Source organism: Nelumbo lutea, chromosome 4 (assembly GCF_056320005.1).
Source record: "Nelumbo lutea isolate HS-2025 chromosome 4, American lotus-T2T, whole genome shotgun sequence".
Classification (NCBI taxonomy): domain Eukaryota; kingdom Viridiplantae; phylum Streptophyta; class Magnoliopsida; order Proteales; family Nelumbonaceae; genus Nelumbo; species Nelumbo lutea.
The window spans coordinates 33,377,248-33,516,235 of record NC_142687.1 but is presented as its reverse complement, the minus strand read 5'-3'; the positions used below and the strand labels follow the sequence as shown (position 1 = coordinate 33,516,235).

Here is a 138,988-nt window from a genome sequence, read left to right as displayed (position 1 = left end):
AATAATCAATTATTTGAATGAGTGGTGAGTAAAATGAATTAATAGAAATTATTTTCATCTATCCAAGCTTAAAATGATTTTTACCATCACAAAATTCATCAAGATTTTTCTTTGAAATCATGCTAAAGCATAACCTATATGGCTAATGCTTTATTTTGCTCCTATATTAATCCAATCACTTATATGGCTAAAACTTTACATTTGGGCATTTTTGTTTTTCAATAAGCCATTCATCAACTGGGTAACCCTTACCTCGGTAATGCATTTATCCATATTTTTTTAATCATAATTTTCCCAGACAAATGGCCAGTTTTAACTATAAATTTCATTATTAGAAGAGGCAGTTTTACCTTATAATGTTTTGGCAACTTACCTATGTGGAAAAGTTAAAATCGATTTATCATGGGGTCCGTAGTTATTGACAATTATGGGTAAAATGGTTGTCCATTCAATCTGATTTGTAGCAAATATATGTTCTTAGCCATTATTTAGAACTAAAGTTGTTTTCTTGAAAAAATAGCAAATATATGTTTTTAGCCATTTTTTTTCTGAAAAACATTTTCTCAAACCATGTCTAATAAATCTATAAAGGTGTGATTTGAGAAAATGTCCTGTTGTGACGGTCTGACACAGACTTAGCCTTGCTTATGCTTGGTAGGCTTACGTTAGGGACATGATCGTCATTTTTGCCTGTAAGATTTTTGGGAGAATTGATATCATCTTCAGGCAGACCACCAAAAGCTTAACGTACTCTTTGAGGAGGGGTGGTCGACCTCCTTGGGTGCCTAACCTTGGCACTCCTAGACCATCATTCCCTTGCGGGAAGGCCCTGGTTAACGGCTAGCATGGCTACCAGGGTTCTCCATGGGCGCACACTTGCTCATGGGGACAGTGTTGGATTGGCACTGCACTACCAATATTCAAGGGAGGCTTGGCATGTGGGCCTGGCTCAAGCATGTCCCTTCACCACGTCAGTCCCTTGCCCAAGCTAAATGAGCTACCCTGTTGCCCTTAGCGCACGGGTGTGTTCCGGCCCAAGCAGTTACCTATCATCATGGCACACAGGTGCCTGTCATCATCGGCATATAGGAGACCCTTCATATCGGTGCCAAGTCACCTCATCGGCGCATGGTCGCCTTGCATTATGGTTGTCCCCCTTTAGCATATAAGCGGCGCCTCCCATGGATTGATCTGAGCCAGGAGAGTGCCCCAACCATTGGACTTGAGGTCATGATCCAGTGCAATTGACTTTGATGGAACCATCCCATCGGGCAACTCCTAGGTCATTATCCTGGCCTACCTTGGCCTGAACGCCGTATGAATTTCTTCCGCTGTAGAACTACCCTCGTGACACTGTGGCTAAATAGGTTGTGGTACTAAAGGGATGAGTCTAAAGGATAAAAGAATAGCACCCTCTCACACTCTTGGTTGTAATAGGGGTATCCTTTCTCCCTACGAGGTTAGGGAGAAGGGAGTGGTTACAAAATCTTCTATCCTTAGAAAGTTCCATATTGGACAACTGTGGATCACAATGATTTGTTGCGTTTTATAATGTGATGAGTGGACTTACTACCAATTACGCAAAGGGGGGCATTTGCCACGTGTCCCCCAAGGAAATTGTGGTATTTAGGGCATCCCTTTTCTTAACATATCTCCTTGTGAGGGCATTGATTACTATCTCAACTTCTGCCAGTTTATTCCTCAAACTATTGTCTCTTTAGCTTTGTCATGAGGCCGGATCTGTTACTCACATAGGGCGCTTCACACTGACCTCAAAGTCACGTCCTACATGTACTAGGAACATCTCCCGATTCCTTTGTCATGACATGCTTTTAAGGGGATTCACTCATCATTATATTGTATCATCTGACACGTCCAGGGTTGTTCTACACTTTTCATTCCCTTTGTCTGGCACAGTGGGCTTTTCTATGTCGTTTTTGGTGTTTTATCATTTTTTTACTATTAATAGCAACAATACGATGATGTGGCATTGAAAAACACCGATGTGGCAACTACCAACAATAATCTCAAAGAAAAAAAAAAAAAGGATAAAATACAAAATTCTCTCGTTTATGACAATCATAAAATCCTCCTTTATAATTTTGCTTTAACAAAAACTTTCCTTAGATTTTAAAAAACTCGACAAAACTTTCCTTCTCACGGAAAACGTTAAAATGATGAATCAATTTTTTTAAATACCTATTCTATCCTTTTCAAATTAGTTTGCATCTATACCTCTGTCGACATTTTACCCTCTTTCCTCTCATGTCGTCCTATTTACCCTCTTTTCTTATTCCGATTTATCAAGTCTGAAGAGTAGTAAGAGGAACACAGCACAAGGGTTCGAGGAACGCAGCGGTTCAAGGAATTCTATTGACTCTCTTTTTCCCTTCCATTTTCTTCATCTTTGGCATTTCTTCCTTCTCTTTCAATCAAGGAGAGGTAGTCATTGACATTATTCTGCCGATGCAGGTAACTTTTGAATTTTATCTAGTGTTGCTCTGTTACAAAACCAACGAGGTAGCCATTGACACTATGTCTCTGTTACAAAGCCAGTGAGGTAGCCGTTGACATTATTCAGTCAGTGTTGCTCAATTTTCGATGTCTTAACACTGATTTTTGGCAAAATGAGGTGGGGATTCTTGCTTTGTAACGGAGAGAATGCCCTATTAACCTTAGTGACAACAAACAAGGGAGAGAGGGGTTTAAGCTTGTAAATATGGATATGAATCGATTTAAGCAAATTTCCAAGGTCAAATTCCAATACATTATAATTATTTGCACCGTTCTAAAAATGCATCATATTTCTGATTCTTATTTCTCTTTATGTAATTTTATGCACTGATTAATATAGACCAATGAATTGGAGTGAAGTTTGATGAAGTCAAACAATGAGTTACAATAGAGAAATAAAAACCAATGAAAGTTTAAAATAACGAAAATCGAAGAAAACGAAGCAAAGAAAACCTATAAACTACAATAAACCCCACTCGAATCCAATAAAAATCCATTCAAACAAACTGAAATCATATGAACACCCTAACTGTTTAGACGTTGAACCCTTAGCTCAGTGGAGAAACCGAACTCCTTGGATTTTCAAAGAATGCTTACAGATAGTAAGCTTCAAAACGGAAAATGATAACACTCGTTAGTCAACGATAGTTTCCAATGAAGAACAATTGCCGGAAAATGGATTAATATCCGAGAAGTGGAATATTCCGATCAATAGCACCGCTGCAAATTTAGGATTTACATTCTTCTAATCTGACAAAAAAGAAAAGGAAAATGTGAAGTGTTGGGCAAATATGATACTTTGCAGAATGGTTAAATGATACTTAGGCTCAGTTTGGAAGGAGTATAAATACAAATATGTACTGCACAAATATATATATAAAATACAAGGTTTTGAACTCTACATTTTTGCATTTGTACTCATTCCAAACTAAGGCTTAGGAGTAATTTCATAACTATTGACGTTTTCTGTCTTGATCATTAACGGAATGGAGGTTTTTGTCGGTTTTTTTTTTTTTTTAATTAAGGGGAGGCTTTTACTAAAGTGAAAATATAGGAAAGGTTTTTATGAATGTTAGAAACTTTAGGGGAGGATTTTGTATTTTACCCAAAAAAATATTTTCTCAACCAAAAAAAACCTAGTAAACGACATATGGCATTGGTTCAAAATCTAATAACAAACCCAAAACCACCTGACCCGTCCTGACAAAGCTTCCATCCATGTTTACCTTGAAGAAAATGGCTTTGGAGGATTCCAAAAAAACGAAGGAGGACCAACACCCCTAAACAGAGACAATACAATTGAGTTTTGTGGGGAAACTTTCCTCACTTCATCATCGTGTTGCCAAGGAGAGAATATTTTGGGAAGAATTAAGGCTATGTTTGGTTTAAAGGAAAAGGTAAGGAAAGGAAGAGAAAGACGAGGAAATCTTTATAAACCTTGTATAGGTTTTTCTGTTTTTTCCTTCATTTCCTTACCTTTTCCTTCAAACCAAATATAGCTTAAGAGTAATATCATTGAAAATAAAGTCATTTCGAGCTTTCCAATTACACTAAAATTATAACAACAGAAAAAATAAGCAAATTGTCATTTTCATCAGCTAATCCTAACCAATTGCACATTGCTCTAGCCACTATTTCCACCAGTATATAACGTTGGAGCGCTTAGAACCAATAGCACATTGCTATACACCCAAACCAAAAGGCCCTAGCATGACCGCAGCACAGCAATGCATAGGTGATAGATTCAGAATCCTTCTCGCAGGCGGGGCCATCCCACGATGGGCCAACACATCTCTAACAGCAATGCTATCGAAATAAGTTATTTGATTTTGGGGGATGGGTAAGGCCCAACTCTTTTTTTTCCAATGTTTCAGTTTCCCAAACTCTAAGAAGGGATTACTTTTTGATATGCAGTTCTAAGTTCTGACCGAACCAAAACACGTTTTAACTTTTAACTGAGAAACTACAATACACAGGTTAGAGGTTTTGTTCTTTCTTTGTCTCCAATCTTATGACTTTATGAGCAATGGCCGATGAGTCAATGTGCAAGCATTGAGATGATGGCTTGCTTCGCACAGACAAGTGGTCATGGTCACTCGATTAGTGGTCATTGGGGTGGATTCTTGCCGATCCAAGCTGAATAACCAGTTATACGAGTTCGGTTCATCAAGATAGTATAAGGCTTGAATTCGACTTAAAGATTTAAATTTAAATTTGGCTCGAGTCAAAAGTTCATAAACTTGAACTTAGCTTGGTTCTAGTTCAACTATGAATCAAATGCTTTATAAAAGTAAAAAATTATATATAAAAATTTATTTTTTATTTGTTATTTAAAAATTAATATCTCAAGCTCAATTCATTTAATAAATAAGCATATAAGCTAGATTCAAACTTGACTCAAAGCTTTGTACGAGCCAAGCTCAAATAATTAATGAAAAACTCGACTCATTGCCTCCCTAGTGATGAACTTGTAAGTTGGAAATTCTAACGGATTTTTAGCTAATTAATTAAAGAAAAAATTTCTGATAAGTTTCCTGTACTTTAGGCCTAGGGTTAATTTAGTACCCAAACTTTTAAATGTGACAATCTAATACCCAAATTTTTAATTATGTCAGTTTTCTTCTCTTTTTTTTTTTCATTTATCTTTCATTGTATAAGTTAGTATTTTTTCTCTTATGCTAATGCCATACATGCTCCTGGTGGCAGGGATAAGAGCATGCATGGAAGCTATGGATCTTGTAGATGAAGAGCCTTGCGAAGTTGACCGTGATATTCATGGCTGTTGTGATGGCCCCAAAAATGGCAGGCTCAGAGTCATGGATAATGTATACTCCCTCTCACACATGCATGCATGCATGCACGCACAAATACAACACACAGACATGAATAGGTACATAATGCAGGCACACGACATAGCTATCAAGGATTAATAATATTTGTATTTCTTGTGCAGGCCCCAAAGCTCTTTCATGGGCTAAAGTTCTGTTTCAGTGGTGATTTTTTTTCCCTCTTACAAGGAATACTTGGAGGATTTGGTGAAGGCTGCAGGGGGTACTCTCCTGGAGGACAAGGTCAGCTCAGTCTGGCAAGGTGATGATGCACTTGCAACTCCAACGACCTTTGGTTGTGTACAGCCTTGATCCTCCACAGACTTGCAACTTAAGCGAATTTTCTGTTATCGACAAAAGGCGCAGGGAAGCAGAAAATCTGGCTGGTGAAATTGGTGCTGAAGTCATTGGTCATACATGGCTTTTGGAATCGATCGCTGCCTGTAAATTACAATCCATTGACTTTTTATAGACTATTTTAGAATCAACTTGTTTAACTGTGGCAGACTACCTACTATGTTTATTAACTTGTAATCTGTTTCTTCAAACCTCCAGCTTCATCTTTTTTTTTTTTTTTGGTTATAAATTAGAATGTAGAAGCCTTGTAATTGGGTTGGTTGGCAAATAATGAAGATATCTGGTTTGCTTCTAGAGAAGCTCACCGGCTAACTTTTAGCCCTGGAACAAAACGAGAAGAACATCTGGGCTTTTTCCATTGTACAAGTTAAATTAAATGTTGTAATGCAGGGTTTCTTTGGTATTACTTTCAGAGTTCAGCATGTGTTTTGATTTCATGATAAGCTTGTTTTATCTATGCTTTTGTTGCACAAGATCTAAATTCTGGCTTTTATTGTAACCGGCCAAAGGAATGATTCAATCAAACAGAATAACGGATAATCTATAACTTTTATTAATGCGACTGACCTTTTATTCTACTGAATGTAGAATGACAACCCTTGAAGCAGCAGGCTCAAATTCAGTCTGTCAAAATTGATCTAGATACTTTACAGTTTTTGTAACCTCCCAGGTCAAAGATATTAAGATGTAACTTGTAAGTTAAAACCGTTCACTACCATGTCTGATTGATCCCAAGTGCAATTGAAGGCAGTTTGTGAGGCATGGGTCTGCTCATTGAGGAATTAATATGAATTGGTGGTGGAGGGTTTAGGGCGGAGGAGATTTGGCAGGAAAATGATTTGGAAGCCATTTATGGATGGCACAAGGTCCTAAAGTGGAGCTGTTGCAGGTTGCAGCATTTAGTCATTGGTGTTTCTATCGTTGAGCATCTTGAGATGATTTTGATGTCGGACAAAAAAAATGTATTCTGTTGCTGGGACTTGAACCAGGGTCGTCCCTTCCGGCACCGGCAACAAGGGGTCGTCTTCTTTGGCAACGGTCGAGTTAGAAAAAGGGGTACCATTAACAGATGTGATTTCTTCCACAATACACAGAGCAGATCTTCGTACGACGCTCTGGTTTGTCACTCGTCAATTTCAACTTTTCCGGCATCGTATTCCACTTGACGTTACCGGCGTGTGGAACTGGTTTCTTCGGAACCAGGTAATAGAGTGGGTGAACCGTGGTTCCCACCTATACAGAAAGGATTATAGCTGGGGTCATTTTCGTCATTTCAAAAAACAGTTAATACATTGTTGAACCCGCGTGTGGCTAATTATGTCTTTTGGCATTATAACGATGTTAATGCCATGTATTTGTTGCAAATTGAAAGTTCGGGTATTAAATTGTTGTATTTTAAAGTTTGGGTATTAAATTGTCAATAAACCTAAATTAAAGGGTACTTCTTGAGAATATTTCTATGAAAGGAAAATTGTCTAAAATTCCTATTAATTTTTTATATTTCTTTTAAATTCATCACAACTTTTCAAAATGTCTAAAACTCATCTGTCAATAAGTTTTTATTTTCTAAAACTCACTTATGTTAATGCACCCTTAGTGATTCTCAATAGAGGTGTGATATTAACATAAATAACAACTTTCATGACCAAATTACCCTTGAATGGCGAGTTAGAGAAGAAATGATCTTTTCAGTTTTCAATTTTCTTGTTTTTTTTTTTTGCATTTTTAGTCTTTTGTTATAATTTCCAATGTTTTGTTATAATTTTTATTTTTTTACATTTTAAAATTTTCTACAATCTATACATTTTCCTGTATTTTTGTTATTTATTTACAACTTCTTTGTTTTTCTATAATTTTTAGTATTTTTTCTACATTTTTTATTTTCTAATTTTGTTTTTCAATTTTTATAGTTTCTATAATTTGAAAATCATTTTTTTTATTTTGTTTGTAATTTCTATAATTTTTATATTTTTATGTATTTTATATTTAAAAATATTTTTTTGAACTTTTTCTTTTTTTCATGTTTAAATATTAAAATAATAATATATTAACATCCATTAATCTATTTTGTATACATTTTACATTTTTTAAGGTTAAAATAATAATATATTAACACTGTGACGTAAAGTTAGGGACATGGTGAATTTTAGACAATTTAAAATTTTTTGACAATTTCCCAATTTTTTATTTCATTTGACTATTTTGTTGAACAGAGTCCTACTCATTGCCCAGTAGAAAACCTGCGACACCCAAGGTCCTTATCTGGAGCTGAATTAGAAATTTACGGGAAGCGCAGAAGAGTCGTATCCCAACAGAAGCACCACCCGCCACGGCCAAGCCCTCCTCTTGACAACAGGAAAGCAACAGCTCAGAAACTGGGACAAAGCCATGGAAAGGTTCAGGGAAGCAGTGTTTGCACGCGCCATTGCCATTAGCAAGAACAAGTGCCTGTCGGAAGAGAGAAAGAAGCTCATCGAAGACCATCTTCGCTCTATATCCACTGTCATCTTGCGCACCCCAACTCACCTCCCTTATGCTGAGGTAGGTGGAGTCTTGTTTCGGTTTCTTTCGATCCTTGTTCCTTTTTCTTTCATGGGTTTCTTGAATTTTGATGTTTTGGAGGCCGGGTGGTCTTCAGATGATACAGAGTGCTATCAGGAGCTTGAACGAAGAGGGTGGCTCCAGTGAAGCTTCTATTTCGAAATACATCGAAGCAAACTACAATGGTCTTCCATGGGCTCACTCCCACATTCTGCCTTTCCATCTCGCCAGGCTCACCAAGGCGGGTGAGATCGTTGAATCTTCTGGTTTCCGTTATTCCCTCTTCGAACCAGGTCAAAACCCTAACTCTCACCCTCCAAAGCGACGCAGGAAGACTAACTGCAACTATTGAGACTTCGAGGAGGAGAAGGAAGGAACAGAAGGAGACGAAGAAGATGATTGTAAACAGAAGATGCGGCATCCGAAGCAGCACAGATGTCGAAGTAGATGTTCTAGCGATGTTGTTAATGGCGCTAAGGTCCGACAAAGGAGGCAAGCTGCGGTTGTGATGGAGGAGGAGGCTTTACAGAAGCAGCAGCCTACAAGGCATTCCATGAGAAGGAGGTCTGAACGACAAGCCCAAGAACAAGAACGAGTGGGGAGTGAATTAATGCCGTTATGCTTGGAGGGTGATGATGAAGGGCCAGTGAATCCACCGTCCGAGCCACCTACAGATGTGATGCAAGAATGGCCCTCCAAGCAGCAGCAACAACAACAATGGACGACGCGACGGGGAAGGTCTGCTAAGAAACGTAGACTTGAAACAGAGACTCCCCCAAAAGAACAAGCGGAAATCAATCCGATTCCTTCATCCTCTGGTATCGTCGATGAGCATGGCTCGGAGCCCTTGCAGCAACAACAAGAAGGAAAAGGGGAAATGGAATCACGTGCCACTGTTGATGCTGATGTTATGGTTATGATCGAGGAGCCACCCTCACAGGTGCAGGAGCAGCTGCAGCAACCAAAGCTTAATCATAATGATCATGGTATGAGTTTTGTCGAGGGAACTGAGTCAATGCGATCATGTCCTGTTGCCCCGGATGATCATGGGTTGACTGTCTTATCCAACAATTGTAATAGGGCCTTGGTGGAGGAGAAGAGACCTGTGATTGAAGAAGAGGAACTCATTTTGCAGGAGCAGACACCAGAGCGTAATGTCAATGGTAATGGTGGGTTGATGAACTGGTCTATTTGGCCTCAAACAGCTTTAATAGAACAGAAGGTTCCTTCACAGCAGCAGCAGAGGAAACGAGGTAGGCCTCCTAGGAAACAATTGCCTAGACAACAGCAACAACTACTACAACAAAAAGCAGAGAAAAATAAAGCAGTTGAATCATGTGATGTTACTACTGATGATCATGGGCTGATGATCCTATGTAGTAAGTCCAGCTCTGTGATTGAAGAGAAAGGGCCCTCTTCACGGGAGAAGGGGCAAGGAGAAGAAACACCAGAACCAGGCGATATTAAGTTGATGCCATCATGCTCTGGGGACAATGATAATCATGACTTGGTGGCATCACTGAGTAGGGCTTCTATTGCTGTAATGGAAGAGAAAGGGCCCTCACAGCAGCAGCAAAAGCCAAGAGGACGAGGTAGGTGTTATAAGAAAGCAGTGCCAAGAGGACGAGGTAGGGATCATAAGAAAGCAATGTGCCGACAGCAATATCAATTACAAACAAACACGAGGAAAATAGTGAAATTGTAATGTTTTCTGTTACTGATGATGATTATGGTATGGCTTTTATGGAGGAGCAACTGTCTGTGGTTGATGTGGAGACCCCTTTACTGGAGCAAGAGCAGCAGCAATCAAAGCATAATCTTGTTGATGATCATGGATTGATGGATCCACTAAGTGGGCCATCTCTGAGTGTAATGGAAGAGGAGCCAAAACTGCAGTATCTACAACTGGAAGTGGGAAACAAGGAAATTGAACCATGTGAATTTACTGCTGATGATCATGATTGGATGGTTCTAGGTAGCAAGTCTATTACATCTATGATCAAGGAGGTGCCCTCTCTGATTGAAAAGGAACTCACTTTGCAGGAGCAGGAGCAACAAGTGAAACCACATCTTAGGGACAATGACTGTTTATTGATGGACCAACCCGGTAGCCAACCTATGGCTCTAATTGAAGAGCAGGAAACCTCAGACCATCAACAGTCATGGAGGATACGAGATATTGAGCACCAAGAACATCTACAGGGACAGCAAGCAGAGTGCTATGATGCTGATAATGGGCTGATGGACCAACCTACTGGGCCACCTACAACTGTAATAAGGGACAAAGAGCCCTCACAGAATCAGCCACTGAGGCAACAAGGTAGGTATCCAAAGAAATTCTATGGACATAAATGTCTAAAGGAAGATTGCCATGATGATAATGAGTTGATGAACCGGCCTAATGGGCCACCTGTAACCATAGTGGAGGAGGAGCCCTCACAGAATCAGCCACTGAGGCAACAAGGTAGGTATCCTAAGAAAGTTTATAGACGAAAAAACCTACAAGAAAACAGTGGGGGAAATGCTGCAATGCAATTATATGCTGCTACTGTTGATTATGGGTTGATGGTCCTGCCTGGTAAGTGTATATCTACCAAAAAACAGTTTTATAGACAAAAACAGCTACAAGAAAAAGATGGGGGAACTAAGGCAATGCAACCATGTGCCGATACTACTGCTGATAATGGGTTGATGGTCCTACCTAGTACTTCTGTATCTACTGATAGTGAGATCAAGAAGATGCCTTCTGTGGTTGAAGAAAAACAGATGTTTCCACTGGAGCAGGAGCAGCAAGAGCAGCATACCTCATTGAAGCAGGAGCAGCAGCATCAACAACCAAAACGCCGAGGTAGGCCCCCCAAGCCCAAGTACACTAGACCAGTTCTCATGGTGAAGTATCCAGGCCAAGGTAGGTCCCCAAAGCCCAAGCCAGAGGCACCAGTGTCTGAACAGCAGAAACTACAGCAACAAGAGGTAGAAGTTAGATCTGAGACACTGCAGTCACAAGTTGTCACTGGTGAAAATGGTTTAATGCTCCTAGAGAAAGAACTTCCTTCACAGGAGCTTGACTAGCCAAGTCCCTCACTAGAAGAGGAGAAACAGCATCAGCGGCCAAAGCGTCGAGGTAGGCCTCCCAAGCCCAAACCATCCAAACTAGTTATTGAGATGAAGTATCCAGTTCAAGATAAGCCTCCAAGCCCAAGCCAGGCACAAGTTCTGAATGTGAAGCGTCCAGGTCAAGGCCGGCCTCCCAAAGCCAAAGCCAACAACAGCTAGAGTGGAGGTACATATTTCTGTATGATTATTATCCTTTTGATAGAGTTATAATCAGACTATAGACTTAAAATTTGTATCAACAAATTAATTTCTTATTTCTTTTTTAATTTTATAATTGATTATTCTTTTCATTGATGGACTTGCTCATTGATTTGTGGAACAGTAAAATGACTTCTGTCTTCCCTTTCATATTTGAATGATAAGAACAGCAAAGACAATTGGTGATGATCATGTTGAATTCATTTCTCCAATGACATACTTTGTACATTATTCATTAACCTACAGCACAAGTAGTTTAATTAGGATGTGCCCTCCTGCAATTTATAAAGTTAGAATGGAGACTTGACTTTTCTGAGTTTTGAAAGTTCATCACACTTCAAACTTTGTCCAGTATATTTGTATATCATTGATCAGTGGAAACATCTTACTCAGTTTTTTGCCCTTAGTTCTGATCTTTCCTTGTTTTATATGCTCCAAGCTTTTAGATGATGCTTCCATTGAGCTACTTGCTTCAGATGTATATGCTCAAACATTCATGTATGTCAAGTTAAATTTACATTTTCCAGCATTTAAAATTTAGAGTGGTTATAAAGATAAAGGGGCCATTGCTTGCTGTAATGTAAATTCTTGGGCTCGCAAACATAAGGACATGATTTGAGTCTGAGAGTTGCAACTTTGTGCAAAAAAATGCCATAACTTAGGTCTGTATCCAGTCTACTAATTCTCTGAAGATCACAAATAGCTGGGACCAGCATTGGACCCTTTTCAGTGATTAGAAAGCTAAGAGCATTAAGATTATGAACTTCTATATTTTAAAAGTCAATCAATATATATTGTTCATCAAAATCTCTCTCCCTCTCTCCTCCACTGTCTCTCTTTTTGGGTCCTCCACACAAGAGCCTCAAATCACATCAGCTTTTGAAAGGGATGACACTTCATTAACTGATCTGGAAAAAAAAAATCCAGAAACCAACACATCTTCAAGACTACAAAGCATCCACTGCACTTCTCTCTCTCCAACCTGAGAACAGGGGTAAGTGGTTATTTCAATCTACTCACAAGCTTCACTACAGGGCTCTTCTGGCCCACCATTTATCCACCATATATGCAGAATGCCAAATACAAAAACAGCCTCAGTGGTGCAAGCGGGAATCACCTAAGTAGCATCTTGAATCTATTAGTTCCTTTGAAGTTTACAGCGAGCAACTGCAACTATAGGCTAAGGCAAGTCTAAATCTTCTTATTGAAAATTCCTTTATTACTTTTATTTCTCTAGTATCATAGTCTCCTACATTGTGATCTACTTGTTACATTATTTTGAAGCTTTATACAGTAGGTTACAATTAAAGCCTTAGTTGCAATAAGATTTGCATCCCTTTGCTCTTATGTGTACTCATTTAATTTTATTCCTTGGTATCCTAAGTTTAAGGCTCATTAATTCTTTTATCATTGGGAGAATCTAAAATCACATATTAACATATATTCATTAATCATCATTTTTTTTAGCTTTCACATTTTGTACTCCCACACATGGTGTGAAGGAAATCAGTCAGTGGATTGGCTAGCTCAAAAAGGGCACTCTACTTTCATTTCTAATCTTCAGAATATTGGTTTGGAATTAATTTATGATTTTTTTTATGAATGTGTGACGTATGGATGTTCTCCATGCCTCCTATACCCCCACCCCACCCCCCCACACCCAAGAGAAGGGAAGATAATGAACTTGTGGTCCCTGTGCAGTATCTTGTTGAACAAGTTGTTACACATGTTTTGTTCAATTTAATACAATACTTCACCTTTTTTCTCACAAAAAAAGAAAGAAAGAAAGAAAGTGGTGTATCCTTGGGAAGATTAACACTTGTGAGTTGTGACGTGCTACAGAAAAGAAGGCCAAATAAGTGCCTCTCTTCACATGTATGTCCTTTGCAAGGAAATTGGTGAGACCCTCCCCCATTTACTATCACCTGCCCCTTTGTATCATGTATATGGAAATATGTCTGTTCTCTCTTTGGTTGTAGACGAGACCCCCAGAGGATGTGGTAGGCTTATTCAACTCCAATTAAGGAAACAGAAGAAGAGAGGAAGAGTTATGTGGAGGACAGCAAGAACAACGTTGGTTTGGACTGTTTGGGAAGAAAGAAATTGAAGAATCTTTAATGAGAAGAGTAAATCAAAGGAGAAATTGATTGAAGCCATAACAGTAAAAACTGCACATTGGGTAAAAACTATGGACCTTTTTTTGAGAATTCTCAACAGATGACATAATAAAATCCTGGACCATAGTGGCACAAACAATTAGACCTGTAGAGAGTGTAAAAATGGTTTAGAATCTGGGTAATCTAGGCAGGGTAAGAATAGGAGGTGTTTTTTAGAAACCACAATGGAGTGGTGTTGGCCCCGTTTTCAGGACCAATCAGTTTTGGAGATTCAGCCCGGGTTGAAGTTATGGCTCTCTCACATGGATTGAGGCTTGCAGTACATCTCAGAGCAAGGGAATTTCATATTGTAATTTCCTGGTCCAAGAATTTCAGATTGGCTCCTTGGAAATGCATACATTCTTTTAGGGAAATTGACACCCTTGCAAAGAAATTCAATTCTACTTTTGGCTGGATAAGGACTGCAAATGGGTTGGCAGATGTTCTGGCAAAGCAAGGAGTTGACAAACTTTGTTTTGGGCAACCTGTAACCTACTGTACTTTGGGCTTTTGGGAACCTTTTATTCCATTTGGAGCTCTTTGTTACTGCAGTTTTGAGAGATTTTGGGGATGACATCCCTGTCATCAAACTGTGTTAACTATTGCTTAATTAAATCTAATAAAATAATTTACCTTTTGCCGATCAAAAAAAGAAAGAAAGAAAGAAAGGAAGAAAGACCACATAACGGCACCTCATGATTGATCAGTATTATGTTGTTTGTTTAGATCATTATCCATTTACACAATGACCACATAACGGCACCTCATTACAACAGAGTTGGCATTTAGCGGTGACTTTTGTAGTAGTGGTTTGTATAATAGGACACTCTTTTACGGTGCTTCCAGCGATCGACTCTACATTAATACTAAAATTCGCTACAATAGTTGGTAATCATTCTGGTTTCTTTTCAACCATTGATTGCATCAAAAACACGAAACATAAAAGTTTGTCGGTATTACAACACTTTCTCTTCCTGTGCTAAAAAGCCCTTTTCGGTTTTCTCTCTTGTTCCAAATGTGAAGACCATCTTTAGTCTTGGAACCCGAGGAAAGCTCTCTAGGAACTTCAAACAACTTAGCTTGGATGAGTCGGGGAAGAAGAAGCTCAAGATTGATGCCTATTTGGTTCAAGGAAGACCAATGTAGCAATTTGAACAGCCATCAACCACGTTGAGAATCTCATCAAAGGTGTCACTAAGGATACTAATAGAAGATCAGGTTTGTTTATGCTTCACTTCTCCATCAATGTCGGCATCACCGGTGGTAACAAGAACATAGAGATCCGTATCTCCCTTGGTGAGAGATAATATTACATTATTAACAGACCATCATCTTCCACTTTTTTCGTAAGGTTCCATTGTCTTAGTTCTCTATAACACCATGGTTTGCACTTATTAGTAGTATTATCTTCTAATGCATAGAAATATAATGTTTTTCTTCTTTCTTCCCACCTTATGTTCCTTTTCCCTAATTTACTGGGCAGTTTCTTCTTTCTCCGTTCTATTTGGGAGTTGAGTTCTTTCAGGTTCAGTTTTTGAGTCTTTGGTGTAGGCCAAGCTGAGATGGATTGTATGTTTTTGCTGTATAGTTTGGGGAGCCAGTCTATTTTTTTGAATGGATTGATTCCCCTTTCATATGTCATTTACCATTAAAAACTAGTCATAGCCTATTGTTTCAAACATTTGATTTGGGCTTGCTTTCCAAGGCCCTGTTTCGCAATGTTCCGTGAGAACGTTTTATGCGTTCCCGGTGTTCTCACGGAGTAGAAACACATTTTGTACAAGAACAAAAAAAATGGTGTTCTTGCGTGGAAACAACACCCAAAGAACGTGTGATTTTGCTCCCACCACAAAGATGAGTTATAAACAATCTCTAACCGATGCGATCTGAAATCGTTTTTCTTGTATTATTTTGTTTGCATTTGTTATATGTTGTGTCAAATGCGTGTGGTTTCTTCTCTAATCCCATCGATGGCTATATGTTATGCCGAATGGGTGGGGTTTCTTCTATAATCCCATCATTGTGTTTTGTTATGTCTTTTGTTATATGTTAAATATCATGAAGATTGCCATTACTGCTTGCGGGTGTTGTTGCATCATGGCATGTTGGGCTTTTGTTTTATTGCTTGTGTGTTTTGTTTTGATCCTCAACTGATCAAGGATTAGGTGGTGACAATATGAAGACATCGCTATGACAATGACACGTGTTTTTTATGGTTAATTTTAGGCTTAATGTGAGTGGATTTGCAAAACTGATGTTAAGAAATAGTTTCATTATCCAAATGCTATTTCTGTTCCTGTAGAACAAAAATTCGTTCTCTAAGAACAATTTGCCAAACGTATCTGTTACTCCTGAAGAACAAGAAATAAAATTCTTGTTCTGGAACAGGAATTTTTAAAAGAACAAGACCAGGTGGGAACATTGCCAAACAGGGCCTAAGGCACAGAGAAATGAGAGAAAAAGCATGGAGAACAGAACAGGTTTTGTGTAGACATCATGAAGAGTAGACACAGAGCAAGGCTTGAGAAGAACGATAGAGTAGGGACTGCTAAGCTCCACTGCTTGACTACAAATGAAAAGAGTTTGCTCCTCTATTATTGCATCTAGGGCTGATTTTTCTGTAGGTTCAAATGTCCCCTTGAATCATTGTAGTTATTTTTGTTTTTTATTCTTTATGTATTTTTCAAGTACTTGTTTATGGTTGTTTTGTGGCGAGAATGACTTTTTTATTTTATAATTTGGAGAGATGTTTAGTTATCTAAGGATTTTTATGAAGGCTTGACCAAGCAGTTTGCACATCTCCATCTTTATAGTTAACTTGTTCATTTAAGTTGTATTATTGCTCCTATTATTTTCATATCTAGACTAGAGGTTCCGTAGATGCACTTTAAGAGTAGTGATATCCTTAATTACCATATCATTGACTATTCACAAGTTGATCAACTTGTAAGGCTAACTAGGTTTTTTTTTTCTTTTTTCTTTTTTTTATCAGTAGAAAGATTTCATTAATAATTTATTAAATTTAGTACATATTGGGACATTCCTTAAACCATTCCCCTTTCTCAGATTACATCATATTACAATTTTGCCCAAAATAGAAGAGGCCTGTTAACTCCTTTTTTTTGCAAGCACATCTGCTACCCCATTACCAGTCCTTATCCAACTGAAAGTGGCATTGAATCTTTTTGCTAGAGCATCAATTCACCTAAAAGCTTGTCTATACTTCCAAGGGGCTGATTTGATTTTCTTTGTCCAAGCTATGACTAATTGTGAGTCTCCAATTTCCAGTTCTCTGATTTCAAGTTGTGCAGCAAGCCTCATTCCTTGTAGCGGAGCTCATATTTCAGCTTGAACTGAATCTCCAATGCCAATTGGACCTGAATACAAGGCCACTATCTCTTCCAGGTTATTTCTGAATCACCCCGTGCCTGCTCTTCCTGGGTTGCCCACTGAGCTGCCATCAAAGTTTAATTTCAAACTATTCCTAGTTATAAGTTTCCGATCCATCTGCAATTTTTCTACAAATCTATCTGATTGTGCTACAACAGTCCAAGCCCTTAAGATTTCATTGGTTATAAGGCCAGCTATGTTGTATGGAGCAAAGTGTTGGGCAGTCAAGAAACATGTCCAGAAAATGAATGTGGTAGAAATGCGAATGCTAAGATGAATGAATGTAAAAACTAAAACGGATAAGATTAGGAATGAAATTATCCGTAAGAACCTAGATAAAATGAGAGAGTAGATCAAGATGATTTGGGCACATGCATTGAAGACCACCAACTGCACTGATTAGAAGTGATTTGTACACATTGAAGGAGCTAGAAGAACTTAGATGATTTAAGCACTAACAATTTAACAATGAATTTGACTTAAAACAGAATGGATTGATGAAACGGGATTCATTTAGTTGAAAATGATGACGACAATGATGATGATGATGAATAAACACTTGGATCTTCCCAATTTATTAGAGTTTTTTAGAGTTTTTTATCAACTCATTTTTTTCTTTCGATTGTTTTTTAGAGTTTTTGATCAACTCATTTTTTCTTCTCATACCTTTTCATTTCTATTCTTTGGTTGTTTTTTATTCATACTCTTTTGTTTGCATTTTATACATTTGTTAGAGTCAAGGTTGTGGTTCTCATTCAATTGGCTCAAAAAGTCAGGCTAGACATAAATGATCAAGAAGAAATCAGTATTGAACCTAGGGGTGTCAACCGTATTCGAAAATCCGATTTCGAATTCGATATTCGACATAATCGAATCGAATTCAGATATGACCTGATTCGATTCGATAAATATCGACCGATTATTTACTTTTTATATATAATATATAAAATATTTTATATAATTTATATATAATAATTATGTTATATAAATAATTTATATATTTATATATTTTATATCAATAAAATATTTATTTTATATATTTATTAATTATCTAAAGTAATTAATTAATCGAATTCAAATCGAATTGAATATTCAAATATTTATCGGATTCGAATTCAGATATTGCTTGATCCTATTCGAACTCGATCTGTTTAGCCAAGCTTAAGATACAAAGGCATCACTAGCGAAGTTAAGATGTGTTGGACAATGAGAACTTTCCTCAGACTAACAAGCTTGGGGTACAGGCCAAAATAGCTCTAGTAAAGATAGGCTAGAGAAGAGGAATACAAACACTAGGGTGGCTCATCTGATCAAATGGAATAGGGGATAGAAGTCTGTCCCATGCTTCAGATATAAACGCAACCCAGTCCCAAGTACAGGCCAGGCTGAAAGTCTAGGGTCTGTTTGTCCACTGGCGTTGGAAGACCAATATGTATTGATTTTCTTTGCATTTCCTACACTAGAGGACATGTGGTAAAATGATCTGTGCAGGTCTGTGTCCAAATTGACACCTAGACTGGTGGCAAGCTAGGGGTTTTCTAGACCAATTTACAAGTCCTTATCTCCATAAACAATACGAAATAGGCACCCGCCACGCCAGCAAATGGGGGTGCCTACATGGTTCGTATACTTCGACCAAATAATAATTGGGAAAATGGCCAATGTGGATTTTTTATCTTTTAAATGTTTATAACTGTGCAATGAAAATCAGAAATCTGTATTGGGCCGTACTTCTCCAATAATAACCCTAAAGTGGGTGGGTAGAAAGTGCAGGTCCATTAGTCAGGGTCCTTGGCACATTTATACATGTATAACATTCTTTCTTATTAATTAACAAAGATAACATTGTTGCTGGTAAAAAAAAAAAATCTAACAATGCTATCTGTTTCTTTGATCAAAATAATTAACTTAATACTCCTTCAATAATATAATTGACTTCAAAGTAGTTTTGTCATCATCAGCTATATAGATGTGGGTCCATTGCTTTTGGTCCTAAAATGTCTTCCGTTGGATGAGAGAGAGAGAGATTGAGTGAGTGAGAGTGCATGTCGCCAATTGGTGTGCTTGGCATAGCTGTTTTTGACTGTATATTTACTAAAAAATGCAAGGGAATTCTTGTAAACCAGAGTTGTGAATGGGCAATTTGATTTGAAAAAACAAAGAGAAAGAGAAAATAAGCCATGGTTGGGACGACTCAATCAGCTTTGCAGGTGCTCAAGTTTCTTTATCTAAATTTTCGTCCTATCACACTTAACTAATTGACAATTATTAGTATCAGCTGTATCTCATATTAAAATTTTCCAGTATCTAAAAATTCAGTTATTTCTAACGTTTCTCTAAAGAATTGTATCATTCTACTACTAGTTTAGAGTACAGAAGTGATACTTTTGTTGATGTGTTACTTTATTATTATTATTATTATTATTATTATTATTATTATTATTATTATTTCATTATTTGATGAATAAATGTGTTACTTATTTCTTTTAGGCCCTTTTGTTTTTGGGATTTTGAAGGGGGAAAGTTGGTCAATGGGATTGTGGTTCCCATTGACCAATTTACTCATGTTCTTATTTCATAAACATGTGGAACCCACTGCAAAACTGATTTTCCTAGGTATCATTTTTCCAGGTAAATGATACCCTTCTCAATCTTGGGTAAGTTGAGTTTCCCAAGTAGAGGGTAAATGGAAAAAATTAAAATGGTAAAAAAAATGCCTTCACAAGATACATTTACCCAAGTAAATTAAATAAAAAAGAACATGGGTAAACACTTACCTAGGTAATTGCACTTACTCGGTAAAGTATGTTCCTGAAAAACTAACATAAATTAGTGGTGAAATTATTTCTTTATTCCTTTACTCAAGAAAAAATATATAGTAAGCATCTTGACAAAATAGAAATGAAGTATCTCCAAGTACATACGGTTTACAACATGGTTTAGAATCATGTTTATGATTGATATGTAACATAAATAACAAACACTACTCTAGGAGGGTTGTGGCTGCTGTTTGGTTCCATCTTTAAATGATTGGTACTAGGGTCCACTTATAGTAGGATTCTAGGGAGTTTTTGATGCGAATATGCATGGTTTTGATTTTCAAACAAAACACTACTATGTCAGAAAAAATAATATTTGATAACATCTAGTCTCAACTTTGTTTCTTTGGCTATGAGTAGATATAATCTTGTTATTCAATGATCATTTTCTCCTTTGCTTTCTATCGTGTAGTTTGTAACTCTTTGCAACGCATGTTGAACTTTATAGGTTTGACGATCAACACTCTAGGGACTTAGCAATTAGTCTTGGCAATAGGGACATAGCAAGATAAGTTATAAAATCGTGTATTATATGATCCTATCTTCTCTCCAACCATATGCATGAATTTGCAATCAGTATATCTATAACTTTCTTGTGGCTGGAGAAGAAATCCAACACTTCCTAGTGCTTTACATTTTGATCTCCAGACCTACAAAGAAGTAGGTCTGGTCTGTCATTTGCAACTAGATACTATTGGTTTAAAAATTAGGAAAAAAATGTATCGAAAGAGTACAAGAGGAAGTTGATAAGAATGACGGAGAGATGAGAGAGGAGGAAACTCCAATTAGGAGAGGTCAACCCACAAACCCTCGTAATGGGAAGGAACGGAAAGGTGAAGGTGAGCCTGTTAGTTTGAAGGATTAGAAAAAGAAAATAAAAAAGAAAAATAAAGCAGAGGTGGAGAGGTTAATTTCTGATGTTGAGAGAGACATTGAGTTTAGTGGTAAAGGGGAGAGAATGAGGGTTCCCTATTGAGGAAGCCAGTCTACAATGGGGACTATTGTTAGTATGTGTCTGAATGAAGATTATTAGTTGGAATATAAGGGGTTTAGGAGTGCTAGGAAAAGAAGGATAATAAAGTACCTCATGAGGAGAGAGAGAGAGAGACCTAACATAGTGATGCTACAGGAAACCAAATTACAGAGTTAGACAGGAGATGGGTGAGAAGTGTGTGGAAACCTAGATGAGTGAATTGGAGCTCAGATCCGTCTTGGGGGCTTCTAGGGGTTTAGTTACTTTATGGAGAGAGGATGTGGTGGAAATAGTAGAGGAACTCATAGGATGGTTTTCCGTGTTTTTGAAATTGAAAAGTCGGGATGATGGGTTTACTTGGGTCTTAACTAATGGATACAAACTAAACAATTATAGAGAGATTAATTATGGAAGGAATTGTATGGCTAAATGGATTATGGAATGGCCCTTGGTGCTTAGAGGGTGATTTCAATGTAATCATATTTTGCAATGAGTTCAATAACCCTCAAAGTGTAGTTACAACAAGCATGAGAAAACTCTACGAATTCATCAATACTTACTGGTTGAAAGAGATTTCCTTACTACAAGCCAATTTCACTTGGTCGAACTTTTAGAAAAAACCCACTTTGCTCCAAACTGGACAAATTTGTTTTTAATGAAGAATGGGAAAACCATTGAAGAGATTTGGTGGTTAGGGCTCTACTTAAGATAACCTCTAACCATTGCCCTATCGAGTTAGGCCCAAAAATCTTAGGATCAGGACCTTGACCTTTTAGATTCAAAAATGTGGCTGACTTTTGTGCAAAAAGAGGAAGGGTGGTGGAATGAAGACCTAAGAAGGGTTAAGTGGCAGGGAGTCAAATTCCATAAAAAACTAAAGAGGCTAAGGTCCAATATAAAAGAATGGAATAATGACCATTTTGGTAGACTAGAGGAACAAAAGGCTTCATTGCTAGCGAGGGTTGAGAAGCTTGATTTTAAAGAATCCCAAGGAACTTTGGATGAGCAAGGAAGAGGGATGAGAAGAAAAATCAAGGTGGATTTGAAAGAAGTTTTATTGTGAGAAGAGATATTTTGAAGGCAAAAGTCTAGACATAAATGGATAAAGGAAGGGGATGGGTATACCGAGTACTTTCATGTTTTAGCTAATGGAAGAAAGAGAAAGAACTTTGTGGAAAATTTGGAAATGTATGGTGAAGAAATAACAAATCAGGAAGGAATTGCAAGGAAATTTGCAAATCATTTTAAATCCCTATTGAGAAAGCCTTTGAATAATAGAGCAAAAGTGGAAGGAATTGAATGGGTAAGATTATGTGAGGAAAATGTCAGCTGGTTGGAAAGAGATTTTGAAGAAGAGGAGATAAAATAGGTAGTGTACCTTATGGATAGATCAAAAGCCCCTGGCTCGAATGATTTTACCATGGCTTTTTATTAGGACTGCTGGGATGTGGTGAAGGGAGATTTACTTAGGCTCCGTTTGGTTTGTGGGAAGATTTAGGTGGGATGGGAAAATATGGGATGAGATGGGATGGGAAAGTGTAAAAGTTTACACTTCCATTGTTTGGTTTTAGATATGAGAAAATAAATGGGAAAACACTGTGACGAAGAAGAGAGGAGAGAGGGAGGAAGTAGATCTGGGTTCGAAAGGGGAGGTAGCAGAAGAAGAAGAAGCCACTGTTGTTGCTCTGCTTCTGGGTTCGAACAGGGAAGGTAGCAAATCTGGGTTTGAAAGGGGAGGTAGCAGAAGAAGAAGAAGGAGAAGCCACCACTGCTACTCTGTTTCTACGTCCGAACAGAGGTAGCGGATCTGGGTTTGAAAGGGGAGGTAGAAGAAGAAAGATCTAGGTTTGAAAAGGGGGGATAGCAGGTCTGGGTTCAGGAGAAGTCGTCGCCGCTGCTCGAATAGAGGTAGCTGATCTAGGTTCGAAAGCCACCACCGTTGCTCCGCTTCTAGGCTCGAACGGAGGTAGCAGATCTGGGTTCGAAAGCCACCACCGTTGCTCTGCTCTAAAATCTGAGATCCCACATTTTTCTCATCCCATCCCTCTGTTTCCCTTAAACCAAATAAGAGAAAGGGGAATATTTTTGAAATATTCCTTTTTTCTCATCTCCATCCCACAAACCAAACGGAGCCTTAGGGTCTTAGGGAGTTTGCAAAAAGACATTTAGTGAACCCGAGAGTCAATGCCACTTTCCTAACTTTAATTCTAAAAAAAAGATATAGGCAAAAGACTCCAATGACTTTAGGTTGATTAGCCTGCTGACTTGTATATACAAAATTTTGGCTAAGGTTTTGTCTTTGAGGCTTAAGATGGTAATATCTTCTCTAATAAGCCAAACTCAAGGGGCCTTTATGCAAGGGAGACAATTTTTTTATCAAATACTAATAGCCAATAAATGTGTGGAGGAAATGATGAGATCAAGCCAGCAATGTATTGTTTGTAAATTGGATTTGGAAAAAGTTTATGATTTAGTTGATTGGAGCTTCTTGATTGAAGCCATAAGGAACTGAAGTTTTGATGATTGTGGTGCAATTGGATGAAGGATTATATTAGTTCAATTCATAGTTCAATCCTAGAAAATGGTATGGTTAAGTACTTCTTTCCAACCCATAGAGGTTTAAAGCAGAACAATCCCCTTTCCACCTTTCTCTTTACCTAGATAGTAGATGTTTTTAATAGGCTACTATCAAGGGCAAAGAGGGAAGAGGCAACTAGAGGTTAGAGGATTGGACGATCAATAACCCATTTCTAATTTGTTGATCATATTATTATTTTCAATGAAAGGGATGGCCTAAGAAAAATGAGGAATCTTAAAGCATGGACAAGAGTTGTGTGGTAGGGATTAACCTAGAGGAAGGGTTTATTGAGTCTCTAACAGAGTGCTTACGTTGTCATGTAGCTTCTTGGCCCTTGTCTTATCTTGGGCTTACCCTAGGGGCTAACCCAAAAGAGAGTTGTTTTTTTACTCCAATCCGGGAAAATGTTGAAAAAAGGCCAATGACTTGAAAAAAGAGTTATATACTCCATCTTCTTGTTTAAGCATAAGGTTGTCTCCCATTTTCTTCCCTTTCCTTTTTCCTTTTTGGATTTGAATTGGAATTTTAACTTTCATAAGGGTTAAAGAGATGCTAAACTCATTATTGTTTTGGAGCTTCTTCATGTCTTAGATAGTATTTGTTTGGATCCTCTAAAGCCATTTAAGAGGATTTGGTCTCTCCACCCAAAATGTGCCTTTACTTGTATTTCTTTCTTCAATGCACTTTGCTCTTCCCTTGTTCTAGATGGCTATCTAATCAAGGAGCTCTGGATTAGATCTATGGGAAGATGAAAAAGTCTTTTATATGCTTATCCCCTAACTGGTGTATTCTTTGCAAAGCCAATGGTAATGATTGCTTCCACTTACTAACTTCCTATTATTTTGTTGTGGCTATTTGGGATTGAATTTTTGCCTAGTTTGGATGTAGGTGGAACCGACCTTCAAATGTAAGTCTACTTTTTGACCCGTTGACCTATTATGTATAGCCCACTAGAAGAGAGAAGTCTATATGGAAATGTATTAGAGGTACTGCATTTTGGAAAATTTGGGAAGAAAGAAATGCAAGAATCTTTCAAAAAAAGGAAAGAAGCCTCTTACTTGTTAAGGAATGTATCCTAACAAGCAATTAACTAGCTAAAAACTTTAGATTTTTTCTGCTGTGTTTATTTTGATGACTTTTGAAAAAATTGGTCAATAGTAGCAAATAGCTCATCCAGGAAAGAAAAGGTCAGTGTAGATTGAACTCTACCATTTGATGATAATAGTCAAGGAAATCCTGGCCCCTCAAGCATAGGGGGAGTATTGAGAGATAAGGACAGCAACATCTTGGCCTTATACTTTGGTCCAATGGGAATATGAGACTTAATCAAGGCCAAACTTTTGATAGCTCTACAAGGTATTCAGATAGCAAATCAAATAGGAGTGGAGCATCTCCTAATTGAAGGAGATTCTAAGGTGGTTGTGGGCTAGTTGAAAGACCTGAGCTCAGTAGTTTGGTGTTACAATGACTTCTTGAAGAATGTAAGTTAGTTAACAAGCAATGTGAATGTTAATACATGTTGGGTGAGAAGATTAGCAAATGCTATGGCTGATAGTCTCGCTAAATAGGGGGTCTTGAGGGAACATCTGTATTGGGCAGCTATGTAATGATTTGATTATAGTGTGTTGTGGTCTCTTACACTTTTACTTTCAATAGAGGTAGCACCTCGTGCCTCTCTTGGGATCTTGTATCTTTACTTACACTTTGATAATAAAGTAACTTTTCAATTATCATAAAAAAAGTTTTACAATTCTTATCAGATTTTGATAGAAGTGTATAACCATTTAAGTTGTTGAGTATCATTTCTTCTTGAAATGCTTAATTTGACCTATGTCCCACCTAAAGTTTCATTCTTCTATCATGAAGCTATGCATGGGAAAATGAACACCCTAGACCTGTTGTAAAATACACCATCTACCTTTATATTTTTCCCTAACTTTGTCTTGTGTGTCTCTAGGGAAATTGGCATCTCATCTCCTTAACAGAATAATTAACTTGACTGACATTTTCTTCTTTAAATTGTTTGAACTCAAATATTTTCTCTAGTGAACTCTATTGATATACTACTACAAAGGAAAGGCATAGGGTTGGGTGCAAGAGGGAAGGCGTACCACAGGGCCATCATTTGTGAGTTCATGTACTATGCTTGGGATGGAAATAAATTTTGAGCTCAAAGAACATGTGTTATATCTTCTCTCTTCATGGATTTTGGTCATAGATGAATTAAAAGGGGTTTCAATAGGTTCTATATGAAGAAACACTTACATTCCATCCTTAAGCCCATCCTAGGAAACAAACCTATCATGTTCTTACAGTAAATCCTATTATGGTTTGGTTTCAACTTTGTACATAATTTTGTGTTATTAGGCATTGAGGGTGCTATATACTGATGATGGGCAGTTGGCATATTTAGGGATTCGAGTTAAACAAGATGATGACAAATATTCATTTGGAGGGGGGGGGGGGGGCAACCAGGGGTACAATCAAGATTTTTAAAACCGATCGAACAGGGAATCGTTCTAGGGTCTAGTTCCTGATTGAACAGTCTAACCATTCGGTCCAAATGGATGGCCCACTCTAACAAAAAAAAAAACAAAAAAAACTTTAGAAAAAGGCCAAAAACCATTGTTCAGGTCGATGGTTTGACCGCCTGGGTCAGCGGTTGCTAACCAAATCAACATTTTTTGGTCGGAAGGTGATTTTGAGGTGAAATAAAACCAGTTAAGTGACCGCTTCCCGGTTTTTCCAATCCAACAATCTGATTTGATACGTTTTGAAAACACTAGTTACAATTGCCATAATTAATTTTAAGTTTTTTTCTCATATACATAAATGCAAAATATAATTTTCCCTTCTTGTTTTTCTTGTTTTCGGGTTGAATGGACATGTGAAGAGTAATAGACATGGACAAAGAGTTTCAAGATCAATGTTTTTCATTTTTAATTATAGTTTATTATATGTATCAAGACAAATCGGGTTTGTGGCATTTTTATGCATGATGTGTTTAGTTTATATATATATATATTGAAACTTCTTGGTTTTCTTCCGTCGTTCTCTTAATTTCTTTCTTTCCTTCTTTCTGGGTTTTCTTCTTTATCTTTCAAGAACACGTCAATGGCAAGAACAAAGAACAAAGTAAATCTTTCATCTGAAACACATAATGCATCTCCTTCTTATAAGACGGTAACTCTCTCTCTCTCTCTCTCTCTCTCTCTCTCTCTCTCTCTCTCTCTCTCTCTCTCTCTCATCTGTTGACAAAGAATTGACTGTTTTATTTGAACTCTTGATGATCTAAACGGCTAGATGATAATAGAAGCGATCGGGGCTTTGGATGAAGCAGGTGGCTCCACTGAAGAAACAATATCAACATTCATCACATCATCGATTCTCATCACATCCGCTGATCACCCACGTCTTGTCAACGAGAATCTGAACCAGCTCATTAGAGAGAACGTAATTGGCATCAACCAGACAGGCACAGAAAGATTGTATTCCCTTAGAAACCCTCTTCCGGAAGGCCACCAGTCGGCTGATCCCAGTGAAATCCCACGTGGTGATGACAGTTTTGATCAATGGCGACGACACCCTAGGTTGAGCATCGCTGCTAAGAGGCCTAGGACCGAAACACAGCGTGAAGAGCAAAAGTCTTGGCGCTCTCTTGTCCATAACCCATTCAGAAAGCGGCAACCGGACAATGCTGATGGTGGCGATGGCGGTGGCAGTAGCCATGAACAATGGTTTGAGAATATGGTAAACCGAATTGAGAAACACTCTGGCTCTCTTCCTAGTAGCCCATTGAGGTACGGTCATGGCACTACCGCCACTACGTCTAGTTTTAGTGCCATTGGTGTCTCCGGTGACAGTCATGGCGGACAACGACTTGCAGAGAAGCCTTGTGGCTTTCTCCCCAGTACTGATTCACTCAAATCATGGCAGGACCATGAAAATGCATTCAGTTGCAGTGGCGTTGCCAGAGGCAGTTCCGGAAAACGGCGAGAGGAGAAGCAGCCCGTTGGCTCTCTTCCTCCTAGTGGTCAACTAAAAGTTGGCAATGGCCGTCATGGACGACGGGATAAGCAGAAGCTTCCGGACTCCCTTCTCAGTGCTAGTTCAGTCAAAAAAGGGCAGTACCATGATAATGTTTCCAATAATGTTAGCAGCGTTCCCGGCTCCGTCAAGGTTGTTTATCGCAGGAAGGTGGTTGTGCAGCCCCTGGTTCGGCGACGGGCTCGACAAAGGTATAGATCTCTTAAAAAGATTCTAGAGATGATTAAATCAGCCGATCCTCATGGAGCTGGTAAACAACAACAAGACGAGGAAGAAGAGGAAGCAGCTCTTCTACAACAAGATAATACTGCAGCTGCTACACAAGAACAACAAGATGAGGAAGAAGAGGAAGCAGCTGGTATGCAAATGCAACAAGAGGATAAGAAAGCAGCTGACAAACGATACCAACAAGATGAGGAAGAAGAAGCGGTAGAGGACGACAAGGGTTACAGAGAGAGGAGGTGGAAGTTGCGGAAGGATGTAAGGATCAGACGTTTCTGAGAGCATAGGAGGAGAGAGAAAGAATTAAGGGAAATCATTGAAATTATTTTTCAGTACAAGGGGAATCATCTCGAGTTTATGAATTCTTGCTATCCGACTATCCTGTACAAGTAAAACCATGTAAATGATTTGGAGGCTTTAAAAAAGTTGAATCAAGTCGAACTTTTAAAAGGTGTGCAATTTGGGTGGGCCTAATCCGAACCTAAAAAAATTTACACAGGTTAGGCTTGGATTATTGAACCTCTAGGTTCGGGCCCAAGACTTTGGACTTTTTTTATTTTTTAAATTAGACCCAGACCTAGTCCTTAGTAACCTGAGCAAGGTTCCATTATACACATTCAGACATATATAAATGCATATATATTTGCGAAAAAGTATGGATAGGCTCAATGCAGATTTTTGATTTCCACTGCAGAGTTATAAACATTCAAAATGTCAAAAACCCTACTCTACACACCAATGCCTGCCAGTGAATTGGCATCAATTCCGAGCTGACACCCACCCCAAGGCCTAAAAATTCTGACCCTGGGCTGAACTGTCATTCACCCTATATATTTGCATAAATGTATGCATGCATGTGTAACTTTAGAACAATTCATTGGCCCATCCAAACCCGGCCAAGGCCCAAACATAACCCGAATGCATCAAATTACAATGCAGATTGAACTCAGGTTGTGAAGATCTGACTAGACCTCAGGCTCTGTCCTGACTCGGGCTTTAGGCCCAAATCTTAAGATTGAACCTCTTCTCCATAAACCCAGCCCAGCCCGCTCAACTTTCACATAATCAATATGGTTTTTAGGCCCTGAACCCTCAAACAGTAGGCCTCCACATGTATACACGTATAGCCGACTGTCCCCCACAGGCCAGGAACTTAGGTCAGGTGCAGGTCACTAGTCCAACCGGCAACCACAGGTTGAAAACATTGTTTGGCTCATGCAAGAAAGGATAAACATCTCATATGCTTCAAGTTATCTCAAACGCTCCAACTGTCCAACATATTAACAGATGAAAGAATGGTCGCAGTGGTTTTTTATCAAAAAAAAAAACGAAAAAGAACGGTTGCAGTGGGGGAAAAACAAATGAAAGAATGGTAGTTCTCTATACAAATGAAATTTTGCCCTGTTTATCTCTAACCTGCTGTTCAAAAGAAAATATACAGAATTAGGATAAACAAAAGAAATTTCTAAGTTCTTGTTCTCATTCAATACATTTCATAATCACCTTTTCCCGTATCTTCAGGATAAAAATCATCTATGCTTTTATACTGACTCCATCTATAGAAGAGGTCATCTTCACTTTCATGAGACTTGACAGGACTATGAACTTCAGGAACCTTTGGTTCCAGATCTTTGGCTGCTTCCTCCTGCTCTGGTTTAGCTACTTCTTCCTGAAAACATGTCAAACAGAAATTCCAATGTTGAGAATCAGAAAGCCAGATTTCAAAAAATAATAATAATAATGAGTGAATTTACCTAAAGAGGGTGGAATAACTGATTAAGAAATATTGGTATCATATATAGGGCAAGAACATTCATACTTTCAAGTTTCTCTTACTACTCTTTATTGTAAAACCTGGATTACAGACACGTTGCACCTAACTCTAGAGAATCTGGTACAGAAACATGTAAAGGGGAAAAATGGAGAAAAGTGATGACCAAGAACATATACATTTTTTTCTTGAGTGACCTCTTCTTCCTCTCCTGTCAGACCAAACGATTCCTCATCTCTACCAGAATCCTTCTCTGCTTGGGCAGTGGCTTGCTGTAGTCGCTCAATAACTAGTTCAAAATGGGAATGATCTGCAGAGAAAATGGACTTATTATATAATGAATGCATTACAAGCATCTTATGGTGCAGTCATCAGTGGCCCCGAACCTAAGATTGACCATTTTATTTGCCTACCATACATATACCTACTAATGAAATATTTCGTAGCTCGAACTTAAAACAAGTACTCTAGTACTAATAAAATTTTTACCCACTGATTATTAGTAACGGCAGGGATTTTTGATTTTACAGGTCACACTATAGGAGGGTCATCTTATGGTGCAGTCATCAGTGGCCCCGAACCTAAGATTGACCATTTTATTTGCCTACCATACATATACCTACTAATGAAATATTTCATATCTCGAACTTTAAACAAGTACTCTAGTACTAATAAAATTTTTACCCACTGATTATTAGTAACGGGAGGGGTTTTTGATTTAACAGGTCACACTATAGGAGGGTTAATAACTAGATTTACAGATGAGCATATCCAATTTGTACATTTTGAAGGAGGTCAAATTCATTAGACATTGATCCAGAGAGCTTCAGCAAAATATTACAAATAATCAAAATGAATTGATTGACACATAGAGATCTCCTAATTGGGAGATACCAAGTATGGGTCTTGGACATAGCCAAAGTGCATAACAAACAACTTTTTGTGCAACAAAAAATTTTATGCAGAAGAGAGGAAAATGAATGGGCAGCAAATTGTTGAAATCATTTCGCCTAGGTGAGATCATTTTGCCTAATCAATTTGCATTTGTAAAAGGGCGGCAAATTGTTGATAGCATTCTGATAGCAAACAAATGCATGGAAGAGAGGAAAATGAAGACAAGCTGGGGGTGATTGTGAAGCTAGACTTGGAAAAAGCATACGACAAAGTGGATTGGGAATGTCTATTAGAAACCCTAAGGCTAATGGGGTTTGGAAGAAAATGGATTCAGTGGGTGGAGGGATGCGTTAAATCTACGTGGTCCTCAGTCCTGATCAATGGGCAACCTAAAGGCTACTTCAAGGCTAGTAGGGGATTGAGGCAAGGATGTCCCTCTCCCCCTTACTCTTCACTCTCATAATGGAAATTTTTAGCCAATTGGTGAAGGTGGCAAATCTGTTAGGGTTGGTGAGGGGTTTCGAAGTTGGAAGAGATTCAATTCAGATGACGCACCTTCAATTTGCAGATGACATTATGATGTTTTTAGAGGCTGAAGAAGACAATGTTGAAAGACAATGTCAACTTGAAAAGGATCATAATCTGTTTTGAATGGATTTCGGGGCTCCGTGTTAACTTCTCTAAGAGCAGTATTGCAGGGCTGAATGTAGCAAATGTTCAGTCCCTAAACAATTTTAAGGAAATTCTTGACTGCAAAGTTGAAAGTCTTCCCTTCTCCTATCTTAGAATGCCCCTTGGAGGAAACCCAAAGACTCAAAAGTTTTTGGGATCCAGAAATAGAGAAATGTGAAAAAAAAACTTACCACGTGGAAAAGAGACTACTTGTCAAAAGGCGGGAGACTTACCCTAATCAAAGCTTCTTTGGCAAACTTGCCCACATACTATCTCTCGTCCTTTCGAATGCCAACCAAAATTGTCATTCAGCTGGAAAGACTTCAAAGAAATTTTCTGTGGGAGGGAAGTGGGGATAAGGGATACCATCTCGTGAATTGGTCCCAGGTGTGCAATTCTAAGGGGGAAGGTGGTTTGGTAATAGGTCATTTGAGAGAAAAAAACACAGTTCTTCCGTGAAAATGGCTGTGGAGATTTCCTCAGAAACCAAATGCCCTTTGGACTGAGATCATCAGCAGCAAGTACTGGAAACATGCAAACGGTTGGAATTGCAGGTTGCACTTGAACCGGATCAAGGACATAAACCCTTGGAAAGATATACTCTCAATCTACCAAAATTTCATCTCCTTTATCAGGTACAAAGTGGGAAATGGGGATAAAAAAAATTCTGGACTGATGTTTGGTGGGGTGACTCTACCTTGGCTGAATCCTTTCCTCGCCTCTATAGCCATACCCGAAACAAAGAAGCTCCCATCACACTTGTCCTATCCTCACATCTCTCAGTACAACTGGAACTAGACTTTAGAAGACCTCTGAGAGAAAATGAACTTGAGGAAATATCTAGATTCCTTTACACTCTCAGAGAAGTGTACCTTTCCCCAAACGCCCCTGGCACTCGAGTCTGGACCCTACACCCGGCAGGTAAGTTCTCAACCAAGTCCTACTTCAGGGCTCTAATCAAGAAAGATCAATTAACTGAATTTTTCCCGTTAAAAACAGTCTGGTGCACTCACATTCCCTCCAGAGTTTGCTTTTGCATGGGAAGCCAGTCTGAAGAAGATCAACACTTTGGATCTTCTCCAGAAAAAGAACCAAGGAAGGTCCTATTTATCCCCTCATATTTGTTGTTTGTGTTTAAAAGCCTGGGAATCAGCCAATCACATTCTGATCCACTGTGAGGAAACCAGAAAATTCTTGAATTTCTTTCTCAATTGTTTCAATTTTAGTTGGACATAACCCGAACATGTGATAGACTGTCTCAGACAGTGGACAGCAAGAAAGTTAAGCAAAAGAGGAAGGATTCTATGGATTTCCGTAGCACATGCCATCTTATGGAGCATCTAAGAAAAAAGAAATAGCTGAATCTTCAAAAATAGAGAAAGAAACTTTGAGGAGCTTTTGTCTATCATTTCTCATAGAATTTTCGTTTGGACCTCCAACTCAGAGCATTTTAAAGAAGTGCCATTTTCTAACCTCCAAAGAAATGCTGCAGAATTTCTGTTCTCCATACACAAATCCTTAATCCTCCCTACCCCACATTCTCCTGTGGCGGAAGGGGAGATAACCTTGTACTTTGATGGAAGTGCGTTTGGAAACCCAGGTGCAGTAGGAATTGGTGGAATTTTTAGAAGAAGAAATGGCACAGTTATTTGGGCTTTTAGTGGACCAATAGGGATAGCCTCTTCATCAAAGGCTGAAATTATGGCAGCATTAACTGGAATCAGGATTGCGAGAGATCTGGGTTTTCAGAACATCACCATAAAAGGAGATTCAGCAAATACAACCAGGTGGTTAGCTGACTCTGGCAGTGGACCATGGGCTTTAGCTCATTTTTTTACTGGAGCAAGGGATATCCCTCTCAACCTAAATGCACAGCTGGGTTGGATCCCTAGGGAGCTAAACACTGTTACGGATGGTCTAGCAAAAGCTGGTGCACACAGGGATGTCTTGTTTAGTGATAGTTCTCTTCCTACTTAACTTTGAGATGTTACTTATGTACCCTCTATTTCATAAATAAAGTTAACATCTTTTTTCAATATATATGCAAACACCAATCAAAACTAAGCTGAATAAAGTATAGGCTTTAAACTGATATTAACAAGTTGAGAACAGCAAGTATCATTTTAACCTAGAAAGAATAATAATCTATAGTTTCTGCATAGAAAGGGATTGTACAGCTGAAAGTTTAAGGCTCATAAAGAGAACAATTACAACGGGGATATCCAATCCTTCATATAAATAACACCTTGGCCTTTGCTATTTCTAGTTTTATTTTTTCTTCCAACTGCTGCAACCTACAGAAGTTCTTGGTTAAACTCAGACAAATTGTTTCTTGTTTTAACACAACTCCACTAACTTATAACTTGATGGCAGGAAGATTTCATAATGACTTAATTGTAGCAATATCCCATTAAGTGCACCTAACTCTTTTTCCAAATAAACCTAGCATGTAGCATCTTTCTGTTTGAGCTGATACAGCCACCTAAACCAGCAAGAACATCTGCCAAATCATCTGGATAGTTTGAAATCTATCCATATTTGCGCATGCTGTTTTTTCATCAGCCTCCACTGATATCTTTTTCAGCTAGTGGCTACATCAGTTAATGGATGCCCTCACCAGAAAAAAGCTGCCACATGTACTTATATTCCATCAGAAGATTTAGGCTATACCAGTCAGTAACCAGGGGTGCACATTGGTTGAATCATAGAAGAGTATAACATTTACATTTTCTCATATTGCAGTTGCTAAGTATTTATTTATAGCATCAACCTATCAAAAAATATCCGTAGTATGATATACTAGTGCTAAATTATATTTAATGTTAACTATGCTTCAATGCATGACACATTTAAATTTCAAGAAAATATTAACAACCCAAAAAATTAAGTACAAGGCAATGTTAAAGTTGACATAAAACTTCAAGCATTATAAATAGGTATAATGAGCCTACCACAGTTATTACCTAATGAGCTAGGGCTCTAGGCCCAGTCCCAGCTAATTTAATAAATAGACTTCAAAATTAGCCCCGGGCCTGGGTGTTAAATGGGGAAAAAAAAAAAGCTCAAAGCAGTGCAACCCATGTTAAGAGTAACATACTGATCTCTCATATTGACAAACTTGCAAGATGTAGTCTCAAATGTATTCGCAGATAAAGGTGCCGATATGGTACAGTATGCTCAAAATACATTCATGTCCAAACTTTCGGATGAATTCAATGAGCTACTGAAGGAGAAAAGAGAAACTATGACAAGTTACTGAGGATCACTGGCACAGTCAAGACTTCACCTTTTGAGCGATTTGTTAATGCATCATACAGCAGGGAAGGATGCTTGCGTTCTTCCTTCTTATATTTTAATTTCACTTGATGTCGTGTTCGATTAGGAAATAGTTGTTGTATCATTGCAAAATCTGTCCCAAACTGCCGAACAGCCTGAAAACAGGTAAGAACATGCACCACAGTTATAACTCCAACTTGATCAAAATGGGCATATACTGAATAACAAACCTAAGAACTAGTACAGGGTACATTAATCTCAGTAATGTTAAATGCATGTGAACCATAAGCCTCAAGGCATGCCTCAGTTTGAGGCATTACTGACATGCTCCAAGGCTGATACTTATTGTGTGTTCATGCACATGAGGTGAATACCTCAAACCATGAGGCATGTATACGCCTAGCCTCTGGTGTGGCATAGAAATGAAGCATGCCTCATATCTTATGCATGTGCCTTATATAGAATATTAATACATCCCTATCTCATTTAAAAATAGCCATCTTTTATTTTTTCTAAATTATAGTTAATCACTTAATTGTTTAACTTTTTATTATTCCACATAAATATCATTATCAAACCTTTTGGCCCTTTACAACAATCATGGAGATTGGAAACCTAATATACAAGGGGTGAAAAAAAAAACCTTCTATCTTATTAGAAGGTCAGATAGAACACTGGGCCATTAAAGACCAGCAGCTTTCTGTCTCAGCCTAAGTGCCAAGAACCATTAAACAAGGCCTGTTCCAATATTTGGAGCTATCTTGGAGCGACATTACAACTGAAAAAAGGATTGGATTTAATCCTATCCAAATTCAAATCTAATTCATTTAGCCATAATTAGGTTTTCAAATAAGATCTGCTAATTGCTTGGATCAAATTCAGATATTGCTTGTCCATTAGGATCAAATCCGATCTGATTGAGTAAATATACATACACAAAATACCACTTTTCAGTAGAAAACTTCTTTAGAACTAAGTGGGATTTTGGGTTTGGTAAATGTATTTTTTCTATTTATAGTACATTTTTTTGTTTTATATTTAATTTTATAAATTTATGCTAATTTTATATATGCACATTGACAGAATATCTTGAACTTAACAGCATATAGCAATATGTTCAAGGCACTTGGGTCCAAACAGAAAAAAAAAAAAAAAGTAACATCAGTTTCTGCGCTGTCAAGAAATTGGTCATGCAAGATGTTTCCCCAGCTGACAGTGAAGTTCAAAAAGATGTTGGAATGACTCAGCCAAAATGTAGTGAGGTGGTTCAATAATGGCAGAATTACATGCCAGAGCAGAGACATTTCATCTTATCAGTTTATATTTATTTTCAACATAGAGTCCCAATTGTACATAAATATATGCATGAGAATTTACTGATCCAAGTACCTGATAGAACAATTCTGTATCTTGTTTTGACCATCTTCCATGAGGTGTCCTGTCCATAAAGGAGTGGTAATTTAGTTTAAAGGAATTCTTTTGTATTGTATGATTTGCTTGATCATCATCAGAGTTGAGACCTTGCGCTGAGGTGAAGGGATCCTGTTCGTCAAAGAACGTATCTTGGGGGGGAGAATTTTTAGCACTGCACAACAAGAAGAAAGTCAGAAATATTTGAGGCTTTGGATACTGAAACTAACAGCCACAAGATCAGACATATCCATTTGAGGCTTTGGATACTGAAACTAACAGCCACAAGATCAGACATATCCATTTCTCATTTTTAGATAATAAAGGTAAGTTTCATTAAAATAAAAGATTACAAGTATCAGATGGCGAGAAGTCAACAAGTGAAAGAAAATTGAAAACAATCTCAAATTTGTTTCTTTTTTATGAATAAGAAAACAAGCTTTTAGGTTGAATGGTTCAGAGCGGGACTATCAGATCTGAAAGGAGAAGTCGAGTGAACAGTTTTTTTCTTCTTCGCACCAGATTTCCAGATCTGCCACCCTCATCTGCTGTTCGGCTGATTGAAGATCTCACACACTGAAGTAACTTTTCTCTCTCTCTCTCTCTTACCATTTTTTTCCTGGTCGTGTGCCAGGGCAGAACCTGTACTAGGTCTGCCGATTGGATGTGAGGTGATCAGCACCTCTTTCTTTCCTTTTTTGTGGGGTCGACTGATCCCTGTGAAACTGTAGGTCGTGAGGACCTTTTTGTGTGCTGCAACAGCAGCTTTTATGGTGAACTGAGGGTCAGAAAGTGACCAGTACCTCTTGTGTGCTGCAACAGCAGCTTTTATGGTGAACTGAGGGTCAGAAAGTGACCAGTACTTGCTGTAACAGCAGTCCTGTTGATGCGTAGGTCAAGAGATGACTTGTATGCACTGTGGCAACACTTGTGTTGAGCTTGTAAGTCAAGGGATGACCTGTTAGTGCTGTAACAGCACTTGTGTTTTTACAAAATGAGGTGTATTTCTGAAGAAATTTTTTTTTTCGTTCTCCCTCAGTGTTAAATTTCTTTAAGGCTGTGTACCCCATTTAAGAATTGTTTTTGAATCTGAAATCATGAGTGGTGAAGATTCTGCTACATCCGGTGTTTCCTCAATGCTGAATGGAATGAGTGGGGGTGTGGACCTATCCTTTCCCATGGCTGTTATTCCTCTTGATGGTTTAAATTATTTAGAGTGGTCAAGAGGGACCAAGTTGTACATCACTACAAGGGGAAAGATAGGTTATATTAATGGGAGAATCAAAGAACCGCATTCTGGGAATGCTGAATATGACAGATGGAACCAGGAAAACAGCATGGTCATGTCTTGACTTTTGGTTTCTATGCAACCTCAAATAAGAAGGAATTTCATGTGGGCTGAAACGGCAAATGAGATCTGGGAACAAGCAAAATCAACATATTCGGAACTGCGACACTATGCAAAAATCTACCAACTACAGGCAAAACCGTCTACTTGTAAACAGGGGGAGAGATGTCTATCTGTGTACTACTCAGACTTGACCTCTGTCTGAAAGGAGTTAGATCATTATCAAAGTGTGGATTAGAAGTGTGATGAAGATGCAAAACTGTACAAAAAACTCATCTCCCAACAGAGAGTGTTTGCTTTATTACATGGTTTGAACCCTACATATGAATCTATCAGAGTCCAGATCCTAGGTAGCAAGGATCTTCCATCAGTTCAGGAAGTTTATGCTCTTGTACAATCAGAAGAAAGCAGAAGGAATTTGATGAACAGTTCTGGAGATGCAATTGTGTTGGCAGCGAAAGGGAGTGTTACTACCGGTGGGGGAAATACTTCTAAGAAGGGGATCATCAGAAAAAGATGGATGACAATGACAAATTGTGGTGTACTCATTCCCAGAAACCCCAACACACCCGAGACACATGCTGGGATCTTCATGGGAAGCCGAAATGAGCTCAAGATCTAAATAAGAAACAAGGTTTAGATATGAATAAAAAGTTAGGACAGCAAGGTACAAGAAAACACACTATGGCAAACATGGCTACTCAAGAGAATTAGCCCCCTCCCCCATTCATACTGTGACTCAGACACATCCATCTCGATCTTACCCAATGAAGGATTCCGTGACCACTTAGAGCTCAATGTTAGAACAATTCGTCAGATGGATGCTCCTCCCTCAACTTCATTTGCATCTACATCAGGTAGCTCTGGATCATTGATTCTGGAGCGTCAAAACACATGACTGGTACATCCTCTTACTTTCAAACTTATCACCTTTTTTCTGGAAGAGACAAGGTGAGACTAGCTGATGGATCATACACTACCATAGCTGGCAAGGAACCATTTCTCTCCCTCTCGACCTTACCCTCTCTGATGTTTTACATGTTCCAAAAGTTCCCATTAATTTGTTGTCTGTTAGTAGTATTACTAATTCCTTAAACCACTCAATGACCTTTTTCCCTTCTTATTGTGTGATCCAGGATCTGGCCTCAGGGAGGACGATTGGTAGAGGATGTATGGTTGATGGACTTTACATTCTGGAGAATAAGGCTGGTCTTCAAGTCACAGAGTCTAAGAGTCAATCCTATAAGAGTCAAGTTTATCTATGGCATTGTCGTCTTAGTCATTTATCTTTTGAGTCTTTTAAAGTAGTGCTTCTAGAATTATTTAAGTCAGTGTCCGTTTCAGATTTCTCTTATCAAACTTGTCAATTGAGTAAGCAATGTAGAACTCATTTTCTTTCAAAAAATAATAAATCTGAATTTCCTTTTCACATTGTTCAGTCTGATGTGTGGGGCCCTGTTACTTTACCATATGAGAGTGGCTACAAGTATTTTATTACCATTATCGATGATTATTCTAGATATAAATGGGTATATCCCACGCGGACCAAGGATGAAGTACCAAAAATTATCCAAGATTTTCAGCAGATGGTCTTCACCCAATTTCAAATTGAAATCCAAATTTTTCAGTCAGATAATGCCAAAGAGTATTTTCATAGTGATCTCACAAAATTTTTTGCTTCACGTGATTCACTTCACCGTAGCTCTTGTGCTCGAACACCACAACAAAATGGTGCTGCTGAAAGAAAGAATCAACACCTCCTTGAAGTGGCCCGGGGTTTATACTCCATATGAATGTCCCAAAACGCTTTTGACTTGAGGTTGTCCTTTGTGCTACCTACCTCATCAACCGTATGCCCTCTCGTTGGTTAGAGTGCAAAGCCCCACATCAGCTTCTCTTTTCTAAGGCCCCCTTCTTCCCATTCCTCCTCGTGTGATGGTCGTTGCTTTGTCCAAAATTTGTCACCCACTCAAGGAAAATTGGATCCTCGTGCTATTCCTTGCATATTCCTGGGGTACTCCTTCACTTAGAAGGGATATCGTTGTTTTGGTCCTGTTTCTCAGAAATTCTATATTTCCATGGATGTCTCTTTCTTTGAGAGTGAGCCTTTTTTCTCTATTTCTCCTCAGGAGGAGAGTAGGAATGAGGAGAAACCGGTTCAGCTCCCTCCTCTTCTTGATCCTCCTCCTTTTCGAGTCTTCTTCCATCGTCACAAAGGCCAACCAAATTCAAGAGCTATGGAGGATCCAAAAGATGTACCTCCAATGCCATTAAACTCTTCGGGGGCGGATCATACTCACTCAGGTATCTTGGTTCCCATTGATGTCCCTGACCCCATTGCAATTGATACCTCTGTTGCTAATGACCTTGACCTTCATATTGCTCACAAGAAAGGTGTTAGATCGTGCACCACTAAACACCCCATTTCCCACTTTGTTTCCTATGAAAACATTTCACTCTCTTTTCGAGCCTTTCTCACATCCATTGGCAGTGTCCCTATCCCTAAGAATGTGGCAGAAGCTCTTTCAATACCTAACTGGACAGATGCTATGAAGGAATAAATTAATGCCCTTCATAAAAATGCCACATGGAAACTTGTAGATCTTCCTAAGGGAAAGGATCCAGTTGGATGTAAATGGGTGTTCACAGTCAAACATAGGGCTGATGGCACGGTGGAGAGGTATAAAGCTCGTTTAGTGGCAAAGGGGTTTACACAAGTGTACGGAGTTGATTATGCAAAGACTTTTGCACCCGTTGCCAAGATGAACTCCATTAGAGTTCTATTCTCTCTTACTGCTAATCTTGACTGGGATCTATATCAGCTTGATATCAAGAATGCATTCTTGAATGGTGACCTTGAAGAGGAAGTTTATATGATACAACCCCCTGGTTTTCAGGCTCAAGGCAATGAACAAAAGGTGTGCAGGTTGAAGAAGTCTTTATACATGCTGAAACAATCACTGAGAGCCTGGTTTAGTAGATTCCATGCAGCAGTTCAGTAGAAAGGATACAAGCAATGTCAATCTGATCACACATTGCTTGTGAAAAGAGGAGAAGGTAAAATTGCTACTTTGATGGTATATGTTGATGATATAATTATCACTTGCGACTAGAAGGATGAAATCCAAAAGTTGAAGAGTTTTCTTGCCACACAGTTTGAAGTAAAGGATCTAGGTCCTCTAAGATACTTCCTAGGAATTGAAGTTGCCCACTCAAAAAGGGGTACCTTCATTTCCCAAAGGAAGTATGTCCTAGATTGACTCCAAGATACAGGAAAAATGGGAGTGAAGCCAGTTGATTCCCCTATTGATCCTAACCATAAATTAGGTGACAGCCAAGGTGAACCTATCAAGGATGTGAAACAGTTTCAGAGACTTATGGGGAGATTGTTATATCTTTCTATGACCCGCCCAGACATTGCTTATGCAGTTGGTGTCCTTAGCCAGTTCATGCATGGCCCTATGACCACTCATCTTGAAGTAGCAGAAAGAATCCTCTGATACCTTAAAAGGTTTCCAGGTGCTGGCTTGTTGTTTCAAAGGCACGGACATTTGAAAGTTGAAGTGTATATTGATGCAGATTGGGCAAGATCCCTAAATGATAGAAAGTCAACTAGTGGCTATTGTACCTTCCTAGGAGGAAATCTAGTTACCTGGAGAAGCAAAAAGCAAAATGTGGTGGCTAGATCCAATGCTGAAGCTAAATATCGTGCAATGGCTCATGGAGTGGCTGAAATTACGTGGATAAAGAATCTATTGAGTGAGTTGGGTTTTCCAGTGGATAGACCTATGACCCTATTCTATGATAACAAAGCAGCCATAAACATTGTTGCTAACCCTGTGCTAAATGATAGAACTAAACACATCAAAGTCGACAAGCATTTTATCAGAGAGAAGGTTATCACAGGGGAAGTGTGTACTCCCTATGTCAACTCTGAGGATCAACTTGCAGACATCTTTACAAAAGGACTACACCACTCACGACATCATGATTTATATGACAAGTTGGGCATGATTGACATCTATGTCCCAACTTGAGGGGGAGTGTTAATAGTTGTTATTTTTCCTATGTGTAGTACCGCAGGGGTACAATTGTACTTTCTCTTTTTTATTTTAGTTGTTGTCGCCCTAGTATATATATTAAAAAAGTTATGCCGCTAGCAGTATCTTTTGCTCTCATTTCTCTCTTCTCTCTTCTTCTCTCTCTCTTTTCTACCTTCTTCCATTCTTCTCTCCTGCATAACAGATAAAAAGCAAGTTAACAAGAAGACAAACACCCCCAAAGGTTGAGATGCCCGGCACCATAAAGAAGAGGCAGTCCAGTGCACGAGGCTCCCACCAATGCAGGATCTGGGGAGGATAGATGCCAAACACCACAAGTGCAACCGTTAATGGGTACTACTGATAAAATAAATAAATAAATAAATAACGTTAATGAGTACTCCCATCCCCCCAAAACAGATTCTCTATGCCCCTAATTTCGCCAACCCATTTGCAGCCCTGTGGACCCATTGTACAGACATCTATCTTCCCCTTTTTACTTCTTTTATCTAATTTTAGAAAATTTCTGTACATCCAAGGACAACTCTCTTCATTTTGAACCCATCCCACTACCTCTTTAGAGTCACCTTCCACAACGATGTCAGTGTGGATCTTCATCTTTGCCAATCTCAGCACTGCAGTACAGCTAAATATCAGATCTGATTGCAGACCCTTGGCCTAATGGACCCAAAAAAAAGGGTAAGAATTTCTCCATTGTTGCTCCCAAACACCCCTCCAATTCCAAAGGGGCCGGGTTACCCTTGATGCAATCATCAAAATTGAACTTAATCCAATTATTAGGTGGAGGATCCCACTGAGGATGAGCAACTACCCTGCCCAGTACCCACCGCTGACCTAGTAATGAGCTGCTAGTTTCTAACTATATAATCAACAGAGAAGGAGCTTAATAATCACATTGTTTTAAACCAGTGAGCCACTTTCATTGTGATCAAGTCAATGATAATACCTCTCTCATGAACTTTGTTTCTATAGAGCTTTCCATTTCTTTTCTCCCAAATAGACCATAAAATTGCAGCTCTCATACACCTCCAAAGAATCTTTCCTCTTCTAGTCAGAGAAGTGAAAAAAGTAGGCTGAATAGCTTCTTCACTTCCGAAGGAGGGGCCCCTCTACAACCAAAGAGAGCGAAAAAATCCCAAATACCCGACACAAAAGGACAGGAGATTAGCAGACGACTTTCCCCACTCTCATAGCATAAGAGGCATATATGAGGAGATATACACCAGTAAGGTCTCTTCTCTTGAAGGGTCTCACAAGTATAATCTTTGAATGGTACAACTCCCAACAAATACCCTCGCTTTAGGATGAGTTGGACCACTGCAAATTTCTTTCACTGGAAGGAAGGGGGAAGCAGGGGAAAACAAAAAATCAAAGAAAGATGCACAAGAGAATTTTTCAGATTTAGAAGGATCCACAAACACACCCCCTTTAACAGCTCCAGTGATTCAAAACTAAGAGGGATCTCCACTTCTCTCAAACCCCTTCTGAACCCAGCATTCCAATTACAACCCAGGGGACCATAAGACAAAATAGAAATGGTTTTGCTTTTATCTTAGCGAGCAAAGTCCCCCCACCACACATCCTCACAAAACCTGATTTTGCCTCCAGAATAAAGGTCACATCTGACAAAATTTAAAAAAAAAAAAAAACAAGGATACCTGCAACGGATTTCCATGGAGTGTTCAAGGTGGCTCTTGTGTTCAGCCCAATACTAACGATTATACATCGCCAATGATAATATCCAAAGTAAAAAAAGTTTAGATCGCAATGCTCCTTTATCACAGTCCCCCCCCCCCACCACCACCACCACCCATCTTCCCAAAACCTGATTTTGCCCCCAGAATAAAGGTCATTTCTGACAAAATTAAAAAGAAAAAAAAAATCAAGGATACCCGCAACAGATTTCCATGGAGTGGTCAAGGTAGCTCTTGTATTCATCCCAATACTAATGATTATACATCGCCAATGACAATATCCAAGTTTAGATCCCAATGCTCCTTTATCAACCTCTCTAGCTCTGAATACACCAAAATCCATTGAACTGATTTCTGCTTCCAAAGAAGTGTCTATTTCTTTTTTTTCAAATGCCCCAGCAATTAGCAAATGAAATAACACTGCAAACAATCTTTGCTTTCTTTCGTCCCACCAATGATGGTCATGTAGGAAATTTTACCTGTGGTGAAGGATTAAAATTTGATCTTAAATAGACCAAGGGAATAACACCATACAAAATTCACCACTCTAAAGTGTTTTTTTTTTCTTTTTTACAAAGGTAAATAAATAAATAGTAAACATCCTCCCCCCAACTTTTGCACATAAAACAAAGACTTTTCAAGTGAAAACCTCTAGACATCAAATGTTTTTTAATCATTATCTGGATTTCAAATGGTTGATGATGAAAGCACAGTCTAAAGAGAGAAACCAAGCAAATGCTTCCACCCTAGCATAAACTGGATTTCCCTACAGCTTTTATATATTGCTCAATTTGTAGAAACGAAAGATTAAATGCCGAAATTGGTTTCAGAATTTGCACACATGCACAATGTTTGTGCTCTATATATTTGCATATAAGCCCCCTCCACTCACACACAAACAAACAAAAAGGGGAAAAAACATCGCCTAGTTTAAGAAACATCAGATTCTCAAGACTCCAACTAGTGCAAAGCCTAGTGGCCTTTAATGTTATCATTCTCAGAGCTAATGGTTGCCTGGTTTGGACCTATAGTGGGTGTGCGGTGGAGGTTGATGCTGCGGAAGCTGAAATTAGAGCTCTCCTTGTGAGTCTCAGAGTTGCTGCCTTCCTCAACATTTCCTCATTGGTGGTTGAGGGAGATTCCAGATCGGTGATAATAAGCTAGATAATTGATAAGTAGGGAGGTCTGTAGGGATTCAATTCCTTCCCCAATGAAATCAGGAATCACATAGCATTGCTGAACTGCACCTTTAGAGGATACCTAGAAATTTTTATGGTCAAAGAAAATTCCATTAAAAAAAAAAAAAAAGAAACATACAACCTAGCAGGTTACAAGGCATCACCCACATACATCATCATAGAGAAACTACTATAAATCAAAATAAGTTTTCCAAGATACAAAGATGAAATCCCAGAACTTCCCCTAACTTATCCCCCAGGTCCTCCTTGTCAATTTATTTGAATTCTGGTAGCACCATAACCAAATCAGCCATGGATTTTCTGACAGCAGCCACTGTCTTGTCCAAGCTGCAGGCTGTCTTCAAAAATTCTTCAATTCTTCTCCTTCCATATATTCCAACATATTACAAATGGAATGCAGCTCCAGATCACCTTCACTTTCTTGCTTCCTCTCAACTTTGGCCATGAAGGGAAGATTCCTGCAGTTAATTTTGGATGAAAATCTGAAATACCAAACATAGCAGTGAACAACCTCCACATGAAACCAGCAATTTTGCAAGAGTAAAACAGATGACTGACATTTTCCTCCTGCTCTTTGCATAAACAGAACATGTTAGCCATACTAGAGCCCCTTGATTTTCTCCAATCTTGCTAAGGATCCTAGGATCCCAAATTACCACCAAACCACCTGAGAGACCCACTGCATTCACCTCCACCCACTCCCCGCTATTGAATCCCCAAATTCCGTTCTTCATTCTCATATCAAAAGCCTCTAACTTTGTTTTTTTGCAACAACACTACATTAGAGATATGTTTTCTCGGAAATTTGCTAACGACCTTCTTCTTTCTTCTCTGAGCCCTCTTACATTGCAAGATAACAACTTCATCTTCTAATACTGTCTTTCACCCCCTGCTGATCCCCACCCCTTGCTTTTCGTCGGCCAATCCTTCTCCCTTCCCTTCTCCTTCACCCCACGCCTCTTCCGCTTCTCCTAGGCAGACTTTTTAATGTGTTATTCCCTTCTGCTCCTCTCAAGTTTTTCTATAGCCTTCCTCACTACCCCTGCCAATCCCCACCCTTCACTCTTCGTCAGCCAATCCCTCCCTTCCCTTCTTTTTTTTTTTGGATCAATGACAGAAACTTTTATTATTAAAAGGAGATGGTAGAAGATACAACAGGAAGGGGGATAAAATCTCTTACCCACCCTAAAAGTAAACATCAAATTACAACACTGCCCAAAAGAAACTACCTCTTCCCACCCCTTGTTTAGCTAAAGAGTCTGCGAAAGCATTGGCACTCCTCTTGGACCACTGAAACTGAATTTGCATGTCTTGAGTGAGCTGGTTAATTTTATTTTTTTCATTCAAGAACTTCCACAAACTAACATCTTCCTTCTACAGCCAGTTAATAGCCAATGTAGAGTCGCCCTCCACCAGCAATTTCCTAATATTCAGCTGTTTGGCTCTTTTTATTCCTTCTAAAACTGCTAGAATTTGAGCTCTCAGAGAATCCTCCCAACCTATAGGGCATGAAAACATGGCCATAATTTGACCTTCGTCCCTGAACACTCCACCTATACCTAAAGTGTCTGGGTTTCCTACGCTGCTGCCATCAAAATTCAATTTAGTGCACCCCAAAGTTGGACATAAGATTTTACCTCTCTTTTTTAAACCCCTCACTGAAGTAGAGTTAAACAAGCTTTGCACACTTGGGGGGGTGGGCCACCTGCAACCAAAAAGAGAGAAAAACCAACACCAGATTTCTGATACAAAAACAGGAAACTAATAGGTGATAACCACCATTCTTCTTACATAAGATGCACCAGTGCGGGGATAAACACCAACTTGGCCTTTTCTTTTGAAGTAAGTCAGAAGTGTTACTCCCTTCCCTTCTCCTTTGTCCTTCCTCCCACACCTCTTCCCCTTCTCCGTAGGCAGACCTTTTAATGTGTTCTTCCCTTCTGCTCCTCTCAAATTGTTCTATAGCCTTCCTCACTACCCCTTCTCCTCCTAGAAAAATAGCCCTAGTGCTTTACCAATCTATACCTGTCTCTCCACCAGCCTATCAATATCCACCCTCCCTCTCACCATAGAGTGCTCTCTTGTTTCTTCTCCTCCGACTCCTGAATTTTTTTTATTCCTCCCCAACCATTTCACCTCCCTTGGTGTTGATTGGCCTGTACATCCTCCACTCTTTTTGTTCTAAGCTTTAACGAAAGCTATCTTTTCTCAAAAAATAAAAATAAATAAACACATTTTCAGTTCTCCAAATTCTTTCAGCCCATGCTCAATAAAAAGTTATGAAAACAATTATGGGTTCCTATCCAACATCCCTGGCACCCTTGATGTCATAAGCATGATTATCTCTCCCTCAAGAAACACCCAAAAAAAAGTGTAATGTTGAAAGTTATGCAATTTCCCTTTCTTACTATAGAAAGGCAATTTTGTACATTTTAGTAATTTCCATAACCAAAATGGATTTGATCCTAATTCCAGGTTCAAGCATTCAGATTGCAATATTTAAGACTAAAATTGGAATCACATTAGGCCATTAGAATACCAGGAATTGGAAGCTAAAAACATAAATGACAAGTTATCGGGATGGGGAAGGGGGACAATGTAAATATAATAATTCCAGGAACCTTGGTTCAATAATCAATAACAAGGAACAAGGAGAACTTGAGAAGGGATGTTAGTAGCTATGTTCTCTGGCCCTATAACAAGGAATAACTGAATTTTGATGGCAGCAGTATGAGAAATCCAGGGCCTTCGGGTATTGGAGGGTGCTAAGAGATGAGAAAGGGAATGTAATAGCTATTTTCTCTGGCCCAATTGGAGCAGGAGACTCTTTGAGGACTGAAGTGTTAGCAGCTTCGGAAGGGGTACAAAGGGCTAAGGACCTGAATGTCAATAAAATGCTTATAGAAGGAGATTCTGAGACTGTAGTGAGCTGGCTAAAAGAAGACACCTCTAGGCTTTGGAGCTACAGCAATGAAAAGAGAAAATTCAAGTGGCCGACCAAGGACATGGAAGTTCAATATATTTGGGTAAAGACAAATGCAAATTCCCTTGCAGATGGATTAGCAAGGCAAGGGGTGAATAGGAATTCTGTTTTCTGGGCTCAGTTGCAATTGTTGTTTTCTTTTTGGGTGTCTGCCCACTTACTTGGGGAGTAAAGACACTTTAGCTCCCCCGCTATGTAAGCTTATTCCTATTTAATGAAATCTGTTGTAATTGATCAAAAAAAAATTGAGAAGGATGTTAGTCATAGAATTAGAGTAGGATGGGCAAAATGGAGAGGTGCATTCAAAGCCTTATGTGATATGAAAATACCACTTGGACAAAAAGGAAAAATTTATAAAATAGTTACAAAGCCAGTAATATTGCATGGATCAGTGTCAGACAAACAAGAAACAACATGTCTAACAAATAAGCGTGCTAAAATGTGAATGTTGAGGTTGATGAATGGGAAAACTAGAAAGGATAGGACTAGAAAGAAGTTATTCGAAGAAACCTAGGAGTAGCTCCAACAGGTAAAAAATGAGGGATGGTAGAATAAGATGATTTAGGCATGTAGACAGCAGACCATCTACAAAACCATTGAGAAGTGACCCATTACAAGTTAAAAGGACTAGAATAGTTAAGAGAATACTAAAAAGGACATGGGCTGAAGTAATGAGGAATTATTGTTTATAGATTGGGGTTGCCCAGGCCTGGGCTGTAATTTGTAAATTTTCTTCCTGTGGCTGTTTTTTGTAGTTCTTGTTTTCCCTCCTACTTTGTACTTTGCAGGCCTGCTGTTCTCTGTTGAGCAGTTAGGCATTCTCTGTTAATGAAATCTATTCTGTTATCTATCAAAAAAAGCAATAAGAACTTATAAGGACCCACAATTTAACAATGCATATGGCACTGAACAGAATGAAATGGTGGAAGATGGAACAGGATTCAAGTAGCCAACCCCATATAGTTGGGACTGCTTGCCAAAAAAAAAAACATTTTAGTATAAATAAAAATTCTTATATGAAACTTGAAGATATAAGTGTAGAACTGATCCATATAAGTGTGGTACATTGGTTGAAATCCTTGGACCTATTCACAGACTTTACCTTGGATGATCTATTGAGAAGCTGGAAAGAGATAGCAAATTCTTCCCAGATTAAGAGGGTCATAATTCCTTTTTGGATTCCCCCCCCCCCTACTAGTTACATAAAACTGAATTTTGATGGCAGTAGCATTGGTAATCCAGGACAGTCAAGTATTTGGGGAGTTTTTGGAAATGAGGAAGGGAATGCTTTAGTTCTGTTTTCTGGCCCAATTGGAGAGGGTGACTCTCTTGGGGCTGAGATATCTGCGGCCATGGAGGGAATCCAAAGAGCAAGAGACTTGAATATTAGGAGGCTGATTATTGAAGATGATTTGGTGATGGTGGAAAGATTCAAAGGAAACTAGGACTTCCTTTAGGTGCAAATCCAAAGGAAAGTAGGTTCTGGAACCCGGTGGTGGAAAGATTCGAAAAAAGATTGGCAGATTGGAAGAGAAACTATATTTCCAAGGAGGGTAGAGTTACTTTGATTAAAGCAACTTTAGCCAACTTGCCTTTATACTTCCTGACAGTCTTTAGAATTCCTAAAAGGGAGGCAAATAGGTTGGAAAAACTAATGAGGGATTTCTTATGGGAGCCTGGTGAAGAGAAAAAATATCACTTGATTAGGTGGGAGGTGGTGTGTCGGAGTAAGGAAGAAGGAGGTCTAGGTTTAGGGAATGTGGTGACTGGTGAGCAAGAATGAGGCTCTTTTAAGTAAGTGGCTTTGGAGGTGGCCCCTGGAGAGGGAGAGGTTGTGGCATGAAATAGTGAAAAGTATCCATGGTTGTTCTGAATCAAGTTGGGATGCGGGAGTATCCCGAAGGGCTTTGCTCACAACACCTTGGAAGGCTATCTCTAGTATTCTCCCTAAGTTCCTCGGTTTTGTAAGGTACGATGCTTGCTCTGGAAACTCCATTCTTTAAAAAGAAACTCATTTCTTGGTTCCTTCTCTCTCATTTCTTGAGTGAGCTCTCAACCCCTAAAAGACCGTTTTCCTTCTCTCTATTCCATCTCCCTCTTTAAAAACAAACTCATTTCTTGGTTCCTTCCCCCCCCCCCGGTTTGCCCTTTGGCCTTAAATTGGGATTTTGGGTTTCAAAGAGGGTTAAGGGATGAAGAATCTCTTTGCGTTTCAGAGCTGTTGTTGCTTCTAGATTCGGTGTGTTTGGACCCCCTATCCCGGATAAAAGAGTCTGGTCCCTAACCACGGTTGGCTCATTCACTTGTGCTTCTTTCTTTAAAGCCCTTTGCTTCAACCCCTCCTCCCAGGTCTTTCCCATTAAAGAGGTATGGTCAAGACCAATTCCCCCCAAAATAGTTGTGTTCTGTTGGGAAGCCTATTATGGTAAGATCAGTACTGTGGAAAACTTGCAAAAGAAAAAACCTTTTATGTGCTTGTCCCCTAATTGGTGCTCTTTGTGTAAAGTGAGGGGTGAGGACTGTAACCATTTGCTGATATCATGCTCTTTAGTACTGGGTTGTTTCTTTATTTGGGTGAAGGTGGAATTTGCCCTCTGAAGTAAAGCTGGTGTTCACTCCAACTGCCTTTGGGAGATTGAAAAAAAGAGAGAAGCTAATGTGGAAATGTATCAGAGCCGCTACACTGTGGACTATATGGGAGGAGAGAAATGCAAGAATATTTCAAGAACAGGAAAGAAATCTTGCTGAAATCAAGGAATGCATATTGACAAGGAATATCTCATGGTTAAAATCTTCACACTTGATGGCAGATTACTCCTTTGATGACTTAAGGAGAGATTGGGCTGCAGTGGCTGCTACAGTCTCCACCAAGATCAAATCACAAGCTGAATGGATTCCACCCCCCCATGGATGGTGTAGTAAAATTGAATTTTGATGGTGGCTGCCAAGGTAACCCAGGGCCATCGGGAATAGGTGGGATTCTGAGAGACAAAGACAGCAATATGTTGTCTCTATTCTCAGGACCAGTGGGTGAAGGTGATTCAGTAAGGGCAGAGCTACAAGCAGTGGTACAAGGCATACAGATGGCTAGTCAAATTGGAGTGACCAATCTGCTAGTAGAAAGGGATTCCAAGGTAGTAGTAGGCTAGCTAATCAGCCCAGAAACAGCCTGTTGGGGCTACAGGGATTTGTTAAAGAAAGTTAAATGGATGACAAGGAATATGACTGTCAGGTCTCAATGGGTCAGAAGATCAGCAAATGCAATGGCTGATTCTTTGGCCAAGGAAGGGGTGTCAAGGGGAGATCTATTTTGGGCTACTTTGTAATTGTGTCTCAGGCCTGGGCAGTTTTGGTGTATACGGTTCAATCCTAGGGGGAGGTAACATCTCATGCCTCCTCCTAGGCTGATTGTATTATTGATATATTTAATAAAAATACTTTCATTCACCAAAAAAAAATAGATGATGGAGATGGTAGTAAGATGGTTAAAGGAAGATAAGCTTGGAATGTGAAATTGCAGCAATGAAAGCAAAAGGTTTAAATGGCTGGCAAAGGATATTGAGATAAAATACAGCTGGGTGAAGAGAACTGCAAATTTCTTTGCTGATGGGCTAGCTAAACAAGGGGTAAATAAGGATTCTTTGTTTTGGGCTTACTTCTAATTCTGTTCTTTTCTTTGCTTGTGGGGGAGCTAAGACAGTTTACCTCCCCCTGTTTGTATGTAACCTATTCTTAACTGAAATTCAATGAAGCTTTCTGTTATTGAAAAAAAAAAAAGATAAACTTGAAGCTATGATTCTTTAGTAAAAACACAACATTCAAGCCACTTTAGTAATAAATAATATATATATATATATATATATATATATATATATATGTAGGTATGTATGTATGTATCCAACCAAATTGGATCATATCTAGTTCTGTCAACAGGTCAGGTCAGGTCAGGTCTGGGCCAGGGCAAACCTGGTCACAAACTGATAAATAAATGTGCAGAACCAGTTCTGAACGAGACCCTATAGGGTCTGCAAATCTGTAATAGCAAACACAGAACCAACTGAATTATTATCCAGGACCATTGGCTCTGAGCGTCTGACCCAACAAGACCCAATTATGATTGACAGGTTTACATTTTTTTTTTTTTTGGAGATAGGGTAACTATTTCATTCAGCAAAAAGAGAAGGTACATGAGAGAATGTACGCAAAAACACAGGGCTTTACAACAAAAAACAGAAGCCCTTTCACACATCAGGAAATCTATCAGCACAAAAGAAGTCCTCTCAGAACCTGGTTTAGCTAAAGAACCCGATTGACAGCTTTACTTTTAACCTGTAATTTGACAACAAACCTACTTATTTGTTAAATTGACACATTGGATGTCATAATATGATAACACTGTAGGTATATCATGAGAAAATATGTATTAGAGTGGAGGCATCTTTGTAATATGCTAACATTTATATATAAGTATATGCATATACATATACATATAGTCAGTTCAGGTATTAATCAGTTCATAACAACCCAAGTTAACCCCGATCCAATTAAAATTGGAACAAAATATCAAAACCCAGTACTGACCCAAGTATAATCGAAAAATGTAATGCAGATGCAGACCCTACATAATTGGATCGGTTCAGTTCTGTGAGGTCTGCCCCAATATATTGACAACATTAATCATATCACATCAGAATATAAGTGGATTAATATCAAATCCAATTATAAAGGATCAAATTTGGGTCACCCTTAACCAAATCAAATTTGAATTCGAATTTAGAGAAATGGATACCATTTGCAGCCCTAGACCTCCCCTCTCTATTCTTTCTTTTATTTCATTCTTCTCTTTTAATCTCCTATTTGCTACAATTTTCTCTACTGCAATTTCTACAATCCCCTATTATCTTCTCTAATTCAAGAAGTGTTTTCAGTTTAATAATACTATAATTTCCTAATTTCTAAGTTTCACTGATAGGAAGACACCCTTAAAGATATTAGATTTCCCATCATAAGGAACGAGCCATAATGTTGTTATGTTCTATTTGTGATACTCTTGGTTTGGAGTCCAGTCCTGGATCAATTGAAATTCCTTTATGGCTCAATTTTGTGGTGTAAGTTTGAACCAGACACTTGTAAGCCCATGCAAGACCACCAAAGAATAAAAAATGAAATAATAAAACCAAAAGACTGATAATGTAGGAAAGCACAGAAGCCATTGCATATCAGAGTTCATTCTAATAGTGGGAACTCATTTAAAGATTACCTCTGATTGGGAACGGATTTCTTCAATGTTGATGCCTCTTTGTTCTGCCAGAAAGAGTAAAAAGGGATTGAGAAAGCTAAGCAATGATGTTGTAATTGGTAAACATAGATTTCTCTCAATTAAGAAGATTCATTGCCTAAGATAACATCATAATTCCTTTCTGCCAAAAAAGCTCTTTAAGCAGTAAGAGAATAGGAATATATACCGATATTCGTTCCTTAGCCTCTGCAAGCATGATTAGATCCTTAATCACCAGCTTTTGTGGATTAATTTCCTCATCTGGAGTTTCAAGATAAACCTTGTCCACTAGAAAATTTGAGGTAGGAATGTAAGAATTTTTACATTCATAAAAAGCCATCAAGTTCAATAAACTCAAAAAGACCAGATACTGCAATCACCTTGTCTTCTCTTCCGCCTGGTAGAATGAGAGAACTTCTTTTTTGGTTGTTCTTTATTTGATGGATCCGATCCTTCAGATACCTTTTTATGCCTACGAACTGGTTTTTCATTTTCAGTTGTAGGTTTCTTCATTTTCTTCTTTATCCCCCTTCTTGAGAATGTATTTTCTCCTCTATACTCATCATCCTCTTCATCATTATTGTCCTCTTCATCCACTATAGAATCATTAGAATGTTCAAAAGGAAGGTTGTCATCTTCTATTTCCTCAGAATCACGAGCAACTCTCTTTCTTAGCTTCCTTGAAGATTTAGTAGTTTCATTCTCCTCATTTGCTGCTGATATAGGTGAAGGTTCTTCGAAGTTCTGGGATTGTGTCTTTTTGACTGTTTGTGTACATACTTTTGAAGATTTTCTTTTTCTAGTCTGGGAAACCCATTCAATAGAATAGGAAGATGATACTATCAGGTTGACAAGACAAAATAGGAATAACTTGATTAAAGCCAATAAAACAAATCAAATAAACAAATAGGTGCAAAACATACTCCAAGGGCTACCTCTTTTATTGATGTTCCAGTGATGGCTTGTGAATCCATTTCTTTTCCAGTGACTTCAGCACCTAAGCCAGGTACCTCAGGAAGGGGAGCTGTCTCTTCGGTAACTGGAAACTCAGAAGGATAATCCATTGGTGCAGAATGAGGAACCCTCATAGTTGAGAAATCAAGAAAGCCATCAGATGGAAAGGCAGGAAGAGAGTTGTCATCCAAGTGCTCAACTTCGGAAGATAACATTTGAGATTCTTCTGGAAAAGAAACAAACTCCTCTGCATCAGGATGACTGTTGGGAGTGATGGGGCTTCCACTTTCATTATGAACATTTGACTTAGCTTGGATGTTACCACCATCTGTCAACATTAACTCAATTCACAACATAAAATTGACAGGAGGGGGAGTAAAAGAATGTTCACAAGTTGGATTTTGTTACTCACCGAACATAGTGGTGGCCTCAGAAATAACACCGAGAGTTCCCAGGCCATGGAATGCCACTTGTTCCTGAAAGAAGAAAATATCAACCAAAAGCATCGAAGGAAAAAAAAGTAAATACATGACAGGTAGAGCAAAGACAAAACTTTACCTCTCTCTTGGATTTCCCATTGTCCACTTGCAGATCCCTATTTCTGTTAAAGAATTCACTGGATCCTTCAGTTGATGTAGAATTAAATGCCCTGAAGTTTTCTGAGCCAATAGAAGAAAAAACCTCTGAGTCCTGGTAATTGGAAGCATGGAGAATATTGCTCCCAGGAGATGAAATGGTATCACCCTCCTTAGTGGTAATAGGATGTGATGTAAGAGGTCTGCTTCCTGTCTGGTCATCTATCACTGCATCACTCTGGAAGTCATTAGCAGAATTTGCTGCCAATAAAACATAGTAGGAGCTCAAATCAGTGAGCAAATGATTTGATAAAATCATCTAACATGTGAAGACAGCTTACTAAAAGGTTTGTTACCCACCAGTTGCACTGGCGGATTGAGAAAGAATATTGTCAAGAAATTCCAGCTCGGAAAGAATATCTGCAGTCTGAAAGTAAAAACTTACTAGAATTATCAGGCAAATGCAAGCTGAGGAAAGAAAAGGGTGTATCTTTACCTCTCCCAATTTTCCAAAACCAGACTGCAAATCTACATGGCTGTTAGAGGCTGCAACTTTTGAGTTGAGAGCATCTCCGGAACCCCCAATCTTTTGGTTTACAGCAATTTGGGATAAAGATTCCACTGGTTCAGAACTAATAGCACCATCAGAGATTGGAAGTCCAGAATGCAAAGTCTTGGCATTGTTTGTCATCCCTTCAGTAATGAGAAGCCTGGAGGAAGAATCTGCTGATGCAGTGTTAGATGGTTTTAAGGTGGAAGTGTTCACAGAATAAAGCAAGAAATGACCATCCTCTACAGAATATACAGAAGGAGAAACAGGTTGTGTAACATATGAGAGACCTGTGATACGTGTTACAGGCTTTTCTGTAGTAGAACCATGGAGACTGGAGTCTGCTGTATTTGTAACAGTATTTTCCTTTATTGCATTGGAGGGGATCTTAGTTGATGTGCTGGCTGCTTCCTTTCTAGGACGGGGTTTTGCTTTGGGTTGGAACTTGGCCCCAGCTCGTGCTGCCAATAAAGTGTATCATCAGCACACAACCCATCAATAGAAAAGAGAGCCACAGCTACAAAATGTTGCAGGAGATGGCAATTACTTACCATTACCGCTTGAAGGAAGAATATCAGCAAAAGGATCCAAATCAAAATCCATGTTCTATGCCTAAAAGCAATAAAAAAGTAAGAATATTGGTAGAAATCCGTTTAATCCAGTAGAGAACAAAAAGATGCTTCAAACTAGTCTGTGTTGCACAATCTATCATGAAAAAACCAACAGAAGCTGCAGCCTGCAAGAACGCCAATAGAAGAGAAGGGGAGAAGGGGGAAGGATGTTCAATACAACAATACCTTGCTCAAATAACATAGAACCACACTCTGGTGTGCAAAACCACATACGTCAACAAAACCTATCCTTCTACAACAACACATTATTGTCAGTTTTCTACAAATAGAGGTGACAAATGGGTGGATTGGATGTGAGTTGAACACCAACCCGCCCATTATAAATCCTTTTTAGTGGATTGACCCTCGCCAAGTATAAAGCTCATGTCCTTCCATTTTATCAAAACTGCAACCAGGCCGGCCAACCCATATACCCAAAAAACAATTTTAAGAGAACCACTTTGTTCTCGTTGTTACCATGTGGCATATGCAAGTCAGGTCAACTTGTATACCCAAAAATCATTTTCAAGAACGTCACTTTGCTCTCGTACCTTCCATGTGGTATATGTGGGTCAGGTCGATCCATATGGTCGAAAATCAATTTTAAGATCATTGCTTTGTTCTCATGACTGCCACATGTCATATACAGGTCAGGTCAACCCATATACCCAAAAATCAATTTTAAGAACGCCGCTTTGTTCTCGTGACTGCCATGTGGCATATAAGGGTTGAGTTAGCCCATAGACCCAAATATCAATTTCAAGATTGTCGCTTTGTTCTGGTGGCTGCCGCATGCATATATGGGTTGGGTCAACCCATATACCTAAAAATAAATTATAAGATTGCCGCTTTGTTCTCATGGCTGCCACATGGCATATGGGATCGAGACAACTTGTATACTTGAAAATTGTAGAAATGCATAAAAAAAATACAGAAATTTGTAGAGAATGCACAAAAAAAATGCAGGAAAATTACAGAAAATGCAAAAATATTGCAGAAATAAAAATGCATGAAAATGCAGGAATTTGCAAATTTTGCAGAAATTTTGCAAAAAAAAATACAGAAAATGCAGAAAGGTCAAGCAATGGCATCTTGACATCATCCACATGTATTTAACGTATGTGGCATAAATTATGCCATATTGTCTCTTGATGAAATTAACTAGTGCATTCAAATTTTATCATGCCAGTATAATCTCTTCTGGAATCTGAACTTGTAAAATGTGTCATGTATCCTCAACAAAGTTTTCATCCCAATGACACTAGGTATCTGCTTTGTATGTAAACCTTGGAGGATAGTGAATTAGAATGTATCTTACACAACAATTCAGTGATAAGTCAAAATTGCTAGAGAGAAGAGTAGGACTTAAGTGAAGCTTACAGGACACTGAGAAAAGAGTCAAAGTAGACAAACCTTCTACAGTTATTGATAGGGTTTTTATTTTGGATCAATAACAGCATTTCATTAGAATTATGATAAAACAATTACAAGAACAGGAGAGATAAACTTTCTTAATTCTCCACAAAGAATTTTGCTGTTACATTTGAGCCCATTATTGACAGGGTTTCAAAAAAAATAAAAATAAAAGGAGGGAAAGAAAATAAAAAAAATAAATAAATAGAAAGAACTCTGTCATGACTGGCATCCTAGTCAACAATCTAATAACTAGATGAAAGGATATGAGATAATATGATGAGCCAAAGCAGATAGACATTAAAGGATTGATCAGAAGATAAATCACTTTACTTCTAGAAGATTGATTACTCACCCAATGCAATACTTTGGATCAAAAGGTGGGCAAGGAAGCATTGTACCTATTACTATCTAAATCTAAATGAAACCACAGAAAATAATGCCAACATGAATGCATAAATCTAAATGAAACCACAGAAAATAATACCAACATGAATGCATCTTTTAGATGGATTCCCAGTGGGATAAAAATAATAGCAGATGACTTAGCTAGTTTGGGATTTGAAAGGACCTTTTTTGTATGGAACATGGTTCTCTTCCTGATTAGTTTTTGCATGGACAGGATTGTCGGTCCATATCTGTGTATAGTATACATCCTCTCATTTACCCAATAGGCCAATAAACAAAGTAAACATGCTACCATCCTCATGTACTCTCCTTTCGCCTATAGCTAATATCAATACACTTATCATTCCCTCAAAAAAAAAGGCTTATCATTTGAAAGAGAGCAACTGGTTTTAAAAGAGGAAAAGTGTTATATGGGATTAGAGAACATCATTAACAGTGATCAGAAACAAGGCAACCTATAGTAGTTAAAACATTAAGAATAATGGCTATCTGGTACTTACTGAGGCTCAATCCTGCCTTTCACAACCTGCCACCTCCCCATGGAGTAAAAGGAGAAACCTAAAGGAGAGTAAAATCTAGTAACTTTGCTACTTAATTTGGTAATAGAAACCTGTTTACTGGTTAAAACATCAAGATAATGAACAAGTGACCAATTAATGGCAATGACAAATTTCTCATCATCAATTTTCAGTTGCAGATAGTCGTAGACAAATATGAGGATTATAAAGAATACAACCATTGCTAATAAAGCAAACAATCAGCGGTATTATCTGCTAAGGAAAGAGTAGCCCACATGGGAGAATATCAACTGTGTCGGTAATTGGAGAAGAAATCCAGTGCATTCTTGACAAATGGGTCTTTCTGGTTTGTAATTTTATGGGAAATGGTGAGACCCATTCCGATCCCAACACCGACTGCAGCTGCAACAGACCCCACCATGGTTGCTGGAGAAAAGGAACGAGAAGAGACATGGGAGCTTTGAGGGCTGAGGAAACGAGAAAGGGAAGCGCAAAGACACCATGATGGATGCAAAAATCAAATGTCAATCATAACCTAATAAAATCACAAGATTCTAACATTTCATAATTCGAATCATCCTGAACCATAGAACTGAAAATTTGCATTGCAATTCTGAAGTATAGCACCCAACATTGACAGAAATAAGCATCAAACCATCAGGTGTAAGGCATTGAGCCTATGTCTCTGCTCTTGCAATATGACTATATTAAATCTAGGAAAAACAATACTTTGAAGTCCATGATTCGGTGGTATTCTCATTGCTTTAAAATGGCGGTCTGATTGTCGCCACTGCTTTAAACTTTAAAGATAATTGAAACAGCAGAAGAAAATTTCGTACTATAAAAGGCGAATAACCAAACCCACCTGTCTGAATATTGAGAAGAAGACGACTGGAAGAGAAAAAAACACAACTACCAATCAAAACCACAGATGGATTGGTGCTGGCGAAAATGATGGAAGCGAGAAACAACGGTGAGAAGTTGGTCACCTGCGACGTTGAAGCTTGTTTGGGCGATTTGAACAAACCCTGAACAGAGAGGAGAAGAGTTTTGCACGTCTAACATTCGAACAGAGACATAGACGAAACCTACGAACAGACCAACACCAAACTTCTGAGGCGACGTTGCAGAGAATGAACCTTTATGTTCGAATTACGGCAATTCGGAGAATTTGAGAAGGAGAAATCTTCGAAGTTCGACCCTGGTTGATTAACCCTCAATAGTGCTGCAAATAAGTCGGATCAGATCCTATCCGAATCCTATACCGATCCGAATTCGAATATCTCTCCTGATCCTAGCAAATCGGATCGAAAAGCCAACCCGTTAACTTGGTATTATATCTGTATCTATATCTGTACCTAAACCAATTGAGGGTGTACGGACACATGCGTTCGACACGTACCCTACAAACAGTTTCCTTCCCACTCCTATTCCCGTCCGTTTCTTCCTTCTCTGAAAAGCTTTCTTCCGATTATGTTCGACCGAAAGAGCTTACAGTGAAAGAGGTCGTGCCTTCTTCGCTCACCACCGCTTCTTCCTTCTCCACCAACGCCCCCGCCATGATCTCATTGTACCCTCCTCTCCGCCATTTCTTTGCGTCCCTGAACCTCGCCAGCAAGGACTTCGATGGCTTCAGGTTCAGCGATGCAAGGGCACCCGTCCACCCGTGGAGCACCATGTTGTGCTCCGTCCACCCGCTGCCAAGGTATCCCTTGCTGGTGCGATTCGAGGCACCGAACCCTCGGCTGCCCATAATCACGGCACTCATCCCTAACCTCTCGACCTCCGAGCAAAGCCGCTCCTTCATATCATGGTCCTTGACGATATGAAGCTTAAAAGGAATCCGTGTTTCTACCAGGGGCAGAGTCAGATCGGTGACCTTGGTGGTGGTGAAGGCGTCGAAGTCATTTTCGAGCTTCTGTTGGGACTCCTCGTCGGTGTCGACGGATAGGTCAATGGAGCCCCAGTCAGCACCATAAAGAACGCCGGTGGTCCGAACGTGCAGTAGGATCACGACGTCACCTGGGCGGAGGTAGTTCTGGACGGCCCATTTCACAGCGAAGGCACTCTCGTCGCTGAGATCTACTGCGATCGCGATCTTACGGTGGGCCCCAGAGGTGGGTGCTCATTCCAACCGAGGGGAGTAGAAAGCGTGGGGAATAAGGCTGGATAGTAAGTGCCGGACGGTCAGATTCCGGCTGGGTTTGTTGTGGAAGCATGCCGATAAGTATTGATATGACCGATTTTGGTCAGTATAATTTGTTTTGCTAAGTAACTCGTCACCTCATCTTCTCCCAATTGGCCGATGACACAGAGTCTGAATTAGGGCTCCTTAGTGTACCGCAGCCCAGATACTCCCTGCACGAACTGATCTGGCTACCAGTGACGATGGGAATTGAACCGGCTACTCCGAAGCTGAAAATGATCTACTCATCTTTGTAGGCGGCGGGAGTTGGCTGATCTCCAATAATTGAATCAGAGAGTCCAGGGGTGTTTACCCGGCAAGGTCACTCCGATGGCTAAGTCAGTACTTAGTAGTGAGCTGAGAATGATATTAGAGAATGAGAGAGCTAGAGAGCAGGGGTTACCACCTCATTTTCTCGCCGGTCTTTATATATTGGAGTCATCGTGGATTTGGTGGAGCAATTCTTGGATTCCCGCTGTGATGGGACTTGCTTTTGTGTTAAGTGGACATAAAGCCACAAACCGGTAAGGTTGCCCATTTCCGCCTAAATCAAGGAGTGGGTGAGCTAGTATAGACATTACAAGTCACAATCCCGTAAAACGCGGGGCACGATGGTGAGCTCATCGGGTTGTCATGCAGTTATTAGTCTGACTAGGAGGCGAACTGCCTGTAAGTGGCGAACTGCCTGGTGGCGGGCTGCCTAGTGGTGAGTTGCTTGGTGACGAGTTGCCTAGTGGCGAGCTGCCTATGCAGTGTCGAGTTGTCTAAGTTTCCAGGCTACATGATGGTGAGTCGCCTGTGACGGGTTGCCTGTAGGTGTTGCATGGTGGCGAAATGCATGTAAGGTGCCAAGCTGCACAATGGTGAAATGTCTGGGCCAAATCCATCTTCATCAAGTATAACAGATGGAGAGAGAGAGAGAGAGAGAATCACCATACCGGGATTTTCTTACTGCTTTCTTTTTGTATCTTTTCTCTTTCTTCTTCTTTTTCTAGTGTGTTTCTTGTTTATCTTGTTGTTGATTTTATGCGCAAGTATAACCGAGAGAAAGAGGGGGTGGGGTGATGATGATATATAATAGAGAGTAGGAGGAAAGAGAAAGCGGCGAAGAGGGTTATTTGGGGAACTAACGAACTTTGACGAGTTTCCTACTTCCTTATTCCACGAGAAAGAATGTGCTATACAATATTTTAGATCTTTCCAAATGGCCATACTAGCCTTTTTTTTTTTCTTTTTTTGTCTTTTCCTATAATATATATAATGCATATTTATCAATTTATAATATAAATAATATAAAAATATATTATAATATATAATATACATAAATATATATAAAAATATATAGAAATATGTATATTGGTCAATTCGGTTAACTACCGATTTTCTATATTGATTAATCAAAACCAAACCGATACTTTTGATTCAGTTTCAATCAATTTTTTCGATTAGTTTGGTTTTTGTATTTTTTTTCTCACCCCTACTTTTGGCCAGTGGAGGATGGTTTGTTTTTGTGAATGTTAGGGCGATGACGATGATAGGTGAAGGGAAATGGAGGAGGGAGATTGAGGAGAAATAGAGAGAGAATGACAAAAAAGGAGGAAAGATAATATTGAGAGAAACAATAGTGTTGTAATGATTCACATGGTAGTGGCCATAATTGAAGGAGAATGGAGAAGGGGAAGAGAAATGAGCAAGGGAGAACAATAAAGAAGGGGAGAGAGAGAAACACTGGCATTCTTACAGCCAACGATGGTTTTGGTAGCAGCGGCTCCGGCTTGGGCGATGAGTGTTGGGTTGAAGACTTGAGGATAAAGAGAAGTAGGGAAAGAAAACAAAATAGAGGGATTAAAAATTTAAAAGTTTTGGAGTTCTAGACTCCTGTAATAGTGGTATTGAAATGTTTTGTGATTAATAAGGGGAACAATGTGAAATTTTGTCATTGGTGGTTGTAGAAATTTTTCTGCAAGCATTGATTAATGATCATGAATTGCTCGGCATGAACGGAGTGGTGGAGTGGGAGGCCAGGGAACTTGAGGTTGATGCCAAGGAAGATTCGACCATTGGATCCTAATCCGACGACTCCAACAAAGTAATTCAAAATGGTAGTCCATGGAGAGAGAGAGAGAGAGAGAGAGAGAGAGAGAGAGAGAGATTCCTTGTTGTGGTGTTCCAAGGATGGGGAAGATGAATAGTGCCATTGAATTTTGGGTTGGAGTGCAAAATTTAAGAAAGGGTAACTTGCTCCCTAAAAAGAAACTATTTGTTGTTACCACTGTTTTGTAATATATTCTAAACGTATTTGATTTTTTTGTAAAAAAACCAATAATTTAAAAAATTTTAATCCAAACGTCCAAGTTGAAGAGCAAAGTTAAAAGAAAAACAATATTCCTTTGACAATACAATAAACTTTTATTTATTTATTTATTTCAATTTAATAAACAATTATCTAAACATTTATTTTTTTAATAAAATAAAAAATATATTATTTATTAATTTTTTATTGGGAGAATGATGGTTCAGCCTAGGTTCATAATTTTTAGTCGTAAAGTACATTTCAGGTGGTTGCTAGCTCGGAATTGATGCCAATTCATGTGCAAGCATTGGTGTATAGAGTGAGGGTTTTTGACATCTTGAATGTTTATAACTCTGTAGTAGAAATCATAAATTTGCATTGGGCATGTCCATACTTTTTTGCTTTTTTATTTTATTTTTCAATTATTTATTTAGTTAGGAAGGAATAATTTACTAACAAACTATAATTACTAGTAAAAAGGTAACTAGATTAGGGTTATCAATGGGTTGGGTCTACCTAGACCTGTTCATGGGTCGAGTAGCTCGAGGGGCTGGCCCTGCTTGGTCCGTTATTAAGTCAAGCTTGGTCATAATTTTAAGCCCATGGGCTCGGGCTTGGGCCTAAAGCACTGGGCCTGACATTTTTTGGGTTGAGCTCAGGCTTTCTCAAAAATGCCCGGCCCGAGCTCGAGCCCGACTTGATACCACATATTAAATAATAAAAATATATTTTATTTAATAAATATTTTTTCTTTGTTCTTCTTCTCTCTTTTTTTCAAATAATAGTTAGATGTTTATTATTTCTGAGTTTTGAAGGTTTTTAATATAAATAAAACACCTTTTTATTGAATAAAAAAAGAAAAAAAATTATGGTTGGGCTCGAGCACAAGCTTCGGGCTTTATATGAGGGTCAAGCTCAGGTTTAGGCCTGAGTGTATTCTGTTGATACGTATACAAAGCTCGGCCCGACCCATGAATAGGTATGGGTCTACCTAATGGATCCAAATCGACTAAACCAATTATAACAATTATAGTTCTATGATTTTGTTTAGATTAATCGTTGGGTTTTGAATACTCTTTGTAAAAAGTATGCTAGATTGGGAGATGGTTTTGTAATGCACTTTATAAGGGGGGTGGGCAAAAGGAGAGAGATGAGAAGAGAGGGGGACTAATGGAGGGAGGGAGGGAGGGAGGGAGGGAGAGGTGGGGAAGGGTATATGAGATGACAAACAAAAATAAACAATTTTTTAAATCCCTTAAAATTTCATAATTTGATCAATTTTTATATGACCACATTTTAGATGAACAACCACTCCTTTGCTTCTCCTTTGCCCGTATTCAACATGAATTTGGTACCATAAATTCAGCACCCAACATTTAGGCCAAGGGTATGGTCTAATTAATTATGTTAGTTTTGGCCTAGTTACTCACCATGCATGTTTGGGTGAAGGTGGGTGGAGAAGGGATATTTATCAAGCCTTAATTGAAATTATCAACATTTTAGGTTTACAAATTTTACTACATGGAAAAGGTAGTGTCGATATTGTGTTGTTTGGTTTTCTCTTTATCTTCTTTGCCCGTGCTAATGCCAGTAAATATATTAAGTTGAAATTTGTACGTAAGAAGGCCAAGGAAATGGAATCTAACCAACTCTCATATAAATTACAAGAATGCCACTCTATACCAACTCTCTCTTTTGCTTTTTTTTTCTTACAAATTATAAGAATGCCATATCTCTCCTTATAAATTACAAGAATGTCACTCTCACTCCAACTGAGGGAGACCTCAACTCAACATCTCGACTGCTAGGGGAACTACAATGAAAGGTAGTCGAGTTTGAGCCGAGCCGAGCTTGAACTTCTAAGCTCAAGCTCAAGTCTCTAATTCAAATCGAGCTTGAGGTAGACGACACCTCAGTCACTGAGGGAGACCTCGGCTTGACACCTCAATCACTGAGGGAGATCTCACCTCAACACCTTGACAACTGAGGAAGACCTCAACTCGGCACCTTGTCAACTAAGGGAGATCTTTGCCCGACACCTCACCTGCTAGGGAAACCTCAACAGTTGAGGGAGACCTCAGTTTGGCACTTCAACAATTAAGAGAGACCTTGGCTTGGCACCTTGGTAACTTGAGAGACCTACAATCAAAGGTAGCCAAGCTCAAACTTTGACTCGAGCCAAGTTCAAGCTCGAGCTCAAGTCTCTAGTTTGGATTGATCTCAAGCCTTATAGTTTATGAGCGAGCCCCTGCAACATAGGGCCCCCTCCACTAGTATATATATTAATACGAAAGGAGTTGTTTCCCCTTTTGCCACATGGCATTAATTTAATTACTCATTAAATTTATAATTATAATTATTAATGATTATATGGCATTAATTTAATTACTAATTAAATATATCAATTGTAATTACTAACGATTATAATAGCATAAATTCAAATCCATTTTATTACTAAAGATTCTTCAAAAATCTCAAGTTACAAGTGATGTGGCGTAATTCGGCTGCTCCCTACTGGATATGACCTGGCTATCAGCAACGATGAGAACTGGGTTCCTGAAAGAAATGAGTCAGAGATCCCAGGATGGCTCACCCGGCAAGGATACTCCGATAGCTAAGTTAGAACACAGTGGTAGTAGAGATCTTGAAAATGATAATAGTGAGAGAGCTAGAGAGTGAAGATTACACACACAACAATAATAATAGAAAGTACCTTCACCCCTGGGGGGCGGAGTCTTTATATATTGTGGTCCAAGCGGGTTGGTGGAACAGTTACTAGATCCTGGCCGTGATGGCACTTGTTGCGTGTTAGGTGGATGAAATGCCGTCAAACGGTAATACTGTTCCTTCCCGTCAGAACGGGGAGTTGGTGAACTAATGTAACCGTTACAAAGTACGGTCTTGTGGGATAGAGTACAGAGGTGTGTTCCTCAATGCTGCCATGCGAAGGTCTGAATGGTAGGCGAGTTGCTTGTAGGATATCAAGTTGTTCGATAGCGAGCTGATTGGTAGCAAGCTTCTCGAGCTCGTGCTCCTTAGATCTGCCCTGACATGAATGCCAAAGTGCCCTTGGACCAAGGTGATTCATTTGTCCGAGCTTGATTGATAATGAACTTGGTTCCGTTATCCTTGTCGCGATTTAGTACCGGGACAATCTTAGCCCGAAGTGACTTTAGTTCGGGGTACTAGCATACCCCATCTCACTTTGTAGCAAGCTGATTTATGCTGAGCTGACACCCGTGTCGAGTCATGTCCACGTGCCGATCTGATTACGCCGAGTTGTCACTTATGCCAAGTTACATCCACGTATCTCCCTGTCACGAGGTCGGGCCAAATTCTCCTTCATCAACAAGAAACAAACATAATAAATTTTATATATTTTATTTGCCACCAGTTTTTGGGTCGACTATTTGACCGTCTGCTTCGAACAGATGACCCATTTTGACAACAAAAATTATAAGCAAAAAAAATATGGAACCATTTTGGTCATCAGTTTTTGGGTCGACAATTCGGCTATCCGATTCAAATGGACGACCCGTTATGACAACAAAAATTAGAGACAAAATTACTAACAATTTTAATGGCAGTAGTTCAAATCCATTATAAATACTAAAGATTCTTCAAAATCCTCAAACTACAAGAAACAAACATAAAAATTTTATATATCTTATCTGCCACAGGTTTTTGGGTTGACGGTTTGGTCGTCTGGTTTGAATGCACGGCCCGTTATGACAACAAAAATTACAGGCCAAAAATTATGGAACTGTTCTTCTCACCGATTTTTGGGTCGATGGTTCGACTTTCCAGTTCAAGCAGACGACTTGTTTTGACAACAAAAATTATAAACAAAAAGTTCAGTGTGTGAGGTCTATTAAGTAGTATCATACATGTTATGTCATTTGAGCACGTGAATCATACGACTTGAAAATGGAACCACTCTAGCCATTGGTTTTTGGGTCGGCAGTTTGATTATCCGGTTCAAACGGACAACCTGTTTTGACAACAAAAATTAAAAGAATAAAAAAATGGCCAAAACCATTGAACAGGTCAACGGGTTAACGGTTCGACCGCTCAGGTCAATGGGTCGTTGATTGATTCAATGATTTTTTGCCAGGGGCCGGGATTGGGGTAAAATGGAACTGGTTGCCTAGATGGTTCCCAATTAAAAAAATAAAAAAAATGGTGGTTCGACCATCTAGTTTGAACAGACGACCCGTTCTAGCAACAAAAATTACAAGCAAAAAAATAGTGTGTGAGGTCCATTAAGCAATATCATACGTGTTATGTCATTCAAGCGTGTGATTCATATGACTCGAAAATGGAACCGTTTTGGCCACCGGTTTTCGGGTTGATGGTTCGAACATCCACTTCAAATGGATGACCTGTTTTGACAAAAAAAAACAACCAAAAACTATTGAATGGGTCAATGGGTCATTATACAGGTCAACAGTTCAATTACCCGGCGTTGGGATAAAACAGAACCAGCTACCTAGACAATTCCAATTAAAAATAAAAATGGCAAAAAACCATTAAACAGGTCAACAGGTTGACGATTCGACCATCCGGGTCAATGGATCGTTGACCGATTCAACGGTTTTTGGCCAGGGACCGGGGTTGGGCTAAAATGTTTGTCAGTCTGGGTCAATGGCAGTTCGATAACTATGGCTTTTTATGCTTTTGGATTTTCACTATTCAAAGGTTTCTTTAACTGTGGGCTTTATTTGAGTGTGTGGTATGTTCATTTTTTTCATTTTCTGCTTTTTTTTTTTTTGTTTTGTTTGTCCACCTTTCCCATGACTATGACTACAAAGTTATTTCGTATAATTATTGACATTTAGAAAAAATGACCCAGAAACAGAACCATTATGGCCACCGATTTCCAGGCATGGCTCGACCATCTAGTTCAAACAAATGGCCCGTTTAAACAACAACAAAAAAATGTTGAACGGGTCGATGAGTCGATCGCCCAAGTCAATGGGTCATTGACTAATTCAATGATTTTTTGCTAGGGGTTGGGCTTGGGGTAAAATGGAACTGGTTGCCTGGATGGTTTTCGGGCCGAGCGGTCCTACCATCCGGGTCAACTGGGAGTTCTTGATAGGAAACAAAGGACAAATATGAAGTAGAACTCAAAACTATCACTGTATGATCACACTCTTTTATATGAGATATTTTGCTGAAGCAATATTTAAAAAACAAGCACATAATAATATCTTTTAAGTCTTTATATGAGTTTCAAGACTTGAGTAATTATAATTGGAAGTTTCTTATTAAGATATCATTATCTTTTTTGATGTAGCAAATATCAATGTTAAAATTCCAATCCTGCCCCTATGAAGCAGGGACCCTACGCTAGTTGATAGAATTTGAATATTGGCTTATCCGATCCGCTGTGAACCAATCTGATCCGTTACTTATAAAATATTATATATTATTTGTACATTATATGTATATTCTATGTATTATTTATATAATTATATATTTTATATTTTAATATATTATTATATTATATAAATAATATATTATATTATTTATATTACATAATATAAATATAATTCTAATCGAATCGGTTATCCGATAATACATTCGAATTTGAATTATGCTTTTGAAAGTCTGACATATCCTTATTGGATTTGGGCTAGTTGGATTCTCTTACGGATCGGATCAAATATGCCCTTACCGAATTCAATCCAATCCGTTTGCAATCTTAAACCTCAATGCAACCCAATGGGTAGTGGGTACCCGCCCTAGCTAGTTTTGGAATTCTATATAACCTGTATGGGTACGGATAGGGTACAATATTAGGCTAAACGCACCCCTCCCCAACCCACATATTGTTGGAAAGCATATAAGCTTTATGTATTATGTATTGAATTTTATGTGAAGGATAATTGAATGTTTATGTGTTTTTTAAATGTTTTAATCAAATAATTATTCACCCAAAAAAATCAAATAATTAGAAAATTTGTTAATTATTTGTGTCATTTTACTTATTTATTGCTTATATATAACAATAAATAATAGGAAATTAGATGCAGGTTTTAAACCCAACCCATCCTACCCTTGGGGAGAGGGTAGGGTCAAGAAGGGTTTGTATTTTCAAAATCTAACCAACTATGGGTTTTGGGAAATTGGGAAGAGTACGGATTGTGAGTGTTAGGGAGGCGGGTATGGTCTAGAATTTACAAACCCTCGCTAAACCTGCCCCATTGTCATTCCTAGCCCTGACCCTAATGGGAACCTTGGCCCTTTTCCCCCACCCTAATGTGTCATTCGACCCATATTGATTGTTGACACGCCACTAGCATGGGTAGGTAACTTGGTATGGGTGGGTTAGAAGGTAGGAAGGTCAAATGGGTTGGGTCAAAATTGACAGCCCTACTACGAATCAATCTATATTATTATAAAAGTATGAATGAGAGGTATTAGGTTTTAGAATATTTTATTGACTAAAATACCCTTTCTCTTGAATTTGTTTCATGTTAATTGAAAATGACAAAAAATGTAATTAAAACAATAATATTACACTCAATTACCTCTAATTAAATCTCATATTCAAGGCATTAAATAACCATCATTCTCTCTCATTGAAATAAATATTTATGTTAATTTTGTTTATCATCATTAAATTTTATTGTTAAATCCATATACAGTAAATACTAATGGAATGCAATTTTACATTTTTAAAACAAACCTAAAAATGAAACCATATTTTTTCCATATAGGTGGTGGGTAAATAGTTCAACCATTTGAATCAAATGGATAATTCCATGATGTCATAAATACATAAAAATTAGAAATATAAAACATACAAGAATATATGAAATAAAGAAAAATTTATAAAATACTAAATGCATTTCTATTATTATAGTACATACATTTACTTCTCATTATCTTTCATTAAATTCAACATATAAATTACTTTTATTTCTCATCATTAAATTTCACTAATAAATCCATACACAATAATATAAATATAATTAAATATTATATTTTTAAAATAAAAATAGAAACAAAACCATATTTTCCATCTAGATGGTGGGTAAATAGTTCAACCATTTTGATTAGATGGATAATTCCATCATGTCAAAAATAAATAATAAAAATTAAGAAATATGAAAATACGAAAATTACAAATATATAATAGAGTTTGTAAGAAAATTGGACACATTTTGATTATTATATATTTATCATATTAAAAAAACACAGGTATGATAAAATAGACATAATTTTATTAATGATGCAGTTGGAATATACAAATTAAAACCGATGGAAAATGAAACCATTTTCCCATCTAGGGGGTGGATTAGTGGTTTAACCTTTAGGTCAAATGGACCAATCCATGATTTATAATTAAAATTTGAAAATTTTAAAATATAATAATACATACAACTATGAAATAATTTTTGGCACATCTATAGTATTATATATTTATCACATAAAAACAAATAAGTTTGATAAATAAACTACAAAATTTAAAACCAATTTGAAAATGTAACTATTTTCACATCTTTATGGCAAGTCAACGGTCTAACCTTCTCGGTCAAATGGGTCAATCTATTATGTCATAACTAAGTAATAAATATTATATATATATTCGAAGAAAAATATAAGCTTTGTATAAAGCATTTTGATACATTTGTAATGTTATATATTATTCATATTAATAAAAAATAAATGTGAAGTAAAAATAACTATTATTAATGATAGAAATGAAATAGATGATTTAAAATCAATCGAAAAAACAAAATGGTTTTTCCCATCAGGGTGGTAGGTTAGTAGTCATCCGTTGTTTACACTCGTGTTACCACATCATAGCATGTGAGAGGGACAAAAACTTATCTCTCCCTTCTGAAAAACCTTTTGTTTCCCTCTTTTCCTCTCCTCATTGGAAAAGTTCTAGAACCGTAGGTTGCCACTAGCTTTGTATGTGTATGTGTGTATGCACGCTTGCCTAATTCATTGTAAGGGAACTTTAAACACTAACCTCTTCCATCTCTCTCGATAGACTCCTACTAGATAACCCTAACCTTAACCTTCTCCTAGAACCCTTATCTTTAGAATAACCCTAATCCTGACTCACTGTTAACCCACACTGGAAACATGGAAGAATAAATCCTAACCTTCCCTCAAAACCCTTCTTAATTTGCAGAACAACCTTAACCTTAGCTCACCGTTAACAACCACCATAATCAACACCTATTTGCATTTGAAACCCTAGGTTGGAAACCCTTAGTCTGAAGCCCAAAGGAACACCCATTTGTGTCTGACACCATGGCTTTACCTCCCTTGCAAGCGTTTGAAAATAGGGGTATAAATGGATCGAATTCGAATTTGACCAATTAATTATTTTAGGTAATTAATAAATATATAAAATAAAATATTTTATTTATTTAAAGTATATAAATATATAAATTATCTATATAATTTAATTATTATGCATATAAATTATACAAGACATTTAAATATTTTATATATTATATATAAGAATTAAATAATCAATTGATTTCAAATATTTATTAAATCGAATCAGGTCATATCCAAATTCTACCGATTAGATATTGAATTAGGAATGCAAACAAATCAGATTGGATTCAAACCAGGGTATATCAGAATCCAATCCGACAATGTTCATGTTGGATCCGATCCGAATATCAGTTCAGATTCGTGAAACCTCACGACCTCTTCTGGAAACACAACCTTCTTGCTCTTCACTAGGGTGGTCTACAAGTCCATGATGGCGTTCGAACCACTAGTCACCTCGATCTCGGGTGGTGGAAGGGGGTCCTCAGATATACGGGTGGCCTCAAGCTCTAGTGAGGTCATTTCTGGCTGGTCTCCCTTGACTAGGATAATTACTGACACGACCTCAACACTTCGCACAACGGTTTCTAGAGCAACGACCTGAGGTGCCTCTTGGTGGGCCACCTTCCTCTTTTTCCTCTTAATGGCATGGAACAACCCGGAAGTTGGCATACCCGACATATTTCCTACATGAGAAATCTAAGGGTGAGCCAAACTGGAGGAAAAAAAAAAAGAGGAGAGGAGATAAAGTAAAGAAGAAAAAGATGGGAAATGCCCAAGCATGAGACAACGACTTACCTGGAGGACTCAACCCCAGCCTAGATCAGCTTCTCCTCAACCAAGTGCTCACTCAGCATTGACTTTCGATCCACTAGGACCTGCACCCTCATCTACATCCGCTCACTCAAAGTTTATTCCCTAGTGTCCCTCACTCCCTCTCTCCAGATCATCAAGAATGACCATCTACTACTTTGGTCAAGGAAGAAATACATCATCTTCCAAGATGGTACTTTGGAGGGGAAATCATTCAATGGCTTATACTCAGGGTGGTAGGACAAGTAATAATTGTACATCTCGGGACAGTTGGAAGGATTTTTTTTATATGACATATGTTGGCGAAGGCATTAACATCTAGGGGGAAGTTGACAAAATGGGATGGTGTTGACTAGGGTCCTAATGGAGTTAGGATGAAGTTGACTTAAGCTAATGTTATAATAGTTCATCACATCAGGAATATGTGGATGAAGGGGGAACTGAAGACCCGCTTTCAACACTTCCACGAAGATAGTGACATCGTCTTCCTCGTGCTCCCAAGGGTACTGCCCAAGGGGAAGGGAATACCCAAACTTATTCAGAATCCTGTGTCTGAGTTACGAGCTTGTAGATATTCTCAGCAGAGAGTTCGATGGGACCAAATTAATCCGCTGCTTTAGCCTTATGGGAAGATGAGGCCCTCTTATAAGAACCTCGTCAGTATAACATTGGAAAACTGTTATTGACCGGAAAACAGACATTAAACAAATTCTGTCATTTATACAGGCAACCTGTATTCACGCCGGAATACCCCTGTTTTTCCTTTTCTTTCGGTTTTGGGGTCAACAGACGTCGGAAAAAATAATGATAACATACCTAAGAAGCCGGAATGATGTCAGAATCATGTCGAAAAAACATGATAACATACCTAGGTGGCTAGGGCGCCAGAATACCCAGTTTTGAGTGCCCTACCCCGGTTTTGTGAACGCCCAGCCAAACTTGCTATTTGATCTGTAAACATCTAGTTTTAAGAGAAGAGCACCATATTCCTGAATATATCAGCAGGTTCAAACATTTGTCATTTGTGGCTTAAGTATGGGTGCAACATACTGTTTTAAGGAAATTCTTGCCCAAGTTGGCCTTAATTGCAAAGAATTTGTTTACCTGAAAAGCAACGTCAAATCGGAGATGGAGATGCGTTAGCCATTGTTACCCATTTGCTTGCTATAAAACACTTGAACATACAAATTTTATATACAGTATAGATAAAAGGATTATTTTAGTTAAAAAAAACTTTTCCTCTTCATCTGCACTTTTTATATATACTATAGATATAGATAAAAATAAATTTCACAAATTTTCACAAATGAAAGTATAATGGCCCATGCTTTGCAACATTAATACTTTGGAGTTTGGACCTTGAGTAGGAGGGGATTACTATAACAATGTTAGATTTGCAATGCTCAATTCAAATTTGATTAGGTATTTACTATAACAATTTTATATTTGCATGACTTCAAATTTGATTATGGGTTTATTATAACAATGTTAAATTTGCATAATGAGTTGAGATTTAACATGGTGTGTTTCTGCTAGGGGAACAATTTAGGTGGGCCCAACCTGAGCCCGGGCTGACCCACCCTGCAATTTTGTACGGGCTGATTTGAATTTTAGGTCCTCAGGCTAGGCCTGGGCCAAAAGTTCAGGCTCTCTTAATATTCGGGTTGGGCTCGGGCTGCCCAACATTATACCATCTTGTGTTTCTGGCTTTCTGCTTTGTTTTTTTTCAAAGGCTTTAACGAGAAGCCCCGGCCCCCGTGTATTGTAATGTAATCTCTTTTCCATTCTTGTAGAAAGAGAGCTACTGGGTCAGACGAGAATTTCGCCATATACCACCTGTCTTCTTAATTCAAGACTTGTTGCTTTGTTTTTTTTAGTGAAGAAGTTTTTGAGGAGGTTCTAAGTTCCTTGGTGGCTGAAACTGTATTTGGGTATATATGACTATATCATTTGACAATTTTTTATTTAATTATTTTAACATCTAACAGATAAAGCATTAAGTCTTTCAATTCTTATCAAACAGTCCTAAGTTCCTTATTCAGCCAAGAACTTGTAAGGACAGCCATGCTTCCTGAAGAAAAAACAGAGTTGGAAGTAATGAGAAAAAGATAAGCTAAAAGAATAGAAATTATCTACTGTTGAATGTAACGGAAGCATGGTGCTGAAATTTGGGAATCATATAACTTGGCTTCCTACCTTACAGTAGTCACCAATGACAGCATTTGTACAATTGGTCTACTGCTATACCGCAAAAAATGGGGAATCCACACTTGGTGGTCTGTTTCTGTTCCAAGTTTCCAACAACCGGACTAGAAGAGGATACAGGCTCCCACTACCAGGAACATAGGCTATATTTTTAATAGTGTTCTCTACTCTGCATAATACCCTTCATACACTTATGCCACAGGTGGACCAGACTGGCTGAAGCTCCCAGTCCAGGTTGGTTGATCATATTTGTTGTATCTTTACTGCCCATTCTTTCTGTTTTCCAATATAGACAAAGTCATTTTACCTACCGATGCCTTGTTCATCAATCAATTGGACGCCAATGCCATACTACCAACTGTTAGGCCCGTTCGGTTTGCAGAAATGGGGGTCTGGAATCAGAATCAAAATAGACTATTCCGATTCCAACTGTTTGGTTGGGCGAAATTGGAATCCCATTCCCATTCCTTGGCATTCCCCCATTTGAGGGAATGGCATTCCCTTCCCCTCCCTTGCGAATGAAATCCCATTCCTGCTGATTTCAATTCCTCTATGGGGATAGACCATTCCGATCCTGATTCCGGACCCTTATTTCTTTTCGTTATTGGAGATGGAGTCATCCCAGACGGGGACGGGTTCCATTTTCTCAGCCTCTAAGGAGTTCCAGCCACGGAGGTTGGAGTAAGGTTCACTTACCCCGTTACTTGAATAAGCCTTCCTCCTACTAGAAAACCTGAGGGGAACTCTCTACAACGGGAAGACAGTTTAGTGTTGGTATTTCCCCACAACATAGATTTATTTAGACCGGCAACAGCATTCCGAAAGCAAATAGTATGCTCTCAAGCAATGAGCTAAAAGAAAATAAACATAGAAAAGATTCATAAATAGCAAGAAGAACCAAAGGCAGAAACCACAATCTAGATATATTTCATTTAATGCTTCCAAGGAAGAAAAGTTTCCTGTGAAATTCATTGGATGGATGGAATCAATTTCATGTTTTCAAGGTATAAGACCTGTATGCTGTTAGATAATGAGGGAGTTGAACTGCACCCCAGTGTTACAAGACGCTGCATTACTGTTTCTAGTCTAGTTCTCACCTGAAACAGGACGAGAAAGTCACTTTACAGAGAACCCAGATAAAGAGAAAAATGATGAACTTGTAAATTACAAAACTACATCTCCCTCCTACCCCCAGTTTCTGAGCAAAAAACACTACATCCCCCCTACTACCTACGAATGAGATTTCCACTTCCTAAGAAGTTCATCATACAGATATCCTTTCCCCATTTTGGACAAACTGCTTTTCAACTTTGAAAGTGTTGAAGAGTGCAACTTGACTCCCTTTTCGATCATATCCTCAGCATACTTTCGTGCCTCTGAAAGCCTATTGAGGTCGCGTAGCCCAAGAACCAACGAATTCCCAATGTCTTCCAAACCAGACATCCCATTTTCAATCATGCACTTCCAGATCTTTATGGCCATAACTGGATCACCGATATCCAAGTAAATCCTAACAGCTGAAGCACAGTTAGTCTCGCTAGGAATGCACTCATTTTTAATCATCTCATTGAAAATAGCTGAAGCTTCACGTAGCTTTCTCCACTTAATCAAGAACTGGAACATCACATTGTATGTCTTAGAATCTGGAAAAGCTCCATTGAAGATCATTTCGTCCAAATACCGGAAAGCAGTGTCATAATTGTTGAGATAACAGTGCAAAGTAATCATCAAATTGTACATATGGGTATCAGGTTTGCAACCATTCCTCTCCACCATTGCTTCCCAAAGGGTGCTAGCACTCCGGACACTGTTCGATTTAACAAACTCTTCCAATGCAGTCCTGAAGAATCTCATCCCGGGGAAACATTTCTTCCCTGCCATCATCTCAAAAAACTTCATCGCTTCATGAATGTCATGACCCTTAAGCAATGCATTCAGAAACGAGTCATAAGCTGGTACATTCTCTGGGTTCCATCCAATATCAATCACCATTTCACCGAAAGTCTGTCGAGCACAAGCAACATTATTCTCATTTTCCCAACCTTCCAATAGAATTGCGTATGTATCAGCATCCGGTCGAATCTTATCCTTGGCAATGTCAAGAAACTCCTTTGCCTTCATTGTCTTTCCTTCTCTGCATATCGCGCTGAGCAGTGAATTCAATGCTATAATATCCCGAGCAACACCATACTGATCCATGACCTCAAACGTCATTATCGCCTCCTCAACTCGGTCTGCAACCACATAGCTGCTAAAAACAGAAGCAAATGTCGCTAAAGAGAGCAGCCCTTCCTTCTTCATGGACTTGATTGCATCCCACATTGCGTCGAACAATAAATTCTTCCCTAACAAATCGACAACCAGGTTCCATGCATACGGACTATGCTTGTCATTGAGCTGCCAACCGGACCAGCGGAAGAACTTCACAGCAGTAGATGGGTAGCCATACGAGAGTTTCAGAACCTCCTCGACGTCTCCCGTCGTAACCCTAACTCCTGTCTCTTCGAGGACCTTCTCAACGGTTGGAGAAGGTGTGTTGGCTATGATTTCGCAGAGCAATTTGGTTTTGGCAGGTAAATTCGGGGATTCTAGATACGAAATGAAGGCAGGACGCCTACTCTGACGCTGGTTCTGCTTTTGCTGCTCAGGACCTTCATTGGAAGCAGGGTTCGCATAGGAAGAAGATTGACGCTTCTTGTTCTGCTCCGGTTTCGAAGAATCATCATCGCGAGAAGATCGTTTCTTATTTCGATCCATGGGAACAAACAAACCAGAAAAGTACAGTTAAAAAGTTGCTGATCCAAATTTTAACTGTTCTTTCTACCGATGGATGGATCGATCGGCGGAAACCCTAGAAACCGAGAGAGAGAGAGAGAGAGAGAGAGAACTGAACAGCAAGGTTTTGTTATTTTGTTCAGTAGGTGTCTAGGTGAAACTCGGAAGATAAAAGGGCTTCGAATGACTAAAATCTCCCTCATTATATTTGTGGCGAGTTAATTTCCTTTTGGACAAATTTCTTAAATTACTACCTTTCTAACTAATTGACTGACTCTATCTTATCGTTTACATATTGTTTTAAACTACCTCAAATTTTCTAATAATTGATTAATTCTCCTCTACCGTTAGGGTTCCGTTACAATATATCACAATCTACTCACTGCCATACCATGTAACGGTTATGTTTTACGAAAAAGACAATAATACCCTTTATGTAACTGAATAGAATATCTTCGGTTTGATTTTCTCTCTTAATCTCTTCGGTAATCGGTATTATTTTCCTGCCGGAAGTTGTCTCTCTCTGAATCTCAGTATTCCCGCCGAGCTCCTCCGTCTGGGATGGCAATGGTAGAAAAACAGTGATGGAGAGAAGCAAAATATCAAACCAGTTAATAAGCATTTCTAGTGAGAAATGGAGATTAGTGAAGATGTGCCTTCGGCCTTACAATTTGACACGATGATGAGAGCACTAAAACTGCTGTGGGCTACTTATTTGGATTCAAGGATTCAGCTTGATTGAAGCTGTTAATGAACGGCTTAACCGAGAACAGAGGCACTCTGCTCAATCCGACTTAAATGAGGCAAAAACAATTCCTAAAGCCGCCATCATCCCTGCCGCTGAGTTGAGCAGAGTCGGATTGTTTAAGACGCAGGAGTTGCTTTATCCTTAGAATGCTCTCTGAGCAGAGTCTGATTGCTCAACTCTGAACTGTAGCTGGTAGACCCAAATCTGAATACAGAAATTCTGTTGTCTATACAGCAGAGTCAATCTGAATACATAAATGCTGTTAGACCCAATCCGAGCGGACAAAAATTCTGCACACATCAATTGCGGTGACTGCATTTAAATCATGAAATTGAAAGAGTGCAATTAGAAGAGATGATTAATGGAAGAAACAATGAAAAACCTTTTGCCCGTCTCCATTGACGACAATGAAACTTGTCAAGAAAACGAGAAGAATATGATGCTAATCGTGGCAGCGGGGATATATACATTAATAATGTATCATCGCTGCATTTGGAATTAGTGTAAAATATCATCGCTGTAAAAATACATTAATAATGTTTTATACTAAACCGTGAAAGTGATCGTTGCTTTTTGAAAAACAGAATGTAAAATTTTACATTGATAAAATTAACATAGTTTTTATATCGATTATCAGTATAAAACTTTATGCTTGATGATGTTTTATATTGATTATCAATGTAAAACTCTATTTCATTCAAAAATAAGTAAAATTGAACCGAAATGGAATTTTACATCGATCATAATCATACACTCATTCCAAACACCTACAAAACCAAGCAGATTTAAATGAAAAAGAGAGATAAAAATGCTATTTACAACGACAGGATGATGGTGGCTATAAACAGGGGCGGAGATGATAGAGTAGAGCAAGGAAGGAGAAAAGGCGGAGATGACGTGAGTAAGCTTTCGAGTGGATCTGGGAATTGTAGCCGCTATTTTGCCACTATGTTGAGAGGAGGACGTGAATGAACTATTTAGGGCTGTTCATAAGAATGCCCAACCCGCTATTTTGTCGACCTTGTCATTGATCCTCTCGATCTTCTTTCCACTCTTCGGTCTTGCGTTGCCATAAGATCCTTTGAACCACTTCCCCTTTTTCATTATTGTTGTCTCAATGAAAAATCGGTTTTATTATTTTAAAATTTTTATTAATTAGATTTTATTTTGAAAATTTGAGAAATAATAAAGGATACATTCGATATTTTGCTTTTTACTGGATAGGGTTTTCGATGATATCAATTGTTAAAAAATTTGGGATAATTTAAGATGATTTGTAAATAATAAGGATAAAATTAGTCAATTAATTAAATCATTAAGGGTAGTTAAAAAAATTTGTCCTTTTCTTTTCTGCCCGTATGGCCATTGACACAGGCAGCCCATGCAAAGGATATTTTGGTCATATGACAATTTTCAATATACCGAATAAGTCCCAAAACCCTTTTTGACGTATCCCTCAAATTCCCCCAACCTTTTTCTTCTTTGTATGCAGTGATTACCAACATCCGCTCTCGCGGGTTCCAGAGACGGTCAAGGGGTCTTCTGTGTTTTGTTCAGCTTGAAATCTGCTTTGTTCTTCAGCACCTCCGAAAGGTATTTATTTCTTCCTACCCCAATCAATCCTTTTTAATATATATACTTTTTAAATCTGGAATCTGGATTTTTGGATGATATTTGTTATTCTTCTTCCTTGAGATAATTGCGGGAGAGAAGTAGTGAAAGAGTGATTTTTTTTTTATCTGTCATTCATTTTCTTGCACAAAATCAGTTGAAAATTTGTTGGTTTTACCCAATATTCTGTCCTCTAAATCTCTTTACAATCGCGGCTATGCGATTCTTTTGTGTGGGCGGGACGCGGGACTCTCGGTGTACTTTATCTAGTGATACTTATTCTTACATTCACACGTTTAATTACTCATATTTGCCTCAACTTATGTCACTATTTTATCTCTTATGAGAGCGCTTTTGGGTTGGCTTGGTTGGACCCATAGCGTGGAATAACCTTGCTGTTCAGGGTGGGCTTTCAGAGGCAGTTCGTTTGTGTGAATTTAGGCTGATGAAAAGTTGCTGTTTGAAGTTCGGTTATAGCTAAAGCTTCCTAAAGTAACTTCAAGAGTATAAGAATAATTGCTGACCAGGATTTTATGATGATGTCAACAACTAGAATTCTAGGGAAACCTACTGCTTAACTATCCTACTTTTCTAGTTACAGTAGATGATAGTGTGGGATTTGGCAGATGAATCGAGTATGAAAAATTGTATGTGAATGAACCGGACAAGAAGGGGGGAAAAAAATAAAAGAATCCCTTAAACTGAATGTGGAGGTTTATGTGTCTCATAATAACTAATTACTGATTCAGTTTATTCGTATCCACATCCAATCAAATTAAGGTTATGTATGGTGTTTTTTGAAGATAAAGGTTACATATGTTGTCGACAATGTGTTTAAATAAATTGATGGTTGTCTAGAAAATATGATGAGCTTGCAAGAAAAAGTTTTATTGAGCTGGAGAGTAGAAAGGATTTATGCTGTTGATAAAACTAATATTGAGTCTGTTGTGGTGATGGAAGAGGAATGGCATTAAAATAGTTGGATGATGGGGCTGTGGACTCTTTAGATGAGGGTTGCGTTTGGAATTAGTGTAAAATATCATCGCTGTAAAAATACATTAATAATGTTTTATACTAAACCGTGAAAGTGATCGTTGCTTTTTGAAAAACACAATAGGTTGAAGAGTGTAAAATTTTACATTGATAAAATTAACATAGTTTTTATATCGATTATCAATATAAAACTTTATGCTTGATGATGTTTTATATTGATTATCAATGTAAAACTCTATTTCATTCAAAAATAAGCAAAATTGAACCGAAATGGAATTTTACATTGATCATAATCATACACTCATTCCAAACACCTACAAAACCAAGCAGATTTAAATGAAAAAGAGAGATAAAAATGCTATTTACAACGACAGGATGATGGTGGCTATAAACAGGGGCGGAGATGATAGAGTAGAGCAAGGAAGGAGAAAAGGCGGAGATGACGTGAGTAAGCTTTCGAGTGGATGTGGGAATTGTTGCCGCTATTTTGTCGCTATGTTGAGAGGAGGACGTGAATGAACTATTTAGGGCTGTTCATAAGAATGCCCAACCCGCTATTTTGTCGACCTTGTCATTGATCCTCTCGATCTTCTTCCCACTCTTTGGTCTTGCGTTGCCGTAAGATCCTTTGAACCACTTCCCCTTTTTCATTCTTGTTGTCTCAATGAAAAATCGGTTTTATTATTTTAAAATTTTTATTAATTAGATTTTATTTTGAAAATTTGAGAAATAATAAAGGATACATTCGATATTTTGCTTTTTACTGGATAGGGTTTTTGGTGATATCAATTGTTAAAAAATTTGGGATAATTTAAGATGATTTGTAAATAATAAGGATAAAATTAGTCAATTAATTAAATCATTAAGGGTAGTTAAAAAAATTTGTCCTTTTCTTTTCTGCCCGTATGGCCATTGACACAGGCAGCCCATGCGAAGGATATTTTGGTCATATGACAATTTTCAATATACCGAATAAGTCCCAAAACCCTTTTTGACGTATCCCTCAAATTCCCCCAACCTTTTTCTTCTTTGTATGCAATGATTACCAACATCCGCTCTCGCGGGTTCCAGAGACGGTCAAGGGGTCTTCTGTGTTTTGTTCAGCTTGAAATCCGCTTTGTGGGTAAAGAATTCATTACCCGAGTAAAACTTATCCATCTTCTAGGTGGGTAAGTAACTTTCCCACTCGAGGGAAAAGTTTATAAAACATGATGGGACAAGTTTTTTCTTTTCAAAATTAGCTTTTAATGGGTAAAAGGGTCATTATATTACTTACCTGAGAATCAAAAGAACATGGGTAAGTGTTACCAGGAAATATTTACCTTGGTAAGTGCACTTACCCGGGTAAGTGAGAAATTTGTAAACGAAGGGGGCCTAAAGGTAATTAGGTTTTGTTATCCCATCAAGACAATATTTTCCAAGTTTAGCTGATTGTAGAAATACATCCTTTTTAATTAGTATTGTAGAACTGCATCTTTTTTATTGGTATTGTAGAAATACATCTGTTGGGTGTGGAGGTTTTGTTCTCTCTCTCTCTCTCTATGGAGTTTCTTCACTTCTGCTTTAGAATTATGGGTTCAAACTCTCATAAATAATGTGGATTGAGAATGAATGATGATTTTATTTTTATTTGTTTCTAAGTACTTTAGTGCTGTTATGGTCTTTCTTCATGCTTTAGAGAAGAATCTTATGTTTTCAATTGAATTTATTGCTGTTTCAAGTTTGAAGTTGTTTGTGCATCCTATCATGAGTAAAAAAAAGATGGCCATTTGTGCATTCTACTAGTTTTTACTCTGCAAGGGCACTGCATGTTTCCCTTGCTTCATTTATAGACAATAAAAGTTCAGTTTTGGGGTGGATTGATGCTGCAATGTTCACCATCATGGGGAATTCATTGTTAATTTTGTTTAATTTTATAATCCTTTTTGGTTTTGTTTTCCTTTTTCTCATTCTTCTTGCTTTCTTTTGTTTGATTTAGAATAGATATGGCCGAGGATGCTTCTGTTGAACTGAAAGATGATGTGCCAGAAGTAAGTGTAAATTTTTCATTACCTCTTCCTTTTAACTTTACTGATGCATGGTTGCTTGACACCAGTGCTTTAAAAGGCGTGGGAGGCGTACGCCTGGAGGTGTGCCTCCAGGCGAGGTGCTCCCAAAACAACTTGAGGTGTATGCCAGAGGCGCTAACACCTCTGAGGCGTGCGCCTCATGCGCTTTTTTCATGAGGCATGCTAGAGGCGTGCACCTCATGTGCCTCATGCACATCTTATATAAAAAGACAAAAAAAAAGAAAAAAGAAGAGAAAGAAAAGGAAAGAAAAGAAAGGGAAGGGAAAGAAAAAGAAAGAGAAGAAAAAAGAGAAAAGGAAAGAAAAGAACAAGAAAGGAAGAGAAGAAAAGATAAGGGGAAAGAAGGTGGTTTGCCCCCTACCCCCTTGGCTGGGGGGGTGACCCCCCCGCCCCCTTTTTGATACCAGCTCAATTTGTTTTTTTTGAGGTAGGGGGTCTCACTCCGGTTCGACAAGTCCCCCCCCCCCCCCCTTCAAGTAATGTTATGCATCTTTATTCTTCTAAATATAAAAGATTTTTATTAAAAATAAAGAAAAAATGAGATCCCCCCTTCCTCTTCATCCTCCTCCCCTTCCTCCTAACTCCTCTCCTCTTAAGGAGGCTTACGCCTCACGCCTCTAGGTAATGGAACGCCTTGCGTTACGCTTCCTCGTTTTAAAACATTGCTTGACACTTGGCATCTCTTGAAATTTTATGGGCTTTGATATTGTGCTCTTGTTTTGTTTTTAAACCCAGCCCTTGTACTTTATTGTGTGAAAGCATGGATGTACTTGGTCCTAACTTATTTCTGATAAAATATTTCGTGGATTTGGAAGAATTTCCTTTAATTTTATATTTCTTAATGACTAATAGAGGCATGTGTGCCACTTCTTGTGCATAAGTGCATATTTTTTTGATTAGTAACAGATCATTAAAATTTATTGAAAATCATAAAGATATGCATCGTTACAAGCATTCCACAGGGAGGCGCGAGATGCAGCCTCACTGTTAGAACACAGCTAGTACAGAATTACAGTTGCGCCCAATACAACTGATCCCTAATCACCCCTTGCTTAGCTAATGAATCAGCCAAAGCATTAGCCTCTCTCCCCACCCATTGTACACTTAGATTCATCTGCTGCATTAACCAGGTAAACTTCTTCATTTCATTTCTACAACACGAAATCACTGAGTCCAGATCTCTGAACCAACCTTTGGTGCACAGCTGCTTGCTAATACCACATCTATGTACTAGCAATGGCTCTCTTTGTACAACTTTGTATGCAAAGTTTTGCAAAGGCTAAAGAAAACTGTCCTGGACAGCAAAAGCCATTGTGTTCCACTTCTTTGGTAAAGACTGTAGAAACATATATTTGACATGCTGTAAGTTGCATTGGTTTCTTTATTTTTTAGCTGGATCCTCTCTTTGTACAACTGTCTTATTTGTTATGCTGTTATATTTGTTGATATTTAATGTCCTAAGTGTTTCATGAATCCGTTCATTTTTGCAGCTTGCCCCATTTGACCCAACAAAGAAGAAAAAGAAGAAGAAGGTTGTAGTTCAGGACCCTGCAGATGAATCTGTTGATGAGTTAGCTGAAAAAACAGAGAATTTATCAGGTCTTCATTTGAATCAGCAACTATGAATTGTTCTTTATTAGGAACTTGAGAGTGTGGTTTTGAAGTATTGTATGCTTCATTTTTTTGATGTATTACTTCTTTGAATTTATGAGATTCTTCAAGTGCAGTTTCTGATGGAGTGGAAAACACTTTTGCTGGTTTGAAAAAGAAAAAAAAGAAACTGGTAATTGGTGCTTAAGTATTCACATAAATGGTCTATGCACCTTTTTCTTTGCGTCAAATGATATGTATTGTGGTATATACAGGTGGAGACTGATTTCCTTAGTGAGGAGAATGGTGAAGAGAATTTGGATGGTAAGAACCATGTTTAGCTTAACTAACTATTATGTATGTTGTTTTAATTTTAATGTTAACTAAAATGAGAAGTTTTGCTTTTGTATGTTGTATGTGCAACTTGTTTAATGAGCCCATCCCAGTGTTTTTGGGTTGATACTCGAACTGAGTCAATTGGATAGAGAGTTTGGCTACAAACTAGTGAGTTGGAGACTGGAGTAATTGTTAAAAATACAGGAAAAATAATGCATCTAGTAATTAATGAATACGGTATATAGGAAAATAATTTATTGTTCCTTCCAAAAGGGAAACGTCCATTTAAAAAATGATAAAATAGTAAATAACAGCAGAGTTGCAAGCTGTTTTGAGGACTCAAACTGGCAAGGGCATCAGGCTTTTGAAATCTGATCATAAAAGGAGACTAGGTAGTTTTTAGCTGGCTGAATGGAGAACCGGAAAGGCCGTGGCATCTAAGAAATCAAACCAAGGAATTAAGACAGCTAGCCAATTCCGTGGAAGCAGAATTATTTTGAATAACTCATGCTGCAAACTTCATTACGGATTCATTGGTTTGAAGGGGAGTAAACAGGCAAACATTGATTTAGGGTGGGTAGCCTTTAACATAAGAGAAAATTTTGACAGCAGCAATGAGCTGGCTCTATTGTAAGGAAGTAAAATATAAAATCTCACATACCGATCTGTAACATGCTTTGTACATTTCTCATGCTATCAATAAAAACTATCAGTTACTGAAAAAAAGGATATACAATTGGTTGGCCATCAATGTGGTCATGTTGTCAAGTTAGTACCTGATGTTTATGACTCATTCTGGTGAATCACGAATCTGATGGTTTACAGCTGATTTAATAATGAAGCTGGATATACAATTGGTTGGCCATCAATGTGGTCATGTTGTCAAGTTAGTACCTGATGTTTATGACTCATTCTGGTGAATCACGAATCTGATGGTTTACAGCTGATTTAATAATGAAGCTGGATTACTGAGTTTTTAAAGCACTGGACTTTCACCCCTGAACAACTCAACATCTAGTTTGCATTATGAGAACTTTTCCCTCTCTAAGTTAGTGATATTGTTCCCATTATATTATTGTGGTATGTCATATACAGCAAATGATATTCTTCAACTTTTAGGCCATGTAGCAGAAGATGAAGAAGGGGAGGGGATTGTGCTAAAGCAATATCCCTGGGAAGGAACCGATCGAGACTATGAATACGAAGAGGTTGGTATTTTCACTTACTATGTATCTAGAAGTTCTTAGTTTCTTTACCTATCAAAAAAAAGTTCTTAGTTTCTTTGAAATTCAGTTGCTATGATATTTAGGTTTTCCTGGATTTTTATGTGTTTTTAGAATACTGCAACATAGCAAACTGTGAAACACTTGTATTTTATTTTGTTTTGTGCTTTTAGAGTATTGCTTTCAATGCCATATATAAATGGAATTGTGAATACAGGAATTTTGTTTTAAGAAAACAAAGGTATACATATTGGCCAACAAAGTCTTGGTTTAACGACAGTGGGTATATATATGTTCTGGTTAAGTTGATAAAAAACTTATAGTTTTTTTTTTTAATTTTATTATTTATTTGTTATAGGTGATTTTATTATGGTCCAATCCTGAATGGTAATTTCAGTTGATATTAGTTGATTTTTTTGTTAACTTCTTGTTCAGATGATTGAAATATTGCTTCTACAATGATTGCTGAAAATCAACAAAATACTGAATACCCCTCTGCAGTACTTGTATTATTACATTCATGTGCTTTTATTTATAGGATTAGAGGGGTTTTGTATTCCAGGAATTGTTTTTCTTTTTCTTTTGGTTTTGCTTAGTAGATTTCAGTTAAATGTCATTTATAAATTATGTGCAAGCCTGCAAGGAGGGCAGAAATTTTAAGAATTCTTGTAGGATGCTACAAGTTGCCAAAGGAATTTTGTGTATGCTTTTTGTGATGGTTACTTATGTGCCTAATGTCTTTTGTACAAACTAAAGATGTCTGCTGTCTTAACTGCAGCTTCTGGGGAGAGTTTTCAATATTCTGAGAGAAAATAATCCAGAACTTGCAGGAGATAGGCGTAGGACAGTGATGAGGCCGCCACAAGTCCTACGGGAAGGCACAAAAAAGACAGTCTTTGTGAACTTTATGGATTTATGCAAGACGTATGATCTTTTTCTTATAATCTCTTGTTCTTTTTGATAAATACTTTTTGCCATACAGGTCATGAAATGGGGGAATATCTAACTTCACAAATTTACAAAAATTAATGATACAGATCAGGAAATTGAATTTCAATTTTTTGTGGGAATATCAATTGTTAGAACACTTAATAAATTAAAATTCAATTATTCAGAAGTCAATTGAAATCATTGACTTCTCAATATGTACCCATGGGATTCATTTGGAAAACTGGCTAGGATGTACAAATGGACCATTTTTGGAGGCATTCCTCTTGTGAATTCCTTGGGAATTTTTGTAGTCATTGACTCAATGGAATATGCAAAGTTGCATTCAATCAAATATTGCAAAGCCTTGGTTCATAATTGGACCATAATGGAATTTTGGTTTATACTAGCACCATAATACCAAATTTGGTTTATCCATCCAATGTTTTAAAACCTGGCCCAGATGCTGATCTGTTTCCCCTTCCTGGCCATTGGTTCAACTGTTCAGGTCAAGAGTTCAAACACTTTTTTTTTTTTTATTTAAATCAGAAAACTCTTCACTCTTTAGTGGTTATTTTTTAAGCTTTACAATCTATACAGGAAGAACATAAGAATGCAAACAATGTATCAAGAAGTCAAACCATTATGCCATAAATGCTAAAATTATAAAAAAGAACTGGTGACCTGCTGAATAGGTCAGACAACTTAATGGTTCGGTTGTCCTGGTTGATGGGTGGTTGACTGAGTCAACGGTTTGGGGGAATTTGATTTTGTTTGATAAATTAGGAAATTTGATTATTCATGATGCTATACTTGTAAGCTATAATGTCTTGTTTCTTTTTCTTTTGATTGGTATACTATATCATGCACATTTTCCTACAACTATTAAAAGTTCTTGATCTTGTTTCTTATCTTGAAAAAAAGAGAAATTGTTGTTGTAAGACTCGGACTGGACCTAAAACTGGCATGCTGACTGGGTCATGGTTTTTATTGGTTAACCTGGCAATTAGCCCAGTCAAACCTATAACTGATATTTAAGTATTTAACCATGACTCAGAACGGTCTGGATCACTGGGTCACCAGTTCAACTGTCCAATCCAGTCTGAGTCTTACAAGGGAGAAGTTCAAGAGAGCTGGTGATGGTGAATTGAGAGGAAGTACCAAGGAGTTCCAAAATTTTAGGGTTTGATGATATTATCCATTTGGTTTTGGCATAATAGCATGGCCTGCATTTGTAGGATGTAGGATGGTTAAAAACAGATAGTCATGATCCTTCTAAGGATCACTATTAGGCCGCATATTTTTATATCTTACTTTTTTCTTGACGTTCCTCTGTTATTTGTTTGTTCAACTATGGTGTTTTTTGAGTTTTGAGACTTTGTATTCTGGGTTCGCTGTAATTTTTTGACCATGCATAGTGTGCTTTCCTTTTTATCTCTACTTTTGAGTTTTGACTTGTCTAGCTAGGCATTTATTTATCTGTGCAAAGTGACTCTAGATGTATAAGATGTATCTTCTTTACTGAGAAATTGCTGTTGAAAACTTTGTTGAATGAACATACTTTATACTTTCTCAGCCCAAAAATGGATCAGTAAGAATTTATTTTTATAGAGGAAATTAAGAAATCTGAGAATGTCGATTCAAAGGGCCACCACTTTGTCTAAAAATGTTTAAGTTTTGGGCCATATCAGGTCCACCCTTCCCAAGACCCCTGATAGCTGGGACCAGGTTTTGGTAATGGCCTTTAGAGGAAATAAAGAATGTAGATGTACTTCTATGTTTCAAGAAGTTCAAACTTTTACTGTATTTGTGTATAGTACGTGGATGTTATTGGGAGCCTATCCATTTTTTCCACTTTCTGTTAATCTGGTGCCCTAATCATTGATAGTACTTATTCAAGATGCTTTTTCTATCTATAGGACGCTGCCCATGTCTATTTTAAATGTGGGATGTGTGGCAGATGCTTTCTGTTTGGTTTCTTTGTGCAGTGACTAGATGTCTTTTTTTCCTTAAAATTAACATATCAGATAATTCTGGCATATATAATAATCATGTTGTTGGTACTTCTACAATTCCAGGATGCATAGGCAACCAGAGCATGTTATGAACTTCTTACTTGCTGAAATGGGAACTAGTGGATCTCTTGATGGACAACAAAGATTGGTTGTTAAGGGAAGGTTTGCTCCTAAGAATTTTGAGGGGATCCTGCGAAGATACATCAGTAAGATTCTTTATTTATTCGTCTGAATGATTGTTCTTTGTTTGAGTCATTGGTCGTGTATCTGGTCAATGTTAACCAGTTCCATTATGAGTCAGTTTTTACATGTAGTGTATGCTGTTCTCTCTGTTCTTCAATATGAAAAAGAAATCTGTTCCATGAATATTTACAAAGTTTTTATGATAGATCAGAAAGCTTTCAGTTTTTACTGCTTTTATATATGGTTTTTGAATATCCAATCATTTACATTTCCTCAGATGAATATGTCATTTGCAATGGCTGCAAAAGTCCAGACACTATTCTTACAAAGGAGAACCGCCTGTTCTTTCTTCGTTGTGAACAGGTAATGACCTTATGTTATGTTTTACTTGATTTGTTTCCATAGTTGTAAATAGGGGCAATCGTTTTCCCAGGCAGCCACAGTGCTATTATTGGTGGCCACACTGTGTTTATGGCTGTGTATTTTAAGGACATGCATATGTAGTTTGACTCACTGGTCAGGGGAAACTGCTAGATGATTAGTGATTTTTTATGAAGATTACAAGGAATCCTGTAATTTGGAGGGTTATGACATTTAGCCTCTGTATTATTTTTTGTGACACTTGGCACCTTGTATTTTCATATAAAGGTAATGACTTAAATCTCCCCAAAGGTTTTGGTCAAATACTTATACCGCCCTTTGAGTTATCCTACTAACTTGTAAACCCCTTTGACCATGAAACTACATGGGGTTTGTTAACAAAAGGGACAGAAATAAGTATACCAAAATGCCTTTAATAATAAAATATTAGTTTTGCCTGCAAAATATATGTTTTGGAATTGATAGCAGTACCCTCATTTATAAGCATTAAATGCAGTTTTAGCATCTCAATTTTCCTTCCACCGAACCTGTTTTAAACTTTTCATTCATGCCTTATCTTTGTTCGAGAAAAAAAAATCGAGCATTTGTCATAGGGTACAAATACAAATATGTAGAGTGCAAAACCTTGTATTTTGTATTATTGTCTATGCATTTGTCATAGGCTTGGTTTGGGAAGAGGCAAATACAAATATGTATGGTATAAAACCTTGTATTTGCACTCTTCCCAAATCGAGCCTTAAGGTTATTTTTGTCCATAACTTCATATGATATACAAGGTGGTGTAAAAAGGGATAAGTAAATTAATAGGTAAACCCTGATGGGAGATCTTAGTATTTGACTATAATTCCCAGTGGAGGCTATTGTGAAGTCTGGATATTTGGTTTATTTTTTATATCATTTTATTTGGCTTTCATTTTTAGAAACTTTAGTGCTTTACACTAGGATGGCTGAGATTTGATGAATTCTTGGAACATTACTTAAATTGACAAGATTTTTGGGTTGGTTTTGTACTTTGGTGTATTCTTTGGACAAGCCTGAATCAGTTGAAATTTTGGTACATCATTTGGATGGTTGAGATTAATTCACTGATCCAGGAGGCCACTTTGACGGTCTAGATATCTGTGTTGATTGGATAGATCATTTGGACGATTTGATGGAATCATAGTACATCATTTGGATAGTTTGAATAATTTGCAAGCCTTTTTTTTAATTTTGGGTTTAATTCAGTAACATTAAATGAAATTCTATTATTTTTCCAAAAATTTTCTCTTTCTGTAACATTAAATGGATAAAGTGGTTAAAGAGCAAAATTGTCTTCTGAAAATAGAAATGTCTGACAATGCATATTCATGTACTGCCAACTCCTTTATGGATTTGTGATGGAAATGCTATTTGTTATGATATGAAAGTACCAAGGAGCTACTCAGTATTGCAAAAAAAAAAAAAAAGTACAGGGGGCTAAATGTAGATTATATGGTTAAGGTGATGATCTTGTTTGTGCCCCCCTTTGGCCAAAAAGAAAAGCATTGTCGGTTTTCTAGAACATTCTGAAACTATGCTTACGGAATCATGGTTCTTGATGTTTTAAGATACGGAACACTTGGTGTTATCAACCCCTTGATAGAGTGGGATGACTAATCTGGATTCATGTAGCCAAATCCCTGTGGTTGGGACAAGGCTTCTTCAGTTGTGCAGGTTCTTGAACCTACATGCTTCTCCTGGAGATGGACGAGGCCTAATAGTTATTTATGTATGCAGTTTAGTTGTCTTCTTCCTTTGGAGGTCGATGATGATCGTCAATATTTGCTGACATCGTTTGATCTCAAGCATGATAAGAAAAACCTCAGTACTTCTGAGGCCTCATCTGGGGAAGTGTATCTCTTATTCTCTTTGTTACTTAATAGAGCATAGACTATAGAGTAAAATATTTATTTCAACCCTTTTGGACCTCCTATATGGCAACTATTAAATTCACTATGAAGCTGGTTTCTCATACGTGAAAATGGGTCTTTATTTTGTTTTCCTTGTAAACCTAATTGAAAACGAGCCCTACTCCTGTTCTGTGCAGCCTATTTAAAGCTGCATAATACAACCATTTCACTTGTGCTTGACTGCACGTCACCCTGCTTATAATTTCTTTTCTTTTGCAGTGTGGCTCTGGGCGGTCTGTTGCTCCAATCAAAGCTGGTTTTGTTGCTCTTGTAGGCCGCAGAAAAGCTGGGGGGACTTAATTTCGGTAGTTTTCTCATCAAGGGGTGGTTTTTCCCTGGAATGTCCACAAACTTGCCACCGAGTTTTGCAACATTCAGTGTTATGATTTTGTTTTCAATTTTGATCTGTTTCTCTAGATGGATTTATTTACTTCGATGAGCCTGAAAGCAAATTATATTCAAGTATTGTATGGTGAGCATTTTAATATTTATATTTGTAAGAAAACTCAAACAGAACAACCTGTTGATTTTGTTGAACATGAGCAGTAACAACCTATACTTTGGGGTTAGATGAATCGAACTGAAAATGGCATTCTTTGGATATTGCTTTTTGGTTTGCAACTTTGCATATGGGGGGGGGGATCAACTTATTAATTTATTGGAATTCAAGGTCCAAAACGATACGTTAATATGGTGAATTGGTGATGTCCACCGATGCTTTGTTTATCTAATGGGATGCTTCTTTTGTGAGATTCCTCCTTTTAAATATTCATTTGTGGTTAGATCAAGACAACAAGTTCAATGGTTCTGACTTCTGACCATCTATACTCTCTAGTCTTCACACGGATATGGGTGTGTATGGTGGCCCAAATAAAATAATGTGATGACGTATTTGATTGCGGATTAGTCTGCTTCTGGCAACCTGAGCCTTGAACATGCTTCTATTATTGGTCGTTTTTGGCTTACTAACCTCGTAGTTCGTACTTTCAAGATAGTTCACTATTTTTGTGGACCTGGCGATCCTACATTCCTACCTGGTCCTGGTTCACTTCCGTAAGAGGCATTGATAGCTTGCACAGGGAATTTGACATGGTGTGTTGAAGCCTAGAAGGCGAAATGCTGGAAAGATATCGCGGATGGTTGCCTGGTTGGCAGTCAAGTTCATGTGAAACATTTTTTGTGGTGTTTCTTGTTTTGGTTCACCATTGCTTGCAAGTTGCACCTGTTGGATGACCTGGTATTGATGTGACAACAACAGTTTGCCATTTTTCAAGACAAATTGGTAAAAATGTCTCACCAAATAAAAATTTGTGGTGTCTCATTGCATGTGCTTAGGTGGCTGTAACATTATCAAACAAGATTCATACCCATGATTAAGAAGACTCAATGATACCAAATACCACCTTCATCTGTATAATGGAAAGTCTAAAATATTTCTAAATATCAGCTTTTAAATCCACACGGTTTCCTAAAATGCTTCAAAATATTACTTTTTAAATCCATGTAAACGCTATTTATATAGATTTAGGGGGTGTTTTTATGTTTAAACAAAAGAGCCATTTCTAACATTCTTATTGTTAAAACACCAGCCTGAATAATTAATAAAATGAAATAGAGTATTGTCGTTAAAATGTGTAAAACCGTAGAAATCCAGTTTTGTATGTATGATGCTTTGAGCCTTCGTATTATCATTAAAATTTTAGAAAAAAGACAACCTCTGTTGAGTTTTTTTTTTTTTCCTCATAAATATTGAAACCTCCCCTCAATTTTTTACAAAGGACTAAGGCCTCCCTTGCCAAAATTATATCTCCTTTGAATTCCATCCCTTTTTCTTGATTCCTCAATTCATTTCATCAAAATATTGACATCCTCTCTCTCTCTCTCTCTCTCTCTCGTTGATTGATTGCCAAAGAACAGAAGGCTCATAAGAGACTATACTAGAGGGATGGGATCCAGGATGTATGGCATGCCGCCCCACGTGGATTCCTCAATGCATCACTTAAAAGTAGACTGTACTCCCCCTCTGATGTGAAGAAGGGAGGTTTAAATCTTGGGAGAATGACCAATCAGCCCACGGTTAGAATTTATATGCTCAAAGTACTGTTGGGGTAGGTGTCAGCTTGGAATTGATGTCAATTTACGGGTGGGCATTGGTGCATAGAATGTGATTTGTGGTCCTTTTAAATGTTTATAGCTCTGTAGCGTAAATCAGAAATCTGCATTGGGCGAATCTGTACTTCTCCATTAAATCTTTTGCCCTAAATTGTTTCATAAAAGCCAAACTGTAATCGAGACCATTTTGGTCACTGGTTTTTGGGTCAAGGGTTCAATTATTTGGCCTCCAAATAGATAGGCCTGTTCAGATTAAAAAAAAGATACAATGAGGATTAAAATAAAATAGCTAAAACCCACTGTCTAAGTTGAACAAATCTACAGTTCAACCGCCCAGGTCAATGGGTTTCTGACCAAGTCAATAATTTTTGACAAAAAACCATTTCAAGTGTGAATAAAACCGATTCGAATGGTCCGACCATCTGAATCAATAACGGCTTCAAAATCATATTTTTTTGGGTGCTTCATTCGACAAATAAGATTGTTATGGATTGTTGCAATGCCGAATGAGGCATTTAGCCATTTATTGAGTTTGGAATCTTTCTACAATTGGCTTTCAGTTGTTAGCAAGCACTACCAGTTGTATACAGCTATGGTAACCAGCATCGGGCTTCATAATTTCTATTGGTCGTATGGGCAAGCAAACATCATTTCCTTGGCTCTTTTCCTTTATTTTGGGCATATAAATAATCAATTCTTGCTTTGTTTACAAGAATAATTTTTATTAGAATACAATGGAGATCAAGAGGCAAGAAATCAAGTTAATTAATAGAAGAGATCACATGGGATAGGATGGTGGTTTACGTTTCACAAGTAGCTAGCCAATTATGTGGTGGGTGAGTAGAGACCAGTTATAACATCTACAAAGTCAAAACCGACCCGATAAACATGGGAATAGGAAATGTTATATTGGGAAGTATATCTGTTCATGTGCCGGGCTGCGTTTTATCTTTACATTAACAGAAAAATGTTTAGGCCCGAGTTTGAGGTCGGCCCGACTATAAAGTCCGAATATAAATTTGGAAAAAAAGATTTTTCTTTTTTAATTTAATTAAAAGTTGTTTTATTTATACTAAAAGACTTCAAAATTTAAAAAAAATGAAAGGTCTCATTGTTATTTGAAAAAATAGAAGAAAATATATTATATATATATTTTTATTATATAAAATATATTTTTATTAATATAATACATTATCAAGTCGGGCTCAGGCTCGGGCCTGGCTTTTTGAGAAAGCTTGAGCCCAACCTAAAAAATGTCAGGACCGATATTTTAGGCCCGAGCTTGAGCCTGTGGGATTAAAATCTTATCCAAGCCCGACTTAGATCAGACCAGGCGGGGCCAGCCCGTTGGACTATTCTTTATAATTTCTGTATTTTTATATTTGAAAATATTTTTTGATTTTTTTTTTCATTTTTTTAATATCTAAATATTAAAATATATGCATATATTTTATTTTTTTCTATGAAGGTTAAAATGGTAATATATTAACCACCGTTAGTGTCTTTAATGTCAAGTTAGTGACACGCTGAGTTTAAGAGAAATGCTAAAAACTCGTGGTGAGTTTTTGACAATTTCCCAAGCAATAAAGATAGTTCAAGATAATAAATAAACATTAAAAGTAGAATTAATTAATTAACTAAACAATATAAAAAATTTAAGAAATTTACCTTATTTTTACATTTCAACGGAATAATGTTCACCCGATCACTCCTATCTAAGAATGGCAACTGGGCAGGTTTGGAGTGGGGATCATATTCCCCATCCCCATCTCCATTCCCACCCTCAATTCTAAAATTAACTCCCATCACCATCTCGGATCCCCACCAAGGATAAAATTTGTCCTTCATCCCCGACCCCAAGGACCTGAACCTCCGATTTTTTTTCTAAATAATAGTATTTTTTTTGAAAAGTAACTTTACTTAAAATAAATAAAAACTCTATATGCAAACTTTTGCCAAACTCTAACGATCATGATGACCCCACTACTCTTGCATCTTCTTTTATTGGGCTGCAATCACGTCCCTTAAACCCTCACGTTTTGTACCCATCAATGCTCTTCTTTTATTGGGCTGGAATCACGTCCATTAAACCTACACGTTTTGTACCCATCAATGCTCTTCAGTGGGCAACCCAGCGTCCGAATCAGACAATAAGCAGCACTACACGTTTCAGTTTTTAAATCTGATATTTATCTCATCTCATTATTAATGTTTCAGTTTATTGATGAGTGAAACTTTGGGCAACTGATGGATATTTTCCACGTGGCAAAGACATAAGTTACGCTCACAGTTGAGCCACCCCAAAGGCAAAGGATATAAATAATCGAACGCCCAGGAAGCATCATCCTTAGGTGGGTTCCAATTGTTGCCACGTGGTGTAAATTTCGAGTATTACCTCCCATGAGCCATGACATGAGTCCATGACCATGTAAAGAAGCAATATTTTAATTTAATAAAATTAAATTAAATAGAATATCGTCCCTCCATCAAAAGAAAGATTTATTTTAGCGGCGAAGAAGGACCAGTCCCCGAAAGAAAGCCTGCGGCGATCCAGTTCCATTAATCCATTCCATCCTCCTCTATTTTTTTTTCTCTCTCTCTCTCTCTCTCTCTCTCGACACACGCTCTGTCGCTCTCTCGCCCGCGCGCTCTCTAATCTGCGTAACCGGAAACATCGGACGAAAGAGAAGGAAAATTAAGGAAGACTTGTCGAGGAGCGAGGGAAAATAGAGGAGAAAGCGGGCAATGCTGCGATCGATTGGTTGTAGCTCTTCGATCACGCGCTCCATATGGGGGGAGGGGCTCTCGTGGACGAATTTCGTCGTTGGTTCCAACGTCGTTCTTCCGATTCTTCTTCTAACAATAACCATGATGATATGATCAATGACACCGGCAACCGTGTATTTGTGAGCGAAAAGATAACAGTTGAACGAGAACAAGGAGAGGAAGAAGAAGAGGAAGAAGCGCAGGAGCTTGAAATCGTGAGGGATTTTGAGATTTCTGGTTTGAAGCAGATCAAAGTTCCCAAACGAAACGTTAGCAACAGGGTCGCCGCTATGGATGCTCATAAGAAGGTCAGTTTGTGGAGGAGATGATGTCGGCCTCTTGTTCAAGGATCTGTTGTTTTATTGGTTTTGGCCTTTGGGAGGTTGGGTTTTGTTTATCATGTTTGCATTATTCGTTTTGTTTGATTTTGTCTTGTTTTGTTTGTTATCTTTGTTCATGTGTTTTTTAGTTTTTTTCCTAGCTCAGTTGAGAAAAAGTGCCATCTTTCTATTGGGTTTTCTTCATTTTTGGGTTTTGTTGAGCTGATAATGCTTCCCCGTTATGATCATTATTTCTTCTCGTGTTTGGGTTGCACTTTATCTCCTGTTTATCTGTATTTATTTTCAAATTTCTATTTTTGGATAAGTTTGTTGATGCTTTTAAATTTTTGGGAAATTAGAGGAGAGAAGAGGTCGGATTATTGCTGATTCCATAAAATTCTTGAGTAAGTTATAGTTCGGCCTGCTGCTCTTGCGTCCATGTTCTTTTGAGGGGAAGCAAGGACGTCTTTTACGTTCGCTTTTCCGCTTCATTTTTGAGGGTTTGAGGGTTTTATCTTTTATTTGTTCGCGCTGCAAATATTTGAGGGGTGTTTCAGCATTCTGGGTTTTGATTCTTCTGCATATTTGAGTCCATGTATGTGACGTTCTCCATGATTTCATTTAGGACTCATCAATTGGCCTGTTTCTTCACCTCATTGGTGTTTCTGTCATCTCTGTAGTCTTGTAAGAATAGTTTTCTCTTTTTTTTTTTTTTTTTTTTATTAAAATGTCAGAACTTTATTAAGGATCATAACAAAAACATCCAACCATTTCATTATGTTAAAATGAAAATGAAGAGTGAAATTCAAGTCTGGACTGCAGTCCGTGCTTAAAGCTCTAACCTGGGATGCATATTTATTCAATCTACTTGACAATAACTTCCAATCATTTACCGTCTTTTGGCTTGGATAGTTGGGTGTAGTGGAATTTAACTTGTGTTTGGTTATAGTTAAGGTCTATAAACTTGGATTGGGTTAAAAGTCTGTTGTTGATTCTTGGGTTGGGTCAAGATAATGTTGAACTTTTGAAGTTATTATATTTGCCCTATCATTTACCGTATTTTTGCTTGAATAGTTGGATGTCGTAGGATTTGCTTTATATTGTGTTTGGTTATGGTTAAGTATATAAACTTGAACTGGGTTAAAGATCTCTGGTTACTTCTTGCTTGGGTTGGGTAAAGATAAGGTTGAAAATTTCAGTTACTGTGTTTGGTCTTTGGTTTGTACATAATCCAACCCAACCAAATGAGTTGACCCCCTAATTGTTGGTGCTTTTACTGTCAACATCATTTGCACTCTGTCATGTGTACCTCCTGCCAGTGACATACCTCTTTTGGAGATACTTAATTGTTATTACCTTTAGAACTATGGAAAATACTTAACTGAGAAAAGGGGAAGATACAAAAAAATTGCAAATCTGGCATTGGCCAAGAAAGGGCATTTTGCATTAATTTAATGAGAATAAACTGGTGCGTAGGCCATTAGGCCTATAATACAACGAAGCCCTATTGATAAAAAATAATACAATGAAGCCTAATTGCCACCATAAATAGAAAAGCGCAACTCCAATTATACATCAGTGGAGCTTGGGGTGCCAGGGATGAGATCTTAATTGGGATGACAAGGTTCAAACTTCGCTAGGCTTGTGGAAACTAGGAAGTGAGCCCCAACCGTTAGAGTGCTTAAGGCTGTGTATGGTTTTAAAGAAAAGGTAGAGAAACCTATACAAAACTTGTACAGGTTCTCCTAGCTTTCCCTACCTTTTCTTTCAAACTAAACACAGCCTAAAAGTTCCAGAATGGGATCCATATGAATTTTCAAATGTTAAACAATCTGATTCTTTTACTTCATGGCCTTCAAGTTTATCCTTGAATTTTGGAGCACTTACAACAAAGTGCCTTTTTCTCTTTGGACACAATACAAGGTGTATTTGGATCCTTGGAATTGGTCCAGGGGGTTAGTAATTGGAATTCCTATTTTGTGAATGTGGATGTGCCAAATTTACATGGATTAGAATGATCAGGGAATTCCAGTTTGTACATTCTGTAGGAACTTGAATCTCCACCTTGGAGGTGTCTTTTGCAATTCCCATGTCCATAAGAATTGGGTAATGGACTAACCCAATAATGACAGAAGTCATTTTCTCTCAAAAGGTTGACCTATAATACTGACATGTCTAAATATAATAATAACAATAACATAATGGTTACTATAGTAGTAATGGGTATACAAAAATGAAATTAACTCAGTTATATTATTATCCACTAAAATGAAATTACTTTTAAATTATATGTAATGGCTTAACTTATAGCTTTGTGACTTAACAAGTATATAATAATAAGAAACATAGGGAACTATTCTTTCTTTTTATCCTTTGCTAAATGAAAAGAGGAAAGTATAAAAAAGAATTCATAAGGAATTGTGAAGTAATTGCATAGAATGTTTTTAATCATTGTGTACTAAAAAGCTATGCTTATAAAACATGTAATAAAAATATGACAATCTTGTATGTGTTTGGAATAACTTCCATTTATTCACTAATTGTTTGTACTTGATTTGTTTGCAAAACCGAGAAAAGTAATAATGAAACCGTTTGTTGACAACTAGGTGCCACTAGGCACCACATCAGCATAACAGTGATAAATGCGTAACCGTTGGGGGAAGCGTTAAATTGAAGCTTCCTCCAACGGTAGGTGTGCACATAAATCAAGGCCAGCTTTTGCGAGTCTCTATGCGTACGGATCAGCATGGTGGGCTACATGCTGAAGTGGTGCCTATGTGGCAGCGTTTATTGAAAAAACACCCACAGTTCCAAACACCGCCCTTGTAATTTCAAATTTTCAAGTAGTAGAATTTAAAACTTAAATTGATTTTTTTTGGTAAAAATTTATGTTTGTTAGAAATATGGCAAGCCAATTTATTAAGTTGGAGTGGATTATTAGACATTTTGAACTATTCTTGACCAAGTCTATCAATTCTCATTTATTACTAAACAATGAACTTTTTATTCATTTTTAGTAAATAAATATTTGAACTTATATGCATTTAATTTCCAATGTAAGTTCTAATTCATACGGTCCAAACACACCCATAGATGAATAGCATCACTGTTGTCCATTTTTCTAGCATGTCTGGCTTTTATTTTCTCTCTCCATGATATACTTAATCCAGCTAATGAATCTTTTCATTCCTACCATCTATGTTCCAAAAAATGGGCCATTTCTCTATGGATTTCCTAGCAAATTAATAGGGCCTCTCAATAATGTTCACTTCAAAATAATCAAAACCTTGCTGACTGTTGTACTCTTCACTTTTTGAATCAACAACTCTTCAGTTATTTCAATAGCTTGTCCAGGAGGCGACTTACTGAAGTCTTAGTGTACTCTTGAGTGTTCATATCTTATGCCTCATTAAAAATATTCTAGCAAACAGAATCTGAAATGCCGACTTTTTTTTTTTTTTTTTTTGAGAAAAGGTAAAATATAGTGTATTGTATTAGTATCAAAAGATGTATGGCCCCGTGCAGATATAAACCTTTTTTTTTGATAAAATGTGATTTTTTGATGAGCAAAAATTTTATTAAACCAATGATTCAAACTGATACAAACATCTCTTGGAGAGGAATGAGCTATAACCTCTCCCAATAGAGTAGTGAGAAAAACAAATATCAAATTACAACTGAGCCCAGTACAATTGTTCCCTAGTTGCCCCTTGCTTGGTTAAGCAGTCAGCCATTGCATTTGCTGATCTCCCCCACCACTATATTCTCAAATACATATTTCGTGTCAGCCACTTTAATTTCTTGAATTCATTCTTGTAGCACCACACAACAGACTCTGGTTTCTTCAACCACCTCACTAGCACCTTGGAATCCCCTTCAATCATTTTCTGCTCCACACCTAGCTGATTTGCAAACTGTACTCCTTGTAAGGCAGCTAGTAATTCCACCCTAACAGCCCCCAATTCCCAATGGACCCAGGTAAAATAGTAAAACTTCTTCAAGTTCGTTTCTCAGAAACCCTTCCATTCCAGAGGGGTCTGGGTTGCCTTGACTGCTTCCATCAAAATTCAGCTTCAATAAACCTTCAGGAGGGGGTGCCCAGCTTGCAATTATTTTATTCTTTATGGAGGAACAGCTTGCCACTGCTGACCAATTTCTCCATATATCATTAAAGAACTGGTGAAACAAATCCTAGTAACCAGTGTATTACCCCTTGTTGGCTTCTCTCCTTTTCTTGGAAGTTTCTAGCATTCCTTTCTTCCCAGATTGTATTGTCCAAATCAGAGCTTCTCTTGCACACCTCCACATAATCCTTCCTTACCTCTCCTGTCATATTCCACCTGTACCCAAACATAAAAAAAATCCAATCCAATAATTATACAGTAAAGGAACAGGAAATTAGGAAACCCCAAAAAAATCCACCCTCAAAAAAGAAGCAAAAAAAAAGAAAAAAAGAAAAGCTTTAAATACATTAGATATTGACATCCAACCCTTGAAAGCCTCTAGTACAAGGTTAATCATCCCTGTCTCTGAGTTTGCTTTCTGCTTGTAAATCCTGCTGTTTTTTTTAGCCAAATGGCCCACAAAACTGCAATTGGAAATTCGAATAGCTACCCATAAAAATCTTCCTTTTATGGACATACCTGGAACCTGCCAGCTTTCTAACAGTTCCATCAGTGACCTTGGAAGCACAAGATTAAATGGACTGATTTTAAAAGTGATTCCATACTGTTGCTGAAAAACTACAGTGGATGAAAAGATGGTTTGAGGATTACTTTTCTGAGCCACAAATTGAACCGAGAAGGTCTGGAGTAATAAAGCCTTTGTTTAGCAGAACTTGCTTTGTAAGGTACTTCTACCTTTTTTATGAGGGTAAATTAAGGCACTTCTCCCTTGCCACCACCCAAGCAAAAAAATTGACTTTTAAAGGGGCAGCAGTTCCCCATATAACTTTACTAGGGAAGTTGATGCGGTACATCCCTTTAGTTATTGAGAATATTGCTGAAAATTTTGTTGAGAAAAGGGAGCATCCGAAATTTCACGAAGCGTACGAAAAGAGAAAGATGACCGAGAAGGAAAAGCAGTCCAGTAGCAGCCCAATCGTCAAGCCAAGTAACATTAATAAAGTCCAGTTTCTGATAAATTGCTTAATATATTAGTTTTGGTTTTTGTTTTAGTTTTTTTTTTTTTAATATCCTATTAGAAGTCTGGGTTTTATTTAAGTCCTATTAGAAGGCTGGGTTTTACCTTTTCTGAAAAAGTCAGTTTCCTGCTCCTTTTGTCAGTTTTATTTGGAATTGGTTTACTTCCCTTTTTGGGTGCAGGTGGTCCTCTCCTGACAGGGTGGAAGGTTTATTTAATGGTTTCAGTGGTAAGACAAGGAAGGGAAGGATTCTTTGGAGGTGCACTGGAGCAGCAATATTTTGGATCATTTGGGAGGATAGAAATGATAGAATCTTTGAAAGTAAAGAAAAATGCAAGGAAGCTTTAGTTGAAACAATAAAATTGAGGGTGGCACATTGGGTAAAAAGCTTAAAGCTGTTTTCAGATTTTAAAGTTGAAGACTTTTTCAGGGTTTGGGGACTTATTGCTGCTTCATCATCTATGAGGTGACAGGTGCGCGAGACTTGGTCCCCTCCAACAGAGGGTTGGAAGAAGCTGAACTTTGATGGGAGTTGTGTGGGTAACCCAGGCCCTTCAGGTATTTGGGGGGGGGGTGCATTAGAAATGAAAATGGTTCCATTATTTCTCTGTTCTCCGGTCCTGTGGAGGAGGGTGATGTGGCTAGGGCAGAGCTTCTAGCTGCAGTTTATGGGGTTGAGAAGGCCAAAGAGTTGGGGATTAATAGACTGATCATCGAGGGAGACTAAAAAATTGTGATAAAATGGTTTGCAGAAAGGGGAAGGAGTGACCTGGCAGCTGAAGAATGATTTCACAAGGTTCAAATGGATGTCAAGGAATATGTCAATTCAGGTGGGTTGGGTTAGGAGATCGGCCAACAGTTTGGCTGATAGCTTAGCAAAGCAAGGGGTTCAATGAACAGATATGTTTTGGGCACATTTGTAATTCTGTCTTGGGTCAGCTTCTATGCTGATATCTTTGCAACTTCTTGTTGTATCTTAAAGCATCTTAATTAATGAAAATTTTCAGAGTTATTGACTAAAAAAAGTTTAGTTTCCCATTGCCAGTCAGTTTACTTTTTCTGTTTGAAGTCCTATTGTAATTAACTCTTCCCTATTATAAAAGGGAATGCTGGTAAGGCTTTTTCTTGTTACCGTTCTCGCTACAGGAATCTGTCTTGCCAGAGTCAGGTAATCTTAGATCACTTTTATTGAATATAAGAGAGGTTCCCTGCTCTTTCTAATTTCGTGGATTAGATATTGTTCCACAAATTAGGAAATAAGAAAGCCAGGAAGCAAAAATTGCATTGTTTCGATTAAGGTGGGATGTCAGGTTTCTTAAAGGTTTTGGATTAGAGTTGGGTGTCATTATTGTTTGGTAGAGATTAGAGGTGAGTGATCTTTATCTCATGATTGTGGGCCTGGGGCTTGTTTTTGAATGGGTTCCCTTCTATCTTTTTTTTGGTCTTTTGTCTGAGAGGTCTTTGGTTGCATTTGGGTTTTGTCTTTTGGGGACTGTTGCTGGTTCTGGTTTGGTTTGTTTCATGTCGGGAGATTTGGTTGGGTTCTGTTGTTTTGTTTTTTGGTGGGTGATGCCTTATCACCTCTTGATGTAATCTTTTTTTCTTAATAAATTTTATTTTTCATTTATCTTCAAAAAAAAAAAAAAGTTCCACAAATTAGAAGCTGAATCTTACCTTAAATTTCTGGGCTAAGAGACCTGTTCTAGGAAGTTTTAGTGAGTTGATTAAAATACAGCCTACCATTCAGTGCTGTGCTTCATCAGTTTGTCCTTGTTCTTTGATCAGGCTCTTGTAGAAGGATTTCACTGAAAATAAACCTGAATTTTCCCATCTCCAGCTTCTTGAGTCCTCAGAAAGTATGTCTAGCTGTTAGTTATAGATAATGGATTGGAATTCAGCCACCTTTTCCAGTTTCCAATAGTTGAAGTTTCTTATAAAAATGCCGGATTCCATACTACCTTGTTCCCCTCTAGCTGATAACAATCTCCAACCTTAGCTTGTTTGTTTGCATTCATGTAATAGTAGTGGGAATCTGTCTCCCAGAGGCCTGTCTTCATGCCAAGGGTCCAACCAAAATTTTAATTTGCTTCCATTAAACCGTGTGTAGGCTTTGTAAACACCTTCCCACTCACTGCACCCGTAAGAATGTTGGTGGCCTTCTGTATCCCACCCATTGGCACTGATTCCATAATTTTCAGCATTGATAGTTCTCCATCATTTATTTTGTTCAGTTAGGAATCTCCAAAACCATCTTCCCAAAAGTTCTATGTTAAACTGTTTGACCTGTCTAATTCCCAAGCCACTGTGAGGAAGCGGTTTGCAGATCTCATCCCAGTTGACCAAGTGGTAGTTTTTTTTATTTTTTGAAAGATGTTGACCAAGTGGTAGTTGGAGGATTCCTTCCAACCCATCCAAAGGAAATCTCTTTTCTTTATTTTTTTTTCTAATTGTACCTGCCACCTCAGAGGAAATTGGGAAAAGGGACATGTGTAGTAGGCTGAGAGGGCTGCCAAAACACTCTTTATTAAAGTTACTTTCCCTCCTTTAGATAGAAATATTTCCTTCCAAGTTGCCAACTTCCTGTCTACCTTTGTACTTTTAGATTTCATAGGTTTTTTGTGGTGCATTTGACCCCCAACAGTACGCACAAGTACTTGGCTGGAAGACTTTTAACTTTGTGGCACAAGACCACTGCCAAATCTCACTCTTGGCCAAATTAATTTTCAGACCAGAGACCACTTCAAACAAGCACAAAAAAGTATCTCAAATTGAGGACCTGATCTGTTGATGTGTTGCAAAAAATTAAAGTATCATCAGAAAACTGTAGGATTTCTACCTTTGTGCCATTGTTACACACATTGGAACCTTCTAGAAAACAGCGCTGCTACTGCTCTAGCTGTCTTCTTACTTAGACTTTCCATGACCAGTAGGAAAAGAAGTGGGGACAGTGGATCCCCTTTCGTCAAGCCCCTTGAGCTTTTAAAGTTCCCTTGAGCTGGACCATTTATATGGACTGCAAAATTTGGGATAGTAACACAGACTTTTGTTCATTTTCCCGTCTCTGTTAGAAGGTTTCAAAGTGGGCAGTGGAGAAGAGGAGGTAACACTACTTCAATTTGCAGATGACACCCTTTTCTTCTGTGATGCAGCTTGGGATCAGTTATGGAATGTGAAGGCAATATTGAGATGGTTTGAGGTGGTAATAGGTCTGCGAATTAACATCTTGGAGAGTGAATTGATGGCAGTTGGGGAGGTGACAAACCTGAAGGAGTGGGCAGATGACTGGGGCTGTTAAGTGGGGAAACTACCCTCCAAATATTTGGTCATGCCTTTGGGGGAAAACTGCAAATCAAAGGCCATCTGGGAGTCCATACTGGAGAAGGTAGATAGAGAATTAGCATCTTGGAAGGCCAAGTACTTGTCCAAAGGAGGAAAATTCACTCTAATTAAAAGTGTGTTGTCATCTCTTCCTGTATTCTATTTATCTTTATTTCCAATCCCAGCCAAGTGGGCGGCAGCGTTTGAAAAGAGAATGAAAAACTTCTTGTGGAGAGGATGGAAGGAGGAATCAAAAAGTCACTTGGTAAACTGGAAGAAAATCTGTAGCTCTAAAGAAAATGGGGGCCTAGGGATCAGATCAGTGAGATGTCAACACTGCATTGCTTGGAAAATGCCTATGAAGATTCAACGTGCAGTCAAACAGCTTGTGGAGAAGGATAGTTGTGCTTCTTTATTTGCTTAATGAATTCATTTTCTGAGTTGCTGATCTCATTGACTATAAGTACTCCATTGCAAATGCGTTTGTTATGGACAAAGCATCTTGAAAAACTGAAATAATGGAGTTCATCACTCTCCTCAATCTTGTGGCAAACACCTTAGCCACAATCTTATAAACACTTCCAGTCAAACTAATGGGATGCAAGTCTTTCATTTCTACAGCTCCACCTTTTTTGGGAATTAAAGAGATAAAAGTGGCGTTTAAGCTTCTTTTTTTTTTGTTTTGATCAGCAAAGGAGAATTTTATTCATTTAAGAGAATCAGTTACAGAATTGCTGCAAATAGAAAGCATACATTGCCCCACAAACTATTAAAATAAAGCCCAGAAAGCTGCTGCCTGTAAACTCCCTGTATGGCTAATGAATCAACCATCCCATTTGCAGTTCTCCTGATCCATGTGAATGAGGCATTGAGTTCCCTTGCTAGGCTTTAAGGAGCATTACCCGGTGTTTAAGCTTCTTTCCAAGGCTGCTGTTTTGTGGCATTCCTCCTTCACTTTAAGTGGGTCTAGTTTGACCATATTCCAATACTTGTATAATTTGATGGTGAAACCCTTGGATCCAGATGTTTTTTCCCCATCCGTCTCATTAATTGCCTCTTTGATCTCCTGTTCTGAGAATGGTCTCTCTTATTCCGCCACCTGAAACTCTGAGAACATCTCAAGATGCAAACATCAAACTTCAACCTCTACTTATGAGGATCCATATAAAGATTCTTGTAGAACTTTGGAATGGTGTCCTTTAATTTCTCATCCTCCTAAATCGACTGCCCCTCACTTAGCAGTTTCTTTATGGTATTGGATCTTTTTCTTGCATTGGCTACTTTGTGGAAAAAAGTAGTGTTCTTTTTTAGCTTTCGATCTTTTCCTTCTTAGTGCCTCCTCCATTGTTCCTTCTTCCTCTTTCAAGTTAGTTTCAGAAATGATTTTCAGACATTCAGCCCTTCTCTTGTCATCTGTCTTTGACCTCTGCATTTGCCACATTTAGATTTTGCTTTATGACCATTTTAACCTTTTGCTGAACACGTGGCTAGCCAAGCCCCCTCAAACTCTACTTGTGAATGTTAGCATCAAACTCCTCTACTCCTAACCAACAATGATCCAGCCTGAAAGGGTGATTATGTCTTTTTATGCCTTTTGTATCTAGTAAAATAGGCATGTTGTCTGACATTGGCCTTGGAAGAGATTCTTGAATGGATTTAGGAAATAAATCTTCCCAATCTGAGGAAATTAAAATTCTGTCCAACCTGACTAGCATGAGAGTTTCTTGATTGTCAGTCTAGGTGAAGGGAGCCTCAGCCAAAGGAAGATCATGGAGTTCTGATTTGCGCATAAAGTTAGAAAACATTCTCATGCCTCTGTTGACTGTTGATTTTTCTACAACCTTTTTTGTCTTCCATTTTAAGGATAGCATTAAAATCTCAAAAAATGTTTCTTTTAAGTTGGATTCAACTAGGCCATACACCGGTGTAACAACTACTAGTGAATTGTTTGGGAGCCATTAGAGTTTTACAGTGATGGAAATTACCTACTTCTTTATCCTGAAGTTTGAAAGTGCTTGTATCCCATATTAGAGCAATACACCCTCTTGTGTTCACCATTGGGATTGCTATCCAGTCACAAGAGTCAAAACCCTATACACTCCTGACTACCCTATAGTTGAAATTTTGTAATCTGGTTTATTCTACAAAGTAGTAAAAAAGCTAAAATCTTTTGGAGTTTCATTCCGTTTGCTGTGTGTTGGGAAGTATGGAAAGAAAGGAATAGAAGGATCTTTGAAGGAAAAGCCTGCAACAAGATGAAGATGTGATCAAGGATTGGCTCTAAATTTATGGATTGGATACTTATTTACCAGACTTCAGAGATGTTTCAAGAGGTTCTCTTGAAGAAAAGTTTTGGAAAACACTTGAATGGGTCTAATGGATAATTCTGTATTGATGTAAAAGTTTGAAAAAGTTGGATTTAGGTTGTTTTCTTTTCTTGGGGCGATTTCTCATTTTCTTTTGTGCTATTGATGTACTCCTTTTCTACTTAATGAATTTCCTTTTTTATTTACTACCAAGAAGAAAAGGATTTGAGTGTAGGGGAGAAGCTTCATCTCTACTCTCCGGTAGGACCACTGGCAGATCTGGACACAGAAAACCCTGCCTTCCTTGACCAAACCTTCACAGTCAACTTCTTCAGTGGGAACTATGTCACCTTGCCTTTGTTCCTTTCTTCCACTGGTTTGGCTTTGATAGTGTTTACTTTTTGAATTCCGATGAATTCCCCACATGTGTTTGCATCTACAGTGGGACTGCTAAGGTTGTATACATTGATCAATGTTGGTATGAGATCCTCTTCTTCACTCAGCACTGAAGGCCTGGATGACGATTTTCCATTGTGAAAAAATTTCCTCCGAGAACATCTCTGAATTAGTCAAGGCTGAGGATGAAAAGTACTTGATCACTTTCATTTCCCTGAGACCTACTTCTCCCTTTCCTCTTTTTGATTTTCCCTATTGGGCTTTTTATCCTTATCGAGCCTGGCTTTTGTTGGGCCTGGCCTTGGCTTCTAGTAAAAGCTGCTTGGGTACTCAGGTTTGGATCCAGGCCTTGGATTTTAATTTTCTCCATGACCACAGTAGCAATTTTGTTAATGAATGCCTCTTCTTCCTTCTCCTCCTGATGATTGTTTAAAATGTCACCCCCTTCCTAAAATCTTACACTCTCGCACTGTGGCAGTCTGATCTTGGGTGCAATCTACGGTGGGGATTTTTTCTACTCTTGCACTCAATAAATGCTGCATTTTTTTTATCAATAACTCTGAAAATTTTCATTAATTAAGATGCTTTAATATACAACAAGAAGTTGCAAAGAATTCAACATAGAAGCTGACCCAGGACAGAATTACAAATGTGACCAGAACATATCTGTTCTTTGAACCCCTTGCTTTGCTAAGCTATCAACCAAAGTTCTCCTTCATTACCTGCCTACAAATTCATGCAGTCTTCTTCTTTTGATAGTAAGAAAAAAATCCTTTTATTAAAAGAGAAAAAAGCATTATAATTACAGTGAATAGATTTCACCCGCGATATTCAACAACAGTACAATAATAAAGGAAATAGATGAAAAAAGTTAGAAATATGTTTCTAAAAAGTTAGACTAAACATTTGGATTCCTTTCCAAATATCTTCCAATGATTGCCACTTTTTTTTGAAGGAAGTGTATATTTATAGGAATTATTGCTCAAGAATATCTTAATCTGTTTCTCTTTGTTTTTTTTTTCCCTTCCATTACCCCCACCCCCCTTTCCTCTCTGTACTAGTTTTTTTGTTAGTTAATTATTAATTGTCACTAGTCACTAAAATTGGTTTCTTTCTACTCAGAGTATGCTTGACACAGAATTCTTCACAGAGTATGGAGAGGCAAGTCGATACCAAATTCAAGAGGTCGTTGGCAAAGGAAGCTATGGTGTTGTAGGCTCTGCAATTGACACCCACACTAGAGAAAGGGTGGCTATTAAGAAGATCAATGATGTTTTTGAGCATGTTTCTGATGCTACTCGCATTCTCAGAGAAATCAAGCTCCTTCGGCTGCTTAGACATCCAGATATTGTAGAAATAAAGCATATAATGCTTCCTCCATCTAGAAGAGAATTTAAAGATATTTATGTTGTTTTTGAGTTGATGGAATCTGACCTTCATCAAGTAATTAAGGCAAATGATGATCTTACTCCTGAACATTATCAGTTTTTCCTATACCAGCTTCTTAGAGCTCTAAAATACATACACACAGGTTAATGTTGTTTTTTTAATGGTATAGTATTTTCATTGGCTTTTCACATCCTTGATGATCATCGATGAACTTTTTTTTGCAGCAAATGTGTTCCATCGAGATTTAAAACCAAAAAACATCCTCGCTAATGCAGACTGCAAACTGAAGATTTGTGATTTTGGGCTTGCTCGTGTGTCATTTAATGATGCCCCATCAGCTATTTTCTGGACTGTATGTTGCTTGCTTTGTCATGCTATAAATCATGGCTTTACTGCACCTTTAGTATCTTTGGAGATATTTCATATTTGTGAATTGTACATTTTTATATGATGTTAGGAAGCAACTGATATTTTCTGATTACTTTTTTGTTTACTTCTGGAAGGATTATGTGGCAACCCGTTGGTATCGTGCTCCTGAACTATGCGGTTCTTTTTTTTCCAAAGTAAGCCAATTCACGTTTCTAATATCTCAATGTTTTTAATTGTGCTTTCTAAAAAAAGCTTCTGTTTCAGAGTATTTGGGTGTTTATAACTTTGTTCTTTTGATTTGATTCTGATATTTCTAAGACTAATTATTATTTTTTGCATTTGGGCAGTATGGCATTTGTGTTCGTTGCTCAGTTTGGATTGGTTTCCCAATCATGAAATGGGTTGCTAATACAGTGTGTTTTTTTTGATAAATGCTAATACAGTGTGTTTCAGTAACTGGAGTTATTCAGCAACTGAAAACAGAATTACTTTCCTGCTTCTTTCCCTGTTAAGTTATTTATTGTCATCATCGTCAATCTTCTTTTCTTTTTTCATGTGTTTCTGCATGCTTGTTTATGCAGAATATTTGTCTCCTTGGTTGTGTTAGTGCTTTGTTGCATTTATAGGAATAGATTGTGTTGAATGTATTATGAGGAACCTTTTCCATTTTCTGATAAAACCTGTATGACAGTCATATGTCAAAACTCGACAACTCACAGAGCATAATCCCAACTAAGTGGAGTCAGATGGCATCCATTTGTCTTTTTTTTTTTTTTCGGGAAAGGAAAGTAAATGTGGCTGATATAGCCGCATGTGTTTGAAGGGCCTGAAAGGGTCTTCTGATCTCTCTCCTCCCCCCCCCCCTTTGCACCATTGGTGACTGTCATGGATGAACAAGGTTCAAGATATTGATACACCCCGATATGGCAAAGGGGTGTATCGGTACTTTGAACTGCATGCATTCCTTTTTTTAGTTTGTTTTTTCAAAAAATAGGTCAGATGGGTAGATCTTAGGCCTGCCTACCCCCTGAAATAGGTCAAAACCCCAAAGGTCCTATATTTCGTGTATTGGTGACCTACTGATATGGGCCGATACATTGTGAAATTTTGATCCTTCTTGATGACTACATGAAATTCAGAGCTACTGATGCATATAATTTTCTTTTCAGTGAAATAGCAACTTTATTGCATGTAAAGAAACATGAATATGCATTAGATATGTAGCAAGTATGAGCCTTGATGGAATTTCCTTCCCCTATAGGGCTTGAAAATATAAGCAAAAAATTTCATTGTGGTCCCTAAAAACTGTACCAATATCTATTGGCATTTCCCTGTCTTAGAAAATTCTATTCTTCCTCTCCTCCCAAATCACCCATAAAGTTGCAGCCATGATGCTCTTCACATGATCCTCCCTTTCTTGGTGGATGAGGGAGAAAAAGACCCCTTGAAAAGGGACTCAAGGTCATCGAGCCCACTCCATTTGCACCCAAAAGATAGAAACCCCACTTTTAAATACCATTTGCAAGCTGACAGGAATTAATAGATGATGTTGATTCCTAGTTTGCTAAGAACAAGGAGCAAATGTCAGGAGATATAAACCAACAAGACCAACTCTGCGACATCTCACAAATGTTTATCTTTTGGTAGTACACCTCCCAATTGGAAACCCTAATTTTGGTTAGCATAGATTTACTCCATACTTCTTTTACAATGAAGTTCTGAGAAGGTAAAGAGGGAGTGATGATTTTAAGAAGGATGTGCATGAAAACAAAACTGAGGACACGGCTGTCCAAATTCTGCTATCAGGTTTCAAAGGATCAAATGAACCAATTCTAAAGAGGCAAAAGGTCCAAGGCTGCAGGATTTTCGTCATCCCTAAGCCCTCTCTTGAAACCAAAATCCCTAGAAAGGCCAACCCTAAACTAGAGGCAGAAATAACATGGTTGAGGTAGACAGGTTTAGTTTTTAGCACAGAGGTAGAAAAAAGGTTGAGAAAAAACATCTTTCAGTAGTCCGTCACCTCACAAGTGTTTTACCGGAATCTGACCCTATACCTAGAGTTCACAAAGGAGTGAATATGATTATGAAACAAGGAGAGCAAGGCAACTACCACTTTCCAACATGAAGAGGAAGATGTTCTATCATTTAGGTTGGCATCCTAGCCATTGACATGTCTTCCATGAATACCAGGCAGCACATTGTGCCTCAGCTTCTAGAGTAAATCGACAATTTCCGCAATCATTTCCCCAATAAAGATGAATTCCTATCCTGAATCCTTGCCATTCCTAGACCCACTTGAGACATTTTAGAGCATACATAATCCCAACCTAAATGTGGTATCTCTTAGATTCCTCCAGTTCTTGACTACAATGATAAAGGTAGTATACTCCATCCAGTGTGTTCTTTTGAGATGAGAATGCTATCTTAGTTGAGGAAGTGGATAACTGATGAGGGGGAAGTGGATTAAACTATACTAGTTGAGGAAGTGCTGTCAGTTTGAGTATTGGTGTATGTTGAACTTCAAGATGCTGAAAGTTCTTTTTTTTGTTTGACTTTTGTTTTTTTTCATGTCATTTAATTAAGGATCACTAGATTGTTGTTTGGTATTAGGAAAAGAAATTCATGGAGTGTTTGGTACCTTTTGTTTAAGCAAGATTCAATATAGACTACTAGATGTGGAAAATCATATCATTTTGGCTTCTGTTATAGATTGAGCATTTTATGTTTGGTTTTTTGTCGTATGCCCTAAACCACCAGAGATCTCTTTGTGACTTTTACTTCTGGATACACCTGATGGTCAGCAACTCAGTATTTATTGTTCAGTTCGTAGGATTTATGTATGGAATGATTTATTTGTTTAAATTATCACAGTATCTTTCTAGTCATGCAGCTTCTAAGATCATGTATTTTGCAGTACACCCCTGCAATTGATATTTGGAGTATAGGATGCATATTTGCAGAAATGCTCACAGGGAAGCCTCTGTTTCCCGGAAAGAATGTGGTGCATCAATTGGATCTCATGACTGATTTGCTTGGCACTCCTTCTGCTGAATCCATTTCCAGGGTTGGTTCTTTCTTTCCATTAATTTCTTTTGTTGCCACAAAATTTGTTCATAGCAAATTGTCAAAATTTTCAAACAATTGTAATCAGCAAGCTAGTTAATTTACATATCACTTCAATTTTCTGTTAATTTCTTTTATTGAGTTATATCAGTTAATTTAGCCAAACTAGGGGTGAACAGCACATTTATTGGAGGTCATGTCTTGATGATGTATGTGGGTACATAAGAATGGGCTTTTGGGTAGTTATGGCTAGCCAAACAAATATGGATCTTTTAATTGATGATTGAAGGTTATACCTTTTTGCTTTTTTGGGCAGGAAGTGGAATTGGATTACTAATTAATCAGTTCTTTGTGACTTTGATGATTCATAGTGATTGTTTAACTTCTTTTGTCAATTTTAACCTGGTTTTGATCTTTTGTAACATCTGCAGATTCGGAATGAAAAGGCTAGAAGATATTTAAGTAGCATGCGGAAAAAACCACCAGTTCCTTTCTCACAAAAGTTCCGTGATGCAGATCCATTGGCTCTTCGTCTACTTGAACGTCTGCTCGCATTTGATCCTAAAGATCGTCCAACTGCTGAAGATGTAAGGATTTGGTACCTCTGATAGTTTGACATTACAAGTTGGATTTCTATAAACATGCTTAAATTTTCTGTAATCTAATTGTTTTAATTGTTTATTATCTGATACTGGTGTTTCCTACATTTGCAGGCATTAGCTGATCCATATTTCAATGGTTTAGCAAATGTGGACCGTGAACCATCATCAACACAACCCATTTCCAAACTTGAGTTTGAGTTTGAAAGGAGGAAATTGACAAAAGATGATGTGAGAGAGTTGATTTATAGGGAGGTATGATCGCATAGTTTTTCAATTCTTGCTTTAACAGTAATTTCTATTTCTTGAACCTATACTCATATTTGCTATTCCTTTTAAAGTTAACAGATTTTAGAGTATCATCCTCAAATGCTGCAAGAGTATCTTCGTGGTGGAGACCAGACTGGTTTCATGTACCCAAGGTCAGGCTTCCATATTCATGAAGCTCTAGAGTACTGTATTTTGTAAATAGAGTGGCTTCTTTTTGTTTTTTGTTTTTTTTTTTAGATTTTATCCTCAGAAGCTTGCTAAATATTTGTGACAAATGAAGTGATTCATGTACTGCAACCTAAACAGCAGTGTGCTTAATCTATCTTTTTTCTACCATTGTATTTCTCATTGTTTTTTTTTTTTGTTCAAACATTGAATACCATAATACTAAGGTTGTCCAGTCACTTTCCTTTTTCTCCTTCATTCACCAAAATCCTTGTGTTATTCTTAATAAATTTAAGATGATCCACTTTCCAAGTTTCATTTATATAATAACTTGTTAATTTGTACATAACTTTTTTCTCTTTTTGTTTTGTAATATAAATTAGCTGTCTGATTTCAAGATCCATCTGAATAAAATGAAATATTCATTTTAGACACGAGAGATCTGGCCTCTCTAATAAGGTGGTAGAGGACCATGGACAATTGGATCCATAACAGCTATTTATATATTTCAAACCTCCTATTGACCTAAACTTCCTATACAAATAAATATAGGGTTTCAAGTTTGGCTTCTTTTGCTTTACCATTTTCTTGCTTTCTTCTTTGTATCATACTTCGATTGAATTGAATCTGATAAAATCCTCAACATAACAAGGGAGATCGGTGCATGCTTCAAATGGACAAGGATCAGCTAATAGTTTAGCTGACATGTTGGCTAAACAAGGGACTGTGGGAGAGAATGTTCTGGGAAGTTTTGTAAGAAAGATTACTGGGGGCTCAACACCTACTTAGGGGTTGACAGCTGTACTTAAATCTGGAAAGTTATTCTTAAGTTATATTAATGAAGTTACTGTTTCCAATAAAAAATGAATCTGATAAAATAGGCTTCAAGTATCATTCTGTTTTAGCAGATCCATTCATCCTGATTTGAGAAAACATAAATCTGTACTACATGTACAAATGTTTTGAAAATCGTAATTGTATCATAAATCGTAGAGAAAGTTGAATTGAATCGTGAATCGTATCGTAAATCATAAGATTATTTCTATTTTATACAAACTTGTCAAAAAAATAAATCTAGATATATTAAAAGGCTAAATATATATAGGAAGGTGATTTTACCCTATTTTTTATCTATATCTACCACATATGTACTTAAAACAATAGAATTTATCACTTATACAATAGAAGCCTAAGATGATATAATCATGTTTGACTAGAAAATCAAACAAATCTAAATACATTGGCCCTTTAACTTGCATATGATAGAAAATAAACTCAATTTCTAGTCTTGAATAATGTAAATAAGTCATTTTCTAGCAAGGGCTTTAAAAAACGTCTCCCATGGAAAAACTAAACATAAACAAGAAAAAGAAACAAAGTAGAGAACTAATTCTTAATTGAATTTATTTGAATTGTAGTGAATCGTAAGAATCATATGATTATGAATCAAATTGTAGGATTCAAACAAAAATTGTAAGATTTTTGTAGAAAAGGATTCAGACAAGTTTCAAATCAAAACCCTTGGGAATGATTCAAATCGTTAATCATATCGTAAACCAAAGAATTAGGTTTTGTCCTTGGTATTACACTGTATTCAAAATTATATTATCCTTTGAACACAATATATTGCCAGAGATAATGATTTATCTTGCCAATTAAAAAAGAACTATGTCAGCTAAGGTACATCACTACATGTCTTAACCGTAGCCTCAATTTAGTGTCATGGAGTCATTATATAGTATGTAATAGTGAATCCCTCCACTCTATCCCATTGATTACATATCAACACTATGTCAATGCTTTTTCTTTATTCATTTTGTAGATTTCTTCATCCAATGTAGTCCAGCTTTGATAGAAACATTAGATGTCACTTTGAAATCTTAATTTGATGAGATAAATGCAATATCTTCTGTCTTAAAGAACATAATTCATTTTACTTCCATGGGAATCAAGAAGTTAATAGACACCAGACAGCATCTTGTATAATCTCAATCCATATTTATTGTCATGGAGTCAAATATGTTCAAATATACATCTCTTTGCTTCAAGAGCAACTAGATGATATTCTATTACTGAATAGAATACTGAACAGCATGAATCGTTGGTGCCTCTCAGCAACCAAATAGATGCTTATTTTATGTTGACTTTAATGACAAGATCAATCAATTCCCACTAACACAGTTGTACCTTTTTCTCAACCCAGTGGAGTTGATCGGTTTAAGCGACAATTTGCACATCTTGAGGAGCATCCTGGTAAAAGTGAAAGAGGCACTCCACTTTTAAGGCAGCATAACTCCTTGCCAAGGTAGAATCTTGAACAGAATCATGTGGATGATTTCCCATGAGTGTAATGTAGCTCATTCAATCATGTGTGTTATATGATTCTTCTGCCTTTCTTTCCCTCCCTACAAAACAGAGAACGGGTTAATATTCCAAAGGATGATGATGCTGACCAAAATAACATTTATGAAATGCGAACAGAAGATTCTGTTCTCCATACAACCCTTGACAGGCCCCCACGTGATGCAAATGAGGATGCACCAGCCATGCAAAATGGCCCCAGTAAACCAAACTACAGTGCCCGTAGTCTGTTAAAGAGTGCTAGTATCAGTGCCTCCAAGTGCATTGGTGTAAAAGGAAGAATAGATACTGAGGTAAAAGTTGTTCCCCACCTATTGGCCCTTGTTTTAAGTTTCTGAACGATCTTGTAACTATATGCAAATGTTTTTGGGGATGGTACGACATATTACTGGTTTTCAAGAAGATGAAGCCTGTGTTTAAATTTTTCAAGCCATAATCTTTAACCAGGAGCATAGACTGCTTCTTGTTCAATGATTAAACAGTAACTTTTGAATCTTGTCTTGGTGGTTCAATGTTCTGATATTAATATTGTATGGCATTAGTCCAGTGGTCAGCCATGAATATGACCAAATGATCAAGTCATGACATTTAGCATCTGATAAAGTGCCTATTGTCTATAGAATTATGGAGAGTAAATTATTGTTCTACATTTCAACCTTATGATTATATTGGATGGCCTTACTGACTTGGCTTTTCTTACAGGAGGAATCAATTGGCAAAAATGATGACGGAGTTGATGGTTTATCAAACAAGGTTGCAACACTCAATGCCTGATCTATACCTTTGGTCGGATCAATTGAGTGGGATGACTATATATTTTTTCCTGGCCTACATGCTTCATCTCATTTTGTACACTAATGCATCCCTCCCTACAATCTGCATCCAAGCCGATCGCAATGTTTCAGACAGATGCTAGCTGTGCGATGTCACTAGAATTCTATCATCAGTTATGCCTGGTTTTATTATTGTTATTCTATTTCATTCTTTTTTGCACAAATTTTATTGCCTGGTAGCAACAACAAAGAACTACAGTTCTTCCAGTGCTGTTTAGAAAGTACTTAGGGCTTGGACTTGGAAACACTTGTGGCTCCATTGTCCAACTTCCATACTTCAGTATCCATGCCATTGTATAATCTTTCTTCCTTTTACCCCTTAAATCTGTTGAATGGGCATTTTCTTTCTTGTTCCCTTCACTGTTTTCTTTTTTTGGGGCAAGCCTCCAAATGAACCTAGAATGAAGCAAATGATTAAATTCAATGATTGAGGTTTCGGTAGCAATATTGTGTATGAATAGTTCAATTGCGAGAGATCCAGACTGCCAAACCGTACGAAACCACTTAATTTGGCAGTTTGTTGTCTGGTTTTAAAAACGGTTTGTTCTCGATTGAACTGAATTTATAATATATTTGTATGTGTATAAAATATATTTATTTGACATTTAAACATATTTCATAATTCTTAACAGTATAAGTATTTCATACATTGTTTGTTCGAGAAAGTATGTGTGGCTTTTATAATTGTAACTAGTAGGGACCCATGCGATGTTCGAGATTTGTTAAGTGAAAGATAATAGAAATGGTCATTTACTAAAATATCGCTTATAGTTTCATGGATTTAATGAAATCTATCCTATAGTTAAAATTTTACTAAAACACTATTTATGATTTGCAATCGATTTAATAAATCTTTCATTAAATGACAGTGGGAAATGAAGTGTTGACCCTAATGTTCATTTAAATAAATTTAATCAAAAGAATATAGAAATAAAAATATCATTTTTTGCCCTTTATAAGACATAGACAACCATTCTATTAGTTATATTTGGTTAATTTTGTTTTTTGGTACCAAAAAAGTATTAAAGGTATTTTTGGAATAAAAAATAATGGGCCTAATGGCAAAACAAACACTCTTTAATAAAAGATTGATTAAGTAAATAAGCTATAAAATATTTGGAATGTTTTAATAAAAAATGAAAACTATAAGGTATGATATTTGGTTCAGTTCGATCGTAGGCTATCTGCCAACCAAATCAATCTGATTTGGTTGGAGAGTTGGTTAGTTGAAAATGACTGACTTTTTGTAAAAACTAACCTACTTAAGCGGAAGTTAAATAATAGAAAGGGTTATTTACTAAAATACCTCTTTTAATTTCATTGACTTACTAAAGTCTACCTTATAATTAGAATTTTACTAAAACACCACTTATAATTTGCAATGGAATTAGTCAATCTTCCATTAGATGATAATGGAAAATGACAATGTTGACCCTAATATTCATTTAAAAAAATAATCAAAAGAAAATAAAAATAAAAATACCATTTTTACCTTAAGATGACACATCAACCACTCTATTGGTTAATGGCAATGAAAAAAAAAAACATGGGTCTGATGGCAAAACAAACTCCTTAATGAAATGTTGATTAAGTAAATAAGTTGTAAAATATATTGGATGTTTTAGTAAAATGAAAACTATGTAGGTTTAAGTAAATATGTAAAAGTATAAGGTGTGTAGGAATGGCAACAGGGCGGAGATCATATTCCCCGCCCCTGACCCCGATTTTGAAATTAACCCCCACCCTGATCCCCAACGGGGATGGGTTCCCTGTGGGGACCTGAATCCCCAAAATGTTTTTAGATAATAATATTTTTTAAAATAAATTTATTTAAAATAAATTATCAATTATAAATAATGTTTTAAATATGTTTTAATATATATAAATATAATAGTATATTTAATATAAATAACATTTAATATATTGGCGTCAAGTCGGGGTAGGGACCTTAATCCCCATCCTCGACCCTGATTGGGGATTCCTATTAATCCCCATCCCTACCCTGCCTCACTCAACCAAAATAGTCTCCATCCCTGGCCCCCATCGGGTCGGGGAAGTCGGGTCCCCGTCGGGGATAGGGAAAATTGCCATCCCTAAAGGTGTTTCTAGTAAATGACCCTAATAGAAACACATAGGAGTATACAATTGTTTCATATTTTTTAACTTTTTAAATAATTAATAATAATTCATATTTTATATACTATTTTTAATAATTTTTTATAATACAAAAATGACAATAATTAATTTCAATTAGGTTTATTCATCAAACTGATGAAATTGACCAACACGATCAAATCAACTTGAGTTGCTCGTTTTTCTAGTATTTTAGATTGGCTTTGGTTAAAAAATTTTCCAATTCGACCAAGTTGGATCAATTTCACATTGGCCATTTGTAAACCGACCAAAATCGAATGACCTAACCATGGATACATATATATTAATATTTTATATTTTTAATATGTAAAAGTGCAAAATTTCCCATATTTCTAGTCTAAAATGTTTTATATCATAAATTTATTTTTTAATAATTACATTGTCATTTTTAAAATGAAATTTAATTTTTAAGTTTAAATCTTTTGAACCAATTGACCAAACCGAAAGATCAAGCAAAACCGATACAATTTGAGTGCGTTGGATTTCACAAAAGGTCAATCAATTTCAGCTGACCAACTCCCCAACCTAACAAAGTCAATTTGGTTGGCCAAATATCCTATGACCGAACCGAACCAACTCACGAACACTCTTAATTTTAGCTAAATTAATAGTCTCATCTTTGATAAATAAGAATAGTTTAATCCCCAATAATTATTGAAAATTTATAGCAAAAATACACAATTATTGAAACTATATTAATAATGAAAAAATACAATAAATATAGTAATTACAAAAATATAATAAGTACTAAAAATATATTAACTTAGTAAATAAATAGTATAATCTCAAATAATAATTTAATCTCTAAAAAAGTAATCAATAAGTTATAACAAAAATATAATAAATACAATAAGTACAATAAATTAAATTTAAAAATTTCAATAATAGTTGCTTAATCTCTAATAATTATTAAAAAAATTCTGTTAAATATAAAAAACAAAATAAATTTATACATAATCATTAAAAATTCATTTATCACAAAAAACAATAAATAATTACTAAAATACAATAAATATTAATTTTAGTATATTTAGCTTTATAATAAATACAGATTAAGAGTTTAAAATTATTATAAATAAATACTATTTTTGAAATTTATTTTCTCAAATTATTACTTGATATAATTGAAATTAGTTATTTACAATATTATGTTATAATTATTTATCTAATTTTCAAGATTTTATAAATTTATTACATAATTTCTTTATTTTAACTATTTAAAATCTAGTTATGTTAAATATTTTGTTATTTAAAATATTTATTTATTTAAATAGTAAAATATTTAAACTTTAAAATATGAAATTTTTATTGAATTCAATTATTCATAAAATCATATTTTATACTATTATTAAATAATTTCATTATTAATTTTGTAATATATTAAATTATTATTAATTTCAATATTATGTTATATATATTTTTCTACTTTGAATAAATGCTTTAAATTTATTACATAGTTTCGTTATTTTAATTATTTAAAATCTTGTTATGATAAATATTTAGTTATTTAAATATTTAAATAATCTATAAAATATATAAATCTTTTGTTATTTGTATTTTATTTATTTAAAGCTATTACATATTATTAAATATTTAGAAAACATTTAAATTGATAGTCTTAAAAAACATTGTTTAATTGTTAGTATATAATTTCGTGATATATTTTGTAAAAACATAAAATTAATTTTTTGTGTTTTTAATAGATATTTTTAAGTTATTTTATAATTTTGTTAGAATATTTATAGAATTCTTAAACTTTTTAATCTAAACTTTCTTTAGATAGATATAAATTAAAAGTAGGGGAAAGGATAAATAAGAATTATAAATAATTTAGGAGAGAAACTCTCTATTAAATTAGAGATAACTTTGGAGATAAATAGAAATTAGAGATAATTTTGGAAAAAGTAGGGGGATAGTGGGGAAGGTAGTTTAGGAGAAATTTTAGGAGAAGAGATTATTTAAGTTATTGAGATAGTGCATATCATTGGTGGCACCTGTGAACATTTCAGTTCCAACAATTATGCTTGTTATCTAAGCTTTTTAATTGGGTTAAACCCAATAGAATGGCCCAAACTGTATTATTAATCAGACCAAACTGTAATAGAACTAAGGTTCAAAATATTGTTGTGTGTCGGCCGTATCGACCGATATGTATTGTATTGGGGTCTTTCCGATACTCCCCGCTCCTATAGGGAGTGTATAGGGTCAGTCCATAGTTCGGAAGGTAGCCGGGACTTAAACCAACCCCTCTGAATCGAGAAAAAAATAAATAAAATATTAAAAAAACGCCAATATAGGCCAATATGTTCTACTGGCGTATTGGCATGTATCAATATTTAAAACGTTGAATAGAATGATTTAATTTATATATTAAAACGATTTGGTTTGGTTTGAGAATTTCTGAAAATATAATTTTTTATCATGATATTAAATTCAACTGTATGAATATTTTTCTAAAATCACGGAAATGCATAAATAGAATAGAAAACCAAAACTATGCGTGTAAATTGGTATTTGTGCATGCTGCTGTTAATAATATTATAATATGTGGTCATCTGTCCCATGAGTGCTTTCTTCTTATTTCTTACTGTGGAACTAACTTCATCCCGTAAGCTCTTCAAGTGCCAATCGTTGTTCTCTCAGACAAATAAACTCGGCACTTGTTATTGATACAATTTACACACACACTGACTGGGGGTGGGTTGGTCTGGTCCGAAGAGTCCGAAGATTCAAAGGAGACCATCAATTTTTGTTTATAGAACTCTACAACTTTATAAAATAGCAGAGAACATAAAACCATGAACGAGATTAATATTATGTACAGGCTTATGATCGCTGTCATGGTTCATTAGTTCATTTCACCTCTAGAATGTATTCGCATTGTACTTGGGCGTAGATCGTAGATGAACTTTAGCTGAATTTGCAGATACTAAAGCAGCATAACATGTATATGTTAAAACATTCAAGTGAAATTTGCTTGAATCGAGAAACAAGATAGAAAGTAGAAAGGAAATCAAACTGACTCCAAAGTAGCAGAAGACATACAGCCAGTTATAATTTTGATTTCAGCAGCCCTCCTCTTAAGTTACATGGCAACAATTATGGAAGTGTTTGGCAAGCTTTTTCGTGTGATCTTTATGGCTTTTCAAAGTTTGGGAGATCGCATTTGGTTTTTCTCTGTTTGGCAATGAAAGACAGGAAACCAGAAGGACTTGTGTTCTAAAAAGCCCATGGAAGCCCAAAATTATCAAAAATCTGGAAACTTACTGTCTTTCAGCATCCAAAATCTTTTATTTAACAGCTTTGTATATCATGATAGACTAGAATACTTAGCAAACGTTTTAAATTTTTAAAGAGGAGACTCTAAAAGCTCATTACATCTTTTGGTAATCTAAACTGTCAGAAGATCTTCCCAAAAAGACTTGTCAAATATTCAAGTTAATTATTTTTACCAAAGATTGAAGAGATGATTGAACAATTAAGGCTCAGTTTGGAAGGAGTACAAATACAAATATGTAGAGTGCAAAACCTTCTAATTTGTATTGTTTTGTATGCATTTGTACTATACATACTTGTATTTGTACTCCTTCCAAACTGAGCCTAAAGGAAGAATAAGATTTTGATTGAAAATGCAGCTGTGTGAAAAAACAGGAGTTGTGCCCCTTTCTTCAGTTTTCTTGATTTTTGAGCAAAATAAGGTCTTCACCTTCACTCTTTTTGTTTTTGTTTTTGTTTTTTTGCTTTTTTGTTTTTATGTTTAAAAATGACATGCCAATCTTTATTGAGGAATATCTACAAAAATTGTAAGACAAATTATACTGTAGAAATTTTGAAGTTTCATGGACATTGTTTTCCAGAGGCATCAACCAAAAGCTATTCAATAACCAAATAGAGTGATCAAAATGCACTAATATTATTTATGAAACTAAGTTAATGAGTTTGTTAAGTCCCAAATTAAGGGTGCAAATTCAGGCGGACTGGCCCGGGGTTAATGTCAACCCAATCCAGGCCCATCCCTAAGAACAATTGGGTCTAGGGCCCAATGTTGGACCGAGCCCAAGGTCAACCCACAATGAAATTTGATATACTCAGATTGGGTTCAGACCAGAGCTGGACTTGGGTTGGTCAACCATGTTATATTAAAATATGTATATAACACAAATATGTATGCATATATGTATGTATACATGTTTATATCTATTTATGTATTTATATATGTGTATAGTTAGGTCGGGCTCAGATTAGAGCAGGATTGGTTAAGGTCAATTGGCCCAGATTCAACCCAAAAACTAAGGTGCTGTTTGGATAGACTTATACTTTTGTATTTTTAACAGTAACAAAGTATAAAATACAAAAAATATTTTTACTTTGGTGTTTCTATTTTGAAAACTATTTGAGTAAAAAATTTTATCCGGAATAAAATAACCATTTTTGTTTGGTAAAAGTACGTTCATCCATACTTGCAGTGATGGTTTCTGGTGGTTTGATGGCTGAGACCAGCAATGGCGGTGTAACTACAGTAGCTGCGAACGGAGGTAGGGCCGGTAGTTGTATCGGAAGGTGGTCATGTGACCACCCGTTTACACGAAAACGAAAGTATAAAAGCAAAAGAACAAAGTATACAATAAAAACACTATATTGTACTTTTCATATTTTTGTACTTTCAAAAGCATGAAAGTGCTTTATAAATTTAGACCCATAGATTATGGGAAAGTGTGGCCAAATGCATTCGAATTTCCTACCCACAAGGATCCTACAGATGTTCCCATTATACAATTATAGTGTCCTGTGGGTATAGGTGTGGGTAAAAGATCTGGATTGCTATTTTACTCTCCCATCTTTGTTGACATGGACTGAGATTCATTACTTATGTGTTAGTTAAGGTGTTATGTGGCATTTAGAATATGAGCAAGGGTCAATGGTAATGTTGGCGACAATAACGTATTGATCGAGTCTAAGAATGAAATTCATGAGTAACTAAAAAGATGAAAGTGTCACCATTGGATTTTTAGCATATAAGTACATTAAATTATTTATATAATTAATTTTAGTTATGTGTTATAGATTAAATTATTAATTGATAATTTATACGCAAGTATTTTTCATCTAACAAAAATAGGGGTTTCTGCTCTAACGATCCTTGAACTTTACCCTATAAAAAAAATACTTTAGATCTTAAGGCTGCATTTGGAAAAAATGCAAAGGGAGTGTAAATCCCGGTTCAGGGTAAATTTGCATTTTGATTCACTTTCGCCTATGTTCCGTAACATTACATTTATGCATTGACAAATGACAGACCAATGCATATTGATAATAAGATGTAAAAGTACATCAATAAAAAAGAAGTAAATTTGTATTCAAGTGGGTTTTTGATAACAAAAAAAAAAAAAAAAAAAAAAAAAAACATATGTTTTATTGGAATTCATGTTTGCATCAATTACAGCTAAAAGTCTGTTTGGTAAGAAGGTAATTTTGTCAGTGCAAAACTAACCCACTTTTGCAATTTATATGAACCATTTTACACTACACATTTGCATTCACACTTATTTGCATTGTTTCCAAAGGCAGTTTAAAGAATTTAAAGGTTCGCTTTTGCCCTCAAATTACAATGGAAATGCCACTTTAAGACAAAAATAGATGATATTAAAGATGTTGTGAGGGATTTGTTAGACAATGAATAAAATTATAAAGCATGCTTAAGTTGCATTACGATGGAAAGGCCACTAATGGGGGAGACCTCCTCCTTTTCCTTCTCCTCCTTTTTTTGTCTTATTTTGTAGGTTGAAATCATGTTTAATTGACAAACTACCGAAAAATATTCAAATGCACAAGAATAAAGTGAAAAAAAGTAGTAAAAAAAAGGTTGTATTTGTTGTTGGCAATTCATAAAACTAGGCTTGCATATACATATATATTGACCCGCATCTAAATGTTTTAACTAATGTGCATGGATAGAGCTTTGTCTCTATATGTTAATCACAATGTTGAGAATATTTCTAACTCCAGCTCTATACAAACTAAAGAATGGAAGCCTATCAAATGGAAAGCACCAAAAGGCTCTATCAAAATAAATTTTGACGCGTCTAGAAATGATAGAGGTGATTGTGCAATCGGCTGCATTGCAAAAAATCAATGAGGGAATGTTCTAGAGACCAAAGGTTATTTTATTGGAAAATCCTCAATTAATGTAACAGATGCTTGAGCTGCGTGGGAGGCCCATAACATAGCTCTTAACTATAGGGGTCTCCCCATTTTCATTGAGGGAGACTCTTTTGGTGATTTCCTGCTTAAAGAATAAAGTGGACTACCCGTGGAGACTGAAGATCATCATTGAGGAGTGTTTGAAGTGGACCGGAGATTTGGAATGTGGAGTCACTTACAACCATGTTTTTAGAGAAGTCAATCAAGCTATGGACTGGATGGCAAATCGAGCTCTTTCATTTCCTCTTATCACTCTCAGTTTTTGTTCTTCCTTTATCCCTAAGGATTTAAGTTCCATTTGTGTTTGTGATGCTTGGGGCCGAACTACCCCTCATCTTGTGTGACTCCTCCTATTTCTAAAAAAAAAAAAAAACGGATATGGTCTAATACAATGGTAATTGGTATGTTATGAGTTATGACCGACAATATACATGGATTATAGTGTGCCCCGTACCCCTTTATGATATCGATTAGTTATATCCGTATTAATTATACCGTATTGATATTTTAATCATTGTGTAGTTATTGTGTTGGCCAGTAGCATGAGTCAATCGATTAGTAAGTGTAGTAGTTTTTTTTTTTTTTTTGGTAGAAAATAGGGGATTTTATTGATTAATTTAAGGAGGGTACACAGTGAGATAGTCCTAGTTAGTGGATGTGGAGAGCCAGGTGGGAAAGTAGAGCTCCCTGGATTACATTGTTTGCGTGCCATGCCTTAGACACAAGTTCATGGATAGTACTATTAGCTTCCCTTGAGGCGTGATACACTTTGCTTTCTGTAAAATGATTCCTTAACTGGTTAATGCCAGTGTAAATCGCCCTGTCAGGAGAGAAGCAAGCAAGATTATCATATTTGACTGTCGTGGTTACTTGCTTTGCATTTGACTAAAAAATGACCCTCGTATGAGGTAGAGAGGTGGCTAATTTGCAACCTAGTCTTATGGCTTGAGCTTCTACTAATTCTGTTGAAGTGCAACAGATTTTTTTTTTTGTTTGAACTTTCAAAAGCGTATAACGCAGGCTATAGTGGCTTCCTTTAAATTGGATTTGAAAGAGGCGTCGTTGCACTTAACCCATCCCGGAGGGGAGGCTCCCATTGGGTGGCTTGGACTTGAGCAGAGTGGGGATTGCTGGACTGAGTAGAGTGGATGCCTTTGTTGTTAATGTATTCTTCTACTTGCTTGAGACTTAACATAGCTATTTTATGTGGATCATTAGTGATTTGGTTGAACATCTACTTGTTAGTTGTTACTCACCTTCCAAATGTTCCAACAAGTAATCATGTGAATGAATGTCTAGTCAACTTTGTTCTCTGTGTTCCACTAGCTAAGATTTTTTCATGTTTCGACCCAATATGAGAAATTTTGAAAGATCATTTGTAATTCAAAGGGGTTGATACCAGACTACTTGTGAAAAATCATAGGAGTAGATCGTATGCAAGATAGTTTCCGATTCCTTTAGTTATTGCCTCATTGGCACATCTCCAGATGAAGTTCTTGACCTTTGGTGGTACTTTGGTTTGCCAAATTTCTTTCCATGTTTCATTTTGGGGGTTTATCATTGTGAGACCATTCCGCTCCTGCTAGCTTAAATGATACCTAGACTTGGCTGCATACTTATTGAGGGAGGGTGATTTGGCCCGACCTCATAGCACGGGTACACGTGTGCATGACCTTATTCAAGCGGTGATTCAGCGCGACAGCACAGCAGGTGCAGTCGTAACTCGAAGGGAAGGTCCCACTGAGTTCAGCTCAGCAACTCGGCGGAATAGACTACTTGTCGGGACTCACCTAGCTTGCACCATCACCCCGGGGGCTAAGGCACCCCGGGCTGCCTCCGAGCTCGGGACCCCCTGACCTTTCTTGATACCGAGCTGCTCCCAGTGGATCTTGGGCCACTTCCTGGTAGGAACACACCGATCCGCCTATAGACACCCCGAGGTGAAGGCACCTTAGGCCAGACAGTTCGGCTTAGCTTGCCCCAGGCAGCTTGCCGCTTACGAGATAGCCCGACACAGGGTACCTCGCGGAAGGGTAGTTCGGAACATCGCAAGAAGACCTCATGCCTGACCACTGTACCTAACAAATCTGGAGGCAGCAGCCATATCCCTCGTCAGACAGCGTCATGCCTGCCATCTTCAAAATATGCTTTACACCTGACAGGCACGTACCCTGCAACGACAGCCCCGCGCGTGCCACCTCAGCCCTGCCAATAACGGTTGCGACAGGCTGACAGTGGCGGTTATACCTGCCCTGTCAGACAGTGGGCCGGATGTAACGGATTTCTGCTACAAGGAGCTTAATATATCAAGGAAGTCAGGTATGATCAGGATCTTCTTGATCCTCAATACTTGCGCTATCTGCACTCTTAGTCTCCATCTTCTCCTTGCTTCTCCTACTGAGTACTGACTTAATCATCAGAGTGTCCCCACCTGGTAACTCCCCCCGGGATTCTTCTTCTTCTTAGGTATCTTTCAGGAGCCACGTGAGAGCCACTAGGAGTGACCGGATTGCACACCATCATTTAGGGCCGTCTGTGGGAATAACGCTTCAAAAATCCTTTCTCTAAACCTTCACAGTTCTTTCTTCCTTAAGAAAAAAAAAAAAACTCAACACTTATGGCTTCCTCAAGCAACGTTGGACGAAGCATGGAGATGGATAACTCTTGGGAACAACCTCAGATTCCCACGGTCTGCATAGGGCAGTTCACCATTCCTCTCTTGGTGGACGGAGTCCCCAACCTAAACGTGTCGCGAACAACAGCACCTGTGGGTGTTCCCCTTCCTTCCTCTGTAGAAACGACCTTTGTTGAACCGACTGTCGTTCCTCTGGTGATCAGCCAGAGCCATCTTGACGACCTGATGCAATGCATGCAGGCCATGCAAGCCCAAGTGCAGCAGCTCCAGCAACACCAGCTCTATCAGTAGCAAGTGTTACACCACGTCTCCCAATACCATTACCAGCAGCAGTTCCCTCAGCTCCCTCAACCTCAGCTTCAGCAGCTGCAACTCCTCTGGCCAAGGAGAGGACCCCCAAAACCCTCCTAAAAACAGGCCTCCTCCCACGGCAGACGAGAGAGACCGGCTACTCCGGTCTCATCGCGGGTGGACAGGTCGGGAGGACCCCAGCTCGCCAGATCTACATCACCTCAGTAGTCGAAGTTTGAAACCCCACTCCTAGAGAACCGGTTTGAAATCCTGGCAACAGACTCCAAGCAGGATCCCTCTGTTCGCAGCCATCACCAGCGGACCAGGCTACTTCCTGCACAAACCATTCCGGATAGCGTAGAGGTGAGCAACGCGAACGCCGAGCCCACCAAGAAGCAGAGACACTGCCGCCGAGCTCGCCGATCTGTCACCTGCGATTTGCCCAAGCTCGGAGGCAAAGAAGAGGTAAGCTTGGCCGAAGTCAAAGCTCCCCTCCTCTTAGTTTCATCCCCCCTGTCTTCCGAACTCCTGGCAGTCCTAATGCCTAAAGAATTCAAGCTCCCCCCTCTCGACAAGTATGACAGGTCGTTTGGCCCAAATGATCACGTAGATGCTTTCCAGTCGTAAATGCACTTAGCGAGAGCCAGCGAGTCATGCATGTGCAGGGCCTTCTCCACCACTTTCAGAGGAGTAGCCCGTACATAGTACCAGAACTTGGCACCTGGGTCGATAAGAAGTTGGGCATAGTTCACGCAAACCTTCACGTCCCAATTCGTCACCAGCAAACGGTGCCCGCGAACTGAAGAAAGCCTTCTCAACATAGTGTAGAGAGAGGGAGAGTCTATCCGGGGCTATATCAAGCGGTTCAACAATGCGTGCATGCAGATACCACGCCTGGACCCCGTCGTGCGCCTTGCAGTAGCCAAGAAAGGTGTGACGCATAAAGAGTTCAAATGGCACATGGTCGTCAACCAACCGACGACCATAACTGAGTTTCTTAAGCTTGTGGACAGGTTTATAGCCACAGAGGAAGAGATCAACCAGAAGGGCGAGGGCGCGCCTGAGAAGAGGAAAAGGGAAGGAGAGCCTTCCAGCCAAGGAGACAGTCGAAAAAAAAAAGATGCAGCTCAGGGAACGAAGCCGAGTTAGTCGTTCCAAGCTCCTGTGGCAGACCGAACTGATTACACCCCGCTGAACGCGAAGTAGGCCGAAATCCTGATGGCGATCAAGGACGCCCCGTACGTGAAGTGGCCACCCCATTTGAGAGGGAATCCCAATGAAAGAAATAAGAATCTGTATTGCAGTTTCCACCGAGATCACGGTTATAGTACCGAAATTTGTAAAAACCTCTGCGATGAGATTGAGAAGCTCATCCGTTGCGGATATTTAAGAAATTTTGTACATAATAATAAAAATAGTAATAATAATAGTAAAACAGGTTGGCAAGGGGAGCACAGTAAGGATGCTCCCGAGTCCAGTAGCAGGTCGGCCAAACAATCATAGAGGTAGCCTTCGGAAGAGAGGCCGGTTCGGGGCACCATCCATGTGATAGTGGGAGGTTCAATCGTCGCGGGTTGTACTTCAGCAGTAGCTTGGACGTCAGTTCGTGAAGCCGCCTAGGAAGAACAAAATCCTCCAAAATGGCCAAGGACAAAAGAGCCAATTTTCTTCACAGAAGATGATGCACGAGGGGTCCACTACCCCCACGATGATGCACTTGTGATAAAGCTGAGGATCAACGACTTCGAGGTTAGGCGCGTGCTCGTCGACTCGGGTAGCTCGGCAGACATTCTCTTGATAGCCGCATTCAACCAGCTTCAGTTGTAGAAAAGTGACTTGAAGCCCGCGGACACTCCTTTAATGGGCTTCTGCGGAGAAGAATGCCATAACAGTACCTGTGGAAATCGGCACATGGCCCTACGTGGTTAGATTCAACCACAACTTTCTGGTGGTCGCGACCCCCTCCCCATACAATGCCATAATAGATTGGCCAATCACCCATGTCCTATGGGCAGTGGTTTCCACCTATCATTTGGCTACGAAGTTCCCTACAGACTTTGGTGTGGGAGTGGCATGGGGTGACCAGCTTGACGCCCGCAAGGGCTATGTCGCCGCCCTGAAGGGAAAGACCAAGGTGGCTGACGACCTCAAACTGGAGTGGCCTACGGAACAAGGCAAAGAACGAGCCACGCCCATGGAAGAAATAGTTGCAGTCCCAACCTCGACAGCAGACCCAGCCCGGACGCTTCAGATCGGTGCTTCCGTCCAGGAACCTCTACGATCTGAACTGGTAAGTTTCTTACTTCAAATTTAGATATTTTTGCATGGTCCACGGCAGAGATGCCTGGTATAGACCCCAACCTTATAACTCACAAGTTGAACACTGATCCTGTAATTAGGCCCGTTAGACAAAAGAAACGCAACTTAGCCCTGGAGCGGTGGAAAGCGGTTGATGAGGAAGTCAAGAAGCTCATCGCAGTTGACTTCATAAGAGAAGTCCATTACTCGAGTTGGGTAGCCAACCCTGTTCTAGTAAAGAAGGCTAATGGCAAGTGGCGCATGTGCGTCGACTACACCGACCTAAACCGAGCCTGCCCAAAAGACTGCTTCCCGCTCCCCATAATTGATCATTTGGTGGATATGACCTTAGGGCACGAGTTGCTGAGTTACTTAGATGCCTATTCGGGCTATAACCAAATAAAGATGGACCCGACGGACGAAGAAAAGACTGTCTTCGTCACAGAGTTCGGTCTGTACTGTTACAAGGTTATGGCCTTTGGGTTGAAGAATGTAGGGGCAACCTTTCAAAGACTTGTAAATAAGTTGTTCACACCATTAATCGGTAGAAAAGTAGAATGTTATGTAGACGACATGGTCGTCAAAACTCAATTTTCGCATGAATTAATACAAGACTTGAAGTCTATTTTTGAAATATTACGTAAGTTTAATATGAGATTGAACCCAAACAAGTGTGTATTCGGTGTGACCTCGGGCAATTTCCTAGGATACATCGTTAACTGGCGCGGCATCGAGGCCAACCCGGATAAGATTAAATCCATCTTAGATATGAGACCACCCCAGAAGTTGAAGGAGGTTCAGAGGTTGAATGGCCGCAAAGCCGCCCTGAGTCGCTTCATGTCCAAATCGGCAGACCGTTGTCTGCCGTTCTTTAAGGCAATCAAAAGCAAAGGGTTTGAATGGACCCAAGACTGTTAGCTTACGTTTGATAGGCTCAAGAGATACCTCGCTAGTGTGCCGATCCTAACTCGGCCCGAGGAGGGCAATGTTTTAGAACTGTACCTCTCGGTAGGCGACGAAGTGGTTAGTTCGGCACTAATAAAAGAAGTAGATCGGGTTCAATGACCCATCTATTATGTTAGTAAAGTATTGCAGAGAGCAGAGACGAGATACACAAAGATAGAAAAACTAGCATACGCACTAGTAATTGCAGCTCGAAATCTTCGCCCGACTTCCAAACTCACACTGTTATCGTTCTCACCGACAAGCCTCTGAGGAAAGTCTTACTTAAGCCCAGGGTCTTTGGTCAGTTGACGAAGTGGGCCATTGAGCTCAGCGAGTACGACCTCCAGTACAAGCCACAAACTGCCATTAAGTCCCAAGCCTTAGCAAACTTCATAGCCGAGTGCACATTCAGCTCCGAAGTCCCCAGGCCGGTTAAGCACGAGACTCCCAGCTCAGGTGAGCCTGAAGCTCCTAGGTCGGGCGAGGCCAAGCGCGAGCTGGGATGAGGATCCCTGGATCCTTCACGTAGATGGTTCCTCGAACCAACAGGGTAGTGGAGCCAAAATAGTTTTACACGGCCCAAGTGGCACGAAACTGGAGTACGCGCTACTCTTCGAGTTTGTGGCATCTAACAATGAAGCGAAATACGAGGCGTTGATAGCTGGACTAGCTCTAGCCAGTGAAGTAAAAGCCAAGCACATCATTATCTTCAGCGATTCCCAACTCGTGGTCAACCAGGTCACTGGCGAGTACGAAGCTCACCATGATCACTTACTTAGCCAAAGTTAGAGAGGCCCTGCTCAACTTCCTGTCACACTTTATCAGGAAAATCCTAAGGTCGGAGAACACTGAGGCCGACGCCCTATCCAGATTAGCCAGCACCAACGACATCGCCATGAGGACCGCGTACATAAAGGACTTGCCTCGGCCTAGCATTCTTGGGGGGGTAGAGGAGGTCGCTCTCGTCATTCAAGTAGAGTCAAGCTGGATTGACCCGCTCGCGAGCTTCTTGCTACACGGGACCCTCCCTGCAGATCGCAATGCAACCAGAAGGATGCAGCGCCAGGTAGCCAAATACGTCATGATAGATGAATGGGTGTACTGAAGATCCTACACGCTCCCCTACCTGCGTTGCTTGTAACCTACCGAAGCCGAGCTAGTACTCTGCGACACTCATGAGGGGTATGCAGCGGGCACTTGGGGGGCAGGGCCCTCACCGAAAAGGCACTCCGACAGGAATATTATTGGCCAACAATGAAGACAGACGCTATTGAGCTCGTTAGAAAATGTGACAAATGCTAGAGACATGCCATAATTCATCACCAACCCGCCGCCGATCTCAAGTATCTCACCAACCTGTGGCCCTTTGCACAGTGGAGCATCGATCTACTTGGGCCATTTCTGCCAGCAATGGGTGGGAAGAAGTTCTTAGTAGTAGCAGTGGACTATTTTATCAAGTGGGTAGAAGCCGAGCCCCTTTTGACGATCACAACCAGAAATGTTCAAAACTTATTTTGGAAAAACATCATCTGCCGCTTTGGATTACCTCGGGTATTGATTTCTAACAACGACAAACAGTTCAAGGACATCAAATTTCAGGATTGGTGCCAAGACATGGGAATCCGACAGAATTTTACTTCAGTCGCACACTCTCAAGCGAACGGCCAGGCAGAAGTCACGAACAGAGCCATCCTCCACGGACTAAAGGCACGGCTAGACCGAGTAAAGGTTTATTGGCAAATGAACTACCCAGTGTTCTATGGGCCTACCGGACCACGGAGAAGACCGCCACGGGGAAACACCCTTCAATCTCACCTACGGCACCCAAGCAGTGATCCCCGCGGAGATCGAAGTACCTACACTACGACTAGAAGCATACAGTGATCAGACAAACGAAGATGAGCTACGTACCAACCTCGATCTACTCGACGAAGTAAGGGACCTCGGGTACATCAGGACCGCAACCTACCAGCAGAGAGTAGCTCGGTACTATAACGCCAGGATCAAGAAGCGGAACCTCCGTGTGGGCGACCTGGTTCTTTGTAAAGTTATGGTACCGAAGCCCGGTACTGGCAAGCTCGGGTCCAACTGAGAAGGTCCTTACCATGTGAAACGAGTGCTCGGGGAAGGGACATACGAGCTTGAGACCCTTGAAGGGAAACAAGTACCTCGGGCATGAAATATTGTCAACTTAAGACAATACTATCTGTAAGAACTGAGTACGAGCCACTCCTCCAGTCTAAGGGCTAAAATGTCGAGCTAATCAAAAGACCTCGACAACATATAAGACCTAGTTGCCTCATCGGAAAAGGCTAAGTGCTTGCAATGCCTAAGGCACAGGCATTTCAGTCGGGAACCTTGTGACGGATAGCTCGCCCTGGCATGCAACAAGTTAAACCCGTAAGCGACAACTTGTGCCAGCTTAACCTGAGTGCAGACAGGTCAGGCATGTTCCCTACTATGTCACCCACCTTGGTGTGCACAAGGCTACCCCTACTAACAGTTTGGGACCACGATAGATGAGGAACCCACACTTCGGCTAAAAGAAAATTGCACAAGTGTTTGGCAAAGCGAATTTTTCACTATGAAGATTTTAATACAAAGTTTTTGTTACAAGAGAAAGGGAAAGAGAAGACTAAGCCTATAAATACAAGGACCGAGCTATTTCGAAGGCTCGTCATCTTTGTCAGGGACTCCCTCGTGGGCAGTAATGGGACCAACAACCTCTGCTTCATTCTCGGCACCTTCGTCTTCACAGTTTGGATCATCCGCTGACTGACGCACTACGTCATCCGTGATCCGGGAAGTAGTGATGGCGCTGGTATCTAGGTCGGGGTAGAGGTGCCTGATCAGCCACCGATTGAGCTTAAAGTCCTTGTGGTAAGCCTCAGTCATCACATCATCAAACTTCGACGACTGGAGGTACTCAACCTCTTGCTCTAACTTTCCTTTGGCCTTGTTAAGGCCCTGCAACTCAAGCTTCAGGGCGTCCCAATCTGCCCTAAGTTTATCCCGATCCGCCCTGTGGCTGTATCTGTCTACCTTGAGACTGTCTATCTCCAGCCTCAGTGCTTCCTGAATGACCTTGAAACTGTTCACTTCGGCCCTCAGTCTATCCTTGTCTCGGGCCAACTTGTTCTTCTCCGCCAATAGCACCTCAATAAAACTCTTTTGAGCTAAGGCGTCATTCTAGAGGCGGTGGATCTGACCCCGAGCTGCCCTCGGGGCCTTGAGGCACTGTGTCCTACTCCAAGTTGATGACGGGGGAGCTTGGGCTCCGAAGCTGGGGCTTGTGAAGGTTGAGCCTCGGCGGAGGCCTGTGGAGATTCAACGCGAACCTTCTTGGCTACACGCTTCTTCCTCTTCATTTGACAGAAGAGTCTTTGATCGTCAATCTTCTCTGCTTCCATGGGACCTGCAGTGAAGCTCGGCGTTAGTAACCCCGAAGTAAATATACGAACAGAAAATCCAAAGTGAAGAAAAACCTACCCGGGCTCAAGGCGGCTTGGATGAGCTTCTCCTCAGATGTGAAGTCTTTGTAATTCAACCCAAGCTGAGCCAGCGACTAGAGTGCCTTCTTGGTCTTCCCGTCTAAGATGACAACGGGGTCTTGAACGGCCACCCTCTAGTCAGTAGGGAAGGGCCACCCCATGCTGCTCTGAACTACGAAGTAGTCCCGCTTCCAGGTTGGGACTTTGCTCGGGAGCTTGTGCATAAGTTTGAAACCTAGGCGGGGAGACAAGTAATAAGACCATCTGTGCCCGGGGAGAGTGCCCGAAGCACTCTTCTTTATGCCCAAGATTGTACTAAGAATGTCTAGGTCGATGGAGAGAGAACGATCAAAGCAAAGAGAAATAGACCCAACCACATTCCGTATGGAGTTCAGGTGAAGTTGGTCCAAAGTGATGTTAAAGTGCACCGGCACTTCAACAATCAAGGGGTGGAGAGGAAGTCGGAGTCCGGCTATCAATTGCTCCTTGAAAACCACGATCTCGTCAAGACCGTGCTCCCATGAGAAGTTGCTGGTAGGAAGGCTGTATGAATATTGTCCAGGGAGGTTGAACCTCTATATGAGGTCCTGGAGCCTCTCCGGGGTCATGATGGAAGGGTCAAACTGATCTGGCACCCGACCTCGGTGGAGGTAGATGCCATACGACCCGAAGCCACACGCACATCGGACTGCTGGGCGGTAGAGGAGCCACCCTGAGTCGAGGTACTCACCACAGGAAACACAAACTGACTAGAGGAATGAACCGAGCTAGGAGACCCGAGCCAGGAACCTCAAACGCGAGCTCAATTTTGATGCTGGAGACTTTATGGCGAAGAAATGGCCAAGGGTCCCCCACTATTTATAGTCGTTGTGCCCGAGCATCAACGGTTGCGATTAAGACGATCCAATGGCTCTTAGAAAAATTGGCTATACCTCGAGGCGAAATCAATTTAGCGCATTTTTTCGCGTCCGCGAAGTCCAAACCGCGTAACGTCCACGCGTAAGCTGAATGTGACCCAGGTTCCTTTTAACCAAGTCAGGAACTAGATCGGTCCAGCTGGACAGAATGCGTGACGAAGCAGCATAAGTGTCGATGCCAAATCCACCCAACGCGACATGAATTCCCCGCATTGGGTCAACACCGTCAGCACAGGGAGTGGGGGGAAATTGCTGGAGGGTGATTTGGCTCGACCTCATAGCACAAGTACACGTGTGCGTGACCTTGCTCAAGTGGTGACTCAACGCGACAACACAGTAGGTGCAAGCGCAACTCAGAAGGAAGGTCCCACCGATTTTAGCTCGACAACTCGGCAGAATAGACTACTCGCTGGGACTCGCTTGGCTTGCACCACCACCCCGGGGGCTAAGGCACCCTGAACTGCCTCCGAGCTTGGGGCCCCCTGACTTTTCCTGATACCCGAGCTCCTCTCAGTGGATCTCGGGCCACTTCCTGGCAGGAACACACCGATTTGCCTATAGACACCCCAAGGTGAAGGCACCTCGGGCCAGACAGCTCGGCTTAGCTTGCCCCAAGCAGCTCGCCGCTTACAAGATAGCTCGACACAGGGTACCTCGCGGAAGGGTAGTTTGGAATATCTCAGGAAGACCTCCTGCCCGACCACTGTACCTGACAAATTTGGAGGCAGCATCCATATCCCTCGTCAGACAGCGTCGTGCCTACCATCTTCAGAAGATGCTTTACACCTGACAGGCACGTACACTGCAACGACGGCCCCCCGCATGCCACCTTAACCCTGCTAGTAACGGTTGTGGTAGGCTGACAATGGCGGTTATACCTGCCCTGTCAGAGGCCAGTGGGCCGGATGTAATGGATTTTTGCTACAAGGAGCTTAATATATCAAGGAAGACAGGTATGATCAGGATCTTCTTGATCCTTAATACTTGCATTATCTGCACTCTTAGTCTCCATCTTCTCCTTGCTTCTCCTACCGAGTACTGACTTAATCATCGGAGTGTCCCCGCCGGGTAACTTCTCCCGGGATTCTTCTTCTTCTTAGTTATCGTTAAGGAGTCTTCATTGCCTTTCCAAGAGAGAGGAATTGTAAGGATGGCTTTAGCTTCCTATTGGTTAAAGGTTTGCATCACAAGTGCATTGTTCCGTCTTCAGGGATTATTATTAAGCTTGTGCTTTTCAACAAAGTAAGGATCATGGATGTAAGAGACTATTAGTACTTAATCCGTCTAGAAGTAATGAAAAATACTACCAAAATTTGGTCTATTGCTGGTTCATCCACTAGTAGGGGCGTTACACCAATGAAGATTAGCCTTGTGAAACTGAGTACTGGTAAAGGAGTGGCTTCTAGTAGCCGAAAAATCTCTTCCTTTATTGATCAACGGGTTGTGAGGTTGGCAGAGCGAAAGACGCCGATAGGGAAGACCCAAACAACCAATGGAAGCAGAACTCAAGAAGACCATCAATTGGTGCATGTTCTGGGTGCCTTAGGCACGCCAAAGGGATGTTTACGAAACTTTCCTTTGCCATGCAAGGAAGCTGACCCAACAAAAATTCTCCCTGTGGATTTACCTTTTTGTGGAGGAAGTGAGTGCTCCAATTTCTTAGATTGTAGACCCTTAGACAAAAGTGGTAATGGGTAAGAGGTTCATGTTGTTCTAGGTGGGATTGAAGCCCCCATTGACTTGAACATGAAAATTCCAACCCCAAATCCAAGCCTAATGCGGATTAATGATAATGCCTCTTTGAGTCGGTCTATGGGTTATCTTGATTTATCAATAGAAGAAAATCCAAAGGCTAAAAGAGTTTTGAACTTTGAGCAATATGAGGAGGGATTCATTGAAAGCCTCCTTAAGCGATGCAGGGACGAAGATTGCACTAATCACGTGCATGAGCCATGCAAGATGGCCAAATGTTGTAACACGCCCAAATCTCCTACGGTATCGTACTCCCAACCCCACTCTATTAAATCCCAATTGTTATTTTTTATTATTCATGAATGTTTGTTTTTGTAGGTGGAGGCTTGGTTGCTTTTCAGCTTTCGGGAATGCCTCTACCTCAGATGGCTCTGCCCATAATTTAAAATACTGAAAATTAAGTGCTTTGGCATTGCCTTGGTTTGGGGGTTGAATTTCAAGACTATTATTTTTGTTTTGATGATAAACAAACAGATCCCGGGAGTTGTTTCAAAACAGGCCCAAGGGAGCCAATGTTGATATTATGCAGAAATTGCCAAGGGCTTAGTGAGCCCAAGGCAGTTCGCTACTTGTAGAATCTCATCTGCTCCCACCATCCTAGTGTACTCTTTTTAATGGAAACTAAAATTGATTATGAGAGAGTGATTAAGAGTATGCATTTGGGTAAGGATTGGCCCTGGACCTTAGTGGACCTGTTGGGCCTTTCTAGGGGTCTATGTTTGGGTTGGAAAATTGTTGATGTAAGCAACATTTTTTGAAGGCAAGTAAGTATGGGTTTCATATTAGTGTGACAGAAAAAAAGATGGAAAAGCCCAGTTTCTCTCCTGTGTTTATGGGGAAGCAGAGGCCTCTTGTAGACAAGAGTTCTTTAATTTTGTTTACAACTTCACTAATGATGTGAATAGTGTGTGGTGTTGTGTGGGTGATTGGAATTGTCTAATATCCCCTAGGCAAAAAATGTGGTAAACATGTGACCATAAATAAAATTAGAGGCCAAATTCAGTTGATTGATGACTATGGTCTATTTGACCTGGGGTTTAAGGGGTAACCATTTACGTGGGCGAACAAATTAGTGGAAGAACATCTTGATAAAGTATTTGTGAAAACTAACTGGATTCATATGTTTCCTCAAGCCTGTGTAGAACATCTTACAAGGGTCTAGTCGAACCACTGCCCAATCTCAATAAATCTCTTGCATAAGTCCAAATGGTGGCCTCGCCCCTCTAGATTTTTGGAGGTGTGGACGACACGTAGTGGTTGTAAACAAGTAGTTGACGAGGAGTGGAAGGGTTCTAGGGTGGGATCAAATGTTTAGTTTAGCAAGGAAGATCTCTAATATCAAGTCAAGGCTTAGGAGGTGGAATAACAAATCCTTTGGCTCGATTCAAGATAATATTCAACAAATTAAAAATGGGCATAATACAGTCTAGAGACTGCCCCTAGTCATGACAAAGATTCAAAGAGAGATGAATTAGAAAGAAGACTGGACTTAGAACTCAAGCGAGAGGAAATGTTGTGGCACCAAAAATCAAGAATCTAGTGGCTTAAATGGGGAGATAAAACTCAAGGTATTTCCATGCCTCTATAATTCAAAGAAGAGTGAAAAATCGGATTGTTAAATTAAAAGATGAAGAAGGGGTTTGGTTGGAAGACAAAGAAGAGATTTGAGATCACATTACTAGATATTTTAAGAGACTATTCACAAGTGAAGGGTCTAGGAATAGCAATGAAATTCTTAGGCACTTGTAGTTTTACTAATCAACAAAAAGAATTATTGAAAAAAGAAATATCAATGGAAAAAATTTCAGCTGCTCCCAATCAGATGGTGCCATCCAAGGCCCTGAGGCTTGATGGACTACCAAACCTTTATTCAAAATTATTGGGACATAGTTGGCCCAAGTATTTGGATGCAGTTCAAGAGTTCTTCAAATCAGCTTCCATGCTTAGAGAGTTGAACAACACTTTAATCTCTTTGATTCCAAAAGGTCAAAATCTAGAAAGTATAATGCAATTTAGGCCGATAAGCTTGTGTAGTACCCCTTATAAGATTATTTAAAAAATCATAGTTAAAAGGCTAAAAGTGGTTATGGATAATTTGATTGGCCCTCAATAGTGTGCCTTTATTCCTAGGAGACAAATTTTGGACAATATATTGTGGCCCATGAATTGTTGCATTTCATGTATAGAGCAAAAGGAAAGAATAATTATATGACCATCAAACTCGACATGTTGAAGGCGTATGATAAAATGGAATGGACTTTCCTTGATGAAGTGATGATCAAACTAGGTTTTGGGAGCAAATTCAGAGGTTGGATTAGGTAGTGCGTCTCTTCAATGACTCATAAGGTATTGATTAGTATGTTGTCATAGGGTGATCACCCCCTCCAGGGGTCTTAGACAAGGGGACCCTCTCTCCCCATATTTGTTCCTACTGGTATTAGAGGCGCTCTCTATGTTCCTTTGAAAGGCTAAAGAAAAGAAGAAAATCTCTAGTATTAGAATAAGTAGGAGGTGTATTGCTGTCTCTCACTTGCTTTTCTATGGATGATAGTTATATCCTTGCGAAAGTGAATCTAGTTGAAGGTGATGAAATCTTATTAATTTTGAAAAAGTTTGAGGCATCGGGGCAGAAAGTCAGTCTCCAAAAGTCTGAGGTCTTCTTTAGTAGCAATACCCACCGAAAAAGTTCAAAGAATCTTATCCAATTTCCTTAAAGTTAGGCATGTCAGGTTACCAAGGTGAAGTTACCTAGCATATATCTTAGGCCTCCCCTTGAGGTTGGGAGATCCAAGAGAAATTCTTTCAATTATATAGTGGAACGAGCCTCTAAAAGGGCTATGGGCTAGAAGGAGAAACTTCTCTCCTATGCTAGTAAGGAAGTCTTAATAAAATCAGTCTTATCGACTCTTCTAGTTTATTTCATGTTAGTCTACCTTCTTCCAAAGATTTTGTGTGAG

At 38.4% G+C, this 138,988-nt stretch overlaps 5 protein-coding genes and 1 pseudogene across 26 annotated transcripts; 3 read left to right on the top strand and 3 right to left on the bottom strand.

The window, feature by feature from the left end:
* The first annotated feature begins 7,939 nt into the window (after nt 1-7,939).
* Nucleotides 7,940-16,499, top strand: LOC148855082 (uncharacterized). Of its 2 annotated transcripts, none has more exons than XR_016113234.1 (3): nt 7,940-8,240; nt 8,338-11,523; nt 16,100-16,499. XR_016113234.1 is itself a non-coding variant. In XM_088986052.1 (3 exons), exon 3 carries the CDS (start codon nt 9,945-9,947, stop codon nt 11,310-11,312), a length of 1,368 nt encoding a protein of 455 aa, XP_088842178.1. In that variant the 5' UTR covers nt 7,940-8,240; nt 8,338-8,485; nt 8,571-9,944; the 3' UTR covers nt 11,313-11,957. The 2 variants fall into 2 exon arrangements, 1 of the variants encoding a protein (XP_088842178.1); XM_088986052.1 differs by lacking the exon at nt 16,100-16,499 and having other exon boundaries at nt 8,338-8,485; nt 8,571-11,957.
* A 12,603-nt stretch (nt 16,500-29,102) lies between these two features.
* On the bottom strand, nt 29,103-59,546 carry LOC148855081 (Homeodomain-like superfamily protein). Of its 14 annotated transcripts, none has more exons than XR_016113232.1 (16): nt 54,957-57,822; nt 54,696-54,866; nt 54,352-54,578; nt 54,216-54,282; nt 53,839-54,116; nt 53,693-53,756; nt 53,262-53,608; nt 52,707-53,130; nt 52,514-52,614; nt 52,309-52,352; nt 35,874-35,938; nt 35,743-35,791; nt 34,364-34,508; nt 29,691-29,821; nt 29,244-29,409; nt 29,103-29,159 (listed from the first exon to the last, which is right to left on the bottom strand). XR_016113232.1 is itself a non-coding variant. In XM_088986045.1 (16 exons), exons 2-16 carry the CDS (start codon nt 55,006-55,008, stop codon nt 29,152-29,154), a joined length of 2,421 nt encoding a protein of 806 aa, XP_088842171.1. In that variant the 5' UTR covers nt 55,009-58,649; nt 58,758-59,546; the 3' UTR covers nt 29,103-29,151. The 14 variants fall into 14 exon arrangements, 13 of the variants coding, with proteins under 13 accessions (XP_088842171.1, XP_088842172.1, XP_088842166.1 ...); XM_088986045.1 differs by adding an exon at nt 58,758-59,546 and having other exon boundaries at nt 35,743-35,938; nt 54,957-58,649; XM_088986046.1 differs by adding an exon at nt 58,758-59,546 and having other exon boundaries at nt 29,103-29,156; nt 35,743-35,938; nt 54,957-58,649.
* Nucleotides 58,827-59,725, bottom strand: LOC148855080 (universal stress protein PHOS32 pseudogene; annotated as a pseudogene). The gene has a single exon (XR_016113233.1). The product of XR_016113233.1 is annotated as a universal stress protein PHOS32 pseudogene (transcript).
* A 14,332-nt stretch (nt 59,726-74,057) lies between these two features.
* LOC148855079 (pentatricopeptide repeat-containing protein At5g15010, mitochondrial-like) lies at nt 74,058-76,211 on the bottom strand. Its single transcript, XM_088986030.1, has one exon. It carries the CDS (start codon nt 75,910-75,912, stop codon nt 74,386-74,388), a length of 1,527 nt encoding a protein of 508 aa, XP_088842156.1. The 5' UTR covers nt 75,913-76,211; the 3' UTR covers nt 74,058-74,385.
* A 1,913-nt stretch (nt 76,212-78,124) lies between these two features.
* On the top strand, nt 78,125-90,538 carry LOC148855078 (eukaryotic translation initiation factor 2 subunit beta-like). 6 transcript variants are annotated; one of them, XM_088986034.1, is made up of 11 exons: nt 78,125-78,271; nt 81,266-81,312; nt 82,842-82,950; nt 83,079-83,134; nt 83,217-83,265; nt 84,397-84,485; nt 85,279-85,424; nt 87,506-87,648; nt 87,903-87,988; nt 89,765-89,880; nt 90,157-90,538. In XM_088986034.1, the coding sequence occupies exons 2-11, from the start codon at nt 81,268-81,270 to the stop codon at nt 90,209-90,211; spliced, it is 894 nt and encodes a 297-aa protein (XP_088842160.1). In that variant the 5' UTR covers nt 78,125-78,271; nt 81,266-81,267; the 3' UTR covers nt 90,212-90,538. The 6 variants fall into 6 exon arrangements, with proteins under 6 accessions (XP_088842160.1, XP_088842158.1, XP_088842159.1 ...); XM_088986032.1 differs by having other exon boundaries at nt 89,660-89,880; XM_088986033.1 differs by having other exon boundaries at nt 81,261-81,312.
* Nucleotides 90,539-94,392: 3,854 nt separating this feature from the next.
* MPK17 (MAP kinase 17) lies at nt 94,393-115,792 on the top strand. 2 transcript variants are annotated; one of them, XM_088986028.1, is made up of 11 exons: nt 94,393-95,123; nt 107,421-107,829; nt 107,912-108,039; nt 108,191-108,250; nt 110,971-111,120; nt 111,551-111,706; nt 111,833-111,973; nt 112,067-112,140; nt 114,357-114,458; nt 114,570-114,807; nt 115,217-115,792. In XM_088986028.1, the coding sequence occupies exons 1-11, from the start codon at nt 94,839-94,841 to the stop codon at nt 115,286-115,288; spliced, it is 1,815 nt and encodes a 604-aa protein (XP_088842154.1). In that variant the 5' UTR covers nt 94,393-94,838; the 3' UTR covers nt 115,289-115,792. The 2 variants fall into 2 exon arrangements, with proteins under 2 accessions (XP_088842154.1, XP_088842155.1); XM_088986029.1 differs by having other exon boundaries at nt 94,399-95,197.
* Nucleotides 115,793-138,988: the final 23,196 nt, after the last annotated feature.

Excerpts from the sequence above, each read along its gene's own strand:
- LOC148855082 (XM_088986052.1), top strand. The coding sequence starts at position 9,945 with ATGTTTTCTGTTACTGATGATGATTATGGTATGGCTTTTATGGAGGAG.
- LOC148855081 (XM_088986037.1), bottom strand. The coding sequence starts at position 55,008 with ATGGATTTTGATTTGGATCCTTTTGCTGATATTCTTCCTTCAAGCGGT. Across the intron at positions 54,579-54,695 it reads GCCTGTAACACGTATCACAG|ATTCTTCCTCCAGGCTTCTC; the intron begins GTCTCTCATATG and ends CTGCATCAGCAG. Across the intron at positions 35,939-52,308 it reads AAATCCGTTCCCAATCAGAG|TGCTAAAAATTCTCCCCCCC; the intron begins GTAATCTTTAAA and ends CTTGTTGTGCAG.
- LOC148855079 (XM_088986030.1), bottom strand. The coding sequence starts at position 75,912 with ATGGATCGAAATAAGAAACGATCTTCTCGCGATGATGATTCTTCGAAA.
- LOC148855078 (XM_088986032.1), top strand. The coding sequence starts at position 81,268 with ATGGCCGAGGATGCTTCTGTTGAACTGAAAGATGATGTGCCAGAA. Across the intron at positions 85,425-87,505 it reads TTTATGGATTTATGCAAGAC|GATGCATAGGCAACCAGAGC; the intron begins GTATGATCTTTT and ends CTACAATTCCAG. Across the intron at positions 89,881-90,156 it reads GAGGCCTCATCTGGGGAAGT|TGTGGCTCTGGGCGGTCTGT; the intron begins GTATCTCTTATT and ends TTTCTTTTGCAG.
- MPK17 (XM_088986028.1), top strand. The coding sequence starts at position 94,839 with ATGGGGGGAGGGGCTCTCGTGGACGAATTTCGTCGTTGGTTCCAACGT. Across the intron at positions 95,124-107,420 it reads CTATGGATGCTCATAAGAAG|AGTATGCTTGACACAGAATT; the intron begins GTCAGTTTGTGG and ends CTTTCTACTCAG. Across the intron at positions 111,121-111,550 it reads CTGCTGAATCCATTTCCAGG|ATTCGGAATGAAAAGGCTAG; the intron begins GTTGGTTCTTTC and ends TAACATCTGCAG.